We start from the raw sequence: 144179 nt of genomic DNA on the forward strand, positions 1-144179 counted from the left end.
AGAAGTTATGATGAAAGGAAGCCACATAGATTTATTGGTAAAAAATGTAATTAATATCCAGCTATGTTCGTTTCAATCTGATTTTAGATAAAAATCACTGTATTTTTTTTTCAAAACTTGAATCACGATGATTAAAAGATATTAAAAACAACAACAATAACCAAAAGTGAGCAATGCTCCTACTAACGAGGTTTCTTCTTCCGAAGAATTTAAAAAGTCCGAACTGACCACAATAGGTTACCAAGACTGGGTGTTATCCTAGCTGATTTCAAGATAAATTGGGTAAAAGTAAAGATTGAGAATTTCATATGTAATTTATTTATTGTACAGGTGAAATAAGCTTAATTACAACAACAAGAATAAGCTTTGCACCTATCTGTAAAGTGATAGAGTGCCCGCAAACTTATTTTTCGGGAGTGAGCAATTAGGAATCAGGAACCAGGACTTGCAAAATCCAATCACTAGTTATTGGTCATGAGGTCAACCTTTGATAAACATGAGATTTGGGAATTAAATATTCTTTAAATCAACGAAGTACTAGCAAATCAGCTCAAGTATACTAACAAACAAACACACAGATACAAACCAAACAAACGAAAAAAACAGAACCTACATACTTATCATTATCATTGTAGTAGTTGTTGAAAGGGATATTCTATCTCTTGGTTATATTTCTAAAAGTGACGACTGCACCAACAGACTTGTGTGAAATAAAGATCGTTCTGTAATAGTCCATTAATCATGTGATTCATCGATATTTATGTACACGTTACAAGTTTTTATCTTACTTTTGAGAAAATCATAGCAAATATTACAAGACATTTGACTGATAACGTTTCAAAATGCCCTGTATCACACTGTCATAACAGAAAATACAGTTGAATTTAAATTTTAATTCATGATAAGGGTAGCAAATTCTCAAGAAAAAAAAAAGTATTTAATTCTACCCTTATTTAAATAATGTTCCCATGAAACTTAAAAGAATCATACCAAGCCGTTCATAGTTCTAACATTTATTTTTTTTCTCCTTCCAAATAGCTGATCTCTGGCTTCGCATCATCACTTCTGATAGATCGCCTAGGAAGAGTAAAGAGCCTTATCATATCTTACTCAAGCATGTGCATCCCACTGATTGTCCTATCGGTTTACTCTGCATTTTCTGAAGCCGGGTGCCAAAACTTCGGCTGGATCCCGCTCGTGTGTCTCGTGATCTCGCAAGCCGCTGTAGTCCTTGGAGCCAACCCTATCACTTTCATTTTGAGCAACGAGTACTTCCCGACCACCATCAGATCACAGGTAAAACTTTTCTTGATGATCGCTGGGTTCTTTCCGCTCTCGTCCATGTTTTGAAGTATAATATCTTGTTTTGTACTCTCTATTAATGAATAGATTTTGGTTTAAGATTCTCAAAAGTTAGCAGAGAATATCAGACTAATGACTATCTTTACCAACAGGCCAGCACCATCTGCTATATGATTGGAACAGTGGCTGGTTTCGTATCCCTGCAACTCTATTCACCCATGACTAGAGAGATGACTCAGGCTGGTCTGTTTGCTTTCTACGCCTTTGTCTGTGCTACCGGCGCAGTGTTCTCCTACTTCTTCGTCAAGGAAACAAGTGGGAAAAAAGTGGGCTGAATCTCTGAACCTTAATCTTTCATCCAAATAAAGTTAAGATCGGAGTAAGTAGCACGTCAGGACCGACTTGATTCCTTCGTTCGTGCAAACCACCGATATAACTTTGAAAGTTTAAGATAAGACATCTTTACAACAGATTAGTTGATGCCTCTACATGCAGCTTGTGGCCATGTATTAAAATTTCTCACAGATTTAGTTACCCTACCTTATTGTACCTGACTTTATGTTTAGTAACGTAGCAGAGTAACTGAATCCTCACGGAGATTCTGGATATATCCAGGATGAACCATATTATTTATTACAGTCACTGTTTTAATGGCCATTTGAAAAAGAGGTTTTGTGAGACACTACTATGAAGCAAACAGGCATCCACACCCATTTTATTGCTATTTTTTGGGTAAACCAACAGCACAACGATGGAAATAGTATCAAGGCCAAGTAAATAGGAAATAAGGAGACGAGTAAGGGAACATACTGTATACAATAGTCTTTTAATATATATATATATATATATATATATATATATATATATATATATATATATATATATATATATATATATATATATATATATGTATATATATATATATATATATACATATATATATATATATATATATATATATATATATATATATATATATATATATATATATATATGTATGTATATATGTATATATATATATATATATATATATATATATATATATATATATATATATATATATGTATATATATATATAGATATATATATTTTTTTGCATATGTACGTTACTACAGTATGTTCAATATAAATGTATGTATGTATATATATATATATACTGTATATATATATATATATATATATATATATATATATATATATATATATATATATGTATGTATATATATATATATATATATAATATATATATATATATATATATATATATATATATTATATAAATATATACATGTATATATATATATATATATATATATATATATATATATATATATATATATATATGTATATATATATATATATATATATATATATATATATATATATATATATATATATATACATATATATATATATACACACACATATATATATACATATATATATATATATATATATATATATATATATATATATATATATATATATATATATATATATATATATAACCTGTAAATATGTATTTAAATTTAAATGTTTGTTGAGTGGCAACTTAAAATACCTTTTTTTTGTGTATATGAGTTACTACAGTATGTTTAATTATGGAATTTGTAAATAATAAACCATATATTGTAATAGTAGTTTAATTTAAGCATTTAGTTTTAAGATTATATGAATAATCTTAATCAGTCCACGAAAGTAAATACAAAATTTTCATCATCCACAGGAAGTATCCGTTCCCATCTTCCTCTGTAACTGGGTACTAACTCTGTCGAAGAATTTACTTCTCTCAAACAATAGTTTGAGAAAAGAAATTTGCTCTCCCTCTGTGTAATTAATTTTCAAAACTTTGATAACATTTGAGATGTTAAAACTTTAATAACAATCCAGATTTTTTTTCATAACATTTCAGATTTCATAACTAACATTCTGATGTCTAAGGATTAATAACTTTCTATATTTCATAACTAATAACATTCTAGACTTCAAAACTTTAGTAACAATCTAGATTTCAAAACTTTAGTAACGTTCTATTTCATAACTTAGATAACATCCTAGATTTCAAATCTTTCATGATATTCTAAGTTACAAAAATTTAATAACACACCAATAATGGTGAATTACACAGTATCAAGCCCAGTAGCCAAGAGACGTGGGTCTTTTAGCTCAAGATCGGAGGTCGACACGAAATACCGAGCTGGTAATTCGTTTGTTGCTAGATAGTAACATGAAACGAAATTAACTTGAAGCTTAAAAACTCGAGAGGCAGTCACTATGTTGATTCATAATTTGCAAAGGTTATGAATATAACTGAGAAATGTACATCTTGTTAATTACGTATGAGGTTGGTGTTTGAAATAGTAATTCTATTGCTTATTCAAATGAATTACCAAAGCGCTAGAGCTTTGTAATATAACATAAACATGGATACCTATGCTAGTTATGTTTATTAGGATATAAGTTAATCACCTCATTTTCCTTGTTCTGTGTACAATTGGTCTTCGTGAAGCACCATGATTTACAGACTTATAGATGAGCAACTATCGCATGCCTCCCCAGTACAGGCTTAATCTAACAACCAATCAAGAATCGTGAAGGAATATAGATCACGAATATTATTCCTCTTAACAAAAATATAAAAGAGAAAGTTTGGTTCAAGATGCTGAACAACTTTCTTAGGTGATTCGCTGCGTAAGTAGACATGATATAGCTATGGTCTATTCCTTTGATTTTCGTAATGGAATCGAAAGTGTCAGTGTGTCCAGTTGCACATTTACGATGGGCAGACCTTCACATTGCCTATTATTTTTCTGAGTTGTTTCATTCTATATTTATAACTCAGCCATTCATCTTTATATATAGAATAATAAAATATGAATTCTTGATTATATGGGAATGTTTTGAAGCAATTAACGTGTGAATAAAGCTAAGTTTATGATGATGAATTTCTAAAGGAACTTGGGTGACATCCAAATAAATGTTAATGGCAGTTTGGTCCCGATAACTAGAAGAGCTCGTGACCAGGTGGCTTTAACCAAGGTTTATAGAATAGGTCTATAGAATTCTATAGACCTTGGGTTTAACATAGGGCTAAGGGCTGATCTCTTGCATATATATAATTCTGCTCATTAATATTGTTTTTCTTTCCAATTATATATATATTTCTATATTTTTTTCGTAAATCAGTGGAGAGATAAAAATGAAGTGGTACCATAACTCACAAAGACAAGGCGTGGATATCGAAATCAACTCTACCGTAGTTTACCCACATATCTGTAGACAGAAAATGGAAAGGATGTTTCATGTGAGAAAACTAAAAAGGAGTAATTTCAGGGGGGACTATACTACATTGTATAAAAAGATAGACAAACAAAAAAAGAATGTGAAGATTTTTTTACAGGGCGTATGGGTGCAAATCTTAATGTATACACACACACACACACACACACACACACACACATATATATATATATATATATATATATATATATATATATATATATATATATATATATATATATATATATATATATATATATATATACACACACACACACACACACACATATATATATATATATATATATATATATATATATATATATATATATATATATATATATATGTATGTATGTGTGTGTGTGTGTGTTGTAGCCTAAATACTGTATAAGAAATTCCAGGATACACTGGGGAGTTCCCCCGTTGTTTACGTGACAGTTGTTAATATATAACTTTTACTTATCTATACTATATTCTTTCTAATGCTATTATCTTTTATATCTTCTGTCGTATTACTCCAAGATGATCTCATTTAAAAAAAAAATGTTTCCACTTTTAAAACTCCCTAATAACTACTGACCTCGGGGAAGTAAAAGCAAGACATTAAAAAAGATATGTTATGGAAATTTCATGAAACCAGTAACATGTTTGAAAGTTTGATCAAGAAATGCCATATGAAATTTTCTCTCAAAACTGTCATGGCGATATGAGGGAAAATAGATTTATATCACTCGCTCTATGTTGCATATGATATCTATTGATTGCAGGGAGTCTCAGAATCCATTCACCACAACATCAAAACAAACATGGGATCATTTGATTATTTTGATCGCTTGTGTAGGCTTTGTGGAGCAGAGAGCCAAGATCTCATAAATCTATTCGGAAATCAAACCGGTGAAAGAAATCTCGTGGCAATTATAAAGAAATACGCGAAAGTCATTGTGAGTACGAAGATTTTTTAATCACCCTGTATTTGTTTTGGTATGGTTCGAGTCTGGTTTGTTTTTGTTTATCCTGTCATAGTCTTAAGTGTTGAAAGCACTTGCAGACATCATGATGTAGTACTCTAATGTTTATATCCATTTATCCGGTAAACAGCTAGTTTGGTATGAATCTATGATATTAAATTTACCTAACCGCTCAAGTAAGACAAATATTACTTCTCATATATAGTTTATTTCTCTGCAGTATTATCTTTCCTCACGGTGCAATTTTGCCGTATTTGAGCCTTGGGAGTTTTGGCATCGTTTTACCAACTCGAGTTGTAGCTTAGCTACTAATAATGATATACCATAACATAGACCTGTACGTCTATGGTTCTTTCGTCTTAATTCTGTTAAGGTTAACTATTTTTTTTGGAGCCTTTGTATATCAGCGGCCAATTCCTCCCTCGTTGTTTAAAAATGGACATCAACTAACCTAACCTTTCAAGCCGTGTCCTTACCTACTTACCTAATGGCGGTCTAACGCCCCTCTGCGACCCCCTTACACTACCGTATTCTAAGTTAGGCATAATAATACATATAGGTGGCCGCTATCATACATACACCCCGATATACCGTAACATAGACCTCTATTTATATGGTTCTTTCGTCTTACTTCTGTTAAGATTAACTACTCTTTTTATCCTGGAAATATGTAATACTTGAATTTCTACCAAAATACATGAACCATATATTTTTCCTACATGATAACTTGTGTTATATCCATTTCTGACCATGATTATTTGGAGCAAACCATCTGTTCATGAGTTTTCCCACAATCCCCCTTCTAATTATAACTGGTATCCCAGTGAGAAACTTGGGTTTGGGGTGTATGTATGATAGCGGCCAACGGTGGGTGTATGTGTGATAGCGGCCACCTGTATGTATCATTATGCTTAACTTAGAATACGGCAGTGTAAGGGGGGTTGCAGGGGGACGTTAGCCCCCCTGTTAGGTAAGTAGGTTTGGACACGGCTTGTAGATTAGGTTAGGGGGGGAAAGTTTAAGTTAGTTGATGAACATTTTTAATGAACGCGTGACGAACTGGCCGCTGATATACAAAGGCTCCGCCAACTGCTAGGAGTGAAACGGGTTATGAATCAAGCACAGGGTAAGCTTAGAAAATGGAAGTTAGCCTCCTGTTAGGTATGTAGGTAAGGACATGGCTTTTAGGCTAAGTGGGGAATTTAGGAGATGGTGTTCTTGTATAGAGATTTTGCATAAAAATGGACACAATTCTTGTTTTACAGTGGCCATGTCTTCCGAGCTACTAGAAAATAGGAAGAAAATTCCTATTCCCTTTACACGCAGGAGGAACTACCCACTTGATATACTAAAGCTCCCAGGGTTTCGTGTGGGAAAACTCCAAAACCGATCTTTTTCTTTTAGCAATGGCGTAGTAATGGCCTGTAATTAGACAAGATTATATATGATCAAGGGAGGTAGTCCAGGAGGTGATAAATGAAACTTGCTTCTAGTAGTCCGTTAGTTTAACTTAGATATCACTGAGGGCAAGATACCACTGCCATATACTTAAAGCATGGTTATGTAAAGGTCATAGCCAGGTAGAAACTGGTGTTCTACATAAGCCGAAATGGTGAATGTGCGTGGTTTTTAATTAGCTTGTGAATAATTTTCTACAGACATATTGATAAAATTGCCTGAAAATTATTGTTAGAATCCAATTTGAATGCAATTCAGTGAGGTTTAACGGAGATAATGCTGAGTTGCTATCCAATCCTAAATGGTTGACTATTTTAGGAAACTAAACTTATTTTAGAGTTGTCACAGTTTCAAACTACATTGGGCATAACATTTTTAAGTTTTCATAATCTGGTAGTTTTGAAATTACCTTATATAACTTCTTGTATAAAAAATGCCCAATAAACAAGGAAAAATAGAACTTGAAAACAAATGTGTTGGATTTTTAGCATAAGCATATACTGTACTGTACTGCATAGCTATATAGTACATGGAATTAATTTTCAATATTTAACTTAGCCGGTGATTATAATAGCTACAACTCTGTTGCTCGACAGAAAACTCTAAGGAAAAATTCGCCAGCGATCGCTATACAGGTTGCGGGTGTGCCCAACAGCGCCATCTGTCGTCCAAGTACCCAGTACTCAATGTAAACAAAGAACTCAATTTTCTCTCTGTCGTGCTCCCGACAAGACGTGCTTATTCGCTGTTGCTAACTGGATTTGTTTTCACAACTAATTGGTGAAGTACACTATTCTAGTTTTGAGCTTTCGCTGTGCAGGCTTTTTCTTCACAATCCTTGAACTCTTTTTGATTACGGATTCTTTGTTGATGACTTTTTAATAGTTTTTGAATTCCCCTTTGACCAATTCAAAATGGCTGACCCTTCACAAGTCCCAAAATTTAGGAAGTGCAGTGCTAGGAACTGTTCAAGGCGTCTTCCGAAGGCCTCTATCGACCCTCACACTGTTTGTTCCAATTGTCGGGATAAAACCTGTCAATTGGAAGATCGATGTGAGGAGTGCGTTGGGCTTTCGGAATTCGATTTTATCGAATTCCAAAAATATACACGTAGGCTAGAGAGAGATAGAGTTAGGAGAAGTTCCTCTCGTTCTATTGACATTTCCTCTCCTCATGCCCCACAACCTATTCCTTCCCCTGTAGTGGTTGCTCCTAATCCCCCTTCTGGCACTCAGGAACCTTCGATGGCTGATATGATGTGTGCCATCCAAGCTCTGGGTGAGAGAGTTGAGTCACTGGCTAGTGACCGTAATCAGCTCATGGCGGATGTCAAGGAGCTGAAGTGTAAAAGTGCAGTGGGAAGTGATAAAGTGAGTGATAGTGTAGTGGATAGTGTTGCGCTTGAGGGTTCGTCTGTTCGTGCCTGTCGTCCTCCTAGTCCGGGACCTCTTGCAAGCTCCCAAGTCCAGGGGAGAAGCAATGTCGTACGACAAATGGGTTCGAGAGGCTTTAATCAGCGAACAGACGTTCCCTCCGTGGTTTCGGGCGTATCTACCCAAGATCGCCCCTACCAAACAAAGACGAGAGAGCCCATTTATACCTCGTCTGCGGAAGAGGTTTCTCGCAAGAAACCATGGACCAAGGTCTCACGACCGTTAAAGCGCAAGTCGGTCCCTTCCGCGCAATTCCAACGGCCCAGCTGTAGCCACTGGGTCAGTTCGGACTCGCTGCAGTCATCCGATGACTGCTCACCTCCTAAGAGAGGTAAAGCGGTACCGCTTCAGACAGTTACACCGTCTGTCGCCGCACCTGCTCCTGTAGACCCTAAGTGGTCTTTACTGCAAGACATGCAGTCGCAACTCACGTCGCTTATGCAGGACTTTCGTGCGGAGAAGGTTGCTGCCGCACCAGTAGCCAGTGCAGCTCCTTGCCTACAACCACCCACACGATAGGTTGTGCGTCCTGGGGACGCTGAGGTAACCTTCTCACGCACTCCAGTTGAGAGAGTTCCGCCACCCATGCGTTCCAGTGTGATCTGCCAGCCGCATGTTGACGTTCAGTGATGCACGGAGGTATCCGTTGACGTCCGTGAGGTTCAACAACCGTCAGAGTTGTTTTGTTTTGACGCGGTGCGTCAACCTCCGCAACCCAGTGTGGTTGCCACTGCGCACCCACATCAGTCTAGACAGTCTGGAGTAGACGCTGTGCGTCCCCGCGCTGCTATGGTTGTTGCCAGCTCACAGACTGGGCAACAGTTCCATGACGTTGCGTCCGGCTCAGTCACGCATTCACCCGTGCGGCCGGACTCAGCCAACCAGCCGTTACCCACTCTGTTGCCGTTCCCTCATCAGTTATCGGATGAGGGACTTTCTGATGATGATGGTGCTGCACATGAAGATGAACCACACTCAGAACTGGACAAGCCCAAGTCTACGCAACCCTCTTTGGACTTTAGGAAAGTTTTGGCCCTGTTCAAAGAGATGTTTCCGGACCAGTTTGTGTCTGTAGCTCCGCGTTCGCCTCCGTCAGAGTTTGTGTTAGGCATGCCGTCAACTGCTCCTGCCTTTACTAGACTCGTCGTCGCACGCTCGTCCAAGAGAGCTTTGCGAGTGATTGAAGAATGGCTGCAGTCCAAAAAGAGTTTAGGGAAGACAGCTTTTACGTTTCCCCCTGCTAGACTCTCTTCTAGATCGAGCGTCTAGTATGCCACGGGAGAAGTTCTCGGCTTGGGAGTTCCTGCCTCTGCCCAGGGCGACTTCTCAAGTCTTGTAGACTCTCCCCGCCGCCTAGCCATGAGACGCTCGAAGATATGTTGGTCATCTTCGGACCTGGACCACCTTTTGAAAGGGAAATTTAGAGCCTTCGAGGTATTCAACTTCTTAGACTGGTGTCTAGGAGCTCTAAGCAGAAAGATCTCTCCGACGGAGAAGGAGACTTCCTTGTTCATTATGTCCTGCATGGACAAGGCCATACGTGATGGGTCAAATGAGCTTGCTGCATCCTTTGTGTCCGGAGTCCTTAGGAAGCGTGAAAACCTGTGTTCATTCCTTTCAGCTGGGGTTACACCATGCCAGAGATCCGAACTTCTGTTTGCTCCTCTTTCTAAGTGCCTTTTTCCAGAGGACCTGATTAAGGAGATTGCTGCTTCTTTGATACAGAAGGATACTCATGATCTTGTTGCGTCCTCTGCTCGCAAAGCTACCCCTTTGCCTACCTTGTCAGCGAGACCAAGGATGGACACTCCAGCGTCACGTTTTATTCCTCCCTTTCGTGGCAGAGCCTCCAGCAGAGGAGGTGCTCGTGCCGAAGGGAGACGTGGAAAGAAGAAAGGAACCAAGTCCTTTAAGGGCAGAGTCTGACTGCCAACTTCTTCAGACAGCAGTGGGAGCCAGACTCAAGAACTTCTGGCAGACCTGGGAAAAGAGAGGCGCAGATGCACAATCTGTGAAGTTGCTCAGAGAAGGGTACAAGATCCCCTTTGTACGAAAACCCCCTCTAGCAACGTCCCCCATCGATCTCTCTCCCAGGTACAGAGAGGAAGACAAGAGACGGGCATTGAAACAGGAAGTGTCTCTCTTACTAGAGAAGGGAGCGGTAGTCAAAGTCCTGGACCATCAAACCCCAGGATTCTACAACCGTCTCTTCTTGGTGTCCAAGAAGACAGGAGGGTGGAGGCCGGTGCTAGACGTCAGTGCGCTGAACGTCTTTGTCACAAAGCAGACGTTCTCCATGGAGACCACAAAGTCGGTTCTAGCAGCGGTCAGAAGGGAAGACTGGATGGTCTCGTTAGACCTAAGGGACGCCTACTTCCACGTCCCCATCCACCCGGACTCCCAACCTTTTCTGAGATTCGTTTACGAAAAGGTTGTCTACCAGTTTCAAGCCCTGTGCTTTGGCCTAAGCACAGCTCCTCTTGTGTTTACGAGGCTGATGAGGAATGTAGCCAAATTCCTTCATTTAGCGGACATCCGAGCCTCCCTCTATTTGGACGACTGGCTTCTCAGAGCTTCTTCCAGTCGTCGCTGTCTGAAGGATCTAAAGTGGACTCTAGATCTGACCAAGGAATTGGGTCTCCTTGTCAATATGGAAAAGTCACAAGTGGTCCCATCCCAAACTATTGTGTATTTAGGGATGGAGATTCACAGTCTAGCTTTTCGGGCTTTTCCGTCGGCCCCCAGAACAAGCCAAGCCCAGTTATGCATCCAGAACATGCTGAAGAAGGAACGATGTTCAGTCAGGAAGTGGATGAGTCTGATATGGACGCTATCATCCCTGGAACAGTTCGTAGCATTAGGAAGACTACACCTCCGTCCTCTTCAATATCACCTAGCATTTCACTGGAAAAAGGACAAGACGCTAGAAGCGGTCTCGATCCCCATTTCCGAGAAGATGAAGTCTTGCCTGACATGGTGGAAGGACAGTATCAACCTCAGAGAGGGTCTGCCCCTGGCTGTTCAGACTCCCAACCACGTTCTCTTCTCGGACGCATCGGACGTAGGCTGGGGCGCGACATTAGACGGTTGGGAATGCTCGGGAATATGGAACTCGAGTCAAAGGACAATGCATATCAACTGCAAGGAGCTACTGGCAGTACATCTGGCCTTGAAAAGCTTCAGGTCTCTCCTTCAAGGCAAAGTGGTGGAGGTGAACTCGGACAACACCACGGCTTTGGCGTACATCTCCAAGCAAGGAGGGACCCACTCACTGACGCTGTACGAGATCGCAAGGGACCTCCTCACCTGGTCAAAAGGTCTAAACATATCGCTAGTTACGAGGTTCATCCAAGGCAACTTGAATGTCATGGCAGATTGTCTCAGTCGGAAGGGACAAATTCTTCCAACAGAATGGACCCTCCACAAGGATGTATGCAAGAGTCTTTGGGCCACCTGGGGCCAGCCGACCATAGATCTCTTCGCAACCTCGATGACCAAGAGGCTCCCAATTTATTGCTCACCAATCCCGGACCCAGCAGCAGTTCATATAGATGCCTTTCTCCTAGATTGGTCTCATCTAGATCTATATGCATTCCCTCCGTTCAAGATTGTCAACAAGGTACTGCAGAAGTTCGCCTCTCACGAAGGGACAAGGTTGACGCTAGTTGCTCCCCTCTGGCCCGCGAGAGAATGGTTCACCGAGGTACTTCGATGGCTAGTAGACGTTCCCAGAACACTTCCCCTAAGGGTGGACCTTCTACGTCAGCCACACGTAAAGAAGGTACACCAAGGCCTCCACGCTCTTCGTCTGACTGCCTTCAGACTATCGAAAGACTCTCGAGAGCTAGAGGCTTTTCGAAGGAGGCAGCCAGAGCGATTGCTAGAGCAAGGAGAACATCCACCCTTAGAGTCTACCAATCGAAGTGGGAAGTCTTCCGAAACTGGTGCAAGTCAGTATCAGTATCCTCGACCAGTACCTCTGTAACTCAAATAGCTGACTTCCTCTTATACCTGAGGAAAGAACGATCTCTTTCAGCTCCCACCATCAAGGGTTACAGAAGCATGTTGGCATCAGTCTTCCGTCACAGAGGCTTAGATCTTTCCAACAATAAAGATCTACAGGACCTCCTTAAGTCTTTTGAGACCACGAAGGAGCGTCGTTTGGTTACACCTGGTTGGAATTTAGACGTGGTACTAAGATTCCTCATGTCAGACAGGTTCGAGCCGCTACAATCAGCCTCCCTGAAAGATCTCACCTTAAAGACTCTTTTCCTGGTTTGCTTAGCCACAGCTAAAAGAGTCAGCGAGATTCATGCCTTCAGCAAGAACATCGGTTTCTCATCTGAAACGGCTACATGTTCTCTACAACTTGGTTTTCTAGCCAAAAACGAGCTGCCTTCTCGACCTTGGCCAAAATCGTTCGATATTCCAAGCTTATCGAATATGGTTGGAAATGAACTAGAAAGAGTCTTATGCCCTGTCAGAGCTCTTAAGTTCTATTTAAAACGAACTAAACCTTTAAGAGGCCCGTCTGAAGCTTTATGGTGTTCAGTTAAGAAACCATCTTTGCCTATGTCAAAGAATGCCTTATCCTATTTTATCAGACTGTTAATACGAGAAGCTCATTCCCATCTGAATGAGGAAGACCAAGCTTTGCTGAGGGTAAGGACACATGAAGTTAGAGCTGTCGCAACTTCCGTGGCCTTTAAACAAAATAGATCTCTGCGAAGTATAATGGACGCAACCTATTGGAGAAGCAAGTCAGTGTTCGCGTCTTTTTATCTTAAGGATGTCCAGTCTCTTTACGAGGACTGCTACACTCTGGGACCATTCGTAGAAGCGAGTGCAGTAGTGGGTGAGTGCTCAACCACTACAATTCCCTAATTCCATAACCTTTTTAATCTTTCTCTTGAAATATTTTTATTGTTGTTTTTTTGGGTTGTCCGGAAGGCTAAGAAGCCTTTCGCATCCTGGTTGATTTGGCGGGTGGTCAAAGTCATTTCTTGAGAAGCGCCTAGATTAGGGGTTTTGATGAGGTCCTGTTGTATGGGTTGCAACCCTTGATACTTCAGATCCTAGGGGTCGATCAGCTTCCTGAGAGGATCGCGAGGCTCCGTAAGGAAGACGTACTTAAAAAGGCAGAGTAATTGTTCAAGTCGACTTCCTTACCAGGTACCTATTTATTTTGTTTTTGTTATTTTGATAACTTCTAAAATGAAATAAAAATTCTTAGCTCATAATAATGTAAACATATAATGCTGGTCTCTACCCACCCCCTGGGTGTGAATCAGCTATTATAATCACCGGCTAAGTTAAATATTGAAAAATGTTATTTTTATAATAAAATAAATTTTTGAATATACTTACCCGGTGATTATAAATTAAAGGACCCTCCCTTCCTCCCCAATAGAGACGCAGTGGACCGAGGAGAAAATTGAGTTCTTTGTTTACATTGAGTACTGGGTACTTGGACGACAGATGGCGCTGTTGGGCACACCCGCAACCTGTATAGCGATCGCTGGCGAATTTTTCCTTAGAGTTTTCTGTCGAGCAACAGAGTTGCAGCTATTATAATCACCGGTAAGTATATTCAAAAATTTATTTTATTATAAAAATAACATTTTTCAGCCAGATTTTAATTTTTATATTTTTATTGTTTTAATATACCTGACTTTATACAGTACATTATTTCAGTATAAGTCATGCTGTGATGAAACTAACTATTACCTTTTTAAATCTACAGGTTAATATTCGTGATGCATTACCACATCAGATATGTGGTCCTTGCGTTGCAAAACTGGATGAAGTGGTTGACTTCGTGGACACTAGTCTCGCTACACAAGCAAAATTCAGAAAACTTCTTGAAGGTACGGGATTTGTTTCACTCTAACATTTTTATATTCTTTATCAGGTTTTACCAACACCATCATAGTTGGATGTGGTAAGGTTTTTACTAATGTATCTCTAAATTTATAGTGTATGGTATTTTGATAATAGATAAATTGTGTCTTAAGTTGATAATTTATTTTGATGACAAATGGATTAGGAAGAAACTATGTTTCATAGTTGTAGATTTCATAAGAAAACTTTATAAGAATAAGGATGATAAATACCATACAATCACTAGTTCTCAGAGCCTTTCAAAAATTCTGTACTTGTTTATTGCTTACTATCCCAAAATTTATAATAAGGTTTATTGTTATATTTTTTTCAGCTGCTAATGCATCGACTAACAAAGTTCAAGTGAGTGAAAATTGCTACTATGAATTTGTCAAAGATGTAAAGGTCGTAATTAAAGAAACTGAGGATGATGTTAATGATGAGGATCCAAGCAATGACGACTCCAGTAAGTAGTACATTTCAAGTACCAGTAATTACCTAAATTGCTGTACAGTACTGTAGTACTGGTGGCTGAATTTTGCTTTTTCAATATCAAACTTACCCGATGATCATATAGCTGCATCCCTGCTGCCCGACAGAAAAAACCTACGGGAGGAATACGCCAGCGATCGCTATACAGGTGGGGGTGTACATCAACAGCGCCATCTGTCAAGTAGGTACTCAAGTACTCGATGTCAACAACGAACCAATTTTCCCTCTGTCGTGCCACAGGCAAGACCTACTAAATACGCCGTCCCTAACTGGATTTGTTTTCACAACGATTTGGTGAAGTACACTATTCCAGTTTTGAGCTTTCGCTATGCAGGGGTTTTATCTTCATTTCAAAACTTGAACTCGTTTTGGATAGATTTAATTATGGTGACGAAGAGAGTATGAACTCTCTTTCACTTTTAAATGGCCGACCCTTCCCTTAGACGGAAGTGTTGGTGACGAAGAGAGTATGGACTCTCTTTCACTTTTAAATGGCCGACCCTTCCCTTAGACGGAAGTGTGTTTAGGTTTTTGGTAATTTTGCTTAACAAGCTATAGATCTTTTTATTTTATATCTCTCCGCCTTTATAGGCCTCTTCGATTAGCTTTCCATTTATTATAAACTTATAAAAAATTAATTTTTATGTTTGTTTATTTGCGACCTTTCCTAATAGTAGGCGGTCCTTACTTGGAACCGAAGTTAATTAACATTGAGCCCGTCATATCGTTTTTTCCTTTTAAGAATTTATACTTTTTAATGTTTTTGAAAGAATTTCTTTGATAGTCTCGTACTGTTTTCAAAGATGAACTAACGTTTAGTTTAGTCTCCGCAGTTGTTGACGTTCAGAACGTTCAACTTGCGCTCTATCGTTACGATAGAGAGAGAGTATTTCACGGTTTCACGTTGCAGTAAGAGTAAACCGATTCTAGCGTTTCGTTCATTCTTTCTTAGCTTAAATGGTTTTAATTCTAATAAAGGAACTTTTTCTTTGGGAAACCTTTCAGTTTTTTCCTTTAGCAAATAATATGTTTTAACGATATATAATTGGGCTCTTCTCTCAGGTTCTAAGTCAAGAGAGAAGAGAGAGAGAGATAGAGACGGAGGGAGAGAGAGGAGAATAAACGTTTTGTTCAAGCGGGTAACGTTGTTCTCGTTTTTTACTCTTCTCCCTAGTCGCTGTAGGGGAAGAAGGTAAAACGTTTCTAGAGTTTTATTCTTGTTCCCAGGCTTTATGCGGTTAGAGATTTTAAACGTAGTTCATTTGATCTAGTGTTTAGTCTCTTTTCCAGCCACTGAATTCTTTATCTTTCATTATGTTTTTCTGTTGCATTGTAAAACTGTTTTCGCAATCACTACCTTTTAATGAAGGATAGGATTGCGTGTTTCAGGTACAAATCACTTAAAGTTTCGATTTCAGTGAAATAAGTGCAAACAGAAAATCAAAAGTGATAAAGTGATATGCGCAAAGTGTTACAGTGTTGCGTTCGAGGGTTCGTCTGTTCGTGCCAGTTGTTCACCTAGTCCGATACCTCTTACAAGCTCCCAAGCCCAGGGGAGAAGTAATGTCGAAGGACTTATGGGTTCCACAGGCCTTGATCGACGAACAGACGTTTCCCTCGGTGGTTTCGGGTGTATCTACACACGTTGCCGACGTGATCGCCCCACCCACATAAAGACGAGAGAGCCCATTTATTCCTCGTCTGCGGAAGAGGTTTCTCGCAGAAACCATGGACCAATCTTGCAGCTTTAAGTGCAAGTCGGTCCCTTCCGCGCAAGTCCAACGGCCTAGGTGTAGCCACTGGGTCAGTTCGGACTCGCTGCAGTCATCCGACGACTGCACACCTCCCAAGAGAGGCAAGGTGGTACCGCAACAGGCAGTAACTCCGTCTGTTGCCGCACCAGCTGTTTTAGACCCTCAGTCACAACGGACAGTAGCTCCGTTTGTTGCCTTCTTTGGTAGACCCTAGTGGTCCATGCTGCAGACTATGCAGTCTCAGCTTGCTTCCTTCCTTCATGCAGGAGTATCGTGCTGAGAAGGTTGACACTGCACCTGTTAACCTACAACCTGCCACGGTTGTGCGCTCAGCAGATACTGCGGCTGCCAGCTCCCACACTCCACCTGTGAGAGCTCCACCACCGATGCGCAGTCGACCCTGCCAGACGCATGTTCATGCTGCACCCTCCGTTGACATGCGTGAGCTACCGCATCAGCAGTGGGAAGGTGCTGTCAAGCTGCCGTGTTTTGATGCAATGCGGCATGCTCCGCAACCCACGGCAGTCCCTCCCACGCACCAGCACTCCGCTTTTGTTGTTGCCAGCTCCCACACTCCAACTGCGGAGAAGGTTGACGATGCACCCGTTGGCCTACAGCCTACCACGGTTGTGCGCCCGGCATAGCTGCCTGCTCCCACACTCTTGTTGTGAGAGCTCCTCCACCCATGCGCAGTCGACCCTGCCAGACGTATGCTGACCCCCACAGACACACGGAGCACTCCGTTGCCGTGCGTGAGCTACCACAAGCTGCCGTGTTTTGACACGGTGTGTCAGCCTCCGCAACACACTGTGGTTACCGCCACTCGCCCGCAGCAAACTAGTCAGTCAGGAGTTGAGGCTTCCCCACACAGCTTTGGTTGTTGCCAACTCACAGACTGTCAAACAGTTACATGACGTTGCCTTCTGGTCTGCTACTATACACCAGTGCTGTATGTCCTCACGCACCTGTTGTGGTTGACAGTTCACTTTTTGACAGTTCACAGACTGTCAAGCAGTTTCATAACGTTGCCGTCTGGTCTGCTGCTTATGCACCAGTGAAACCCTCACTGAGATAACCTAGCTTTTCTCGGACATGGTTCCTGTAGATGAGAAAGTGCTGTTCTCCCTCCTTCTGATATTCCCTTGAGGACTCTGTCATTTGGAGAGGAGCCTTAAGCTGCTTAGCCTCCTATGGACTTTAATTAAAGCATAACATGCTTCCAGGGAGGGTAAATGGTTCCGCTTCAGTCGCTAACCCCGTCTGTTGCCACACCTGCTCCCATAGACCTTGGGCTTTGTTGCAAGACATGCAGTCCAAGCTTAGTCCTTGATAGAGAATTTTTTACGGAGAAGAACCTTCTTGCCAACAACCTTCCTACCGGTTGGTTGTACGCCCTGTTGACGCTGAGATATCCTACTCACGTCCGCCAGTTGAGATGGTTCCTCCTCCGGTGCGACCCAGTGTGGGTTGCCAGTCGCACGTTGACGTTAAGCGACTCTCGAAGGGGTTGTGGACGTTCAGTGTGTCACTAGGAAGACGTTCAACAACCAGCAGAGGTGACTTGTTGTGACGCAGTGCGGCAACCTCAGCAACCCGATAAGGGGTTGTCTGCACAACCCAGACAGTCTAGACAGTTTCGGGTTGTCGCTGTACTTCCTCGCTTCCCCATGGTTGACAGTTCACAGACTGTGCAGCAGTACCATGATCTTGTGTCCGGCTCCGTCACGCATCCACCAGTGCGACCGGATTCAGCGAGTCAGACGTTGCCCACTCCGTTGCCGTTTCCTCATCAGTTTCGGATGAGGAACCCTCTGATGAGGACATGGCTGAACAAGACGATCAACCCCCAGCCCTGCTATCCATCCAGAAGATGCTGAAGAAGGAACATGGCCCTGTCAGGCTGTGGATGAGTCTGGTTAAGACACTGTCATCCGTGGTTCAATTGGTGTCACTTGGAAGACTACACCTCCGTCCTCTTCGGTTTCATCTAGCTCTTCACTGGAAAAGGACAAGACGCTAGAAGCGGTCTCGATCCCGGTTTCCGGAAGATAAGTCTGGTCTGACTGGATGAAAGGACTTTATCAGCCTTTGATAGGGTCTTCCCCTGACTGTTCAGACTCCCAACCACGTTCTCTTCTCAGACGCATCGGACGTAGGCTGGGGTGCGACCTTAGGCGGTAGGGAATTCTCGGGATTATGGAACTCGAGTCAAAGGACAATGCATTTCAACTGCAAGAAGCTTCTGGCAGTACGTCTGACCTGGAAAAGCTTCAGGTCTCTCCTTCAAGGCAAAGTAGTGGAGGTGAACACGGTCAACTCCCTGCTTTGATGTACATCTCCTAGCAAGGAGGGATCTACTCTCTGACATGGTACGAGTTCGCAAGTGACCTCCTCTCCTGTTCAACAGGTCTAGACTTTTCACTAGTAACAAGTTTCTTCCAAGGCAACTTGAATGTCTTAGCAGATTGTCTCAGTAGGAAGGGACAATAATTCCAACATATTGGACCCTCCACAAGGATGTATGCAAGAGACTTTGGGTCACCTGGGGCCAGCCAACCATAGATCTCTTCGCAACCTCGATGTCCAAGAGGCTCTCAATACTTTGCTCACCTATCCCGACCCAGCAGTAGTTCTTTTAGATGCCTTTCTACTTGATTGGTCTCATCTAGATCTATATGCATTCCCTCCGTTCTAGATTGTCAACAAGGTACTGCAGAAGTTCGCCTCTCACGAAAGGACAAGTGGACGCTAATTGCTTCCCTCTGGCCCGCGAGAGAATAACTTACCGAGGTACTTCGATGGCTAGTAGACGTTCCCAGAACTCTTCCCCTAAGGGTGGACCTGCTACGTCTGCCACGCGTAAAGAAGGTACTCCAAGGCCTCCACGCTCTTCGTCTCACTGCCTTCAGAGTATCGAAAGACTCTCGAGAACTAGAGGTTTTTCGAAGGAGGCAACCAGAGCGATTGCTAGAGCAAGGAGAACATCCACCCTTAGAATCTACCAATCGAAGTGGGAAATCTTTCGAAACTGGTGCAAGTCAGTATCCGTTTCCTCGACCAGTACCTCTGTAACTCAAATAGCTGACTTCCTCTTATATCTGAGGAAAGAGCGATCTCTTTCAGCTCCCACTTTCAAGGGTTACAGAAGCATGTTGGCATCAGTCTTCCATCACAGAGGCTTAGATCTTCCAACAATAAAGATCTACAGGACCTCCTTAAGTCTTTTGAGACCACGAAGGAGCGTCGTTTGGTTACACCTGGTTGGAATTTAGACGTGGTTCTAAGATTCCTTATGTTAGACAGGTTCGAACCACTTCAATCAGCCTCCCTGAAAGATCTCACCTTTAAGACTCTTTTCCTGATATGCTTAACCACAGCTAAAAGAGTCAGTGAGATTCATGCCTTCAGCAAGAACATCGGATTCTCATCCGAAACGGCTACATGTTCTACATCTTGGTTTTCTAGCCGAACACGAGCTGCCTTCTCGGCCTTGACCAATATCGTTCGATATTCCAAACTTATCATATGGTTGGAAATGAACTAAAAAGAGTATTATGTCCTGTAAGAGCTCTTAAGTTCTATTTTAAAACCTTTATGAGGCCCGTCTGAAGCTTTATGGTGTTCAGTTAAGAATTCATCTTTGCCTATGTCAGAGAATTCTTTATCCTATTTTTATCAGACTGTTAATACGAGAGGCTCATTCCCTTCTGAATGAGGAAGACCAAGCTTTGCTGAAGGTAAGGACACACGAAGTTAGAGCTGTCACTACTTCCGTGGCCTTTAAACAAAATAGATCTCTGCAAAATATATTCGACGCAACCTATTGGAAAAGCAAATCAGTGTTCGCGTCTTTTATCTTAAGAATGTCCAGTCTCTTTACGAGAACTGCTACACTCTGGGACCATTCGTAGCAACGAGTGCAGTAGTGGTGGGGGCTCCACCACTACAATTCCCTAATTCCAGAACCTTTTTAATCTTTCTCTTGGAATATTTTTGGGTTGTCCGGAAGGCTAAGAAGCCTTTCGCATCCTACTTGATTTGGCGGGTGGTCAAAATCATTTCTTGAGAAGCGCCTAGATTAGAGGTTTTGATGAGGACCTTTAGTATGGGTTGCAACCCTTCATACTTCAGCTCCTAGGAGTCGCTCAGCATCCTATGAGGATCGCGAGGCTCAGTAAGGAAGACGTACTTAAAAAGGCAGAGTAATTGTTCAAGTCGTCTTCCTTACCAGGTACTTATTTATTTTATGCTTGTTATTTTGAATAACTGCTAAAATAAAATACGGAATACTTAGCTCATAATGTCAACTTGTTATGCTGGTCTCTACCCACCCCCCTGGGTGTGAATCAGCTATATGATCATCGGGTAAGTTTGATTTTGAAAAATGTTATTTTCCTTAGTAAAATAAATTTTTGAATATACTTACCCGATGATCATAAATTAAAGGACCCACCCTTCCTCCCCAATAGAGAACCAGTGGGACAGAGGAGAAAATTGGTTCGTTGTTGACATCGAGTACTTGAGTACCTACTTGACAGATGGCGCTGTTGATGTACACCCCCACCTGTATAGCGATCGCTGGCGTATTCCTCCCGTAGGTTTTTTCTGTCGGGCAGCAGGGATGCAGCTATATGATCATCGGGTAAGTATATTCAAAAATTTATTTTACTAAGGAAAATAACATTTTTCAATATTAATCTTACCCGATGATCATGTAGCTGCAACTCTGTTGCCCGACAGAAAAAACCTAAGGTCGGGATACGCCAGCGATCGCTATACAGGTGGGGGTGTACAACAACAGCGCCATCTGTCGAGTAGGTACTCAGGTACTTCTTGTCAACAAGAACCAATTTTTCCTCTGTCGTGCCACCGGCAAGACCTACTTGATACGCTGTTGTTTCTGGAGTTGATTTCACGCTTTTTGGTGATGTATTCTCTCTAGATATTAGCTTTCGCTGTACAGGAGTTATTATCATTAACTTATCAAGCTTTTTTGATTAGTTTTGGATTAATTGTTGACGACTTTGATAGATTTTGGATTCCCCCCTTGGCTAATTCAAGATGTCTGACCATTCTCAAGTCCCTAAGTACAGGCAGTGTAGCGCTAGGGACTGTTCTAGGCGTCTTCCGAAGGCCTCTATAGATCCTCACACCGTTTGTTCCAATTGTAGGGGTAAATCCTGTCAATTGGAAGATCGATGTGAGGAATGCGCTGGGCTTTCGGAATTCGATTTTAATGAATTCCTTAAGAATGCACGTAGGCTAGAGAAGGATAGGATCAGGAGGAGTTCGTCTCGCTCTTTTGATTTTTCCTCTCCCCATGCCCCTCAACCTATTCCTTCCCCTGTAGTGGTGACTCCCGACCCTTCTACTAGTGCTCAACCCTCGATGGCGGACATGATGCGTGCCATTCAGGCTCTTGGTGACAGAGTGGAGTCATTAGCTAATGACCGCAATCAACTCTTGGCCGATGTCAAAGAGTTGAAAGCGAAAAGTGCAGTGGGAAGTGTAGTGAGTGCAAGTGCGGTGAAAAGTGTCAGTGTCAGTGTTACGCATGAGGGTGCATCTGTTCGTGCCAGTCGTCCTCCCAGTCCGGGACCTCTTGCAAGCTCCCAAGCCCAGGGGAGAAGCAATGTCGAAGGACCAAAGGGTTCGACAGGCTTTGATCAGCGTACAGATGTACCCTCAGTGGTTGCGGACGTATCTTGCAGAGATCGTCCCATCCACAAACAGACGAGTGAGCCCATTCATTCCTCGTCTGTGGAAGAAGTTTCTAGGCAGAAACGTTGGACCAAGGTCTCACGACCTCTCAAGCGCAAGGTCCCTTCCGAGCGAGTCCAACGGCCCAGGTGTAGCCACTGGGTCAGTTCGGACTCGCCGCAGTCTTCCGAAGACTGCACACCTCCCAAGAGAGGTAGAGTGGTTCCGCAGCAGGCAATCACTCCGTCTGTTGCCGCACCAACCACGGTAGACCCTAAGTGGTCTATGCTGCAATCTATGCAGTCTCAGCTTGCTTCCTTCATGCAGGAGTATCGTGCTGAGAAGGTGGACACTGCACCTGTTAACCTACAACCTGCCACGGTTGTGCGCTCAGCAGATACTGCGGCTGCCTGCTCCCACACTCCGCCTGTGAGAGCTCCACCACCGATGCGCAGTCGACCCTGCCAGACGCATGTTGACGTTAGCCGACGTGCGGCACCCTCTGTTGACATGCGTGAGCTACCGCATCAGCAGTGGGAAGGTGCTGTCAAGCTGCCATGTTTTGACGCAATGCGGCAGTCTCCGCAACCCACGGCAGTCCCCACCACGCACCATCACTCCGCTTTTGTTGTTGCCAGCTCTCAGACTGACCAGCAGCGGCATGATGTTGGATCCAGTGCAGCTGCGCATGCACCCGTGCTGCCGGATTCAGCCGTTCAGCTTTCTTCTCCACCTTTGCCGCTTCCTCCTCAGCATTCGGATGAAGGAGTCTCTGATGACGACGAAGCTGCGCATTTGGACGATCCGCACTCCGACATAGAAGAACCCAAGACTACGCCTCCCTCCTTAGACTTTAGGAAAGTCCTTGCCCTGTTTAAGGAGTTGTATCCGGACCAGTTTGTGTCTGCAACCCCGCGCTCACCTCCCTCTGAGTTCGCTTTAGGCATGCAGTCAGCAGCTCCTGCCTTTACGAAACTCGTACTCGCGCGCTCATCCAAGAGAGCTTTGAGGGTACTGGGAGAGTGTTTGCAGTCCAAGAAGCAACTTGGGAAGACAGCCTTCATCTTTCCACCGACCAAGCTTGCTTCCAAATCTAGCGTCTGGTATGCCACGGGAGAAGATCCCGGCTTGGGAGTTCCTGCCTCTGCCCAGGGCGACTTCTCAAGTCTGGTTGACTCTCCCCGCAGGCTGGCTATGAGACGCTCCAAGATTTGCTGGACCTTTTCGGACATGGACCATCTGTTGAAGGGAGTTTTTCGTGCTTTTGAGATCTTCAACTTCCTGGACTGGTGTTTGGGAGCGTTAAGCAGAAAGACCTCCCCTTCGGATAAGGACTCTGCCATGCTCATCATGTCATGCATGGATAAAGCCATTCGGGATGGGTCTGGCGAGCTTGCGGCTTCGTACGTGTCTGGAGTTCTTAAGAAGCGAGATCACCTTTGCTCCTTCTTGTCTGCGGGGATCACTCCATGTCAGAAGTCGGAGTTGACGTTTGCTCCGCTTTCCAAGTGTCTCTTTCCGGAAGAGCTGATCAAGGGGATTGCCTCCTCGTTGATCCAGAAGGATACCCATGACATGGTGGCTTCATCCGCACGTAAAGTCACAGCTGTACCTTCCGTGCCTAGACCTAGGATGGACACACCAGCGTCTAGGTTCATTCCGCCCTTTCGTGGCAGAACCTCCAGCAGAGGAGGTACCCGTGCCGACAGTCAACGCGGCAAAAAGAAGAAGGGTTCCAAGTCCTCAAAAGGCAGAGTCTGACTGCCAACCTCTCCAGACAGCAGTGGGAGCCAGGCTCAAGAACTACTGGCAGGCCTGGGAGAACAGGGGTGCAGACGCACAGTCTGTGAAGTTGCTAAGAGAGGGGTACAGGATTCCATTCTTGCGCAAGCCCCCTCTAGCAACTACTCCCATCGACCTCTCTCCCAGGTACAAAGAGGAGGACAAGAGGCTAGCTTTACAGCAAGAGGTGTCTCTCTTGCTACAAAAGGGAGCGGTAGTCATAGTCTGGGACCATCAATCCCCGGGCTTCTACAACCGTCTCTTCTTAGTAGCGAAGAAGACAGGAGGGTGGAGACCGGTGCTGGACGTCAGTGCTCTCAATGCTTTTGTCACCAAGCAGACGTTCACCATGGAGACGACGAAGTCGGTGCTAGCATCGGTCAGGAAGGAAGACTGGATGGTCTCGTTGGACCTAAAGGACGCGTACTTTCACGTCCCCGTCCATCCAGACTCCCAACCTTTCCTAAGGTTCGTCTTTGGAAAGGTCGTTTACCAGTTCCAAGCCCTGTGCTTTGGCCTAAGCACGGCACCTCTAGTGTTTACCAAACTGATGAGGAATATTGCCAAATTCCTGCATTTGGCAGACATCAGAGCCTCCCTCTATTTGGACGACTGGCTTTTAAGAGCTCCGTCAAGTCGTCGCTGTCTGGAGAATCTCAAATGGACTATGGATCTGACCAAGGAATTGGGTCTCCTGGTCAATATAGAAAAGTCCCAACTCGTCCCATCCCAAACTATAGTCTATCTAGGTATGGAGATTCAGAGTCGAGCTTTTCGGGCTTTTCCGTCGGCCCCCAGAATCAGTCAGGCCCAAGAATGCATCCAGAACATGCTGAAAAGGAACCGATGTTCAGTCAGAAAGTGGATGAGTCTAACAGGGACGCTTTCATCCCTGGCCCAGTTCATCGCGTTGGGGAGACTCAACCTCCGACCCCTTCAGTTTCATTTAGCTACTCACTGGAGAAAGGACATGACGCTAGAAGCGGTCTCAGTTCCTATATCCGAAGAGATGAAGTCTGCACTGACTTGGTGGAAGAACAGCATTCTTCTCAAGGAAGGTCTACCACTGGCTGTTCAGACCCCCGACCACCTTCTCTTCTCGGACGCATCGGATACGGGCTGGGGTGCGACATTGGACGGACGGGAATGCTCGGGCACGTGGAATCCGGATCAAAGAGCACTTCACATCAATTGCAAGGAGCTACTGGCAGTTCATCTGGCCTTGAGAAGCTTCAAGTCCCTCCTTCTAGGCAAGGTGGTGGAGGTGAACTCCGACAACACTACAGCCTTGGCGTACATCTCCAAGCAAGGAGGGACCCATTCGAGGAAGTTGTTCGAGATCGCAAGGGACCTCCTCACCTGGTCAAGAGATCGAAAGATATCGCTTGTAACGAGGTTCATTCAAGGCGACATGAATGTCATGGCAGACCGCCTCAGCCGGAAGGGTCAGGTCATCCCCACAGAGTGGACCCTTCACAAGAATGTTTGCAGCAGGCTATGGGCCCTGTGGGGTCAGCCCACCATAGATCTGTTCGCTGCCTCGATGACCAAGAGGCTCCCAAATTATTGCTCACCGATTCCGGACCCAGCAGCAGTTCACGTAGATGCCTTTCTTCTGGATTGGTCCCATCTAGACCTGTATGCATTCCCCCCGTTCAAGATTGTCAACAAGGTACTGCAGAAGTTCACCTCTCACGAAGGGACACGGTTGACGTTGGTTGCTCCCCTCTAGCCCGCGAGAGAATGGTTCACCGAGGTACTGCAATGGCTAGTAGACGTTCCCAGGACTCTTCCTCTAAGAGTGGACCTTCTGCGTCAGCCGCACGTAAAGAAGGTACACCCAAGCCTCCACGCTCTTCGTCTGACTGCCTTCAGACTATCGAAAGACTCTCAAGAGCTAGAGGCTTTTTGAAGGCGGCAGCCAGAGCGATTGCCAGAGCAAGGAGGACATCCACTCTCAAGGTCTACCAGTCAAAATGGGAAGTCTTCCGAAGCTGGTGCAAGGCGAATTCAGTTTCCTCAACCAGTACCTCTGTAACGCAGATAGCTGACTTCCTTTTACATCTAAGGAATGTAAGATCCCTATCAGCTCCTACGATCAAAGGTTACAGAAGCATGTTGGCAGCAGTCTTCCGCCACAGAGGCTTAGATCTTTCCACCAACAAAGATCTACAGGACCTCCTTAAGTCTTTTGAGACCTCAAAGGAGCGTCGGTTAGCCACACCAGGTTGGAACTTAGACGTGGTTTTAAGGTTCCTGATGTCAGCAAGGTTCCAACCGCTTCAATCAGCCTCTTTTAAAGATCTCACTTTGAAGACTCTTTTCCTCGTTTGCTTAGCAACAGCTAAAAGTCAGTGAGATACACGCCTTCAGCAGGAACATAGGTTTTACATCTGAAACGGCTACATGTTCCTTACAGCTTGGTTTTTTAGCTAAAAACGAGCTCCCTTCTCGTCCTTGGCCCAAATCGTTCGAGATCCCAAGCCTGTCCAATTTGGTTGGAAACGAACAAGAGAGAGTACTATGCCCAGTAAGAGCTCTTAAGTACTATTTAAGACGTACAAAGCCATTACGAGGACAATCAGAAGCTTTATGGTGTTCTATTAAGAAACCTGCTTTGCCGATGTCGAAGAACGCAGTTTCTTATTACATCAGGCTTTTGATTAGAGAAGCCCATTCTCATCTGAATGAGGAAGACCATGCTTTGCTGAAGGTAAGGACACATGAAGTTAGAGCTGTCGCTACTTCAGTGGCCTTCAAACAGAACCGTTCTCTGCAGAGTGTAATGGATGCAACCTATTGGAGAAGCAAGTCAGTGTTCGCATCATTTTACCTTAAAGATGTCCAGTCTCTTTACGAGAACTGCTACACCCTGGGACCATTCGTAGAAGCGAGTGCAGTAGTAGGTGAGGGCTCAACCACTACATTCCCATAATCCCATAACCTTTTTTTAATCTTTCTCTTGAAATGCTTTTTATTGTTGTTTTTGGGTTGTACGGAAGGCTAAGAAGCATTTCGCATCCTGGTTGATTTGGCGGGTGGTGAAATTCTTTCTTGAGAAGCGCCTAGATTAGAGGTTGTGATGAGGTCCTTTAGTATGGGTTGCAGCCCTTCATACTTCAGCACCTAGGAGTCGCTCAGCATCCTAAGAGGATCGCTAGGCTCAGTAAGGAAGACGTACTTAAAAAGGCAGAGTAATGGTTCAAGTCGACTTCCTTACCAGGTACTTATTTATTTTATGTTTGTTATTTTGAATAACTGCTAAAATGAAATACGGGATACTTAGCTTCTAATGTTAACATGTATGCTGGTCTCCACCCACCCCCCTGGGTGTGAATCAGCTACATGATCATCGGGTAAGATTAATATTGAAAAATGTTATTTTCCTTAGTAAAATAAATTTTTGAATATACTTACCCGATGATCATGAATTTAAGGACCCTCCCTTCCTCCCCATAGAGACCCAGTGGACCGAGGAGAAAATTGGTTCTTGTTGACAAGAAGTACCTGAGTACCTACTCGACAGATGGCGCTGTTGTTGTACACCCCCACCTGTATAGCGATCGCTGGCGTATCCCGACCTTAGGTTTTTTCTGTCGGGCAACAGAGTTGCAGCTACATGATCATCGGGTAAGTATATTCAAAAATTTATTTTACTAAGGAAAATAACATATTTTTCATGGAAATAACTCTGTGAATGTAAGTGACTTTGGAATTTGTAAGATTTCTTATAGAGTAGTATAAGTTTGCTTTGATTTCTTGATAATCATGGGATACTTTCTTTCTAGCTCCGTATTTATACAAGAGACGGCCTGTAAAAACGCTTGTGATGAAAAGTGGGAAGAAAGCTGCAAAAGGTAATAAATTGTGAATATATTTTTCGTTGCAGTATGTTGGAATAGAATATGTATTTACTAGGGATATGCAACATAACCTACTCAATTGTATCACTTGATAACAAAAACTATTAAAACTTGACACTGTAGGTCATGCTCATATCAGACTACTATGATAAATCTTTTAGCCAGTTAGTTTCAGGAATGAAGCTGAAAACTACAGTATTTATCTTTAAAAGAAATTGATTTCCATGTTTCACCATAATTATATTTGTTCCAATGCGAAACAAACCATTCGCTCTTTGACATAGGTATTAATGTTAAATCAAACTTGCAAATGTCAATAAAACTTTTAACAAGATGTCAAAAACCATATCGGTTGTTATTTGTGGTAGCGGGGTGTACTCCCCCCCCCCCACCCCCCACCCCGTTCACTCATAGCTTTTCACTTTGATCTTAGCCGTGGTAGGAGAGAGATGTCTCCTTCCACTTCATTGGCTATGCCAAATGAATTTGTGTTCTCGTGAGTTGGGGACTTGATTAAACTGAAGACGCCATTAACTCTTTAGGTTGGTTGAAGGTGAGTAACTGTTGCTAGGGGCTTTCCTTTACCACCTTGGGGTTAGACTTTTCGGAAGTCTTAGGGTCCGATATCTTCTAGATAGGAAGTCTGTTTCGTGTGTGTTTACCAATCCGTCAGTGGATACACACTAGCAACTTTCATCCCAGGGCTTTGGAGGCCAACCTCATTTATTGGAAGCAGTTGCTTGCTGCGACCGATCACCTGACTTGGTCAACCATCAATCGGAATTTTGCTTTTTAAGCTACCTCTTGGGGCCGTCTGGTACTTAGCGAAAGTTATTCTTTTGCGTGAGAGATATGCTTTCCTTTTTTTTCCCTCTGAGCCCACCAACCCTTTGGGGTTTCCAGCAGACGCAGTTGTCCTAGCCTGGTAGCTTATCTCACCAGGTAGCTCAGATTCTGTCTCGCATGTCGATGTGAGAGCACTGTATCTCTTCGCAGATACTGAGAGAACCAGGCAGTTGTCTCAGTGGCCGAGGGTGTCAAAGATGAAAGCTAGCCTTTCACCTGAGAGTTTGCTTAATGTAAGCAATCTCTTACTTCCTCACAACGCGATTCAGGCTATGGTGACCCTGGATCATGGCGCCAAAGGTGAAAGCCTCTTTTCACCTGAGAGGTTTGCTTAAAACAAGCGATATCACAATTCCTCACGGCGCAATTTGCTCTCTAGTGATCCCAGATTGCTGCGCCAAAGGAGGAAGCTAGCCTTTCACCTGGAGGGTTGCTTTAAACAAGTAATCTCTCAACGCCTGCAATGCAGCCTAAGCTCGCATGAGATCCAAGCTCTCAGTGACCCTGGATTGCGGCGCTAAGGGTGAAAGCTGGCCTTTCACTTGGGAGTTGCTTTACACAAACGGTCTCTCAACATCTCGCGACCTGGGCTCACAGTGTGCCCAGATTGCAGTGCCAAAGGTGAAAAGTATGTTTGGCTTGTAACAAGCAATTTTTCCTAGTGTGTGATCCTGTCTCGTGACACAACTTAGAATCGCAGCTCGATCCAGGCTCACAGTGAACCTGGATCACACAGTTGCTCTTTGAGCCAGTCACTGACTAGACCCCTAATGTTCATGAAGCTGTTAGGAATCTAGAATTAGAGTTCAAGGTTGGTTTCTTACGAGAAACCTGCGTTCCTTGGTAGCTACAGTAAGTGTATGTTTACATACGCTATCCAGCGTCCACATTTTAAGAAAGTACTTATGGAAACAAATTCCTTTGAGAGCCTGAGTCTCCGCTGCAAGGCCTGAAATAAAGTTTCCGGATTATTTGACTTTCCCCTACTAATTTCTTTCTCTCGTAAAATTACGGTAGAAATCTTGGGTTAGCCAGTAAAGGTTCCAAAATTTTTCAGACGACTTGACTTGGTGATTCAGAATTCAGCTGTTTGAAGATGAAGGAAATACAAATTACTTTAGATTTGTAGCTTCTCCTTTCATGACTACAGGATTATGATCCCGCATTTGACTCTATCTTAGAAAAAGCGACAAGAATTCATATTTGCTTGTGTTTAGCCTTCCCAGAGTTTAGAAACCATAGAATGCACCAGTACAATAGTAACACATTCACATTACACATGGTTTGATGGGATTGTGTTCCTTTTTATCTGTTTCTTCACTCACATTTCATTTTCTTGAAAGCTTTATGCATGTTGATTTTGGACAAACTATTGTTCGCACATTAAAGTTATCTGCCTCAGGGAAGTATCTGTCAGCTGATGGCAATCAAACGAATGGAAACGGTTGCTCAGGCACGTAATCTTTAAAGACTGTTAGGTTGTAGGTTCAGTGAATACTTCTAAGAACAAAGAAATTTCAACGGTTGAGTTTTCTTCTTTAACAATCCTTGATTTCTATGTTTTTAGCTCTTGCCACTTTTGCTCTGGGCTAGCAATTGTTGTATCACAATCACCTGATAAGCAGCTCTGGATTGTATACACACAACAGATTTTACAAACATCTTTGGAACGTTTTCCATCTGTGCATGTTTTGCTAATCTATTTAGCAATATCTTGATATTTTATTTGAGCCTTCTTTTATTAACTTTCTTAGTAGAGCTACACTAGATGGACTGCTAGGGTTTGCACGTTTTTAAGAGAGTGGCACGACATATCAAACATTCTCAAGTCATGCTACCTCCCCTGCCTGCACAGAGGAGTGCCACATCTAACACCTGTAAGTAGGTTAGTTACTGGGTGAAAAGTAAACAAATCCTGAAAGATACAGACCTGAGCATCAGGTTAGCACTGCATTATTATAGGCAATATATTTACTTCCCAAGGGCTGTAACAGGCAGGGTGCTAATATAGAAGCGAAAGGAACCTTCTTACACCTTTGGCACCAGCAGATCCTCTTGTATTTGAGGATCTGTAAGATAGTGTTCATGAGAACGCTTCCCCAGCACGTCCTCCTCTCAGAATGAATGTGTTTGCTGAAATCGCTCAATGTGAGAATAGGCACCTTTATTCTCAACTCTCTTAGCTCTCTGATCCTTTGTGGATCCTTGGCAGACACTGGCTCACGCTCTCAGCACAGCTATCTGTGTCTATTTCACACTCTCTGTCTCATGAGTAGAGAGCGGGATACAAGTTAGTGCACCTGTGGCAAATCTCGTTCACGATCATACATCAGTGGCGAGTCACGATCACGAGCAAGCGCCATTGGTAATCTCGATCAGGGGCAAGTCACGTCCATGAGCGCGAGCCAGGGGCAAGTGTCGTTCACAGGCATTACGCAACAGGGGCCAGTCTTGTTTTACAGTGACGGGTGCATGCCAGTGCAGAATCTTGTCTTGCGAGTGTTTGCCAGGGGCGAGTCTCGTTTCATGAGTGCTCTCCATGGGAATCTTGTTTCACGTGTGCTCATTAGGGGCGAGTCTCATTTCATGAGCACTCACCAGGGTCGAGTCTCATTTCGTGTGGGCTTACCAGGGCCGAGTCTCATTTCGCGTGCGCTCACCAGAGGGAGAATCTCGTTTTCACAAGCAAATGCCGGGACATGAGTGTGTGTCGGTGCCGAGTCTCATTTCACTCGTGCATGCCAGAGGTGAGGCTTGATCAAGATTGCAAACCAGTGGCAAGTCACGTTCCTGATCTGTGTTCCAGTGTGACTTGTCACTAGAGAGAATTGGTTCTTTTGAACCAAACTTTCTGAAACTCAATTATTTACAGGAACTTCCGGCTACTCAATGCCTCGTCACAAGAGTCTTAAGAGACTCTGAGAGTCTCCAGGTAAGCTCGCTAGCCGTCTCCAAGGACATGGATGGTCCTGTTATAGCTACATGTAGAGCTTCCTTTTTCCCCACAACTTGCTAGACCAACCACATACTTAGATTTACAATCAAACAATGGGATACCTATGACATCTAGGCTGGAGAATACATTATCTAGCATCTTCTTACTAAGAGAGGGTTTTTGCAGCTAGTAGCAAAACAGATGTCTTGTTACCTTGGGAGGTCCCTGACCTCAGTCTACCAGACAAAGTAGGCAATCTTGTGTAGTCAGCATCGTGAAAAGGGGGTCTCTCTACTTGGAATCCCACTAACCTTATTGTGGAAATCTTACCTTTTTTCTCCGAGAAGAAAATCTCTGCACAGTCTTGTGGTGAAGCTATTCTTCAGCCTCAAGCCATGTCTTTAAACTGAATGGGGTTGCTATTTCCTCCTCGGTAGAGTGGGCCATGTTCCTGCAGAGTCTGAACAGGCTTGCCCTCAGTCGGAAATGAGACCACCTTCATGGAACATTGTCCGTTCCTGGAAAAGAACGCTTATGAGTCATTCTGGCTTCAAACCGTGATCTAATTCGGGAAATGGTTCTTCTCACTTTAACCTCCATTAAGAGGTTAGTGAGTCACATGTTCTCCCCTGCGGCATCGTCCATTTTCGGGTATGGGGCAAGTTTCGGTCAGCTTCATTCCTGAGTTCGTTGTTAGACTCAAATTCTGAGCTGACAATCCTGGTTGTCGGTTGTACTGCAAGAGTGCTGATGCACTACTTAATTGAGTTTGACTTCATACCTCTTATCTTTGCTCCTCATCAGCAGTCGAAATCAATGTTCTAATGCACCACTTCATGATAATACATTGAAGGGAGGATTCCTTTGTAGGCAGGCCAAGGCAAACATTAGTAATTCAGTTGCATCATGGGATTACATCACGTTTGGAGAATTAGAGGCAGGAGGGACAGATGGAAAAAGGAATCAGGTCGGTATTTCCTCAATGGCAATTGTACCCAGAGCTTAAGAAGTCAATATATGTAATATGCAATTTCTTTGCCTAGTTCAATCCTAAATTTTATGAACACATAAATATAAACCTGTAATTCACGGTACCTTTTCAGCCCTTTTCTCCTGCTTAGGAAGCTAAACTGTCACAATCTCGAGCACTCTTTCTGCCATCAGATCAAATAGGAAAGTTGTTTGTATGATTGTTAATACTAACACAAACCAAAAGGTATAAAAAGCTTATCAAATAAGTATGAATAATTACTGTAATGATTAGCCAAGTGGTAAGAGATTCTATGGTAGCCACCAGGGAGAAAGGAATAAAAAGGACTTGGGTTTGTATTATAGAACAATATTTTATAACAGTTTATGATTAACTTGGCAAGAATGATAATAACACAATATTGTACAGTATAGACAGAAGGCCAGTTTTGTGAGACCCAGATATAGCATAACCATCACCCTTCTCTATATTGTAGCCCCCGTCCCATACACATGCCTAAAGCATGTGAAAGGAAAGTAAATGGCAGAATTGATTGTATTAAACAGATACATTTTAGAATTAAAAAGAAAAAAATAGTGTCCAAATACTAAAAGCAGAATTACCTTTTCTCCTCTCTTAGTCATATGACCATAGTATTATTACTTGTATACTCTAAGTACAGGTACTGTACTGTACTATGCAGTTCAGTGTTTTTATTTTATTGACTACAGTGTTGTGACGTCTATGAACAAAAGAAAATTGAGGTAGATGTGTGAATGTCATAGTATATAATGTATAAAGTATTTTAAATCACTGCTTGATAATCACCTGCCATCCACTTACCTAACCCGTACATTAATTATACTGAGAATAAATTTTGTTCAATCCTAGGAGAAAGAGTTTATATATATCACTTGTACTAATGATTTCAAGGACATTTATTTTCTTATGCTGTAAATCTATATGTTTATTTCCATTTATTCAGGGTGCATCGGGAAACTAGTCCGACAGAAGACCAAAGACTTGAAAGGATCTAGTTTATGCAACAGTGAACTTGGGGATTTAAACTCTGAAGATGTAGATTCTTCAGACATCATTATCTTTCAAAAAGCAGTAAGTCTTCTTAAATACTTGATTGTCTTTAGTCAGATTGTTTTACACTATTTAACAAGTCTTTCAGATGTACACGTAATTCGGTGTTCATCACCAAGCCTATCATGCAGATGTTTTTAATGTTTGCAGTAGATTTGACTGATCATATTGTACAAGTGAATTGATATTTATTTTTCATCAGATATGATTGGTTTGATAAAGCTCATGCTCTTGTGTAAAGGCAATTTATAAAAATTGTTAGGCATGGTATGATGCAGTAAGCTGTCCTGTATTTGTATACTTTTTGAATTATTGTAAATATAAGAGGTATTCCATGTTTGGGATCATAATGTTTTTCATTTTACAAAGAGGTTAAGGGTTCTTGTTACTGAGGGTAATGGTTTTCCTAGACCTTTATTTATAAATAAGATTTTTTCTTGTTGATACAGTGACAGCATTGCTTTGTAACTCATATGACCTCACAATGGGAGATTGATGTTGTTCAGTTTACTGGTTCTGCATGCCTATTGAAACTTGAAATTGAATTTTTGTTTCTTTTAGTGTCTCCCTTATCTTGTGCCTTTGTTTTTAAAGTATGCTTTTGTATGGACTAACTTTATTACTTTTGTAAATTATTCTTACCTCCTGTGCTCTGTACAACTTAAGGCATTGCATTCACATCTCCAGGTGGAAGGCATGGGACAAGTTTCATGATCCCGTAGTTTAACTATTTTCATTATTAAGTTTTTCCCAGCATAGAATTTGTTGTGTTCAGTCAGCTGGTGGTCTCATGATGCTCGTCATCTGGTCATAATTTTTTTAGGAACCTTAAGAAAAACTTTTTCATAATGGTGACATTCAAAGCCTCTGCCAAAGTGTAGTGAAAAGCCATGTTACCTATTCCCTGTAAATGGCTTTACCCCTTCTATATACTAGTTTCAGGTTTTTTATCTGACTTTTTATTGTAGTTTGTTGGGCTACATTTATTCTTTTATTTATCTCCAGTCGGGTTTCTTATGGATATGGTTCCTCTTTTTTCCTTTTGATCAAACAGAGTTCTGCTTATACTGATAATATGCCTTTTGATCAAGGCACTTAGTAACATTACAAGAATGGCATCTGTGTTCTTAAACTACTGTTGTCACTTACCTCATGTAGGCTGTTACCTTACTGACCTCCACATCAGATGACAACCAGCTATGAGCAGTTAATTTTTTTCAATGATGTGAAGTATGATTTGAGAGCTGATCACATTCAAGAAAGCGATAATGTCCAGTGGCTGGAACTCATACATATCTTGAAGATTGAGATGTTTTGCACTTGTATTAACCCTTTTACCCCCAGGCTATTTGGAAATTTCCAACCCTTAACCCCCAGGGGGTTATTTTTTTCCCAGCACATTTTGCAGTATATATTTTTTAAATCGCTCTAATAGCCTTATTTTTTGTTATAGAGAGGTCAGGTTGGTCTCATTCTCTTGGAAAATGCCTGAAGTTTCTCAAAAAATTATCAAAAATATGAAAAAAAAAAATTTTTATAGCATTTTTTTGCAAGGACGTACCAGTACGTCCATGGGGGTAAAGGGATGGCTTTTGTGAAACGTACCAGCACAGTACGTCCTTTGGGGGTAAAAGGGTTAAGGAAGGAGGAACTGTTAGAAGAGTAGTAGATATGGAAATAGCAGGACGGCCACCTGTAGGAAAGCATAAGTAATCATGGAAAAAGTATAGAGGGAAATCTAAACTGTTTGTGGAATTAGGCGGAAATTGTATTGTACAAGACAGAAGAGAGTAGAGGTAACATACTGTATTTTTATACCCCTGAGAGGAAACAGTTCTTGTATAGACCTTGACAACAAGGATGGTAATGATCAGGATGCTATCATCTCCCCAATATAATGAAGAGCAAGTGTCTGGCTATATATACAAATCTATATATATATATATATATATATATATATATATATATATATATATATATATATATATATATATATATATACTGTATATATATTTTTTTGTTTTTTCCTCGGTTACGCTTAGCTCGCCCCGTCCCTCAAGAAAGGAAATAGTCATACCCTAGTGAGAAGTGGGGTGCGTGTGAATTTCTTATATAAATATTTAGGTATCATTTTTGACGGGTCGCATACAACAGTTATTATTATTATTACAAGTAAGCTACAACCCTAGTTAGAAAAGCAGGATGCTATAAGCCCAAGGGCTCCAAGAGGGAAAAAAACATTCGCTGCAAGTTTGAACTTTGGAAGTTCCACCAATTGAATTGCCTAATTAGGAAGATCATTCAACAATTTTGTCACAGCTGAAATAAAACTTTAAGAATACTGTGGAGAAGGCATGACTATTAGAATTATGAGCAGGTTGGTACTGTCTGGGAAGATCTGAATACAAAGAATGATCAGAGTTATGGAAAATCTTATGCACCATGCATAAAGGACTAATTGAAAGATGGTGCCAGAGATTAATATCTGGATCAGGAATAAGAAATTTAATAGACCGTAAGTTTCTGTCCAACCAATTAAGATGAGATTCAGCAACTTAAAACCAGACAGGAGAATAATACTTAAAACAAGGCAGAATGAAAGATTTAAAACACTTCTTCAGAATAGATTGATCACCAAAAATCCTGAAAGACTTTCTCAATAAGCCAATTTTTATGCAGTCACAGAAGAAACAGACCAAATATGTTTCTCAAAAGTAAATTTACTATCAACACCTAAAACTTTAAAAGAGTTTGAAAGAGTTGAAGAAACATGATCAATGCTGAGATCTGAATGTTGAACCACTGTCCTCAACCTGCAATACTTACAATCATACAGTATTTTGAGTTTTGTTAAGTTTCAACTTCATGCAGTTAAAGACAAAGCAATGCAACTTGTACCAAAAGAATGTCACAAGTAGATTGCATTGCTTCTGCAATGAGCATAGCAAGGCACGGCTTAGGTATTATTCCCACCGGGAATTTATACTGTAAATTAGTGTTCACTTTTTACATAAAACTATGAAGGGAAAGTAAAACTTCTATGTTTTGAATGATCCCAAGTTGTAATTTCTTATGTAACAATAAGAAAATGATTACTGATTGGTGGTAAAATCTAGTCATGTTTTGCTTTACTGTCAAAAGCTTTGTCATAATCACTGGTAGATCCCAACCTTTGGATTTACTTCACTGCTGCACAGTTATTCTATGTGGTCATATGAACATTGTCTCAAAGCCTGGTACCTACCTGGTCCTTGTCTTTTGCTGGCACTATTGCTGAAGATTAGTCCTGTTTGGTTCTAGGCTTATGTTCACTGTGAGCTTGGTTACACACGACATTGTTTACGAAGGTCTGCAAAAAACTTTGCTTTGTTTCGTGCTACTACCATGCACCTGGGTTATGGCAAGATGTTGGTATCGTCCCAACACACGATTGTTTAAATCCTTAAAACAACATCTCTCTCATCTCATGATCCAAGTTTAGTCTTCACCCTGCCATCTGCCTGAGCTATGACTGGACTCATGCTCACCATTTCTACTGTTGTGGGATTTCTCCTGCAAGGATGGAGATAGTGTATTAGCAGAACACTTTAATTGCTTCATCAGGAAACTTGAGCAATTGAGAGTGTACCAGTGCATTAGGCTCCTCATACTAGAGGAATCTATGTTTGCGTTGCCACCTCAATCTAAGAAACCTCTGAAGGGAAGTATTTACCTTTAAGCACCAGATATTGGAGGAGTAGTAGGGTTAAACGTCCTTGTCAATGAAGATTGAAGGGCTAAAGAGAAGGGATAGCCAACAAACGCTGAAAGGATTCCCTAATCTGTTTTACAAAAGGTCTACATAGATACTGCTTCAAGTGGTTGATACACTTTCCCCTTTTTGTAGTTAACATAGATTACAGAAGAAATTGTTGGACAGGGTGAACCGAAATATTTGTGAAAAACAAAAAGATTATAGGGGACTTGACTTGAGCTCAAGAAATTATCCAAAACATCTGCCAATGGCTGTGAGTCCTTAACTACCACCAGTGAGGGAGGTTATGCTGTTGGACATGAGGCAAAATCAGAATCAAGGAAAATGAGCATTTGTCATGGCACTAAAGCAACTTTCCTTTTGATTTTACTGTCAAAATACAAACTACACTGAGTAGACACTCAGTTTCTGCAAACTGAAAAAGTATACCTGGTCCATGCACATTATACAATTGTTTGGGATCCCTATTGATATCAGAAACAGTGCATCACAGCATGTTTTATTTGGTAAGCTATTATGCTTGCTCATGTGTTTCATAAATACCACGCGAATAGGCTAAGAAAATTACTTAGATGGGTTTGTGATGACTAACTTTAATTTTTAAATGTTTTCAGTTTGAAGGGTAATTTGTTTATGGGTTGTGCAATTACTTTTATTAATGTTACAGGATGAACTTGAGAAAGGAATTCAGGGTGAAGATAGTCCAACGGATGAGCGTCTGTCTGGTGCAAGGGAGGGCGAGTCCAGTAATGAGAGACTGGTAAGTAGGCTTTTTTTCTAATCTAAAGTACTTTTACGAAGAGCAATTATAGCCTTTAAATCTTTTGTCAAAATAACTTGTTCTTGCCATTTGTCTTTTATAAGTTGTTGTTCAACATGAATAATGAATGTTGGATTTTAAATATTTAACTTAGCCGGTGAATATATAATAGCTGCTCCAGCGGCTCGACAGAAAACACACACAAAAACTCGCGAGCGATCGCTATGAAGGTTGCGGGTGTGCCCACCAGCGCCAACTATCGGCCAGATACCGCATATACATGTAAACAGACCCAATTTTTTCTCTGTCGGCCTTAACGACAAGACGTATCAATACTCGCTGTATAACCTGGAGTTTTCTCAACATATTTGGTGAAGTACTTCCTTTTGGTTTGAGCTTTCGCAGTGCAGGTGTTTTATCTTCAACTTAAATCTTGAACACGTTTTTGGATAGATTTAATTTTTGATGACTTTGGATTGTTTTTTTTTTGGACTTTCTTTGACTTTTAAATGGCCGACCCTTCCCTTAGTACGGAAGTGTGTTTTAGGCTTTTAGCAATTATCTTATCACGTTATAAATTAATTATAGATTTTCCTCTATATATTTTATATCTCAACCGCCTTTATTAGGCCTCTTCGATTAGCTTTCCATTTATAATAAACATCAAGATAAATTTTAATGATTTGTTTATATGCGATCTGTCCTGAGAGTAGGCGGTCCTAACTTGGAAACCGAAGTTAAACAACATTGAGCCCTTTCAATCGTAAATAACTTTTACAGAGCAAATGATTTAAAACTTATTAAATGAATATTTTTTAGTAAATATTTTATGAAAGATTTTCTTTGAATAGTCTTCGTACTGTTTCAAAGATGAACTAACGTTTAGTTTATTTATGCTACGCAGTTTGCGCTCTATCGTTACGATAGAGAGAGAGAGTATCACGGTTTCACTTTGCAGAAAGAGTAAATCGATTCTGACGTTTTGTTCATTCTTCTTTCAAAGCTTAAATGTTTTAAATACTATTTTAAAGGAACTTTTTAATTGAAAAACCTTTCAGTTTTTTCCTTTGGTCAAATAACCTGTTTATTGACGAAAGGTAAGTGGGCTCTTCTCTTCGGTGCGAAATCAAGAGAGAGAGAGAGAGAGAGATAGAGACGGAGAGAGAACGTTCCGATCTTTATTCTCGTCCCAAGCGAGTAACGTTGTTCTCGAGTCAGCTTTTTACTCTCGTCCCTGGTCTCTGTACGGGGAGAAAGGATAAAACGTTTTTAGTTTTTATTCTCGTCCCAAGGCACTGTACGCTGAGAGATTGAAAACGTAGTTTTGAATGAACTAGTGTTTAGTCTCCTTCCCAGCCACTGATCTTTTTATCTTAAAATATGTTTACTGTTTTTTTGCTTGTATTAATGTGCTTACATTATACGACTGATTTCGCAATTATAACCTTTTGATGAGGGTAGAATTGCGTGCTTCAGGTAGAAATCAGTTTTATTCATACCTAATGTGAATTGTTAAAAAATTCGATTTCAGTGAAATAAGTGTAAAACAGAAAATCGTAGTGATAAAGTGATATTGCGCAAAGTGTTATCAGTGTTGCGACCGAGGGTTCGTCTGTTCGTGCCTGTCGTTCGCCTAGTCCGAGACCTCTTGCAAGCTCCCAAGCCCAGGGGAGAAGTAATGTCGTACGACTTATGAGTTCGAGAGGCCTTGATCAGCGAACAGACGTTCCCTCTATGGTATCAGGCGTATCTCACCAAGATCGCCCCTACCATAAGACGAGAGAGACGATTTTCTCCTCGTCATCCGAAGGCTTTTCGCATAAGAAACCGTGGAGCAAGGTTTCGAGGCCCTTTAAGCGAAAGTCAGTCCTTTCAGGACAGGTCCAGCGTCCTGGTTTCAACTATTAGGACAGCTCTGACCCTATGCAGTCATCGGAAGACTGCTCACCGCCTAAACAAAAGCGTAACACAGGCTCCGAGAGTCTTTTTGTAGGCAAGGTTTTGCAGTCACAGACGTTACCCTCGTCTCTTACCGCAACCATTCCCGTTGATCCTAAATGGGTTGTACGGCAAGACATGCAGAATAAGCTTGCCTCTCTTATGGAGGACTATTCTGCTGAGCAGGTTCACGATGATCCTCGCCGCTTAGCTGATCGAGATCCTGGCCGTCAGCCGCCCCAACGAACCTTTGCTCGTCCTGTTGACGTTGACGTTACAAAGTCACGTCAGTCACATTTTGTAGAACCTCACTCGATGCAGTCCAGTGTTGACTTTCAGCCGCTTGTGGACGTTCAGCCGCTGCCGCATGCTCTTGTTGACGTTCAGGACGTTCGCCAACCAGCGAAGTTGACTTGTTTTGACGTTGAGCGTCAAGCACCGCAGTCAAGAGTTATTTTGACTGCTCAGTCTAGGCAGTCAAGGCAGTCTCGAGTTGACGTCGAGCGTCCTCCCGCACCTGTTGGTTATTGCTGGTCAGTCCTTTAAGCAGTTACATGACATAGCGTCCTTGACTGCTACTGTTGCTCCTTTGCGTGTGGACTCTGCGTGTCAAGCATTGCCACCACGGCAGGTCTCTCCCTTGCTTGAGACTCAGCTATTGTCGGACAAGGTTCCTTCAGATGAGGAAGTTGCTGTTCCCCCTCCTACTGATATTCCCTTGAGGACTCTGTCAGACGGAGAGGAGCCTAAAGCTGCTCAGCCCTCTATGGACTTTAAATAAATCATGCTGATTTTTAAGGATCTTTGTCCGGATCTTTTTGTAACTGCTGCTCCTCGTTCGCCTAAACGTCAGAGTTTACACTAGGCCTAGCTACTTCGAAGCCGTTGTTTTATAAGCTAGTGCTCTCTCGCTCTTCTAAGAGAGCTTTACGTTTGCTAGGCGACTGGTTTATCACCAGGAGGAGTTTGGGGGAGACAGCCTTTGCTTTTCCTACTTTTAAGCTGGCTTATAGAGCGAGAGTCTGATATGACTCGGGAGAAGTTCTTGGCTTGGGAGTTCCTGCCTCTGCCCAGATAGACTTCTCAAACCTCATAGACTCTCCCTGGCACCTGGCCATGAGACGCTCCAAGATTTTATGGTCGACTTCAGAGCTAGACCATCTCCTGTTAGGAGTTTTTTTCGAGCGTTTGAAGTTTTGCTGTTCAATTATGTCATGCATAAACAAGGCTTTCAGGGATGGCTCCAATGATCTGACAGCCACGTTCTATGCAGGAACAAGTCCCTCAGGGATGGCTCCAATGATCTGGCAGCCACGTTCACTGCAGGAGTACGTAAGAGGCAAGTGCGCTCAATGTGTTCATTGTCAAGACAAACTTCACGATGAAGTCTACCAGGCTGTCTTGACAGCATTAATGGAAGGCGACTGGATGGTCTCTCTCGACCTTCAGGAGGCATACTTCCACATTCCTATACACCCGGATTCCCAACCGTTTCTGAGGTTTGTTTACAGGAATGTGTGGTACCAGTTTCGAGCCCTGTGCTTTGGCCTCAGTCCTGCTCCTCTCGTGTTTACGAGGCTCATGAGGAATGTGGCAAAATCCCTCCATCTATCGGGGATCCGAGCCTCCCTGTACTTGGACGACTGGCCTCTCAGAGCATCGTCCAGTCTTCGCTGTCTGCAGGATCTACATTGGACGTTGAGTCTGGCCAGGGAGTTGGGACTTTTGGTCAACCTAAAAGTCCCAACTGATCCCATCCCAGATTATTCTATATTTGGGGATGGAGATTCGCAGTCCAGTTTTTTCGGGCTTTTCCGTCTGCCACCGAATAGAACAAGCCCTGCTCGAAGTCCAACTAATGCTGAAAAGAAAACGTTTGCTCAGTCAGGAGTTGGAACAGTCTCGTAGGGACTCTCTCATCCCTGGAGCAGTTTGTCTCACTAGGGAGACTACACCTTCTGCCTCTCCGGTTCCATCTAGCCTCTCAATGGAACTAGGACAAGACGTTAGAGACGGTATCATTCCCAGTCTCTGAACCAGTAAAGGCATGCCTGAAATGGTGGGACAGCAATATCAGTCTGAGAGAGGGACTATCCCTAGCAGTCAAGAACCCAAACCACGTGTTGTTCTCAGACGCGTCGGATTTGGGTTGGGGTGCGACCCTGGACGGTCGGGAATGCTTGGGTCTGTGGACCTCAAGTCAGAAGAGCATGCACATCAACAGCAAGGAGCTATTAGCAGTCCACTTGGCCTTGATGATATTCGAAAGCTTTTTCGAAACTAAGTGGTAGAGGTCAACTCAGACAACACCACAGCTTTGGCGTACATCTCCAAGCAAGGAGGCACACACTCCTTCACGCTGCTCGAGATCGCAAGGGACCTTCTCTTATGGTCAAGAAATCGAGGCATCTCCCTGTTGACGAGATTCATCCAGGGGGACTTGAACGCCTTGGCAGACTATCTCAGTCGGAGGGGTCAGGTGATACCCACGGAATGGACCCTCCACAAGGACGTGGGCAAGAGTCTTTGGGCTACTTGGGGTCAACCCACCATAGACCTCTTTGCCTCCTCGTTGACCAAAAGGTTACCAATCTATTGCTCTCCAGTCCTAGATACAGAAGCAATCCACATAGATGCGTTTCTACTGGATTGGTCTCTTCTGGACTTATATGCATTCCCACCATTCAAGATAGTCAACAAGGTACTGCAGAAGTTCGCCTCTCACGAAGGGACAAGGTTGACGTTGGTTTCTACCCTCTGGCCCGCGAGAGAGTGGTTCACCGAGGTACTTCAATGGCTGGTAGACTTTCCAAGAAGTCTTCCTCTAAGGGTAGATCTGTTACGTCAGCCCCACGTAAAGAATGTCCATCAAAGCCTCCCCGCTCTTCGTCTGACTTCCTTCAGACTATCGAAAGACTCTCAAGAGCTCGAAGCTTTTCGAAGGAGGCAGCCAGTGCGATTGCAAGAGCTAGGAGAGCTTCTACCATTAGAGTATACCAGTTGAAGTGGGAAGTCTTTCGAGACTGGTGCAAGTCAGCATATGTGTCCTCGTCCACTACCTCTGTAGCCCAAATCGCAGATTTTCTTTTACATCTGAGAAAGGTTCGCTCCCTTTCAGCTCCCACGATTAAGGGCTACAGGAGCATGTTGGCTTCGGTCTTTCGACATAGAGGCTTAGATCTTTCCAACAATAAAGATCTGCAAAATCTCCTTAAGTCTTTCGAGACCTCTAAGGAACGTCGTTTGGCAACTCCTGGATGGAACTTAGACGTGGTCCTAAGGTTCCTCATGTCAGACAGGTTTGAGCCATTACATTCAGCCTCCCTGAAGGATCTCACCCTCAAGACACTTTTCCTAGTGTGCTTGGCTTCGGCTAAAAGGGTCAGTGAACTTCATGCCTTCAGTGAGAACATCGGCTTTTCTACAGAAAAAGCCACTTGTTCACTTCAACTTGGTTTCCTGGCCAAAAATGAACTGCCTTCTCGTCCTTGGCCTAAATCTTTTGATATTCCTTGCTTATCAGAGATCGTAGGCAACGAACTGGAAAGAGTATTATGTCTTGTTAGAGCTCTTAAGTTCTATTTAGCTCGTACTAAGTCATTACGATGTAAATCTGAGGCATTATGGTGCTCAGTTAAGAAACCATCATTGCCTATGTCAAAGAATGCTTTGTCATATTTTATCAGATTTTTAATACGAGAAGCTCATTCTCACTTGAATGAGAAAGACCAATGTTTGCTTAAGGTTAAGACGCACGAAGTTAGAGCTATAGCAACCTCCGTGGCCTTCAAGCAAAATAAATCTCTGCAAAGTATTATGGACGCGACTTTTTGGAGAAGCAAGTCAGTGTTCGCGTCACTTTACTTAAAAGATGTCCAGACTCTTTACGAGGACTGCTACACACTGGGTCCATTCGTTGCAGCGAGTGCAGTAGTGGGTGAGGGTTCTACCACTACATTACCCTAATTCCAATATCCTTTTTAATCTGTCTCTTGGAATGTTTTTAATATTGTTTTTTGGGTTGTATGGAAGGCTAAGAAGCCTTTCGCATCCTGGTTGATTTGGCGGGTGGTCAAAGTCATTTCTTGAGAGCGCCCAGATTAGGGGTTTGATGAGGTCCTGTTGTATGGGTTGCAGCCCTTAATACTTCAGCTCCTGGGAATCTTTCAGCATCCTAAGAGGATTGCTGGGCTTCGTGAGGAAGACAGACTAATAAGGCAGAGTAATCGTCTAAGTCAACTTCCTTACCAGGTACCTTTATATATTTGGGTTTTGTTATGATATAACTGTCAAAAACTCTAAGCATATACGCTGTAAACTTAATTAACTCTGGTCTCTACCCACCACCATGGGTGTGAATCAGCTATTATATATTCACCGGCTAAGTTAAATATTTAAAAATGATATTTTAATTATAAAATAAATTTTTGAATATACTTACCCAGTGAATATATAAATTAAAGGCCCCCCCTTCCTCCCCGATAGAGACCCAGCGGGATGAGAAAAAATTGGGTCTGTTTACATGTATATGCAGTATCTGGCCGATAGTTGGCGCTGGTGGGCACACCCGCAACCTTCATAGCGATCGCTCGCGAGTTTTTGTGTGTGTTTTCTGTCGAGCCGCTGGAGCAGCTATTATATATTCACCGGGTAAGTATATTCAAAAATTATATTTTATAATTAAAATATCATTTTAATCATAACTCCAATTTGATTAAAATTTTGTATTATTGTTAGAACAATTACTATAGTATATGTTATATGCCTTCTTTATGGGAATTAATACAGTCCTTAATTATACTTACACATGAAATAAACACATTGCAACTATTATGAGTATGAGATCTTTCCTAGTCAGTCTTTTCTTAATTTAGCTAATTTTTGAAGACATGCCTCTTTATTGTTAAAGCCTGCGATGTCATTTTGTTAAAGATCATCTGAATTGTATGTATCTTAGGAAGGAAAATCGAGGTGTCTAGTTAGATGCCATTTCTGTGAAGCTCCCTTTCATGGTCTGGAAGAATTGAAAACTCATGTCCTAGAAGTTCACAAGTCTTCAGAAATAAAATTTAGGTGTCCTCAATGTCCCGAGTCTTTTCTGAAGATCAGTTCAATGACCAGCCATCAGAAAAGGAAGCATCAGGATTTGTTACAAAGGTATTAATCTGTATGGAATTGAAATGTATTTTTGATTAAGGGAAAATGTCCCCCTATTCAAGTGTTTCTTGCATTATTTATTTGATAATTTATTTGGTGTAATAACAAAGACATCTTGTTTAGGGGGGAGTGAATTCTTTCCTTTTAAATTGTGAGCATTGTTTTATACATTATAGATTAAGGGCTGTACACCATCAAGCCTTCCATTTCATATGTTATTTTCTTTTGCAGTTGTCCCAAATGTAAGAAACTGTATCCTGCGCACTATTTATGGACTCGGCACATGCTTGTTCACACGAATACTCGACCTTTCACTTGTGATGAGTGCAGTAAAAAATTCAAAAGTAAAGCAGAGTTATACAATCACAAAAGAACACACAAACCAAGCGAAGAACGATATACGCATTGCTGTGAATTGTGTGGGAAGAGGTTAGTACTTTGAAATGATATTGCGACAAATTTTGATATTTTATATTGTATCCCATTTTAACATGACTTGGAAAGTAATTACCTAAGTATGCATTACATAGTAATATGAATTGTATTACCTTTGAAATATCCTAATTCTATATTCGGATTCTGACAAGTTTTTTGGTTGTTATTATTATTATTATTATTATTATTATTATTATTATTATTATTATTATTATTATTATTACTAGCTAAGCTACAACCCTAGTTGGAAAAGCTAGATGCTACAAGCCCAAGTGCTCCAACAGGGAAAAATAGTCCAGTGAGGAAAGGAAATAAGGAAATAAATAAATGGTATAAGACGTAATGAAAAGTTAAAATAAAATATTTTAAAAACATTAACGTTAAAACAGATATTTGATATATATACTATAAAAGGACTTATGTAAGCCTGTTCAACATAAAAAAATTCGCTGCGAGTTTGAACTTTTGAAGTTCTACTGACTCAACTACTCGATTAGAGAGATCATTCCACAACTTAGTCTCAGCTGGAAGAAAACTTCTAGAGTACATGTACTGTGTAGTATTGAGCCTCATGATGGAGAAGACCTGACTATTAAAATTAACTGCATACCTAGTATTGCAAACAGGATGGAACTATCCAGGAAGATCTGAATGTAAAGGATGGTCAGAATTATGAAAAATCTTATGCAATAGGTAAGACTGCAAAATGCTAAGAGTCAATGCTAATTGTGCTGGAAAGATTATATATGAGTGAAGAAATAGATGAAAGCTGTTTAGATGTTTTAGATGCTGGAAAATAAATTTCCCAAAGAAAAGGGTTGGGAGGGGGTTTTGGTATATAAAAAAGAAATATGACAGGGGCAGTTAATCTGGAAAATAGTAGATATGAAAGTTGCAAGAACAGGTTCCATATGAAAACCTAGAAAGTCGAGGAAATGGAATGAATGGATCTGGACCATGTAAAAATTTAGACAAAACGTGCTCAGTAGAGAAGAGAATGGAGGAAGCTCATTAACCATGTCTGATCTTTCAAAGGATAAATCTGGCTGGAGAAACATTCTTTTTGTTGTTGACATAATAATATTTTTTTCAATATTTAACTTAGCCGGTGATTATAATAGCTGCAACTCTGTTGCTCGACAGAAAACTCTAAGGTAAAACTCGCCAGCGATCGCTACACAGGTTGCGGGTGTGCCCAACAACGCCATCTGTCGTCCAGATACCCAGTACTCAATGTAAACAAAGACTCAATTTTCTCTCTGTCGAGCTATCGACAAGACGTACTTACTCGCTGTTGCTAAACTGGAGTTTTTTTCACAACTAATTGGTGAAGTACTTTATTCTAGTTTTGAGCTTTCGCTATGCAGGTGTTTTATCTTCATCTTAAATCTTGAACTCGTTTTGGATAGATTTAATTATGGTGACAAAGAGAGTATGGACTTTCTTTCACTTTTAAATGGCCGACCCTTCCCTTAGACGGAAGTGTGTTTAGGCTTTTAGTAATTATATCACGTTATAGATTTTCCTATATATATTTTATATCTCTCCGCCTTTTTTAGGCCTCTTCGATTAACTTTCCATTTATTATAAATAAAAATAATTTTAATGTTTTGTTTATATAGACCTTTCCTGAGAGTAGGCGGTCCTAACTTGGAAACCGAAGTTAATCAACGTTGAGCCCTTTATATCGTAATTAGCTTTTAAAGAGCTAAGGATTTAAAACTTTTTAAATGTAATATTTTATGAAAGAATTTCTTTGATAGTCTTCGTACTGTTTTCAAAGATGAACTAACGTTTAGTTTATTTATGCTACGCAGTTGTTGACGTTCAGGACGTTCAACATGCGCTCTATCGTTACGATAGAGAGAGAGTGTATCACGGTTTCACTTTGCAGTAAGAGTAAATCGATTCTGACGTTTTGTTCATTCTTTCTTAGCTTTAATGTTTTAAATTCTATTTTAAAGGAACTTTTTAATTGAAAAACCTTTCAGTTTTTTCCTTTAGTCAAATAACATGTTTTTTTGACGAAATATAATTGGGCTCTTCTCTTAGGTGCGAAATCAAGAGAGAAAGAGAGAGAGAGATAGAGACGGAGGGAGAGAGAGGAGAGAAAACGTTCCGTTCAAGCGGGTAACGTTGTTCTCGAGTTACTCTCGTCCCTAGTCGCTGTACGGGGAGGAAGGATAAAACGTTTTAGTTTTTTATTCTCGTCCCCAGGCTATGTGCGGTGAGAGATTGAAAACGTAGTTATATGAACTAGTGTTTAGTCTCTTTCCCAGCCACTGATTTTTTTATCTTAAAATATGTTTTCTGTTTTTTGCTGGTATTAATGAGCTTGCATTATACGACTGATTTCGCAATTACTGTACTACCTTTTAATGAAGGGTAGAATTGCGTGTTTCCGGTAGAAATCAGTAAAAGTTTCGATTTCAGTGAAATAAGTGCAAAACAGAAAATCAAAGTGATATGCGCAAAGTGTTACAGTGTTGCGTCCGAGGGTTCGTCTGTTCGTGCCTGTCGTTCACCTAGTCCGGGACCTCTTACATGCTCCCAAGCCCAGGGGAGAAGTAATGTCAAACGACTTATGGGTTCGAGAGGCCTTGACCTTCGAACAGACGTTTTCCCTCTATGGTATCGGGTGTATCTTACCAAGATCTCCCCTACCATAAGACGAGAGAGACGTTGTTTCTCCTCGTCATCCGAAGGCTTTTCGCATAAGAAACCTGTCACAAGGTTTCGAAGCCCTTAAGCGAAAGTCAGTCCTTTCAGGACAGGTCCAGCGTCCTGGTTACAACCATTAGGACAGCTCTGACCCTATGCAGTCATCGGATAACTGCTCGCCGCCTAACAAAAGCGTAACACAGACTCCGAGAGTCTTTTTTTGTAGGCAAAGTGTTGCGGTCACAGACGTTACCCTCGTCTCTTACCACAACCATTTCCGTTGATCCTTAATGGGTTGTATGGCAAGACATGCAGTATATGCTTGCCTCCCTTATGGAAGACTATTCTGCCGATTAGTCCGTTGAGTCTAGCCGTTTATCTCATCGATATCCTGGCTTTCAGCCAACCTAACGTTCCTTTGTGCTTACTGTTGACGTTGGCGTAGCTTAGTCACGTCAGTCAGGTTGTTTAGAACCACACTCGATGCGGTCTCGTGTGGTTTATCAGCCGCATTTGGACGTTAGGCCACTTGCTGATGCTCCTGTTGACGTTCAAGACGTTCACTAACAATCGGAGTTGACTTGTTTTGACGCTGTGCGTCAACCTCCGCATTCTAGAGTTGTTTTGACTGCTCAGTCTAGGCAGTCAAAGCAGTCTCGAGTGGACGCTGTGCGTCCTCACGCACCTGTTGTGGTTGACAGTTCAGTTGTTGACAGTTCACAGACTGTCAAGCAGTTACATGACGTTGCGTTCTGGTCCGCTACTAATGCACCAGTGAGTGTGGACTCTGCTTGTAAAGCATTGCCACCACGGTAGGTCTCTCCCTTGCTTGAGACTCAGCTTTTATCGGACAAGGTTCCTGTAGATGAGGAAGTTGCTGTTCTCCCTACTACTGATATTCCCTTGAGGACTCTGTCAGATGGAGTGGAGCCTAAAGCTGCTTACATGTAGCCTCCTATGGACTTTAATTAAATCATGAGGATTTTTTTAAGGATCTTTGTCCGGATCTTTTTGTAACTGCTGCTCCTCGTTCGCCTAAACGTCAGAGCTTACACTAGGCCTAGCTACTTCGAAGCCGTTGTTTTTAAGCTAGTGCTCTCTCGCTCTCCTAGAGAGCTTTACGTTGGCTAGGCGACTGGTTTTTCACCAGGAGGAGTTTGGGGGATACAGCCTTTGCTTTCCCTTCTTTTTAACTGGTTTATAGAGCGAGAGTCTGATATGACACGAGAGAAGTTCTCGGCTTGGGAGTTCATGCCTCTGCCCAGATAGACTTCTCAATTCTCGTAGACTCTCCCTGGCGCCTGGCCAGGAGACGCTCCAAGTTGTTTACAGGTCAACTTCACAGCTGTTTTCGAGCCTTTGAAGTTTTGCTGTACAATTATGTCACGCATAACAAGGCTTTCAGGGATGGTAAACGGTACCGCCTCAGTCGCTAACCCCGTCTGTTGCCACACCTGCTCCCGTAGACCCTAAATGGGCTTTGCGGCAAGACATGCAGTCCAAGCTTGCGTCCCTGATAGAGGACTTTAATGCGGAGAAGGTTGCTACCGAACCTTCTGGCCAACAACCTTCCAACCGGTCGGTTGTGCGCCCTGTTGACGCTGAGGTAACCTACTCGCGTCTGCCAGTTGAGGTGGTTCCTCCACCGATGCGACCCAGTGTGGGTTGCCAGCCGCACGTTGACGTTAAGCGACGCTCGGAGGTGGTTGTTGACATTCAGGACGTTCAACAACCAGCAGAGGTGACTTGTTTTGACGCAGTGCGTCAACCTCAGCAACCCGGTAGGGTGTTGACTGCACAACCCAGACGGTCTAGACAGTCTCGGGTTGACGCTGTGCTTCCTCGCGCACCCATGGTTGTTGACAGTTCACAGACTGTGCAGCAGTTCCATGATATTGCGTCCGGCTCCGTCACGCATCCACCAGTGCGACCGCACTCAGCGAGCCAGACGTTGCCCACTCCGTTGCCGTTTCCTCATCAGTTTTCGGATGAGGAACCCTCTGATGAGGACGTTGCTGAACAACAAGACGATCAGCCCCCAGAATAGATCAAGCCCTGCTATCCATCCAGAATATGCTGAAGAAGGAACGCTGCTCAGTCAGGCTGTGGATGAGTCTGGTAGGGACGCTGTCATCCGTGGAACAATTTGTGTCACTAGGAAGACTACACCTCCGTCCTCTTCAATACCATCTAGCTTTTCACTGGAAAAAGGACAAGACGCTAGAAGCGGTCTCGATCCCGGTTTCCGAAAAGATAAAGTCTTGTCTGACTTGGTGGAAGGACAATATCAACCTAAGAGAGGGTCTTCCCCTGGCTGTTCAGACTCCCAACCACGTTCTCTTCTCGGACGCATCGGACGTGAGCTGGGGAGCGACACTAGACGGTCGGGAATGCTCAGGACTGTGGAACTCGAGTCAGAGGAGCATGCATATCAACTGCAAGGAGCTGTTGGCAGTACATCTGGCCTTGAAAAGCTTCAAGTCTCTCCTTCGAGGCAAAGTGGTGGAAGTTAACTCGGACATCACCACGGCCTTGGCGTACATCTCCAAACAAGGAGGTACCCACTCACTGACGTTGTACGAGATCACAAGGGACCTGCTCATCTGGTCAAAGGTCAAGACATCTCCCTAGTAACGAGGTTCATCCAAGGCGACTTGAACGTCATAGCAGATTGTTTCAGTCGGAAAGGGCAAGTAATTCCAACCGAATGGACCCTTCACAAGGATGTGTGCAAGAGACTTTGGGCCACTTGGGGTAAAACCATCCATAGATCTCTTTGCAACCTCGCTGACCAAGAGGCTTCCAATCTATTGCTCTCCAGTCCCGGACCCAGCAGCAATACATATAGATGCTTTCCTCCTAGATTGGTCACATCTGGATCTCTACGCATTCCCACCGTTCAAGATTGTCAACAAGGTACTGCAGAAGTTCGCCTCTCACGAAGGGACAAGGTTGACGTTAGTTGCTTCCCTCTGGCCCGCGAGAGAATGGTTCACCGAGATACTTCGATGGTTAGTAGACGTTCCCAGTAGTCTTCCTCTAAGGGTAGACCTTCTACGTCAGCCACACGTAAAGAAGGTACTCCAAAGCCTCCACGCTCTTCGTCTGACTGCCTTCAGACTATCGAAAGACTCTCGAGAGCTAGAGGCTTTTCGAAGGAAGCAGCCAGTGCGATTGCTAGAGCAAGGAGAGCTTCTTCCATTAGAGTCTACCAATCGAAGTGGGAAGTCTTCCGAGACTGGTGCAAGTCAGTTTCTGTATCCTCGACCGGTACCTCTGTAGCTCAAATAGCTGTTTTTGTCTTATACCTGAGAAAAGGACGATCCCTTTCAGCTCCCACTATCAAGGGCTACAGAAGCATGTTGGCATCGGTCTTCCGGCATAGAGGCTTAGATCTTTCCAAACATAAAGATCTGCAAGACCTCCTTAAGTCTTTTGAGACCACCAAGGAGCGTCGTTTGGCTACCCCTGGATGGAATTTAGACGTGGTACTAAGATTCTTCATATCAGACAGGTTGGAGCCGTTACAATCAGCCTCCCTGAAAGATCTCACTCTTAAGACTCTTTTCCTGGTATGGTTAGCCTCGGCTAAAAGAGTCAGTGAGATTCATGCCTTCAGCAAGAACATAGGATTTTCGTCAGAAAAAGCCACTTGTTCGCCACAACTTGGTTTTCTAGCCAAAAATGAGCTGCCTTCTCGTCCTTGGCCTAAATCTTTCGATATCCCCAGCTTATAGGAGATCGCAGGCAATGAACTAGAAAGAGTCTTATGCCCTGTTAGAGCTCTTAAGTTCTATTTAAAGCGTACTAAACCTTTACAAGGCCAATCTGAAGCTTTATGATGTTCAGTTAAGAAACCATCCTTGCCTTTGTCAAAGAATGCTTGGTCAGACTTATCAGATTGTTAATACGAGAAGCTCATTCACATCTGAGTGAGGAAGACCAAACTTTGCTTAAGGTGAAGACGCACGAAGTTAGAGCTGTAACAACTTCCGTGGCCTTTAAGCAAAATATATCTCTGCAAAGTATAATGGACGCAACCTATTGGAGAAGCAAGTCAGTGTTCGCGTCATTTTACTTGAAAGATGTCCAGTCTCTTTACAAGAACTGCTACACACTGGGACCATTCGTAGCAGCGAGTGCAGTAGTGGGTGAGGGCTCAACCACTACAATTCCCTAATTCCATACCCTTTTAATCTTTTTCTTGAAATGTTTTTATTGTTGTTTTTTGGGTTGTCCGGAAGGCTAAGAAGCCTTTCGCATCCTGGTTGATTTGGCGGGTGGTCAAGTCATTTCTTGAGAGCGCCTAGATTAGGGGTTTTGATGAGGTCCTGTTGTATGGGTTGCAACCCTTGATACTTCAGATCCTAGGGGTCGTTCAGCATCCTAAGAGGATCGCGAGGCTCCGTAAGGAAGACGTACTTAAAAAGGCAGAGTAATTGTTCAAGTCGACTTCCTTACCAGGTACCTATTTATTTTGTTTTTGTTATTTTGATAACTTCTAAAATGAAATAAAACTCTTAGCTCATAATAATGTAAACATATATTGCTGGTCTCTACCCACCCCCCTGGGTGTGAATCAGCTTATATGATCACCGGCTAAGTTTAATATTGAAAAATGTTATTTTTATTAATAAAATAAATTTTTGAATATACTTACCCGGTGATTATAAATTAAAGGACCCTCCCTTCCTCCCCAATAGAGACGCAGTGGAACGAGGAGAAAATTGAGTCTTTGTTTACATTGAGTACTGGGTATCTGGATGACAGATGGCGCTGTTGGGCACACCCGCAACCTGTGTAGCGATCGCTGGCGAGTTTTACCTTAGAGTTTTCTGTCGAGCAACAGAGTTGCAGCTATTATAATCACCGGGTAAGTATATTCAAAAATTTATTTTATTATCAAAATAACATTTTTAACAATGGTTGATATATCTAACTGGGATTGATTGTACTGTGGCTACTATTGTAAAATTAGCTATTATTCTTATGAAACTCCACTGATATTTATAGTGCTTTGTCTTGCAGCTGGTTAGAGACATGTATCCTAAAATTAGAATGTTTCCAGTTTTTTCCATGTAAAGTTCCTACCCATTTAGTGAAGTACATACTGAGTTAATATGGTGGTTGACAGAAACTCTAGGCGTGGGTATCCCATAGTTCCTTTGTCTTTTCAGTTCACTCGTCACCTGACATACTCTAGTCTGTTGTTTTAACCATGATTCAGATTGTATGTGTTTTTAGGTCATTTGTTGCTTATTAATAGGAGATAACCTACTTTTGAAATTATTATGAATACCTGTCCGAGTTCTTCAAGCAACATATTGAAATGCATGGCTGGGCCAGGATTGTGACTTAATTACAGTATCGTAAGGAATGCAATTTGTTAACAGTTCCTCTTATTCAGTGATTTGTTCAGCTGGTAGCTAACCACTTGAAGATTTTCTAATGTATAAAGAAATTGGAGTTTTAGTACAAGGGAAAATCCAGAGAAGACTAGGCTAGTTAATTGCATGTGGTAGATTGCAATAATGCCATTCAAGCCTTTATTCAGCTTTCAGGGTTGTTGATAGTGAAAATCATTATTACTGTATGCCTTTTATAGCTTGAGTATCAATAGCTTTAACAGTGGTTTCACCATACATTTAATATTTTTATCGTTAATGTACACATTTTTATTTGCTTAAAAGAAGTGGGATCCACAGAACAGGTCATGCCACTTGCCTTTTCTCTGCTGCAGCATTTACTGTATACAGGAGGTCCTCGGTTGATTGAATTTGAGTTTTATGGCATCCTGACATCGAAGGCCATTGAAGCCAATATCGTTTGTTATAAATAAAGAATAAAAGAAAATCCAGTTTAAAACCATAAGTGCTAAAATGTCCTTATAAAAGTTAAATAAATTTCAGAAGATCTGCTTCTGAAATACATCTAAAAAATACCATTAGCACAGTACAACACATCTTACCCAAGAATCTTGGCAAGGATGAACCTGCCGTCCTCACCTCAAGCCTGAAAGAGGTATCTATTTCTTAAGGTGCTAAAAGTGGGGAATTCAGTCAACAAATGCCTCACTGTCAGGGGTACCAAACAGTCGTCGCAATATGGCTGGTGTTGGCCAGTCATGAGAAAGTCGCGTATGAATCGACTGTGACCAGTGCAAAAACAACAAAGAGTAATATCCCCCTTTCTGGGCATAATGTTATACTTTGAAGGAGATATAACATTTGATATTTCTCTAATCTTATTTCCATTTAAACTGTCCCAGTGCTCTTGCCAATTATTTTAAAACAAACTTAATTCTTGGCAAAAAATTATTACAAAGAATAGGATACCTTCTTGGTATCAACTTAGCTGCAGCATTCTTTGCCAGTAAATCTGTCTCCTCATTTCCAGACACACCTACATGTGTTGTAACGCGATTTGTTCTTACGATGCGTGATAAGTTTATTTTCCTAGTATGTCGGATTTTATATACGTAACTTAGTGTAGGTACATAATACTGCTTACGTATAATATACTTTAGAAAAGAGAAAACAATCCCTTTCTATTCAAAAATTAGTGTACTCTATACATACAAATACTTATACCCTATACAGTAGTGTACCTACACTAACAGTGTACAGTACTAGTAGACAATAATTAATACATATAACAATTCCTTACCTTTATTCCCCTTCTTTGTTTCTCTTCAGTATGTCCACCTTCAGTTCCATTGTAATGGGTTTCTTTTTCTTGGATGCACTGCTATCAGAAGAGTCTCCCTTATGCTTTCCAGAGATGATGCACAAAAAAAATAAAAGGCATAGAAATATCCAAGAAAGAGCACCACCAAAAGCTTGAATGTATATCGTAATGTTCATCCATTAGATTAAATGTGTTTGTTGTAGCTCTAGCTATGCTGATTACCCCCAATTTCCATAACTCCCATATATAACATTTTTTAACATTTCTTGGCAAAACATCTACAATATAGAGTATAGGTTTGTTGAAAGTAATCATCTGTTCCCTAGTTTGCAGTTTGGCTTTTGCAAATGCCTTGGAGCATGTGATGCCCTTCATACAATTTCCAATGCTGTATAGAAGTCCTTTGTTTGTGGTCAGGAAGTTTATTTGATTGGCTTTTAGTTCTGCCTTTGATTATGTTAACCTGAGGCCTTTATTTTCAAATTTAAACAGGTGGGAGTAGGGGGGACTCTTCTTAGCATCAGTATTGAATTTTTAAGTAATAGATTGCAGAGTAGTTGTTAATGGACACCATAGTTACTAAGAATGTTATATCTGGTGCTCCTCAGGATAGTGTTTGCGGCCCAGTACTTTTCATACTCTATACATGAGAGTGAGAACGGGTGTAAGAAATGAGTTAGCAGCTAGAGTGGATATGAATGTGTTGAGGTGGTTTGGCCATGTTGAGAGAATGGAAAATGGCTGTCTGCTAAAGAAGGTGATGAATGCAAGAGTTGATGGGAGAAGAACAAGAGGAAGGCCAAGGTTTGGGTGGATGGATGGAGTGAAGGAAGCTCTGGGTAATAGGAGGATAGATGTGAGAGGGGCAAGAGAGCGTGCTAGAAATAGGAATGAATGGCGAGCGATTGTGACGCAGTTCCGGTAGGTCCTGCTGCTTCCTCCGATGCCTTAGATGACCGCGGAGGTAGCAGCAGTAGGGGATTCAGCATTATGAAGCTTCATCTGTGGTGGATAATGTGGGAGGGTGGGCTGTGGCACCCTAGCAGTACCAGCTGAACTCGGTTGAGTCCCTTGATAGGCTGGAGGAACGTAGAGAGTAGAGGTCCCCTTTTTTGTTTTGTTTCATTTGTTGATGTCGGCTACCCCCCAAAATTGAGGGAAGTGCCTTAGTATATGTATGTATGTATACATGATATGTGGTTTGGCCTGGAAAACAAATTTGTTGCATAGGTATGCTGATTATTAATTCCATCTAATGAATGCATACTTATGGTTGCTGAATCCCTTAATGGATGTCTATCTAATATTAGTGCATGGTGCATATTATGGGGAAAGTTGACCCCTAACAAAACTGAGTAGGATTGTAGTGTAAGTTGGTGAAGAACAGTGTCTCCTCAACACCCAGACCTTTGCATTGACTGTCTGTTTAACTATAAACAAACTTCATTTAAAATTCTTGGTGGGATTCTTGATCACAAGTTTACTTTTGAGAACACGTTTGGTCAGTTTCTTCTTCAATTGCGCCAAAAAATTGCATATCAAGTCTTTTAAGATTTTTAGTGATAAATCTATCCTGACAAATGACAAATTCTTTCTTTCCACTTTTTTTCGAATATTGTTCTCCTGTCTTATCTTCAGCTGCTCACTCGTGATCTTAATTCGTTGGACAAAAATTTATGGTCAATTAAATTAGTTATCCTGATCTGGATATTATCTCTGGCACTGTCATTCAGCTAATTTTTGGGCATGTTGTATATGATTTTTCATAATTGAGATCTAAAACTGTACCATCCTGTATGCAGTACTATGTTTGCAGTTAATTCTCCAAGGTTCAGTACTTCACTGTACAGTATTTTAGAAGCTTTATTCTAGCTATGACCAGATTGTGGAATAATATTCCTAATGTTGCTGTTGAATATGTTGAACTTCATAAGTTCAAAGTTGTTGCATATACTGTTCTTTTGAACAGGTTGACATAAGCTTAGTTTCAAAGTTTATATAAGACTGATCTGTTTAATGTTGATTATTCAGTTGAGTCTTAGACAAAACAAGTTTTTAATTATGAACATTTATATCTCATAATTTTATTCGAGGCCTAATACTGGTACAGCTTCACTTCTAACTTCGTCTGAATTTAGATGGTACTGACACTTCACGAGCCACTTGGATTATCTTCACCTACTTTTGACTTTTAATTAAAGCCGTGTTTGCTATTATAATTGTGTTAGAGCGAGTGACCTCTCATTAACGGAGACTTCCTCCCTTCTAAGGAAGACTCCTATTTAAATGTCTCAGGAGTTTGTATCCGTGTAGGAATAAACTAAATAATTTAAAAATAATTTTTATTTTTCATAGATATACATACCTGAGTCATTTAAGCAAAGGTTCCTCCTCAACTTCCTCGCAAGTCTTGACCAGGATAGAATGGAGCTTGCATCACAGCAGCATATAATGCTGCCCGGCAGTGGAGTTGCCAAGTAACTTATAGTTAACCCTTTTACCCCCAAAGGACGTACTGGTACGTTTCACAAAAGCCATCCCTTTACCCCCATGGACGTACCGGTACGTCCTTGCAAAAAAATGCTATAAAATTTTTTTTTTTCATATTTTTGATAATTTTTTGAGAAAATTCAGGCATTTTCCAAGAGAATGAGACCAACCTGACCTCTCTATGACAAAAATTAAGGCTGTTAGAGCAATTTAAAAATGCAAAATGTGCTGGGAAAAAAATAACCCCCTGGGGATTAAGGGTTGGAAATTTCCAAATAGCCTGGGGGTAAAAGGGTTAAAATTTAACCACATTTTCTTTTTTGTTGTCTGGCGTTAAAAAATTGTCTTAGGAGTAACCCATTTAAATGACTCAGGTTTGTATATTTAGGAAAAATACAAATTATTTTTAAAATTTGTAGTAGTCATCATCATCATCATCTCCTACGCCTATTGACGCAAAGGGCCTCATTTAGATTTTGCCAGTCATCTCTTATCTTGAGCTTTTAAATCAATACATCTCAATTCGTCATTTCCTACTTCACGCTTCTTAGTCCTCAGCCATGTAGGTCTGGGTCTTCCAACTTTTCTAGTGCCTTGAGGAGCCCAGTTGAAAGTCTGGTGAACTAATCCCTCTAAGGGAGTGCGAAGACCATGCCCAAACCATCTCCATCTGCCGCTCACCATGATCTCATCCACATATGGCACTTGAGTTATCTCTTATAGTTGTAGTAGTAGTGGTGAAAAATTGTCAAAATAATCATGTGTAGTTCGGGTAAATGCATTTGATTTGATTTAGTTTTAGCGGAATCTATCTTGCAAATTTTTTTAATTCCTAAAATTTTGTAAATAAAAACAGCCTCAAGTCTTTGACTCTCAGTCTCCTATCAGTGACAAATGCCTTGTGGATGTAGGTAATTTATCCAGATATTAAAGCAAACCTTTTAGCTTGGCATATATTGCAATTTTTCTGTTCAATTATCACCTTTACATTGTCAAGTATAGTTTTTATTCAAGGAGACAATACAAAATATTTAAAATTATAAAAAATCATATACACAATTGATAAGGAGCTAATTAAACAACAGTGGCGTAGAATAATATCCAGATCAACAGAGATAAGGAATGTATTACTTTAATCCAAGAAATTTAGATGAGAGTCAGGTGCCAAAGAACACAGAGAAAAATAATATTCAGAATGTTGCAACAGAAGAAATTTTGAGAATTATCAGGATAGATAGGTCTCCAGAAATCTTGAAAGACGTTCTCAATATAATTTTTGGGCAATTGAAGAATACACAGACATTGTAAATTTGCAATAAAAAGATATAGTTTTATGTGAAGATATTTGTCGTGAGAATCCAATAGCCTTGTCCTATTGACAATCATTTTTGGATATGCAACTTTCTTATGATACTTTACCTAGAGAAGAAAAAAGTAGCACTATTGTCTTTTAGACATCTTCCTAATAATGTCAAGCCTCTAAATGGCCTGGCTGAACAAGGGAAGCTTGGAGGAAAATAAGATAAGATAAGAGGCCAGTTGTCCTCTGTGGTAATTCATTATTGGTATAAAAAAAATGTATTGTAGAAAATCATGCTGTAATCTTATTAGTTGGTGGTTAGCTAAATGATAGTACAGTATTACCTTAAGATTCCTCAAAGGTAGAAGGATATTATTCAAAATTTGTCGTAGTTTGAAACTGAAGTTTAATTTCTGAGAAATTTTTTGAGGAAAAGCATATATCACCCAAAAAACACATTTTCAATATTAAACTTACCCGATAATCATGTAGCTGTCAACTCCGTTGCCCGACAGAATTCTATGGAGGGATACGCCAGCTATCACAATACTAGAAGGGGGTGTACTTACCAGCGCCACCTGTGGCCAGGTACTATAGTACTTCTTGTTGACACCTCCTCAATTTTTCCTCTGTCGTGCTTCCGGCAAGACGTTCTGGGATACGCTTATGATCTTCGAGTATTTTCACGGCTAATTGGTGAAGTATTCTCTCAGATTTCGGCTGTCGCTTTACTGGAAACCTTCTTATATTAGCTAGATAGCTTTTATATAGTCCTGATTAACGGTTAACGATCTTTTGCTTGATTTTGGAACCCCCTTTGGCTAACTCTTTGGATTCAAGATGTCTGACATTTCGCAAGCCCCCTCCCATAGACGATGTAGGTCTTGCAATAGGCGTATTCCGAAGGCCTCGGTAGATCCTCACACCGCTTGTTCTGACTGTAGGGACAGGCCCTGTCAGTTAGAAAATCGATGTGAGGAATGCGCCGGACTTTCGGAACTTGAATTTGTCCGTCTTTTGAAATATTCAACTAAGTTAGAGAGAGGTAGAGTTAGGAGGAGTTCTTCTCACTCTTCACTTTTTTCCTCACCTCATGATCCCCTACCTTTTCCTACCCCTGTAGTGGCTACCCCCGAACCTACTATTTGCCCTCCGCCTGATATGTCTGTTGTTTTGCGTGCTATTCAGGCCTTAGGCGATAAAGTAGAGTCAGTGGTAAGTGATCATAAGTCTCTTATGGCCGAAGTCAAGGAGCTTAAGGTCAAGAGTGCAGTGGGTGGAATTAGTGCCAGTGCTGTGACGAGTGCTAGTGTCAGTGCAGTGCCAAGTGCTAGTGTCAGTGTCAGTGTGGTGCGTGAGGATACTTCTGTGCGAGCCAGTCGTCCTCCCAGTCCGGGACCTCTTGCAAGCTCCCAAGCCCAGGGGAGAAGCAATGTCGAAGGGCATAAGGGTTCGGCAGGCCTTGTTCGGCGCACAGAAGTATCCTCGGTGGTTGCGGGCGTGTCTTCCAAAGACCGTCACTCCCACCTGCAGACGATTGAGCCCGTCTTTTTCTCGTCCGCTGATCAACTGTCAGGGAAGAAACGTTGGACTCAGGTCTCGAGACCACTTAAACGCAGAGTCCAGTCCGCGAGTGCTCAGCCAGGTTGCAGTCATTGGCTCAGCTCTGACTCGCCGCAGTCATCAGTCGACTGCACTCCGCCCAAGAGGAGTAAGGTTCTGCCACAACAGAGCTCGACTGTTAAGGCTTTACCTCAGCCTACTGTAGTTTCTGCCGACCCCAAGTGGACTCTACTACAGTCCATGCAAGCACAGCTTTCGGACTTGATGCGTGAGTGTCGGGCTGAGAGTGTTCCGCCTCCGCCTACACTCCCTCCGCCTGCGCTCGCTCCGCCTGCGCTCGCTCCACCTGATCGCAGTACCACCTGCCAGGCGTACGATGTTGAGCCACGTTCTGAGCTTGCTGTTCCCAGTGGTGTTCAGCCTCCGCCTTCCTTAAGGCAACCTTTACAATGGGATCAGGAGGATTATACCTCTCTTCCTCCGCCTCCACTTGCTGCTCCACCAGTGATGCAACACTCGGTTGAGGTACAACAACCTCTCCCGTCCATGAGTCAGTCTCCTCAGCTCTCGCTGCAGCGAGCTCAACCCTCCACAAGGCAAGCACCACAACACCTTAGCCTTGCGCCTCAGGAGCCTCAGCTTGCGAGACATTTACCTTGTTCTGCGCAGCCTCTACCTCATCGCGCTCCGCTCACACTACAGGAACAGGAACTTGCTACTCCGCTTCCGCCAACCGCTCAGCAAGCGCAACCCTTGGGTTCAACCACTCATGCTAGGAGTCAGCCTCCTCCACCCATGCGCCTTCCTTCTGCTTCGTCTTTTATTCAGCCTTTGCAGTCTGAGCCTCAGGTTTTCCCTCAACAGTTACTTGAAGAGGAAACCACTAATATTGTTCCTACTCGTTCTGACTCTGCTGTTCAGCATTCTTGTCCGATCTCTTCGCTACACTCTGGTGATGAGGCTTCTGATGATGAGGCGGCACACCTGGATCCCTCGTCAGACGTGGATGAATCCAAGTCTTCTCCACAGTCTATTGACTTTCGTAAGGTCTTGGCTCTGCTTAGGGAGGTTTACCCAGACCACTTTGTCTCTGCTATTCCCCGCTCTCCGCCATCTGAGTTTTCGCTGGGCATACAGCAAGCTAAGTCCACCTATACTAAGCTAGTCCTAGCAAGGTCCTCTAAGAGAGCGTTAAGGATCTTAGGGGAGTGGCTGCAGACTAAGCAACACCTTGGCAAAACTTCTTTCATGTTCCCTCCGACTAAGCTCACTTCGAAAGCGAGCGTTTGGTATGCCACAGGAGAAGCACCAGGCTTGGGAGTACCTGCCTCTGCCCAGGCTGACTTCTCAAGTCTGGTAGACTCGCCTCGGAGAACTGCAATGAGGCGCTCTAAGGTTTGCTGGACCTTCTCAGACCTTGATCACTTACTGAAGGGAGTATTTAGAGCATTTGAGATGTTCAACTTTCTAGACTGGTGCCTGGGGGCCCTCAGCAAGAAGACCTCCCCTGCGGACAAGGATTCTGCCATGCTATTAATGTCCTGCATGGATAAGGCCATTAGGGATGGATCTGGTGAGCTTGCGTCGATGTTTGTATCAGGGGTTCTGAAGAAAAGGGAACAGCTGTGTACCTTCCTTTCCTCCAGCATTACACCTTGTCAAAGGTCACAACTCCTTTTTGCTCCGCTCTCGAAGTTCCTCTTCCCCGAAGAGCTGGTTAAGGACTTGTCTGCTGCCCTGATACAAAAGGACACACACGATCTTGTAGCCTCATCGGCTCGTAAGTCTAAGGTTGCTACCTCAGTCCCCAGGACTTATCGCTCCCCAGTGGCTGATACCCCTGCTACGAGGTTCATACCGCCCTTTCGTGGTAGAGCCCCCAGCCGAGGAAGCTCCCGTCCAGACTCTTCCAGGAGCAAGTCTAGGAAAGGCTCCAAGACATCTAAAGGAAAAAACTGACTCTCCGCATCTCCAGACAGCAGTAGGAGCCAGACTCAAGATCTTCTGGCAAGCCTGGGAGAAGAGAGGTGCAGACGCCCAGTCTGTCAGTTGGCTGAGGGACGGTTACAGGATTCCATTCTGCCTCAAACCACCTCTGACCACATCTCCCATCAACCTCTCTCCCAACTACAAAGAAGAGGACAAGAGGCTAGCATTGCACCAGGAGGTGTCGCTACTTGTGCAGAAGAAGGCAGTGGTTATAGTCCGGGACCATCAATCCCCGGGCTTCTACAACCGTCTCTTTCTTGTGGCCAAGAAGACAGGAGGTTGGAGACCGGTGCTGGACGTCAGCGCGCTCAACGCGTATGTCACCAAGCAGACGTTCACGATGGAGACGACGAAGTCGGTCCTAGCAGCGGTCAGGCAGGAGGACTGGATGGTCTCGTTGGACTTGAAAGATGCCTACTTTCACGTTCCTATTCATCCAGACTCCCAACCTTTCCTGAGATTCGTTTTTGGAAAGGTTGTCTACCAATTCCAAGCCCTGTGTTTTGGCCTAAGCACAGCTCCTATGGTGTTCACTCATCTGATGAGGAATATAGCAAAATTCCTACATTTATCGGACATCAGAGCCTCCCTCTGCTTAGACGACTGGCTGTTGAGAGCCTCCACGAGTCGTCGCTGTCTGGAGAATCTCAACTGGACTTTGGACTTAATCAGAGAACTGGGTCTGTTAGTCAACATAGAAAAGTCTCAGCTCATTCCCTCCCAATCCATTGTGTACCTGGGATTGGAGATTCGGAGTCAGGATTTTCGGGCTTTTCCATCGGCCCCCAGGATAAGCCAAGCCCTAGAGTGCATCATGAGCATGCTGAAGAGGAGCAGTTGCTCGGTGAGACAGTGGATGAGTCTCACAGGGACCCTTTCATCACTGGCCCTGTTCGTCGAGCTAGGGAGACTCCACCTCCGCCCTCTTCAATTCCATCTTGCAGCTCATTGGGACAAGGGTTCGACTCTCGAAGCAGTCTCTATCCCAATCACCCAAGAGATGAAGACCACTCTCCTGTGGTGGAAGAACAATCTCCTTCTCAGGGAGGGCCTATCGTTGGCTATTCAGACCCCCAATCTTCATCTCTTCTCAGATGCATCGGACTCGGGCTGGGGTGCGACCTTGAACGGACGGGAATGCTCGGGAACGTGGAACGAGGAACAGGGATTACTCCACATCAACTGCAAGGAGCTACTAGCAGTTCATTTAGCCCTGCTGAACTTCAAGTCCCTCCTGCTAGGCAAAGTGGTGGAGGTGAACTCAGACAACACCACAGCCTTGGCTTACATCTCCAAGCAAGGAGGGACCCATTCGAGGAGCCTATACGAGATCGCAAGGGACCTCCTCATTTGGTCAAGAGGTCTAAACCTCACTCTGGTCACGAGGTTCATTCAGGGCAATATGAACGTCTCAGCAGATCGCCTAAGCAGAAGGAATCAGGTCATTCCCACGGAATGGACCCTCCACAAGAGTGTGTGCAACAGACTTTGGACCTTGTGGGGTCAACCTACCATAGATCTGTTTGCCACCTCCATAACCAAGAGACTTCCGCTGTACTGTTCCCCTGTTCCAGACCCTGCAGCAGTTCATGTGGATGCTTTTCTACTGAACTGGTCCCATCTCGACCTTTACGCATTCCCACCGTTCAAGATAATAAACAAAGTTCTGCAGAAATTCATCTCGCACGAAGGGACACGGCTGACGCTGGTTGCTCCCCTTTGGCCTGCAAGAGAATGGTTCACAGAGGTACTTCAATGGCTAGTCGACATCCCCAGGACTCTACCTCTAAGAGTGGACCTTCTACGTCAACCTCACGTAGACAGGTTGCACCCAAACCTCCACGCTCTTCGGCTGACTGCCTTCAGACTGTCGAAAGATTCGCTAGAGCTAGAGGCTTTTCGAAGGAGGCAGCCAGTGCGATTGCCAGAGCAAGAAGGGTTTCCACTCGTAGAGTCTACCAATCTAAGTGGGAAGTCTTCCGGAGCTGGTGTAGAGCCAATTCAATATCCTCTACCAATACCTCTGTGACCCAAATAGCTGACTTCCTTCTTCATCTTAGGAATGAGAGATCCCTTTCAGCCCCTACGATTAAAGGGTATAGGAGTATGTTGGCTTCAGTTCTCCGCCACAGAGGTTTGGACCTTTCTTCCAACAAGGACCTTCAAGACATTCTTAAGTCTTTTGAGACGTCTAAAGAGCGTCGTCTATCCACTCCAGGCTGGAACCTAGACGTAGTCTTAAGGTTCCTTATGTCACCTAGGTTCGAACCTCTCCAGTCAGCTTCCTTCAAGGACCTTACCCTCAAGACTCTTTTTCTCGTCTGCCTTGCAACAGCTAAGAGAGTCAGTGAGGTTCATGCCTTCAGCAAGAACATTGGTTTCACGACCGAATCTGCAACATGTTCTTTTCAGCTCGGATTCCTAGCAAAGAACGAACTTCCTTCACGTCCTTGGCCTAGATCGTTTGAAATACCTAGCCTCTCCAACATGGTAGGTAACGAACTAGAGAGAGTTCTTTGCCCTGTCAGAGCTCTCAAGTATTATCTTAAGAGGTCTAAACCTATTCGAGGACAGTCAGAAGCCTTATGGTGTGCCATCAAGAAACCTTCGAGGCCCATGTCCAAGAACGGGGTTTCGTATTATATAAGGCTTCTGATTAGAGAAGCCCATTCTCACTTAAAGGAGGAAGACCTTGCATTGCTGAAGGTAAGGACCCACGAAGTAAGAGCCGTAGCTACTTCGATGGCCTTTAATAAAAACCGTTCTCTGCAGAGCATAATGGATGCAACCTATTGGAGGAGCAAGTCAGTGTTTGCATCATTTTATCTTAAAGATGTCCAGTCTCTTTACGAGAACTGCTACACCCTGGGACCATTCGTAGCAGCGAGTGCAGTAGTAGGTGAGGGCTCAGCCACTACATTCCCTTAATCCCATAACCTTTTTTTTAACCTTTCTCTTGAATGCTTTTATTGTTGTTTTTATGGTTGTTACGGTAGGCTAAGAAGCCTTCCGCATCCTTTTGATTTGGCGGGTGGTCTATTCATTCTTGAGAAGCGCCTGGGTTAGAGGTTTTGTAGAGGTCCTTTAGTAGGGGTTGCAACCCTATATACTTTAGCACCTTTGGGTTGATTCAGCCTCCAAGAGGAACGCTGCGCTCAGTAAGGAAGACGAACTTAAAAAAGAGGCAGAGTAACGGTTCAATTCGACTTCCTTACCAGGTACTTATTATTTCATTGTTATTTGAGATAACTGTTATATGAAATATGGGATACTTAGCTATCCTTTAATCTTGTACACTGGTTTTCACCCACCCCCCTGGGTGTGAATCAGCTACATGATTATCGGGTAAGTTTAATATTGAAAAATGTTATTTTTATTAGTAAAATAAATTTTTGAATATACTTACCCGATAATCATGATTTAATCGACCCTCCCTTCCTCCCCATAGAGAACCAGTGGACCGAGGAAAAATTGAGGAGGTGTCAACAAGAAGTACTATAGTACCTGGCCACAGGTGGCGCTGGTAAGTACACCCCCTTCTAGTATTGTGATAGCTGGCGTATCCCTCCATGGAATTCTGTCGGGCAACGGAGTTGACAGCTACATGATTATCGGGTAAGTATATTCAAAAATTTATTTTACTAATAAAAATAACATTTTTTGATACACAGTTCTGTGCTGTTTTTGCTTGGTAGGAAAGTATATTGTATTAAGTTTCTCCATCCTACTGTTTGCTTGCTTTATGATTGATGGTTGTAATTTTGTTTTGGCAGATTTACTCAAAAAGCAAACCTAGAGAGTCACTTGCGGCTACACACTGGCAGGCGTCCATTCTCTTGTGAATTCTGTAAAAAAAGCTTTTCTCAAAGAGGAAACATGGAAGAACATAGAAGAATCCATACAGGAGAGACGCCTTTTGTTTGTGATATATGTGGCATAAAGTAAGTAGATTCTAATAACAGGCTTTGTCATACTGCATACAGTATCATTCAGCTCATTATATTGTATTTTTATGTTCCTTAATTATGTATATTACCTCCCCTTATTTTCATATTGCTTCTCTCAAAGCTTGGCTCACATCAACATTTATCCCAAAACTAGAAAATTCCTGTTTTTTTTAAAAGGTTTAATGCTTGCCCATGAATAGCAGAGGCAAGGGACAGTAACATTGCCCTAGCTTGCAGGACAATGCCCAAGATACATGTGATCAGCGCCTAAACCCGCTCTCCATCAGCTAGGACCAGGAAGGGCCAGGCAATGGCTGTGGATGACTCAGGATGACAAGGTTGTAGGCACTAAAGAAACTATCGAGTTTTATCGGGACTCGAACCCCAGTCCAGCTAGTGCCTGGTAGAGATGCTTCCAATAGGCCACCACAACCCTTTCCTTTCAGTAGACAATAACCTTTGCTTGAATAAGCTCTACATGCTTTAGCTTTCAGTTCTCTCATTGACTTGTGCTTGATAAGTTAACACTTTGTTTACTTACTCCAGATTGGGAAAGATTAATTTTATTTAGGTTATTAGTGATTACAAGGGATGTTTGTTCCTACACGGATAAAAACATCTGAGTAATTTATTTGGGCTTACTCCTAAGTTGTTTTGCTATGACCAGAAAGGAAAAAGGTGTCTAGCTGGCAACCATATATGGTTACCAGTAATCTCTCCATGCTGTAGGAAACAGGATCTGATCTCTGCCGTGCTGTTCACTCTCCTTTGGTCGCCATCCTAGATGGTTCTCTCAGAGTACAATCCCAACTCCATGCTGAATTACTTTCTCTTGTCAGTGTTTTCACTCTTTCGGTGTACATTGTGAATATGAGTGGTGTTTCAAGTACAGTAGTATGCAGACTTATCGTGGCCTTGAAGATTGTAGGTTGGCCAGGGCACCAGCCACCTGTTGAGATACTACTGCTAGAGAGTTATGGGGTCTTTAGTCAGGCCAGACAGTACTACATTGGATCCCTCTCTCTGGTTAGGGTTCATTTTCCCTTTGCCGACACACACACACACACCAAATAGTCTGGCCTATTCCTTACATATTCTCCCCTGTCCTCATATAACTGACAACACTGAGATTACCAAATAATTCCTCTTCATTCAAGGGGTTACTGCACTAGTTGTTCAGTGACTACTCTCCTCTTGGTAAGGGTAGGAGAGACTCATTAGCTATGGTAATCAGCTCTTCTAAGAGAAGGACACTCCAAAATCAAACCTTTGTTCTCTAGTCTTGGGTAGTGCCATAGCCTCTGTACCGTGGTCTTCCACTGTCGTAGTTAGTAGACTATTCTATTTTATTTCTCTTCCTCTTGTTTTTTTTTTTAAGGTTTTATGGTTTGTATAGGAGATATTTATTTTAACGTTACTCTCCTAAAATATCGTATTTTTCCTTGTTTCCTTTCCTCACTGGGCTATTTTCCCTGTTGCAGCCCTTAGGCTTATAGCATCCTGCTTTTCTAACTAGGGTTGTAGCTTAGCAAGTAATAATAATAATAATAATAATAATGGGGAACCTCTATAAGCCGGGTCAAGGTAGACCCTCGCCCTTTTTGCCCGCATTGTGGTGGAAAATTGTGTTCTTTTTGATTCTCCATGTGATTTTTATAGGGAATGGCCACCCACTCAGTTGGAAAAGTATTGTATACACTACAAGAAGAAGGCTAAGAGGGATAGATCTCCTTCTGTTTCTTCCTCTGTCGAGGGCAGGAAACAAAAGCCTCTTCTTACAACTCACAATTTATCTCACTCTGATCCTTCTTTACTGGAGTTCCCAGTAACTCTGGGCCTGGTTCCCGATGCTTAATACCCCCATGGCAACTGTAAATAAAGCACACAAGGTTGCTCATATGTGTTTAATCCAGCAAATTGAGAAATGTTGAATCGGACATCCTAACCCAGTCTTCTATCTCGTAATCCAGGAGTCTACAGACATGGATTTCTGAAGGTGAGGGTTTTGCATTAGAAGGATCTGGATCAAGAAGAACTCTAGGTTTGCGTGGAAGCATTCTTCTCACTAATTCTATCAGAACTCTTATCGATGATGCGCTAAAACAGCTAGATGCAATAAAAGAAGTTAGCCCAAGGTTTTAGTTAGGTTAGGCTAGGTACAATTCCACTGCTTGAAAGATTATTAGTGTCCTCAGACTATAGGAGCTAATCTTTACCCTGAACACTACCTTCTACTGTTACCTAGCTTTTTTTGGCTGCTGAAAAATAGCCCTCATTCTTTTAACTACTTCAAGATTTATAGTGTTTAGACATTAGCTTCCTAAATCAAGTTAACTTTCATGAAACTTGAACCAATGTGACAGTAGTGACCTGTCATAACTTCTTACTATTGGTCATGTATGATTAAAGAATATACATTTATTCATATTGTAAATAATTTTACAGAATATTTCTTCCTGCTAAATTTTTGTTGTCTTGATTAAGAAAAGAATACGCATATTGCTACTGTACAATAGTGTTCAAAAATTATCCAACCTGATATTTCTATTGTGTTAAGATTACAATCTCACAAATAGTTAAAGTTAGTTTAGTGTAATTTATGGTGTGCTTAGCAGGTCCCACCTCACATGCAAGTTTTGGAGCTTTGTGGGGTCTTTGCATTTATACACTAGTAAGTATTGTAAATAATGTGCATTGTGTAACACTATTCATTTTAATTATCAAATGAATCCATCCATATACCAAGGCACTTCCCCAATTTTGGGGGGTAGCCGACATCAACAAATGAAACAAAACAAAAAGGGGACCTCTACTTTCTACGTTCCTCCCAGCCTGACAAGGGACTCAACCGAGTTCAGCTGGTACTGCTAGGGTGCCACAGCCCAACCTCCCCCGTTATCCACCACAGATGAAGCTTCATAATGCTGAATCCCCTACTGCTGCTACCTCCGCGGTCATCTAAGGCAACAGAGGAAGCAGCAGGGCCTACTGGAACTGCGTCATAATCGCTCTCCATTCATTCCTATTTCTAACACGCTCTCTTGCCTCTCTCACATCTATCCTCCTATCACCCAGAGCTTTCTTCACTCCATCCATCCACCCAAACCTTGGCCTTCCTCTTGTACTTCTCCCATCAACTCTTGCATTCATCACCTTCTTTAGCAGACAGCCATTTTCCATTCTCTCAACATAGCCAAACCACCTCAACACATTCATATCCACTCTAGCTGCTAACTCATTTCTTACACCCGTTCTCACCCTCACCACTTCGTTCCTAACCCTATCTACTCAAGATACACCAGCCATACTCCTTAGACACTTCATCTCAAACACATTCAATTTCTGTCTCTCCATCACTTTCATTCCCCACAATTCCGATCCATACATCACAGTTGGTACAATCACTTTCTCATATAGAACTCTCTTTACATTCATGCCCAACCCTCTATTTTTTTTACTACTCCCTTAACTGCCCCCAACACTTTGCAACCTTCATTCACTCTCTGACGTACATCTGCTTCCACTCCTCCATTTGCTGCAACAACAGACCCCAAGTACTTAAACTGATCCACCTCCTCAAGTAACTCTCCATTCAACATGACATTCAACCTTGCACCATCTTCCCTTCTCGTACATCTCATAACCTTACTCTTACCCACATTAACTCTCAACTTCCTTCTCTCACACACCCTTCCAAATTCTGTCACTAGTCGGTGAATAAAATGAATGAAAAAAGATAAATGTTGTTTCTGAGAAAACTTTAACATTTGTATCCATGATCTGGACCATTTTCCAGTTCTCTACTCGGTTTTGTAAGAATATAGTTGGTTGGGCAGGGCACCAGCTGCCCACTGGGGTACTACTACTAGATAGTTATTGGTTCCTTTGACTGGCCAGACAGTATTGAATTGGACCCCTCTCTCTGATTATGGCTCAATTTTCCTTTGCCTTCACATTCACCAAATACTCTGGCCTATTCTTTCCACATTCTCCTCCATCCTCATACACCTAACAACACTGAGGTTACCAAACCATTCTCTGCTCAAGGGGTTAACTGCTGCACTGCAATTGTTCAGTGGGTACTTTCCTCTTGGTAGGGGTAGAAATAAGCAGTTCTTCTAGAAGGACACTCCAAAATCAAACCATTGTTCTCTAGTCTTGGGTAATGCCATAGCTTCTTTACCATGGTCTTTCACTGTCTTGAGGCAGAGTTCTCTTGCTTCAGGTTACTCTCGGGCACACTGGTCTATCTTATTTTTTTCCTCTTGTTTTTAAGTTTTATAGTGTATATATGAAAGATATTTATTAATGTTGTTTATTTTGTTCATTGCTTCTCTTGTAGTTTATTTGTTTCCTCATTTCTTTTCCTCACTGGGCTATTTTTCCCTTTTGGACCCCTTGGGCTTATAGCATCCTGCTTTTCCAACTACAGTTGTAGCTTAGCTAGTAATAATAATAATATTAATGATAACATGTAAACATTTGCCTAAGAGGTAGTCGATCAAGTTCAGTATTAAACACGAGTCAGCTGTTTAAACCAAAACTATATCTCAACCACACCTGTGCACGTAGCCTCTAAAGAAGCACCCTCTGCTACACCATTAGCTAGGACCAATAACACTTAAGCATTTTATGAATATTTTTGCTGGGATAAATGTACTTTACGCAATGCTGGTAACAGAAAATGTGTGAAGGATATCCACCAATGGATACAATCCTGTATTGGTAATCATTTGCCAACATAATAGTGGGTGGAGCTATGTCGACTGGCAAAGAACGAAAATACTACCTAGTCTATCAAAACACTACATAAATTATGTTATCATCATTACAATCTAACTCTAAAGTTGCCCAACATTCCAAAAACAAATAAAACAAATTTATTAAACTATGAATAATTGAACATCACTATTCATCAAGAAAAAGTTGTTGAGCAACCAACCAGACTCCCTTATTATCTAAAGTTTTTGAATGTCTTCTGGCAAAACGTCTTAATAGGTTTGCTGAAGGTAATCATCTATTCCCTAGTTTGCAATTTGGTTTTTGTAAAGGCCTTGGAACATGTGATGCCCTTCTTACAATCTCCAATGCTGTACAGAAATCCCTTGATTGTGGTCAGGAAGTTCGTATAATTGGCCTTGATTTTAGTGCTGCCTTTGACCGTGTTAATCATGAGGCCCTTGTTTTCAAACTGAAACAGTTGGGAGTGGGTGGGTCGTTTCTTAGCATTATTATTGATTTTTAAGTAATAGATCTCAGAGTTGTTTACATTTGAAAAAGCACCCTGGACTTATTGAGAAGTTAGTAGCATTAGGAATCGGTTTACACTTTAGTTTTCTGAAACCTTACACAAATGTAAATTTATTAATACAAAAATATTTAACATGCAGTTGTACATATTGTAGGAGAGAATGGTATACAATATGCCACATAAAATCACTTCATATTTCTATGTTTCTCTTATAAAAAGATCATAAAATCTGTAACAAAATAGAAGAATGTCCCCATGAATCTCATCCAACCAGTAGGTTTATAACAAAAACCCTGCCTCAAATTAGGGGACTGTGTAAATCCATAACATCTAAAGGCCAAAGTACTTGAGCAGTTGTGACAGGCATACGGTGAAGCTTATCCCTCTTACCAAATGCCATGAACCATCTACCTTATTAACTATTCCACTGTCTTTCCAGTTAATTACAAATTCACTTGGCTCTATCACTAACATATAGTACCTAAACTTCTCCCCTATGTTTCTCAAAATACTTTTGCACGTTATACATAACCTTAAAACCAGATAAGAGATATATCTTTTAACTTCTTCCCTTTCTGCTATAAGATTTCATTACCAATTTCAGTCTTAAGATAAGTTGGAGCAGAAGAGGCCTGACCAAAGTGAGAATGAACCCGATAATATGAAGCTTTTGAGATGTAATTACCAGTTATTTGTTTGCCCTCTGGCTTCTCCTATCAGGTCTACTGGGTATCACAGAGGAGGAGATGAGAAAGAGAGGGGTAAAAATAGTTTTTGTTAACCCTTTTACCCCCAGGCTATTTGGAAATTTCCAACCCTTAACCCCCAGGGGTTATTTGTTCCAACACGAATACTTACCTCGAACTACTTTCTTCGGAGTTACCTGTAACCACCTCTCTACCGACCAGAGTTTTGTGTAGGGTACCCTCTACCCCGTTTTCTATGGAGGCCTACCCCCGGCATTAAAGAATGTGCCCCGAGGGTAGGCTTATCGTTAGGTCGATGTCCGCCCGGGTCAACAGCTCCAGTAAGTTCTCTGGTCGCGACGTGTCAACACGTCGCCCTCATTCTCTATCGATCCTTTGTGTGCGTTCTGAGTGTCCCACGTGTTCCCCGCGTGGTAACTTGTGTTTCCTGTGTACTGTTCCTGGGTGTTCCTGTGTGTTCACCTTCCACCCTTGTGCTTACCCAGTGTATATCTTGATTCCCTTCGTGCTTGTGTCTTGCGTGTGTGCATTATGGAGCAAATCCGCCGTTGTCCTGGGCCTAGAGCCGGTAAATCGTGTGGAGCGTTCCTCTCCAAGCCTGAAGTGGACCCTCACTCCCTTTGCTCCTCCTGTAGGGGAAGAGTTTGTTCGTTAGCAGATACGTGCCCCGAGTGTGTAGGTTGGAGTGATATCCAGTGGGTACGTTATGGTACTAAAAAGAGAAAATCGGCGAAACGTTCCCCCAGAAAAGCTAGCGTTACTTCGCCGCTACCATCACCCAGTGAGCGGTCCGACGGGGCCTCTGTTTCGCCGTCCCCTACACAGAGTAGAGGCCGAGGTAAGTTTGTCGTGGAGAAGGAACAAAGCGGTCTTCCCCAAGAGTCTAGTGAAAGTGCAGTGGCGGTTGCGGGTCCTTCTAGGGCTAGTGAAGAACCCAGTAGTGAGTCCGGAGAGTCGGCCCTTGTGCTCGGGGGGCACGTGTCCTCCGATGACCCCTTGTGGGGTAGTAACGCTGTGTCTGTGTCTTCGCCGCCCTCGTGGGCCTGTGCTTCAGGGTCTTCGGTAGGCGGCGACAACCAAAATAAGTTACGGTCTACGGGTAATGATGCCTTCGGTTGGAAGCTTCCGAAGACACCAGGTAGGTCCCCGTTACGAATGGAAGAGGGCCTGGACCCCTGGCTTCCTAGCATGGAGCGCCATGGATCGTTCCCGGCCCCTCTCACGGAAGTCCCCAAAGATTTCCTTCAACCGTCGACCTCGGGCACTCAACGGGTTAAGAAGTCCCCCGCAGTCCCCGCTACCGCCCGCCATACGATAAGTACAGTGTCGTCAGGTTCGTCAGAAGATTATTACTTGTCGGGGGAAGAAGCCAGGAGAAAACATCGTCGTCGGAGAGAGCGGTCCAGGAGCAGGCGTTCCCGTTCTAGGTCGCGCTCCAGTACAGTAGGAAGCGCTCCCGCTCCCCAGGGCGTAAGTACAGGAGGAGTAGGTCTCCTGAAGGCGATTGGGTCTTCGTACCCCGGGAGTCAAGAGTACTTTGTTCCCCGGACCGCCGGTCCAGAGAGTTCTCGCCAAGGATACCTTCCTCCAAACACGGTCTTGACCCTCGCAACCAAGCTCGCAGGAAGGACTCTACAGGTAGGCGTAAGTCCTCGAAGCCTCCGGTTCACCCCACCCAGCGGGGGGAAACGCGCTTCTTTTCGGGCAGCCTGGCCGAACCAGCCCAGCTGGTGCGACCTTCGGGTCAGAAGGAACGGTTCCCGCTGTCGGGTCAGCCCACGGGAACCGCGTCCTCGTCACCCAGAGCCCTTGAGCGGACGCGAGTCCCCGCTGAGTCGGCGATGCCTGCGTTAACCCAGGCCCCTGGTGCGGACGTCCCCGCCGATGAAGTCCAGTACCTCGGTAGAACGGCACCCCTGGCTCCAAGAACTAGACGTCCGGTCGGTGTGCCCGGCAACCCAGCTCCCCGGTCTCAAGCCGAGACCTCGGCTGACGGGAGGGAGGGTTCCCCAACGGAGGACTCGGCCTATAGGAGGGTGATTGGCCTTATCAGGAGGCACCATAAGATTGAGGAACCTGCAGCTACGGACGAAGACTACTGGAGGTCAAGCCTGTTACGGATAATGCAGACCCCTACCCAACCTAAGACGTCTCTAGCGCTTCCTCTAGCCCGAGATCTGGTCCTAGGGCAAGAGTATGTGGACAAAGTGGTGGCTAGTAATGCCAAGGCCCCCAAAACCCAGAGTTCCTCAAAATTGCTCCAGGGCCTCAAGACTCAGGGCAAAGTATATGTGCCAGAGGGGCGTCGCCCAGGCCCCTGTAAAGTGGAATCTTCCATTGACATCCTGGGTCAGGGCATCTCAAAGGATAGAGCCTCTTCGGCCCCAGTTTGTTTCTCTCCGTCGGAGGCCTCCATGATGGAAGAAATGTCAAGGGATCTGGTGAACGTCTCCTCTTGGCTGGACTGGTGGGCTTCCACCTTAGTAGGAGTACAAGCCTCGTTCGACCCCGCGGACCCTGACCAGCAGAGCCTCCTGAGGGAACTTATTACCTCCGGGGGTAAAACCTTGAAGTTTTTAACGTACCAGTCGCTCGCCTTGACAGCTAACTGGGTACTCCGCAAAAGAGACACCGTACTGGCTAAGGTGTCCCGGAAGGTTCCAGACAGGGAAGCGCGGGCCATGAGGAGCCTACCCTTGTGGAGGGAGTCCTTGTTTCCCCTGAAGGAACTAGAGACCATCATGGAGAAGGTCTCGAAGAGGAAAGATTCTAACACCCCCAGGCCTACGCCTTCTAGGAGACCGCCCTACAAGAGGTCCGTCTCAGATAGTGCCGCGACGGCCCAGGCCTCTCCCAGCACGACGAGGAGAGAGGCTCCCTCTTCCTCCTGGTCCTCAGCGCCTCAGCCCCCCCGTAAGGGAGCTCCAGCATCCTCAAGCTCCTTCAGAACAGGATACTCTGCCTCTAGGAGAGGCTGTTCAGGCCGCCCCTCCAGAAGATAGAGGGGGAGGCCCCCTATCCCCGCCCAATCCTCGGGTTGGGGGATGCCTCAGACTACATTGGCAAGCATGGAAGGCTCACGGAGCGGAGCCTTGGACAGTGTCCGTACTAAAGGAGGGCTATAGACTACCGTTCTTAGCAGAACCACCCCCTCTTATCCCGGCCAGCCGGGTGGAATGGCTGGCTCCCAAAGACCCGTTGAAGAAGACCGCCCTTCAAGAGGAGGTGTCCTCCATGTTAGAGAAGGGCGCCATGAAAGAAATTCTTCTCCCAGGCCCGGGTTTCTACAGTCGTCTGTTCCTAGTAGAAAAAGCGACGGGGGGGTGGAGACCGGTTATAGATCTGTCAGCTCTCAACAAGTTCATCAAGAAGACAGACTTCAAAATGGACACTCTGAAGTCAGTCCTGCTGTCCTTGAGGGAGAAAGATTACATGATGACCATAGACCTCAAGGACGCCTACTACCAAATTCCGGTCCACCCCTCGAGTCGAAAGTTTCTCCGGGTGAAATGGGGTTCCCAGATCCTGCAATTCAAGACCCTTTGCTTCGGATTGTCAACAGCGCCCCAGGTGTTCACGAGAGTCTTCACGACAGTCTCAGTGTGGGCTCACGAACGAGGCATTCGCCTCATCCGATACCTGGACGACTGGTTGCTTCTTTCCTCCTCGAAGGACCTCTTGGAGGAACAAGGGATGAAACTTCTCCAGTTTTGCAAGGATCTGGGCATCGTAATCAACCCGGAGAAATCAAACCTATCTCCATCCACCAGAATGACCTACTTGGGAATGACGTTAGATACCATTCTGGGAAAAGCCTTCCCTTCGAGAGACAGAATAAACAACCTCATGAAAATCATTCGGCCGTTCCTGTCGGGGCGTCCCAGGAGAGCGAAAGACTGGCAGAAACTGATAGGTCACCTGGTCTCATTGGAGAAACTAGTTCCCCAAGGGAGGGTAAGGCTCAGAGCCGTACAATGGAACCTGAAGAACCTCTGGTGCCAACTGGACTCACAACAAGTCCTAATCCCAGTTCTACCTAACACGAGACCCTCCCTGGAAAGGTGGCATTGCCGGTCAAACTCACTCAAGGGGATGCCCTTCGCGAGCGACCCCCCCGAGTTACTACTGTTCACAGACGCCTCCAACCAAGGGTGGGGAGCCCATCTCCTCGACGAAACAGCACGAGGGACCTGGTTGGACAGGGAAAAGGAACTCCACATCAATGTCCTGGAGTTGAAGGCAGTCCAGAAGGCTTGCCTACACTTCGCAGATCTTCTAAAGGGAAACACCTTGGCGTTGATGTGCGACAACACCACGGTAGTAGCATACATAAAGAAGCAAGGAGGCTTGAAGTCGAAGGAGTTGTGCGATCTCACCATAAAAATTCTAGATTGGGCAGAAGAGAACCAAGTGGTGTTGTTAGCGAGGTTCATTCCCGGGAAGAAAAACGTGCTGGCCGACGGTCTCAGCAGAGTGGGCCAGATAGTAGGGACAGAATGGTCCCTCCTTCCAGAAGTAGCCAAGCTCATCATCCAACGTTGGGGTTCCCCGGTGATGGACCTCTTTGCAACAAAACTCAACGCCCAACTCCCCGTATATTGTTCTCCTGTACCAGACCCGAAAGCAGCCTTAGAAGACGCCTTTCAGCACAAGTGGGACAATCTAGACGTGTACGCTTTTCCCCCTTTCACGTTGATAAGGCAGGTGCTCAACAGAGTAAGGACAACCCGAAACCTAAAGATGACTTTGGTAGCACCCTGCTGGCCGGAGAGAGAGTGGTTCGCGGACCTAAAAGACCTGGCGAGTCAACCACCGTGGCCTCTGCCCGACAGGTCAGACCTTCTGCATCAACCTCATTTTCTCAGGTTCCACGACAACCCACTCTCCCTACGTCTTCACGCCTGGAGACTATCGAGCGGCTCCTGAAGAAAGAAGGATATTCTTCATCCACTGCTAAGAGAATGTCGCTATACCTGCGAAAGTCTTCAGCCGCGGTCTACCAGGCTAAGTGGGTCTCCTTCACGAAGTGGTGCTCTGAGAGGCACATTAAGCCTCTTAAGGCCTCTGTCCCAGACATAGCAGATTTTCTGGTGTTTCTCAAAGACAAGATGGGAATGTCAATCCCAGCCATAAAAGGGGTTCGGGCCGCCTTAGGCCAAGTCTTCCTCCTGAAGGGCATCGACCTGGGGGCCTCTAGGCACATAGCGATGCTTGTCAAAAGTTTCGAGCAGTCCTGCCCCCCACAGGCGAGTAGGGTGCCCCAGTGGGACTTAGCCAAGGTCCTGAAGATGTTGTGTGGCCCCCCCCCTTTGAACCTTTGAAAGATATCGTGGACAGGGATCTCACTCTCAAGGCCGTCTTCTTGCTGGCCTTGGCGTCCGCTAAGAGAGTGGGTGAGATCCATGGGCTGTCATATGACGTTTCTCATTCGAAGGGGTGGAAAGAAGTATCCTTCAAGTTCGTCCCCTCTTTTGTGGCTAAGACCCAGAACCCAGCAGTCTGGGATCCGAGGTTCGAAGGTTTTTCAATACCTGCCATCCCTAGGACGGGTAATTCAGAGGATTTGAAATTATGCCCTGTACGGACCATTAGAAAATACCTTGAAAGAACGGCTCATCTCCGCCCAGGCATCAAGAGCCTCTTCGTATCCACGGGTATTACTAAGAAGCAAGTGTCCAAGAACACCATTTCCTTCTGGTTGAGACAAGTTATTGCCAGAGCCTACAAGGAGGAAGGCATGGCAGTGCCAGGCACCCCCAGACCTCATGACATCAGAGGCCTGAGCACGTCCTTAGCCTTTGAGAAAAACATGGCAGTAGGTCAGATCCTTCGATCAGGTACTTGGTCGAACCAGTCAACCTTTACTGCCCATTACCTCAAGGACTACTCGAGGAAGTCCTTAGACGGGTTCTCCATTGGAACAGTCATCTCCGCCCTCCAAGTGGTATACAGTGAACCCTCGTTTATCGCGGTAGATAGGTTCCAGACCCGGCCGCGATAGGTGAAAATCCGCGAAGTAGTGACATCATATTTACCTATTTATTTAACATGTATATTCAGACTTTTAAAACCTTCCCTTGTACGTAGTACTGTTAACAAACTACCCTTTAATGTACAGAACACTTAATGCATGTACCAACGTACCCTAAACTAAAACAGGCACAAATATTAAGGGCGACTTTATATCATGCGTTTCCTAAACACGCCAAAAAGCACGATAAAAAATGGCAACCAATGTTTTGTTTACGTTTATCTCTGATAATAATGAAGAAACAAACGCATTTACACATCTGTGTATAGGTTAGTTTCTGCATCGATTATATTGATTATTCAGTACAGTATGTTGATTTGGTTATTACTAATGTTTTACTTAATTTTTCTTAGGACTTCCAAATGAAATGTTTTTCTTTATGACACCGCCTGAAACGACGGCGTCATAAAGTACGCTCAGTAAACAAACTAAGGAATTTAACGGCATGATGAAAGTGATAAATAATGATATTACAGTAAAAGCTTTAATAAAATATGTTATTACAAATATTATTTACCGTATCTATATAAAATCATACATACGTAGCAAAGCAGGAAAACAATCTACGAGAGAGAGAGAGAGAGAGAGAGAGAGAGAGAGAGAGAGAGAGAGAGAGAGAGAGAGAGAGAGAGAGAGAGTTGTTTTACATACGTAAATGTAAATTTTAAACAAAAAAAAAATAGCCCCATTTCATATAAAATAGATTACAAATATTTTACTTTATCATATTACAGTAGTATGTATAATACTGTAAAGTTCAGTACAGTATGTTGTTGTTAAAGTCGTGGCGATGAAATTCTCACGAAACAAAAACACGCCATTTGAGTACAACAGCTGATTCTCTCTCTCTCTCTCTCTCTCTCTCTCTCTCTCTCTCTCTCTCTCTCTCTCTCTCTCTCTCTCTCTCTCTCTCTTCGTGTTATACAATACTGTACTTACATTTAGATGAAGAAACTAAAATTAGTTTTCTTAGTGTCAATTAAATACGAAACGAAATAATTAGGCCGAGTCTACATCCATTTCAATCATAGCTAAAAATACGGCATCCGATTTCATCAGCAAACCACTATTTTTTGGGAAATATCATTTTATTCTAGAAAATTGCTACTCTTTAAATAGTTAATTGCACATTAAGAAAGCGTGTACTTTTGTTTTTAAATTTCGGGTTTGTTTTAAAAATCGAGTATTGTTGACTTCTTTTTTTTTTTTACTTTTGGCTGTGATTAGATCAGCTGTCATCTAGCTGCCGCTCTTGAGTGTGTACGCATACACTAACAAAGTATCATTTATACCATTTCTTAACTTATTCAAACCGTCTACAGTATACAGTTGATATTACATAAGCACCAATGTGTTATAACCTATCAAATTTTTTTGTTTATTACATTTAAACCCCCCCTCTCTCTCTCTCTCTCTCTCTCTCTCTCTCTCTCTCTCTCTCTCTCTCTCTCTCTCTCTCTCTCTCTCTCTCTCTCTCTCTGTGGGCTACTTTTCACTACCTCCCATTCCTTACCTCTCTCTATCTCTAACAAATGATATCTTTGCTGCTCCTCAAAGTTTCATTTATATTGAAAATCAATCACGATTCAATTTTCCTTACTTTCTCCAATCTCGCACCATCGGTCACATCGCGGTATTTTCGATATTTCTGGAAAATCCGCGATATATGTATATACATGGGTTATGAAAAAAATCTGCGAAGTGGTGAATCCGCGATGGTCGAACCGCGAAGTAGCGAGGGTTCACTGTAACGGTAAAAGCCCCAGGCTCGATCACGGATAGCAACCGGGAGACACAGGTGCGGTTTCCTTCCATCCTACCCAGTTGCTTCCTAGCCTCATCGGGGAGTACCAACTTGTACCATTGGATAACACATTCTTCAAGACTACGCTACTGGATGCAACATCAGAAGAAGTTTTTCAAAGGGTGAGTACTTAGACACTAACGTGAGCTCTTTGTGTAGTTACCCTCTCATCCGTTTTCTAGTATTTACCGTTATTCCTGGGCCTCTTGGCCTCCGCTTACCGGGTCAGGGGGTCAGAATAGCACTCCCGCCTCCTAAAGTGTAAGTCTCCTAAGAAAGTAGTTCGAGGTAAGTATTCGTATTGGAACAAATCAAAAATTTTAAGTAATTTTTATTTTTCCTAACATACTTACCGAGAACTACTTTCGGGTAATGGCCCTCCCTTCCTTCCCCGAGTGCCTCTCTTCCCTTGCAAGCATTGTGCTACTTCAATAGAACTTACTGGAGCTGTTGACCCGGGCGGACATCGACCTAACGATAAGCCTACCCTCGGGGCACATTCTTTAATGCCAGGGGTAGGCCTCCATAGAAAACGGGGTAGAGGGTACCCTACACAAAACTCTGGTCGGTAGAGAGGAGGTTACAGGTAACTCCTAAGAAAGTAGTTCTCGGTAAGTATGTTAGGAAAAATAAAAATTACTTAAAATTTTTGATTTTTTTCAAGCACATTTTGCAGTATATATTTTTTTTAAATTACTCTAACAGCCTTAATTTTCGTCATAGAGAGGTCAGGTTGGTCTCATTCTCTTGGAAAATGCCTGAAGTTTCTCAAAAAATTGTCAAAAATATGCAAAAAAAATTTAAATAGCAGTTTTTTGCAAGGACGTACCGGTACGTCCATGGGGGTAAAGGGATGAGTTTTGTGAAACATACCAGCACGTCCTTTTGGGGGTAAAAGGGTTAAAGATCGAGAAACTAGTGGTTTTGATGGTTAAAGCATAATTATTACTCTACCTGTAAGTTTCATTTAAATTTATTATGAACTGAGCTCACATTTTTCTTAAGGCATTTGAATTTTGAAGTCATGTGTTATGAATCCAGCTTAGGTTTAAAGTAAGAGTATTTGATGATTATCAAAATCCTCTTCCTTTTTTTTTTTTAATGTTTACAATATTAGCTTTCTTGTACTGTCACTTTGTTCCTCTGTTTTTCCCTTGTACACAAGGTATAGACGACAAGGCCAGTTAGCTGTGCATCAGAAGCAGCATAAAGGTGAAAAACCTCATAAATGCAGATATTGTGATAAGCAGTTTTTACGCAAACAAGTTCTTCGGAAACATGAGCACGTACATACAGATACGAGACCTTACAAATGTTCCTTTTGTGAGAAATCTTTCAGGTGAGTAAAATAGCAACCTAATGGGGAGATTTTTATTACTAAGTGTTAAATCCTGTTAATTTTTCCACTGGATTTTAGAGGTCAGTTTTACTTTTATCAAAATTGATTAGGGTAAAGGTTTAGCAAGGATATTGTCCTTGTCTCAAGTCAAATTTTCTGAGATAAACAACGCTTTTTTTTTTTTTTTTTTTTTTTTAATTGGTTTTTATGTTGGAGTAAGAACATATTTTTAACAGCCCTTATAAAATTCATTACACATACAGTGCTATACAGCAACTCCTCATTACGATGATTTAGACTTCAAACGTTTTGTAGGCATATTGCCACCCTCTTAGAGGAGTTGCATTACAGTACTGTATATGTCTTGTTAAAGTTTCATTTTATAATATCTTTTTTATGTCTTCCATGTGTGTTTTTCAATGCTAGTTATATTTTCATGTTATAAAGTGTGTTTTAATGGTAACAGATCTGATTTGACCTGGAACAACTTTACTCGGCTTCGAGCTTTTGCTGAGAGAGTTTATGCCTCAACTGAAAAGGAGTACAATTTAACCATAAAAGAAACCCTTTCTGGTACAACTCAGGAACATAAATGGTGGTCTACCCTTAAATCTGCACTCTTTAGTGTAGATGCAACAGTTCATCCTTTACTTAAACCAGATGGCTCAGTCACTCACTGTTCAAAGGAAAAGGCACCCCTTTGGCTGATGATTTTGACAGTAAACAGAGTAAAGAAAAACTTGAACTTCCTCATTCCTGTTTTCATGAGGCTAAACTAACTAGTTTAGCTTTTCGATCTCGTGATATTAAAGCTATGTTGATGGACCTTGATGCTTATGGTGGTGTAGACCAAAATGGTATTTGTTCCGTAACCGAAATACAAACCACGCTATTTACAGAGGGTTTACCTTTTAGCGCAGCTGAAATGACGAGCCAATAGTTTTAACGAGGGTTAATTACCCACGCGCTAGTTAGTGGGGGGTGGGGAAGGGTAGCTTGCTACCCCTCCCCCCTCCACACACCGGTGACTTGCTTCACTTCACTTTTGGCTCGGCGGTGATCAGACGTGTCTGCTCATCGTCCTTGTGACAGCCTTTAATTTTCTGCTTTTTCTTTTCAGCGTGTGTGTTGGTTGGAAGTTGACCTTCAGTTATTTCTTTACAATGTGTACATGCCCTGGAGTTGCCGGTCGTCCTTGTGGGACTTTCATGTCGGACGTAAATACGGATCCGCACACCCTCTGCCCTCAATGTCACGGCCGACGGTGTGACCAGGAGAACATGTGCCATGAGTGCAGGGAGTGGTCTGCCTCCCAGTGGGAGAGGTTTGGCCGTCGGCGTAAGAAGAAGTCCAAGAGAGACCGTTCTCCTCCGGGGTTAGCCTTGAAGGAGGAAGGTTCTCGGGACTCTTCTTCCGCCGCCCAAACCTCCTCTGAAGCTCCCCCTCGTCCGCCTCCTGAGGAGAGTCGGCCAAGTGGGAGCGCAGGCCCTTGTTCTGTTTCCCGACCTTCGGTGGGGGGAGAGGGCGTCGCCTCCCATAGCGAGGCGGTTCCCCCTCCTCCTCCGGGGGAGGTTATTGATAATGCCTTATCCAGTGATGATCGTTTACAGATTTGGTCGTCCCTGGGGCTTAAGGGCTTGCCCTCCAGGGTCGCTCTTATAGACCTTGTCTCGTTGGGGGCCGCTGTTAAGCAGTCGCCGGCGGTAGCAGAGGTAGACCCTCTGTCTATTGTCGACGTCGTGGTGACAGAGGCCTCCGACGTGGCTGGGCCTTCCGCCGCAGGTGCTGTTGCGGGTGATGGCGCTAAAGGCTCTCCTCCTCCTTCCGTACATCCTTCGAATGGGGAAGTGAGTCCTTCGGTCTCGGCTGCTGCTCAGCTTCCTTCTGAGGGAAGTGCTTTAACGGAGACTCCCCTTCGGAGGACCGATGGTCCCGACGATCTTCCCCGAGGCCGCCTCCGCCGTAAGGCTCACCGTCCGCTACGCCACAAGGGCCTCCCTTCCCCTTACAGGGGGACTAAGAGGCGCCTTTTTGGGTCTTCATCCTCCGGGGGGGACTCTCCTCGTCAGCCTCAACCTACAGCTCCGCCCTCCTTGAACCTCTCTGCAGACCGCTCACCATCTCCTGCCAGATCTTCGCCTTCTGGAGAACTCGTCACCCGACGGGCAACGGTCCCTTCGGGGCTAAGGGATCCTTCCCTTACGCGAGCAGTGCTAGCGCACAAACGCTCTCCTGATCTTCAGCGCTCTCCTGCTCGTCGACGATCTCCTGCTCGCCAAGACTCTCCTGCTCGCCGACGCTCACCTGCTCGTCGGCTCTCTCCTGATGTTCGCTCCCCTCGCCAGCGCTCTCCTGCTCGTCAGCTCTCTTCCGAGCGTCAGCGCTCATTTGAGGACCATCGCCCTGCGGTCTCTGACCACCCTTTAGTTTCTGCTGAACTCCCTGCTCACCATCTGCCTGGTCCTGTGGCTACGCAACATCGTGCTGCGCGTGTGTCAAAAACACAAGTTCGCCAACGCGCCAGCGATCTCCCAGTTCCTGCTCGTGAACGCGCCGCGCCACCTGTCCTTTCACATGACACGCGTCGACCTTCTGCTCGCCAGCGATCACCTACGCGATAGCGATTACCTCCTCGCCAGCGTTCACCTGCTTGCCAGCGCGCACAGGCGATCTTAGTATCGCCTATTCAACAGCGACAGCTAGCGCGCCAACGTTCTCCAACGCTCCTGAAGGAACATGGTTCGCCAGCTTCTAGCTCGCCATCGCGCGATCGCCCGCCTGCGCATGCTGCTCCCCATCGCTCCCCATTGCACGATCGCCCTCCTGCGCATGCTGCTCCCCATCGCTCGCCCCTGCACGATCGCCCTCCTGCGCATGCTGATCACCATCGCACCCCATCACGCGATCGCCCACCTGCGCATGCTGCTCGCCTTCGCTCGCCATCACGTGATTGCCCTCCTGCGCATGCTGCTCGCCATCGCTCGCCCCTGCACGATCGCCCTCCTGCGCATGCTGATCACCATCGCACCCCATCACGCGATCATTCACCTGCGCATGCTGCTCGCCATCGCTTACCATTACGCGGTCATTCACCTGCGCATGCTGCTCACCATCGCACGCCAGTGCGTCGACATGCCACATTGCGCCATCGCCAACTTGAGCGACTGCACTCACCAGCTCGTCATCGATCGCCTGTGGATCTACATCGCCAGCGATCTTCCTCACCTACGCGGCAGCGCGTTCCCTCGCCGTCGCGCCAACTCTTGCGTTCGTCGCCTCGGACACGCGTTCATTTGCCTGCCCACTCGCCTGCTCGCCTGCGCGACCGCTCGCCTGCGCGCCCGCGCGACCACTCCCCTGCGCGCCCGCGCGACCGCTCGCCTGTGCGCAAGCGCGATCATCCACCTGCGCGCTCACCCACGCGACTATTCGCCTTCGCGCGACCATTCGCCCTCGCGCGACCATTCGCCCTCGCGCGACCATCGTTCGCGGCGAATTCCGCAGCCGGTGGTAACAGCAGGAACGCGTGCTTCTAGACGGCACTCGGGATCACCTCCATCCAAACACAGGTTGGTAGTGCAGGACGAGGAGAGGTTAGTACATCATTCTTCCCCACCTTCTTTTCAGGCAGGTACCGTCGTGTCCACTCCAAAGGATCGCCCGATCCCTTTCCCTTTAGCAAGGATTTCGAACTCTGTGTCCTTGGAGCAGCAGACTTGGTTTGGTCCTCTGGCACGGGCGTTAGTGAGGGTTATGAAACCAGCACTCGCCGGCCAGGGTAACAAACCAATGGCTGTCTCTCCTACGCTGAAGAGAAAGAGAGGAGTGGACTTCGTGGTGACTTCCCCCAGGGCGAAGTTGGTTCCCAAGAGGTCGGTCGCGAAGGTCCCTTCTGCACGTGTACTCTCTCCTCCCGTGGACGAGGCCTTTCCGTCCTCAGGTGAGTCCAGTGGGGCGGTAGTCTTCCCCTCGGCACCAGGGGGGGAGACTTCGCTTCAGGCAGGAGAATCGTCTCGTGAGGAAGGGGCCCCTCGAACCTCGTTATTGGGATCCTGTATCGGGAGGAATCCAAGGATTCCAAGACCGTCCCTAAATCCTCTGCAAGGATTCGTCAGGAACCCACGACTACCCAGGGGAATGTCCACGTATCACCCCGGGAAGAGATTCCTGGGGCAGGAGACTTAGCTGCCAGCCCCCAGGGAGGAGAACAGCAAGAATCCGAACATGCCTTCTGGCAGGTCCTAAGCCTGATAAGGCAACTTAACAGGCTTACGGATCCAGTCATCACCCCCCGTGAAGGCAAAGACACGATTCTGGATGAAGTGTTTGACGTTCGGAAGGCCCCTAAGACCAGTGCAGCTCTGCCCTGGTCTCGGGGGCTGAAGAGTGCCAGGGCTAGGGCCAACGCTCAGCTCGCACTTCTTGCCTCCTCCAGTCGTTCCACTGCCGGGAACAAGCTCATCCCTCCTCCTCGCCTCCAGCAGAGGAGGTATTTCGAGATCCTGGGTGAGCACAACCTTGCTCTTCCTCTCCATCACTCTGTGGAGGAGCTGGCGAAGGGAGTTCCCCTTGAGAAACTCTCTGCCCGGCAGGTGTCGTTCTCGGCGGCAGAGATCTTTAACCACGAGAAGGTCGCTAAGTGTGCCATGCAGGCCACTTCGTGGCTGGACTTCTGGCTAGGATCTCTGGGCATCCTATTGCGATCGGAGGACTTGTCCAAGGAGACCAATAGGAAGGCCCTAGAGACCTTCTTGCTCTCGGGCACCCGCTCCATCGAGTTTTTGGCGCACCAGGTTACCACCCTGTGGGCCAACTCGGTGTTGAAGCGTCGCGATGCTGTGTCCGAGAGATTCCATCCGATGGTTCTCGCCGTAGATGTGTGTAGGCTCCGACATGCTTCCCTTCTGGGGGAGAGCCTGTTTGAGCCTCAAGACATGGAGCGAACGGCTGAGAGGTGGAGGAAATCCAGCACGGACTCCCTCATCCACAGGGCCCTTACAACTCGGCCCTATAAGCCTCCAGCCCCGCCACAACAGCAGCAACAGCCTCGTAAGGCTCCCAAACAGGCACCGGCAGCTAAGAAAGTGGTGTCTAAGCCCCAGCCCTTTCCAGCCAAGGTCAAGAGGGGCGGTAAGTCCTCCAGGGGAGGCAAGACTCCTAGGGGTGGCGGCCGCGGCCGCAAGGCCTAGGGGTGGCGGCCGCGGCCGCAAGGCCTAGGGGTGGCGGCCGCGGCCGCAAGGCCTAGGGGTGGCAGTCCCCCTGGATGTCCACCTGTGGGGGGATGCCTTCAGCGTTGCGTCCGCAGGTGGCAGCAACACGGGGCCGATGCTTGGACGGTCTCTGTGATCGGCCAAGGTTATCGCGTCCCATTCACAACATCTCAACCTCCCCTGACAGCGAATCCAGTGTCGTTGAGCTCCTATGCCACGGGATCGGCAAAGGGGCTGGCCCTTCAGGCCGAAGTCGAGACCATGCTCGAGAAGGGTGCTCTCCAGGAGGTCGTGGACGGCTCCCCAGGCTTCTTCAGTCGACTCTTTCTTGTAGAGAAGGCTACTGGCGGCTGGAGACCCGTCATCGATCTCTCAGCTCTGTACAGGTTTGTCAAACAAACCCGGTTCAGCATGGAGACAGCAGACACGGTCAGACTTGCGGTGAGACCACAAGACTTCATGTGTACACTGGATCTAAAGGACGCGTACTTCCAGATCCCAATCCATCCGTCTTCCAGGAAGTACCTGAGATTCTGCCTAGACAACAAGATCTACCAGTTCAAGGTGCTGTGTTTCGGTCTCTCCACAGCTCCTCAGGTGTTCACCAGAGTGTTCACCCTGATTTCATCTTGGGCGCACAGGAACGGCATTCGTCTCCTTCGTTACCTGGACGATTGGCTGATCCTAGCAGACTCGGAGTCGACCCTTCTTCGGCACCGAGACAGGCTTCTGGATCTTTGCCAGGATCTGGGGATCGTGGTAAACCTCGAGAAGTCCTCTCTGCAGCCGTCCCAACGACTGGTTTATCTAGGCATGCTAATAGACACCAATCTCCACAAAGCCTTTCCATCAGACGACCGGATAGCAAGGCTGAGGAGGGTGGCGGAACCCTTCCTCAGGCGAAAAGAACTCCCCACCCAATCGTGGTTGCGTCTCTTAGGCCACCTATCCTCCCTGGCCCGTCTGGTTCCAAACAGCCGCCTCAGGATGAGATCCCTTCAATGGCTGCTCAAGTCCCGGTGGAATCAAGGATCCGATTCCCCGGACATTCGGATCCCAATGGGGTCTCTGGGACAGACGGACTTGCGGTGGTGGCTGGCCGACGAGAACCTGCGGAAGGGAGTGAGTCTTCTCGTCCTCCCCCCGGAATTGACTCTGTTTTCGGACGCGTCAAAAGAAGGGTGGGGGGCGCACGTTCTGAACCAGAGGGCCTCAGGCCTTTGGTCAGAATCAGAAAAGTGCCTACACATCAACCAGCTAGAATTGAAGGCCGTCTTTCTGGCTCTTCAGCAGTTCCAACGGTCCCTGGCGGGTCACTCCCTGGTGGTGATGAGCGACAACACCGCGGTAGTGGCTTATATCAAAAAGCAGGGAGGCACTTTTTCGCAACAGCTATCCCATCTTGCAGTAGAGACTCTGAGGTGGACCGAAACCCACTCGATAACACTATCAGCTCGCTTCATTCCTGGCAAGAGGAATGTGCTCGCCGACAGTCTGAGCAGGGCTTCGCAGATAGTGAGTACCGAGTGGTCTTTGGATCCTCAGATAGCCAACAAAGTCTTGACTTTGTGGGGTTCCCCGACTGTGGACTTGTTCGCGACAGCCTTGTACTTCAAGCTGCCCCTGTACTGCTCACCAGTCCCGGACCCCAAGGCACCCTGGCAAGATGCTTTCCAGCAACGGTGGGACAACATCGATGTGTACGCCTTCCCACCGTTCTGTCTGATGAGAAGGGTGCTCAACAGGACCAGACTATCGGTCAACTGTTCGATGACTCTGGTAGCTCCGCTATGGCATCATGCGGAATGGTTTCCGGACCTTCTGCAACTCCTGACGGAACTCCCAAGGGAGCTTCCTCCACGACACGAGCTTCTCAGACAACCCCACTCCGGCGTCCCTCACAGGGCCGTAGCCTCGCTTCGGCTTCACGCCTGGAGACTATCCAGCGTCTCCTCGCGGAGAGAGGCTTTTGGCAACAGGTTGCGGAGAGAATGTCTCGGCACCTGCGAAGGTCCTCTGAGGGAGTCTACCAAGCAAAGTGGAGAGTCTTTTGTGGTTGGTGTCGTGGAAGGGGTATCTCTCCACTCAATACCACTATTCCAGCAATAGCGGACTTCCTCGTGTATCTGCGAGAAGAAATGCGCCTTTCTGTCTCGGCAGTGAAAGGCTATTGCTCAGCCTTAAGCTTGGCCTTCAGATTGAAGGGCGTGGATATTTCTTCATCGCTAGAACTCTCTTTACTCATACGTAGCTATGAGCTTACCTGCCCCCAGTCGGAAGTGAGACCCCCTCCTTGGAACGTGGTTCGAGTCCTCAGGTCTCTTAAGAGACCTCCCATCGAGCCATTACGCCAGGCCTCCGATCGCCACCTGTCTTGGAAGACGGCTTTCCTACTCGCCTTGGCTTCGGCCAAGCGAGTTAGTGAACTTCATGGTCTCTCGTACGATATCGCCCATTCAAGGGGATGGGGGGAGGTAACGTTCAGGTTCGTCCCTGAGTTTGTGGCCAAGACTCAGAATCCTGGAGTGCTGGATCCTCGGTTCGACTCTTTCAGGATCGCGAGTCTCCGTTCTGTAACAAACGACCCAGACCAGCTGCTACTATGTCCAGTGAGGTGTCTGAGGCACTACTTGAAGAGAACGGCTGCAGTCCGTCCTCATGTGCGAGCTTTGTTTGTGAGCACAGGCAGGACAAAGAGGAGGGTCACCAGGAACACCATCTCAGCTTGGATTCGAAGGGTTATCCACCATGCCCTGAATCCTGACCCTCCTCCGTCACGTCGCCCTCGGGCCCACGATGTCAGGGGTTTTGCTACATCCCTGGCCTTCAAGAGAAACTTCTCTGTGACGCAGGTACTTCAAGCTGGGGTCTGGAAGCGTCAAACGACCTTCACAGCCCACTACCTGCAAGACGTGACCCACAGGAGCCTCGATACGTTTTCTATCGGCCCTGTGGTGTCTGTACAACAGCTGGTCTAACCTCAGGCTCCTTTTTGGACAAGTAGCAGTAGGTTGAGGGCGTTGTTACCCGGTCTTAGTCTGTGTGAATGAAAGAGTATGTCTGACCCTTACTTCTTTCTTCATTCTCCCCTCTCTTGGGGAAGCAGCATCCTGGTCCTCGCATAGCTGACCTCGACCTGTGCAGGTAACCCATGCTTCTTTGTGCTCCTAGTATTAAGCTTAATACTGTCGCGTCTCCCATACCCTGATGAGGTGGTATGGGGAACCTCCTATCCTAGAATTCCTATCTGAAGGTCTCAAGGTCAACTTCATAGGACGAGTCACACTCTCCTCCTCACACTGCTTATGTAGGCCACTCGTTCCTAGCGATGCTAGGAACTTGTGAGGTACAGGGGCTCCCTCTCTCTAGTGCTGCTCACTGAGGGATCGAGCCCCCGGGCAAGCCGAAGTCAGTAAGGCTGGGGACTTTCCACCCTTCCTAAGGGGTAAGTCACCCTCTGTAAATAGCGTGGTTTGTATTTCGGTTACGGAACAAATGACAAATTCGAAGATAATTTGTATTTTTCCTAACCATACAAACCTTAGCTATTGACACATATGTGCCCGCCATCCCTGACCCCCAAGTCAAGTCCTAACTCTAAGTGAAGTGAAGCAAATCACCGGTGTGTGGAGGGGGGAGGGGTAGCAAGCTACCCTTCCCCACCCCCCGCTAACTAGCGCGGGGGTAATTAACCCTCGTTAAAACTATTGGCTCGTCATTTCAGCTGCGCTAAAAGGTAAACCCTCTGTAAATAGCTAAGGTTTGTATGGTTAGGAAAAATACAAATTATCTTTGAATTTGTCATTTTTCCTTTGTTTGTTATTAAGACAGCAGATTTCTTAGCTCCAAAGTTATCTGTTATTTTGCGCAAGTTAGCAAGAAGAGGAGCTTTTAGCACTTGTTGGAGAATTGGTAATGTTACACCTCTATGTAAATGTGTTTGTGGTAGCTCAAGTCCCACTGATTACCGCCCAATTTCCATAACTCCCATATTATCTAAAGTTTTTGAACGTCTTCTGGCAAAACGTCTTAATAGGTTTGCTGAAGGTAATCATCTATTCCCTAGTTTGCAATTTGGTTTTCGTAAAGACCTTGGAGCATGTGATGCCCTTCTTACAATTTCCAATGCTGCACAGAAATCCCTTGATTGTGGTCAGGAAGTTCGTATGATTGGCCTTGATTTTAGTGCTGCCTCTGACCGTGTTAATCATGAGGCCCTTGTTTTCAAACTCAAACAGTTGGGAGTGGGTGGGTCGTTTCTTAGCATTATTGTTGATTTTTTAAGTAATAGATCTCAAAGAGTTGTTGTTGATGGGCACCATAGTGAGTACAGTATAAGAATGTGATATCCGGTGTTCCACAGGGTAGTGTTCTTGGCTCATTACTTTTCATACTACAGTATATACACATGACATGTGGTTTGGCCTAGAAAACAAGCTTGTTGCTTATGCAGATGATGCTACTCTCTTTGCATCAATTCCATTCCCTGAATGTAGACCTTGGGTTGGTGAATTCCTTAATAGAGATTTAGCTAAAATTAGTGCATGGTGCAAATTATTGGGTATGAAGTTGAATCCTAACAAAACTCAAAGTATGATTGTAAGTAGGTCAAGGACAGTGGCTCCTTAACATCTGGATCTCAGTATTGATAATGTTTCTTTAAATTTGTATGACTCTTTTAAAATTGTAGGTGTGATTCTCGACAGCAAATTTACTTTTGAGATACACATTAGGTCTGTGTCTTCTTCAATTGCACAAAAAATTGGCTTATTGAGAAAGTCTTACAAGATTTTCGGTGATCAATCTATTCTGAAGAAGTGTTTTAATTCTTTCATTCTACTGTACCTTGTTTTGAGTATTGTTCTCCTGTTTTGTGTTCAGCTGCTGATTCTCATCTTAATTTGTTGGATAGAAACTTACGGTCTATTAAATTTCTTATTCCTGATCTACAGTAGATATTAATCTTTGGCACCGTCGTTCAATTAGTTCATTATGCATGTTGCATAAGATTTTTCATAACTCTGACCATCCTTTACATTCGAATCTCCCTTGGTAATTCTATCCTGTTTGTAATACTAGGCAGGCTGTTAATTCTAATAGCCAGGCCTTATCCATCATGAGGCTCAATACTACACAGTATTCTAGAAGTTTTATTCCAGCTGTTACCAAGTTGTGGAATGATCTTCCTAATCGGGTAGTTGAATCGGAAGAACTTCAAAAGTTCAAAGTTGGAGTAAATGTTTTTATGTTGACCAGGCTGACATGAGTCTTTTTATAGTTTATATATGACATATCTGTTTTTGCCGTTGTTAATAGTTTATATAGGGCATATATGTTTTGACGTTGTTACCGTTTTTAGAATTATTTAATTTTAATTTGTTCTCATCATTTGTTTATTTCCTTATTTCCTTTCCTCACTGGGCTATTTTTCCCTATTAGAGCCCTTGGCCTTATAGCATCTTGCTTTTCCAACTAGGGTTGTAGCTTGGCTATTAATAATAATAATAATAATAGATTATTATTTTACTATTACATGATGATACAGCACTGTATTTATGTGTGTTCCGACTTGATCAAACCTTGAGTTACAATACATCATAGGACTGGGTCTTTGTTGTAATTCAAGCACATACTGTATTAAGTAAGGGAGCATCTGACGATTTTGGGGATTAAAATATACAAAAATAGAGGAAAGAATAAACTTTTTATTATAAAACGGGCAATATTTTTAGTTGTACAATAATAAGTAAATCAGACCACTGAAGTTAGATAAAACTCAAAGTTGACCCAAAATGATTTTTGATTGAGGGAGTGATGAATATTACAGCAAGGTTAAGTTGAATCTTACAGCTAATGACAGCTGTGTAGAGAAACACTGATAGGATACAAGAATAATGGCTAGAGAGCAGAGAGTAGTCCATTGGATTTAGCATTACTAGAAGTCTACTTGAAATAGATTTAAGGTATAAAAATTCTCTGAAAAGATATCACAGATAGTTCAGGGAAAGTAAAGGTTAATCCCCTTCTGATGAGAGCCTGTGAAAAGTTCATAAATTTGTGGATTTTATTTGCCTAAACAGTCAAAGAATTTATATTAAAGCAAAAACATTAATTTATACTATATTTTTTGGAGTAAAAAGTGCAATTATTAATACAGTGTGGTGTGTAATTGATCTAGTTTTCATAATGCAGTTCCTAGCTGCTGGGGTATACAATACAGTACTTTTAACTAAGTGCATAGTACCGCAAGTGCGCTTTGCAAGGCACACCTCAGAAGGTATAAGGTGTTTTCACACTTCATTCAGCCACAAGTTTTGTTGGTTACAGTCAACAATCTTTTAATCCTTTACTTTCCATTTCTTTTTATTTATCCAACTGCCCGCCCTCAAGTGTTGGACTGTCAAGGATAATGTTTTATCCCAAGATATATTTGTAAAATCCATTACTACTTTGGAAAAGTTCAAGGAATCATGATGTGAAGATAGTTGGTCTTAACATTTTGTTTTACTGGATTCTTTAACTACTTTGTAGTACTATAGTATTTCAATAAGTGCATTACAGGAGTTTTGATGGGTATTGATTTATGGTCATGAAAAATAAAATTATCCTTTCGTAGTTTAGTGTAAGTTTTATAATATTGTAAGCATAGTTTTTTTTTTAAATTTATCACATGTTTATGAATGAACTTACTTCTTACCATAAAGATCTTATCACAATCATATGTTAATGTTGATATTTTTCAGAGATCAGGGAAAAAGAAAGGTCCATGAACGTCTTCACACAGGTGAGAGACCTTATATCTGTCAGCATTGCAACAGAGGGTTTTGTGAATCTGGAAATCTCAAGAAACATCTCAGAGTACATACGAATTATAATATGAAGTATTCAAATTCAGAATCTGGTGCTGTTCAGGGAGAACCTGAGCCCCAGGAAACTGTTGCGGACGCAACCAGTACTGTTGCGTGTAATTCTTCCAACCACGGTATAAATGCAGGACACTTTACAAATGATTGTGTTACACCCTCGCAGATTCTTATAGTGCCTGAGTCCTTAATATTTACTGCTGAGGGGACTCACTTGTCTTCTGATACGATAGAAACGACAGATTCTTCAGTACCTCTTCAAATAGCTGAACCTGTTGCTGGAAACACCTTGATTGCTCATCGTGCAATTGATGAACAGAATCGTGGAAGGGGAGATAGAGAAGAGGAATATAGAGTTACTTCCGCAGTACCATTACAGTCTGTTACTTGGGCTTTGTATCAAACCTGAAGGAAAGGTATTTTGTTTTCTTGGCGCTTTTGGACAAGTGTGAGTGCAAAAACATTCAAATTATTATGTTGGTTTGTAATGCAGTGTGATGAAATACTGTATTGTGTGTACATATTGTTGTTATTAATGCAAGCCAAGTTGGGTGGATAAGCAAATTGCTTTTCGCGCTTGTTCAGATGATTTAATGTTTTGTGCAATGAGATTTTAATATTGTGTGAAATAAATTCTTTTATTAAAGCTATTAACTATATTTTTTACTTTTATTTACAATGTGAAATCTGTATATTGCAATGATTATTTCTGGGCTTGAACCTGTGCCGGCCAGTGAATAAGCTCCTATTAGCACTTATTCTTAGGTAATTTACTGCTAAATATACCAGAGAAAAAATGTAAAGGAGTGCTAGGTTAACTAGCTCGCTCACCTATTGGTGTCGGTATAAAATTGGGCGTATAATCCAGAGGTCCCGCACTATTTAGATTCATCCACGACAAAGACCCCAATAGAGGAGAGCCGTTCAACCTCACTCGGCACCAGCAACTCTGCATCCGCTCAGAACCCAACTCCTTTTTAGCACGCCTGTATGGTAACCCGCTTTTTTGTGCTCTCGTGTTTTGCCTTATTTTTCTTGGATTATGGCTTCTTCATCGGTTTCCCAGGAGACACCGTCTAAGTTGAGTACCAAGCTATGTTTTGCTGTGTTTTGAGCAATCTAGATCGTTTAATATTTAAATTATAGGAGTTTATTCTCTTCGATCATATCGATCTTGCTTGATTCTGCTTACGGTTGGTACTCCTCTTTTGAGAGCTGTTAGTTTCACTCGCGGTGTTACTAAGTGTATTATTTTTATTATTAATTAAATTTTTATATGTTTTATTGTGGATATTCATTATTTAGCGTTTTGAACCCTTGTGGTTCATATTTAGTGCCGATATCAGTTACGTATCGTAGATGGCTTGCCGACCTTCGTTACTGGGCGGCAATTTTTATTATTTAAGCCATCAGGTTGCTGTCCTTTGGGATTTATTTATTATGTTGCATGCCTTGCCGTAAATTTTTATGTGTATATTCATATATTTTTCAACGCTATTACTTTATAATGAATATTTGTGCTTATTACTCCGTATGATCTGTTTTGGTAGTGTTTGGGGATCATCAGTTGGTAGCCCTGCTGCTCCGTATCACGTGATCCTCCCCCAAGCTCCCCCTCTCGCTAGGTTGGTGGCTAGGCTTCTCTCCCCCCTCTCCTAGGGGACCTTTGCCTTCCCTCCTTTTAGAGGGGGTAGTTCAGTGTTTATGGACTTTGTCCTCCGGGTGTCCCGGCGGTTTCGTCTCTATCTAGACGGGTTGGCCACCTTTCAACAGAGTAGGATCCCGGTGCACCCTATTTTATATTCACCTATCACAATTTTATTATGTTATACGAAACCCTCCGGGTTCTGTTGGCGGTTCTTATCTACAGTTCCGCCCCCCTCTTTATTTATAACAGTTTCTATGATTATATATGATTATATATGACAGATCACTATCCCGGAGTTCCTATATATATTGGTTTATGGATGTACTTTTATTTCCCGGCCCGGGGCTTAACCTCGCTCCAGGAAATCAGACACCATGTGTCTTAATTCTTTGTTGCATCCTTCTTTATGATCCCGGCTCGACCGGAATGGATAGTTATACTCTAGTCTTAAGTTAGACTTATGTTTAGGCCTGGGTCCTCCGGACCCACCCCTACTTAAGAGTATCACAGTTAAGCTAGACTTATGTTTAGGCCCGCGTCCTCCGGACCCGCCCCTACTTAAGAGTATTACAGTTAAGCTCTAGTCTTAAGTTAGACTTATGTTTAGTCCCGGGTCCTCCGGACCCGCCCCTACTTAAGAGAATTACAGTTTCTCATATACTATTCTCTTTATAGATGGTGCATTGTCAGACGACGGCCTGTGCGGCTGTCCTTCACCAGCCTTGTGGCCATACTGTTTGTAGGTCTCACGCCCTCTGCGGAGTTCAGCTGGAAGACATCTTGGTCTGGCACCCTGATAATTGTATGGTCTGTTTTGACCTCATCACCACCCTCGGATCTGATTCGGTGAGTCCCGTTGGCTATGTTATCTTTCTAATTATTTTACCTCTTTTTGGTATACATACACTATTTAGTAAGATCTCTATGGTCTTGAAGGACCTCCTGGAATCTTCCTTTCGGTAATTCCCACTATTATTTCAGGCATCCCCGGAGCAGAAGACTGCGGCTCGGGCCACACTGAAAGTGTGGGTTAGGGGATTTGCCCGGAATGTGAAATCCAAACAGCCTTACGTCCTGTCTGAAGACTACTGTGCAATGATCTACCCTAATGCCAAGTCTTCAGCCGCTGTGGCTAGGCATGTTGCGGCACCCATCATTGCCCACATTGATGCCACTATTGCGGGATTCATAGACCAGGAACAAGATCCGTTGGATGCCCCCGGAGATCTGGAAGACAATGTTGCCTCCATGAACTTGGACGTCGAACCTATGTTGTTGGATGATCCGGATGCAGGTAGGGTGGTAAGTGAGGCAGGTGTTACCGGCGCTGAGATTCCTATCTTCAGCCCCGCTCTTTCTTCTTCATCTGATCTCTCTTCTTTCCATGGTCTTTCTGGGGACCGTGATTCGTCTCACCGATCACACCCGGTTGCCCCCAAAGATAAGTCTATATCTAGGACTTTGCCAAAAGCTCGTAAGCCCCACAAGGCTTCCCATAGTTCCAAGTCTAATACGAACCCGTCATCTAAGGCTTCCGGCTCCTCCTCTAAGTCTCACGACCCGGGAGTACAATCCGCCACTTCTGCTCCTAATTCGGGCCTTTCCGAATCAGCTATGCTTCGCATTGTGTCGGAGATGCAAGCTAAGTTGGTGTCGGAAATGCAGGCCAAGATGGACACGATGTTCTCTAACATTGGTCAGAGACTTGGGGCATTAGAGCAGGGTGCTCCGGAGCGAGTTCAAAGCTCTCTCATCCCGGATGCCTCTAAGCTTCCGCCGTTTACCAAGAATAACCCTTGGCGCATGGCTCTTCATTCCCCATTTTCAGACGGGATGTTAACATTGGAAGGTCTTGGCACTCGTCCCCTAGAGGACTTTGAATTCTTTCCTCCTGGTCTCGCATTTCCATTTCATGGTTATGCCAGGCTTACCGAGGAAGCTCTGGTTCGGCTGGATAAGGTCCCCAAAGAGACTGTCATTTTCCCAAAGGAACAAGCCCAATCTGTTTGGGCTAGGTTTTTGAATGATATTGGTTGCACCAATACCATGTTGACGCCTCATAAAAGTTCGTTCACAATGTTCTTAATGGACAAGAATACCGTGACTCCATGCGTCAATAAGGTTGCAGAACTGGCTTTTCAATATGCTCTGGAGGAGAAGCCCTTGCCTCCCATCCGAGAGGTAGACCCGATCTCCCTCCTTCTTCCTTCAGGTAATGAGTGTTGGGACAATGTCCATACCACCTTTACTTCTGGCAAGCTAACAGCTGACTGTGCGTCGGTAATGTTTAGCGAACGGCTTCCCCGTCTCCCGGAATCCCTTATTAAACAGGAGTATGATTCCCGCCTACGTGTTGGTCGAACTTTGAACTTGGCCACGTCTACGGAGTCGATAGCCTTAACTTATGATACTGAGAGTATCTTTAAGTCTCTCAATAAGGCTACTTTGCAGTCGTTATATTTCGATCTATATGACTTTGCTATTGCCAAACGTAGGTGCCGCAAACACGTCCTGGCTGAGGCGACTATTAGGCACGAGTCTAATAAACTTATCCGGTCCTCTTGTTGGGGTTCAAATCTTTTCCCTGAAGATCTTGTGGAGGAAGTCTTGGCAGAGGCTACTAGGGTTAATCAGAGCCTTAAAACCTGTTGGGGTTTGACTCCTAAGCGGAAATATGATCCCGCAAATTACCAAGCCCGGGGTAGGAAGAAGCTCCGCCCGTATACCTCCACCCAGTTCCGGCAACAGCAGAGTAGTTCGTCTGTTTTCCGTCAGCCTCTTCCTCCATCTCCTGCTGCTCCTGCACAGCCTTCCACCTCTCGGGCTCCTTCATCGGACGACTATGTCACCGTTCTGCTCCCTAAGAGCCAGCTTCCCGGTGCCTCCACCACCTCTCCAGCCTTTAACCAGTCTTATGAGGCTCAAGGCTCTTCCCAGAGTTATAACAGAGGTAGAGGCTACCATCGTGGTTCAAACCAGAACAGAGGTAGAGGTAGATTCTTTCGCAAGGGAAAGAACTTCCGAGGCGGACGTGGAAGCAACTCCTCAAACCAATACTGAGGTGTAGCGGGTAGGGGGGAGGCTTTATGCCTTCCGCAACAAATGGAGGTTCAGTCCCTGGGCTTTCAGTATCATCTCCAAGGGACTGGGGTGGAGTTGGATTCAAGGACCTCCACCTCCGAACAGATTTTATCAACATTCCACTCCGGACCTAGTCGAATTTGTCCAGGACCTGTTACAAAAGAACGCCATACAAGAAACGAAACACCTGAAGTTTCAGGGTCGGCTGTTCAGTGTCCCGAAGAAGGATTCGGACAAGAGAAGAGTGATTCTAGACCTATCCCTTCTCAACTTGTCCATTCAATGCGACAAGTTTCGAATGTTTACCGTCTCGCAGGTGCGGACCTTACTTCCCCGTGGGGCCGTCACCACCTCTATCGATCTTACAGACGCCTATTATCACGTCCCGATAGCGAGACACTTCCGTCCGTATCTAGGCTTCCGCCTAGGGGACAAAAATTACTCCTTCAAGGTGATGCCCTTTGGGCTCAACATCGCCCCAAGGATCTTCACAAAGTTAGCAGAAGTTGCTGTTCAGGAACTCAGAAATCAAGGGATTCAAGTAGTAGCCTATCTGGACGACTGGCTCATTTGGTCAGACACCTCCCAAAATTGCCTAAAAGCCACTCACAGAGTCATCCAATACCTTCAATCTCTAGGCTTCCAGATCAACTTCAAGAAGTCCCGTCTTCTTCCGAAATCAAAGTTCCAATGGCTCGGCCTGCAATGGGATCTTATATCTCATACTCTGTGTCTTCCCAAACCCAAGAGGTTAGAGATTGCAATGAACACCAAACGCTTTCTCAAAGACAAAGTAAGTTCCAGACGACTCCAAGAGAGGATCCTAGGGTCCCTTCAATTTGCTTCAGTGACGGATATACTTCTGAAGGCAAAATTGAAAGATATCAATCGTGTCTGGCGTTCGAGGGCGAACCGGAAGCTCCAGGACAGGAAAGTCCGCCTTCCTCCCATTCTCCGGGAAAGACTTCTACCTTGGACAAGGGCCAACAATCTGTCAAAGTCAGTTCCCCTTCGATTTCCGCCTCCGAAGTTAATCATTCACACGGACGCATCCCTATCAGGTTGGGGAGGCTATTCTCAGCTCAGGAAAGTTCAAGGTCTTTGGTCTCCCTTATTCCGCCAATTTCACATCAATGTGCTGGAGGCCATGGCAGTTCTTCTAACCCTAAAACATCTCGCTCCACCCAAGAGACAACACCTTCGTCTGGTTCTCGACAGCGAAGTGGTGGTCCGCTGCCTCAACAGAGGCGGATCAAAATCAGGGCCTCTGAACCATGTTCTAGTAGCCATATTCTCCCTAGCAGCCTCGAACCGTTGGCATCTTTCAGCTGTCCACCTGGCGGGAGTCCGGAACGTAGTGGCAGACGCCTTGTCCCGGACCTCCCCTCTAGAATCGGAATGGTCACTCGATCTAAAGTCATTCCGGTGGATTCTCTCTCGGGTTCCGGGTCTCCAAGTGGACCTCTTCACCACGGAGTCCAACCACAAGTTGAGAGTATATGTGGCTCCCAATCTAGACCCTCAGGCCTACGCTACAGACGCTATGTCACAGAATTGGGACATCTGGGAAAGGATTTATCTCTTTCCCCCGGTGAATCTTTTACTGAAAGTCCTAGACAAGCTGAGATCCTTCAAGGGACGAGTAGCCTTGGTCGCACCCAACTGGCCCAAGAGCAATTGGTATCCTCTCCTGCGAGAGTTGAGACTACATCCTCACCCGATACCCAATCCGGTTCTGTCTCAGATAGTACAAACACGCGTTGTGTACGCTTTCTCAAACATTCAGAGCGCCCTAACTTTATGGACTTCATGAAGTTTGCGGCCATGCATGGTGCCAATATCGATCCTCAAAACACCCTGTTCCTAGAATCAGATAAACGGGATTCCACCATCCGCCAATATGATTCTGCGGTTAAAAAGTTGGCAAAATTTTTGATAGACTCAGACGTACACTGTATGAACTTGAACCTTACAGTCACTTTCTTTAGAACTTTATTAGAATCAGGTCTGGCAGCCAATACTATCACTACTATTAAATCTGCCTTGAAAAAGATATTCCTAGTGGGTTTTAACATAGACTTAACCGACTCTTTGTTAGCTTCAATTCCGAAAGCCTGTGCCAGACTGAAACCGGTTACTCGTCCTACCCCGGTTACCTGGTTCCTTAATGATGTACTGTACTCAAATTGGCTTCTGATACCATTAACAGTTCTTGTGATTACATTCCCCTTCTCAGGAAAACACTTTTCCTGGTGAGTTTGGCTTCCGGGGCAAGAATTTCTGAACTGGCAGCTTTGTCAAGAGACCCGGGTCATATTGAGTTCCTTCCTTCGGGAGAGGTCCTTCTTTCACCTAACAAATTCTTTTTAGCTAAGAACGAAGACCCTCAGAACAGATGGTCCTCCTGGAAAATTGTTCCCCTCACGCAAGATCCGTCTCTGTGCCCTGTTACTACTCTTAGGTCTTATTTATCCCGGACCTCCTCTAACTCCTCGGGGCCTCTATTCGTTAGAGAACAAGGCGGTACCATTACCATTAAAGGGATCAGGCAACAAATTTTGTATTTTATTAAACAAGCTAGCCCTGACTCTTTTCCTCTTGCACATGATATCAGAGCGGTTGCTACTTCGGTGAACTTTTTTCACCACATGAATTTTACGGATCTTTCCAGGTATACAGGGTGGAAGTCACCCTCAGTGTTCAAGAAACACTACCTTAAACATTTGGAAACCCTTAAATTTCCTACAGTAGCTGCAGGGAGCGTAGTTACCCCCAGGTAACTCATATGTTAATTCCTTGTTATTTTATCTCTCCCCCTTACCTGCCTCATTTATACCCTATTTGTATTCGTTGGTTTCGCACCTGATTACTATTATTATATTTGTAAATTTTTGACTCCTGAGTATCTGTATATATCATCACTCCCGGCATTATTATACCTTACCTTTTTTGGTCAATTGTTCTACCAAGTGGATTTATGTTCTTTTTAAGATACCCTTATAGCTGTTTTTGGCACTCATCTCTGATTGAAGCAACTTGTATTTCCCTTATGTTTATGTTTTTCCTTTATTTTGCAAGTTTGGTGACATTTCTCTTGTATATATTCACTGGCCGGCACAGGTTCAAGCCCAGAAAAGGGATTTTGACGTAGGAAAAATCTATTTCTGGGCGAGGGACCTGTGCCGCCCAGTGAACCCTCCCAGCTCCTCTCCCTTGGAGTCCCCAAACTTTGGGTGCTAAGGAGTTGGGTTCTGAGTGGACGCAGAGTTGCTGGTGCTGAGTGAGGTTGAACGGCTCTCCTCTATTGGGGTCTTTGTCGTGGATGAATCTAAATAGTGCGGGACCTCTGGATTATACGCCCAATTTTATACCGACACCAATAGGTGAGCGAGCTAGTTAACCTAGCACTCCTTTACATTTTTTCTCTGGTATATTTAGCAGTAAATTACCTAAGAATAAGTGCTAAATGGAGCTTATTCACTGGGCGGCACAGGTCCCTCGCCCAGAAATAGATTTTTCCTACGTCAAAATCCCTTTATTAGTCTTCTTAAAAAAGCCTAAGATTTGTGAACCGTAAATCATTTGAAAAACGTATGCTAGTTCTGATGAGTATCATGAAACATAACAGATTCATCAGTACTGTTAATGAAAAAAGAAAAATAATGAAGGTATTGTAAAACCATATTCTGTGGTAGGTATGTTACCATAGATTTAGGGCTTTCTTATTTAGTTAAAAATTGTTGATTTATGTTCTGATACAAAAATAAACCCTTGTTCTTTTAAAAAGGAGTAAACTCCAGCTCCGCTGACCCAGCTAGGAGAAAAATAACGCCTCCATGTGGGAGAGTTGCGGGCGTGTGAAGGAAAAAGGGGAATTAGGCTGTTCTACATGACCCAAAATGTGAGTCATGTCCCAGCCATGGCCTCTACTGGTCTAGCCACTTCCTACAACCTGAGGTGACCTTTGTGTTTTTTTATTCTATGCTTTCTCTGTGAATGATTGCATTTGTACAGTTCTTTCCTTAAATTTTCGACTTGGAATAGTTTACCGAGATGCAGAAGTGCCATGGCTGTAACGACCAACTTTGTGGCACTTTTATGAGTTGTCGTAAGGTTGAACCCCACTCGACTTATGCTCCCTGCAGAGGTCAGCAATGTTCCTTCTCTCCCACTTGTATGGAATGAAGGCTGGTCCGGAGGCCCATTGAATGCAGTATAGCATGAGAAAGAAGTTGAAGAGAGATCGCTTGCCTTTCAAGACGGCAGTGGAGGTCGCTGACCCTCTTTGCTAGGCTCAGGATCCATATTTGCTTCTCCTCAACCAGCTCAGGGGAAGAGTGCAGGTTTGGCTGCAAGTCCCCCACGCACCGATGCGTGGAGTTCAAGATAAGGTAACCCAAGGCTTCCCGTTAGTGGCGGGACCCATCTTTTCTTCTTAGGTATGCCCTTCAGTGCGAGAGAAGGCCCTCATTCTGGTCTGATCGTCCTTCTGTCTTGAAGGCTCCCCAATTTCAGAGAATTTCCCGAACCTTATCGGAGCTACCAGGCAAAGAGCCCACTTCCAGGAGAGTGGATATTAGGACTAGGATTCCTAAGAAGTCAGAAAGGATGAGAGGGTTTCTCCTGGGAAGAAAGGGATTTCCAAATACATCCGTAGATCTAGAGTGTTTGCCTCTGCCAAGCGAGAATAATGACTACGGCTTCAGCTTCTCAGGCAATGCTGATTGGCACCAGGTTCTGTGTTTTTCCAAGGACATGGCGACCAGAAGAAGAAATCCAGGATCTCCCCTTTGCCAAAGCCTGGATCACCACATGGTTGGATGCTTCCCTTCCCCCACTTACTTCAGAAAACAGAGTAGATTGCCATCCTAAGCATCCCCTGCACTCACCTAGGAAGAAGGCCGACCGGAATACCAGGAGAACAGAGAAGACATATCACTATAAGATGCGCATACTTGCAGATTTCTCCTCTCCAGAAGAGACACAGATGCTCCCTTCACTCTCCTCCCTCTCCCAGTATGATTGAACATTTGCTAGACATTTTAGTCAATATGAGAAGGATGAAAGAGACCTATATCCAGCATGAGACACGATTTGAGGCGCCTCACACGAGGAACGTTGGAAAAAGTAAGACCCCAGTTCATCATCCAAGCACTGTACTGAGCGCGATCATCGCCCAGGTGCAAGGAGACGTGCACTACATGCCAAGGAGGGCTCCTACCAACAAAAATAAAAGTTTTTCCCTCACCCATCAGTCATGTTGTTGGAGGTCGGCTTCATCTTCATGGATGACTTAAGGAGAATCAGGCATCTCAGAGGAGTCAGGAAGGAGAGACTCCCATAAACATGACATGTCCATGTCCTTGAAGTGGAAAAGCACCGTGAAGCAGAAAGGCCTCTCCTAGCGGAAAGTAGATCACCTCTACCTAACAGGATCCTACCCATCGTGGACAAAACATTTGCGTTCTCCTGCCCGTGTTTGAGAGGAGAGACTGGAGGAGCAGGTTCAACTAGTCTTCTTTCTCCGGGATCACCTCCGAAGAAGGGGTATCTCCTGATCTAGAACCCTCGAAATTGGGTCCATGTTCTACGGAGCTGGAAGGAATGTAAGCAGAGTTAGTATCCCACAAAAGAGACGGTACGAACACAATAGTCTGCACGCGTTCAAGAGCCAGCAAAGATATGATTACCTCCCACATGCACAAGAGCCAACACAAACCAAATGGTCTAAGCAAATGATCGTCTACATAAATGATCATGGCATGCATGGTTTCCAAGCATTAAGTTAAGGAGCCACGTGCTATGTCCAGTTTGCCAGCGGTTCTAAATGATCCATCACAGATGGGATTTGGCCTTCATATCTTGCCTGACGAGTGATGAAGATACCGCTGACTGATCCCTCCCCGCTTATGCTAGGGAGTGACGGTATGTACCTTGAACTTTTTTTCCTCCATAGGACAACTGTAGTAGATACTCACCTGATACACAAGACAATAGGAAATGCATTGGCAGCATTCCCTTCCCTGAGAATACAGTTCAGTACAGTATGTAGTTTATGTGTTCTTCAAGGAATGTTGGTTTTTTTTTCATCGGAAACTACCTTCAAGGTCTGTGAGATGTTTCTTTTATGACTGTCGAGCTTCCATCTTGCCTTTACAGTCACGTTTTGTCTTCACAAGAACATTCCAAGGGTGTCCTTTCCCATATCTCTTTACAGTTATTCTGCATGATCTTTGCTTCCTGTGAGATTGTCTGTGTGCTGCGGAAACCAGTGATCAGGAAGAATGAGATCGCCAGCCGGGATTAGGAAGCATGCGATCGAAGGCGACAATCTGGAATCAAGCAATTGTCAACTGTAATGGGTAGCCACATGCAGAAATTGTGCAAGCAGGAACTTACACTCTCTCCTCAAGTGATAGTTACCTTCAAGTCACCAAGTAACTAGCTCACCTATTCATGTTACCTGTGCCTTTCCAACATTTTTCTCCCTGAAGAGGAAGAACATGATGTCACCCAAACACAGAATGACTGATCTGGTGGTCTCTTGCAAGACTTCACTCAATTCCTTAGCATGGTTTCTTGGGAGGAGCAGTCCTCCACTGAAGCCAACCCCAGGGGATGTGGATATTAGTTCAAGATAAAGGAATTTACGCTCCTACTCAGGTGATCAGATCTAGTCCAGATTGAATACGAGCACTGATGTTCTAAACGAGAGCATCTAGCCTCGTCACTTCCTGCTTCGGCACATTTCAAAGATTACTTTGATTAGAATCTCCTAGATGGCTGATACTGCTCCCAACCTCAGAGGCCAATCCCAACTGAGTTTTCCCTGAAATGCCATTTAGGTTGCGCTTTAGGTATTGGAACAAGTGACTTCTCGATCTATTCCTAACAAGGGGTTGTGGTGGCCTATTTGAAACGTTTCTGCTGGTATTCTGCTGGACGAGAGATTGAGTCCCGCCCAAACTTGGAAGTTTCTTGTAGTGTCTGCAACCTTACCATCCTTAAAAGCTAGGGATGTAGGTTTTGGGGAGCCTATAAGTCTACCTGCTGAATCATCAGCAGCCATAGCTTGGCACTTCCTGTTCCTAGCTTGGGTGGAGAGGGGTGTTGGATGCTGATCATATGGATATATGGTCAGTCTTTAGAGCATTATCACTGTCCCTTACCTCTGCCATTCATGAACGGCCTTTAAACCATATAAGCACTGAGATCCCACATTGTGCTTGCACAGTTGTTAATAAGGATCCCACTCAACATAGGATAGGCATTCAATCGCCCTGCTCTGGTCAGTGGGAGAAACATTGCGTTACTAGACCCCTACCCTCAGGGAAGGATGGTCCAATAGTATGACCCCACCTCATTCGCAAAGTGATGGGATATGTAACAGGAACAAATTCTCCACTATTAGACCAATCAACGCTCAGGAAAGGGGCTTGTGAACCTGCTATTGTGCTCCTAGTATTCGATTTTTGATTGTCATGAAAACAAGCACGCACACACTAGCTCTCGGTTCTAAGTTCCCTTGAGAGTGAACACACACTAACTTCTAGTGCTCAGTTCTCATGGGAATAAGAACACGTACTGCCTTCTGGTGCTTAATTCTCACAAGAATGAGCATTTACCAACACACTACCCATGTTTGGCTCTTATGAGAATGACCATAGGCACTACCAGTGGTAATAAAAGTCAGAGGTGCTCCTGTTATGGTAACCCCCAATGAGGAGGAGACGCAGTCATCTCTGGACCAACATCGGGCATGGGGTATGGTCACCCGAGGAGCGAAAGCTGGACATCAGCAAGTTAGGAGTGATGGCGACTCTTCGACTCCTAAAGGTCTCTGCCACGCTTCTTCTAGGTCACTTGGTTATCATACCGAGCGAAAACACCATTCGTGGATGTCAGCAAACATTGTGCAATAGACATGGGGTAGGGCTGACATAAGGTTTATTTCAGAGAAATGGAATGTCATAACAAACAAACTGAACGGAAGAGGCCAAATAGTTGTGTTAGCATGGTCCCTTCTTCCTCAATTGGAAAAGACACTAGTGACTTTGTGTGATTCTCTGACCACAGTCCTGTTCACAACTAGACTAAACCACTAACTCCCAGTTTGTCGCTCACCAGTGCCGGACCCTGCAATGTTTGTCTAAGATGCATTTCAGCACCACTGGGACTGGATGCACTTGTGCGACTCCGTTTTTTTCTTAATCAGAAGAGTCCTCAACAGGGGGTCCAACCTGCAGTGAACATCTGGCTAACCATAGTGGTACTAAAGTAGCTTGAGAACTAGCACTGAGGCCAGGTCTTCTGTGCCAGCCCCACCTGTGAATATATCACTACGCATTGTCGTCCCTGTTTGTTTCTCGGGTGAGGCTACCCAGTTCCTTCTCATAAAGAACTATGAAAGAGATACTGAGATTCCCCAGAGAATCCTCCTCAGCAGTCTACCAGAAAAATGGCAGTCTTCTGTGCTTGATAGTAGGGGAAGGACATTGATCCAATTCCAGTCTGTGTGTGTGAGATAGGAAAACTTCCCTGTCTTTTTCCAAATAAACCAATAGTGGTAACTGCCTTGGTTAAGGGCGGCCTGGCAGTGTTAAGGTCAAGTTATCTGACTCAAAGTGACCTTAAGGCAAATCTCCATGCTCATGAGGAGTTTCGGGTTGTCATGCTCACCCATACAGGTACGTCTACCAAAATATGATGTCAGGAAGATCCTGGAATTCATCAAATGACCTCGTCCAACCCCTTCTGTTAAACTTTGGACAGGAACCTAACTCTCAAGATGGTTTTATCTGGAGTAAGCGATGGTCAAGGAGTCAGTGAGATCCTTGGTACCTCATACCAGCTCTCCAACTCAGAGGGTTGGAGAGAGCTGACATTTAAGTTGGAGCTGGATTTTGTGGCAAAGACTCAGAACCAGGTAGTTCGTGATAAATGGTTCGAGTCTTTCTCCAGCTCCTTCCTGCGGACAATTTCTGACGAGCCAGAAGAGCTTTATACAGAATGAATAAATTTTTAGATGTACTTGCCTACAGCGGCAGGAAGGATTCGTAAATATGGGATTTCAGTATTACCAAAATAAGAAAAATATACTTGGTACAGCTTACAGTCCTTCCTGCTGCCATAGTTATGATTGGCAAATTGTTGACTCCTCCTTTTTTTTTTGTTTACGAGGAAACTTCGAGACCGGGGAATGGGTGAGAAGTCAGTACTAGCAGTCCAAGCAGTCTCGGCAGTCGAGGCAGTTCTGCCAGTCCGGTCAGTCCTGGCGGTCCTTGGTAGGACCCACCACATACCCGTATGCCATTGAGCCCGTCTCCCATCGTCTATGTGAGCCTGTCCTCCTGGAGGATGTCTTGGACGAGGTTCTGATAATCTTATTAAGAATCAAGGGTCCCTCAAGAGGCATTTGTAAATTATTCCCTTGGTTCCATAATTTGGACGGCGTAATTGGTGGCCACCTGGATGTACTCTGCTTCCTACGACTGATTTGTTCATCATCGTCTCGACTTTGACTCGCCTTAGTGGAGGATTTGTGGAGAAAAGTCACGTTCTCCTAAGCATTGACTTCAATCCCTTCTTGCTCGGATGGACTACGGTGAGTACCAAGTATTTTTGGGGCAAATACTGAATGGTAATCGTAGCAATCTTTTGAGCCTTTGTTGCTGCCTATTAAAGTCCTTCCTACCTGCCATCGGTAGAGTACGGATATTCACGAATGTTTAATAGTTATAGAGGATTTATCTTGTCCTTACAGTGGTTTCGCAACTCTACTGAAGGTTGTTCGTGGGTTTATTGTACATAGTGGTAAGCTACTATTTGTTATTTTCTGGATAAATCAACATAAAATTGTGAGTCTCCTTTAATGCAAACTTTCACGGATATTATATTATTTCAGGATAGGATTATCCAGCCTTGATATGGTTGTCATACTTGGTTTTTCTTGTCTTGACCTACTTACAGTAAGGTAACGGTTTGCATATTCCTATGTATAAGTGCTTCTTGCCATATTATTCTTACGCATATAATTTAAGTTAATTCTTAGGCTTTACTGTAAGGACACCGATCCCTTCGTCGTCCAGAAAATCGACAAACTACTTATTTATTTAAATTCTCTCTTCGCCACACTGTGGTGTCCTATGTATATATATTCCGCTCTACCAGAGCTACATTTTGATATATGTATCGTTTCATGACATGTTTTTGTTAACCCATAATTCATATATTTGTAAGTGTAAGAAAACACATATATTTTGGCGGGCACTTCAATCTGACTTGGCGCCAATGTAATCCTACGTTTCCGTCCGCACCTTGTTATGTATTTCCGTGCGCATTCAAATAAAGTATCAGTTGATCTTGGTGACGCTTGTCTCACTGTCCTTACAACTGGTGACCCCGGAGTTGAAAGTAGCATCAGCGGTTTTGGCTTTGCCATTAACGGACTTATTACGGCCGTGCTACCTTCTACATACTCCGTTACCTTAGGCAAGAACCTGCCTTTGGTTCTCCCACACTTCGGTGAACGTAAGGCAGTAGGATGAGCTTAACCGACATATCAACCTCTCACCTCTTCGCCGACTCGTCGTCTGGCCACGATGTAGGAAGCAACACGCCCATCGCACCCAACGGCCTCGCCTCCACGCCCAAAGTCAAACTGCCGCCCTTTTCTCAACACAACACCGCTTCCTGGTTCCTGAGAGCGGACGTACTCTTCCGCATCGCTAGACTCAGCGACTCCTGCGCCAAGGCTGACATCGTTCTCACCTCCATACCTGAAGAAGTATTCGACAAGATTTCCCCATGGCTCGACGCCCAGGCCGGCCAAGTTTCATACGACGACCTGAGAACGAAACTCATCGGTATCTACTCCCTCTCCGTCTCAGCAAGGGCACAGAAAGTACTGGACCTTGCCGGCAAGCCCATGGGTGACACCTCTCCTGTCGAGACGTGGGACGAGCTAACCGGCCTGCTCATGCTCCCCGAAACAGACAGCAACGGCTGACGACGTGAGATTAGCTTAACTCGCGAGATCTTTCTTCGACGCCTACCACAGGACGTACGGGCCCAATTGACAGACGCCGACACGCTCCCGATGAACGAACTCCTGTCGAAGGCTCAGAAGCTCCACGAGGCCTCCAAAGCATCTCGCCTCGGAGCATCATCGTCAACACCGCCTCCGTTCTCCTCCTTCAGCAGCTGCTCTTCCATAGACTCCTCGGCAATGGCCCTCGAGGACGACGAGATCAACATTCTATCAAGAAAGAAACCACCGCAACCGACGCGACCAAACCCTAGGCCTAACCCAGCATGGTGCTTCTACCACCAACAGTTCGGCAGTGACGCCAAGAAATGTAGAGCACCATGCAGTTTCCCTAGAAGATGACGCCAGAAGCATCCGCCTGCCACCATCGCGGCCGCAGTTAACCATAACAAGATTGGTTTCTGTATCCTCGATACCATTTCCAACCGTAGACTCATGGTGGACACAGGCGCAATGCAGTCAACGTTCCCTCCTTCGAAGTCCGACCTAGACCGTGGTCCCGACAAAAACGCTCCCTCACTCATCGCCGCCAACGGATCTCCCATACGGTGCTATGGAATCAAGACCCTCAAGATATCTATCATGGGCCGTTCGTATTCTTGGCCCTTCGCTATCGCCGACGTCAATCGCCCCCTCCTCGGTGCGGATTTCCTCGCCCACCATGGACTCCTCGTCGATGTCGCTAACAGACGTCTCATCGACACGGGGACCTGCCAGTCTCGCGCCCTAGAACATGGCCCTGCAACAATGTCCGTATCCGCCGTAACAACGCACCCCTACGCCGACCTCCTACGAGAGTTTCCCGAGGTTTTCAAGCCCGAGCTCCGACACTCGCCAGGTTCCCCGTCCAAGCATGGCATCTACCACCACATCACAACGACAGGACCTCCCACTCACGCCAAATTCCGCCGCCTCCCACCTCAGAAACTGAAGGATGCCAAACGCGCTTTCGAGGACATGGAACGCATGGGTATCTGTAAGAAAGCATCGAGCCCCTGGGCATCACCCCTGCACATGGTTAAAAAGCCGGACGGGTCCTGGAGACCTTGCGGCGACTACAGGCGCCTCAACCTCATCACAACGCCCGATCACTACCCACTGCCCAACATGCAGGACCTAACGAACGCGTTGCACGGCGCAAGGTTTTTTACCAAGATGGACCTTCTCAAGTCTTACTTCCAGGTCCCCGTATTCCCGGAAGATATCCCGAAAACTGCCATTGTAACGCCGTTCGGATCCTACACCTTCGCATACTCAACCTTCGGTCTACGCAACGCCGGGGCAACCTTCCAACGACTAATGGATAGCATTCTGGGTGACCTACCTTTCTGCGTCTGCTACGTCGACGACATCCTGATATTCTCAAAAACCAAGGAGGAACACCGGGGACACGTCCGCACCGTCCTAAAGCGCCTACAGGAGAACGGCCTAGTCGTACGCTTCGACAAATGTACGTTCGGTGTGGAGGGAGTGGATTTCCTTGGTCACCGTGTATCCTCGCGCGGGGTAAAACCCATGACAACCAAAGTCGACGCCATCAGGAAGTTCCCAATACCTACGACCATTCGCCAACTTCAGGAGTTCTTGGGAATGGTCAATTACTACAGGCGCTTCATCCCCAACATCGCACAAACCCTGTCACCCCTCGACGACGTCCTGAAAGGAAAAGCAAAAAAACTCGAGTGGGGCTTGCCCCAGCAACAGGCATTCGCTCGGACGAAGGAAGCCCTTGCGAATGCCACCACCCTGGCTCATTTCGACGACAACGCGCCCCTGCGACTAACGACCGACGCCAGCAACGTCGCCTGCGGGGCTGTGCTTGAGCAACTCGTCGATGGTTCTCCTCGACCGCTGGCATTCTTCAGCAAGAAATTGAAACCCGCCGAAACAAGATACAGCACCTTCGATAGGGAACTCCTCGCCGTCTACCTCGCCGTCCGCCACTTCAGGCACATCTTGGAGGGTACCCCCTTCACGATTGCAACGGATCATCAACCCCTCGTCCACGCCTTCACGAAATCAACGGACGCATGGTCATCCCGACAACAACGTCATCTCGCATCAATCGCCGAATTCGGGTGCACCATACGTTACGTCCCAGGAAAGAAAAACCCAGTCGCGGACGCCCTTTCAAGGATTGAAATTGACGCGATCCACCTGGGAATCGACTACGCCAATCTCGCAACCGAACAACGCACCGACCGAGAAGCACAGGTTCACCTGACGGAGCCATCCACGCTCAAGATAAGTGCGGTTCCCCTCGGACCAGCAGGAGTAACTATTCTTTGCGACACCAGCACGGGCCGCCCTCGTCCCTGGGTACCAGCCTCCTGCAGAAGGAAAATATTCGATATCATCCATGGACTTTCGCACCCCTCAGGACGCACCACCGCTCGCCTTCTGTCTGAAAAGTTTGTCTGGCCAGGAATAAAAAAGAACGCCCGGGAATGGGCGAGGTCATGCATCAACTGTCAGTCAAGCAAGGTCAGCCGTCACACCGAATCGGGGGTGGGCGATTTTCCCCAGCCAAAAAGAAGTTTCGGACATATACACATCGACGTCGTGGGACCATTGCCCCCTTCTGGATCCGCTCGCTACCTACTTACGATCATCGATCGCTCCACGAGGTGGTTGGAGGCATCGCCGATGACCGAAGCTACGACTCAAGCATGTGCCGAAGCCCTCCTGTCAAGCTGGGTGAGCAGGTTTGGCGTTCCTGACGACATCACGACTGACAGAGGCCCCGCTTTCCTCTCAGAAATATGGCTGGCTTTGGCGAACCTGATGGGGACGACGCTCCACAGCACCACGGCATACAACCCCGCGGCAAACGGCATGGTCGAACGAACGCACCGCGCCCTCAAGGCGTCCCTGATGGCGAGCTGCACCGACGGGGACTGGAAATCACTACTTCCTTGGGTACTCCTCGGCCTTCGCACCGCCCCTCGCGCAGACGGCGAACCTTCACCCTCCGAAAAAGTTTACGGGGAAGCGCTCGCAGTTCCTGGCGAATTCTTTCCCTCATCAACCGACGACACGCAGCTGGATCACCTAAGGGATATCGCCAGGAAGTTCAGGCCGTGTCTTAAAACTTACCAGGACAGAACCAAGCACTTCAAGCCAAAAAGCCTGGATGACTGCAAGTACGTTTTCGTCCGTGTCGACGCTCATCGACAACCACTGACTAGACCTTATCGAGGTCCCTACCGGGTTATTAAAAAGACAACGAAAGCCTTCCTTCTCGACGTCCATGGCCAAGAGGACTGGGTCTCTATAGACCGCGTGAAACCAGCGTTTCTCGAAGGAAGTGACACCGCCTCCGCTGGACCTGGCAGACCCAGAGTTCCGCCACAAAACAAGCCGCCCAACGAAGGAAAAATCATCAAATGACGTCAAGAGGAAGAGATCCTTATACCGACCGCCAGCGCGCCCCTCCGTTCAAAAACAAGAGGAACCCTCCGACGCCCGGAGAGATACGAAGATTGATCATCAGCCCTCTACGCCGCCCGATGTCTTGGGGGGGGGAGTACTTGTAAGGACACCGATCCCTTCGTCGTCCAGAAAATCGACAAACTACTTATTTATTTAAATTCTCTCTTCGCCACACTGTGGTGTCCTATGTATATATATTCCGCTCTACCAGAGCTACATTTTGATATATGTATCGTTTCATGACATGTTTTTGTTAACCCATAATTCATATATTTGTAAGTGTAAGAAAACACATATATTTTGGCGGGCACTTCAATCTGACTTGGCGCCAATGTAATCCTACGTTTCCGTCCGCACCTTGTTATGTACTTCCGTGCGCATTCAAATAAAGTATCAGTTGATCTTGGTGACGCTTGTCTCACTGTCCTTACATTACCACTAACATGCAATTTCTGTATTTCCCATCCAGGTATGGAGGAGAAGCTGATTATTGAAGAGGAAGAGCCCTGTGTCATGCACTTGACACATTTGCAATAAATAATAAATTTAAATATTTCAAAAGTGTATGAATAGACTTCCCTTCCGTATTTTAAGTACCTTATAAGGTGATTTCACAGTTTTTTCAGCTTAAGCTTCTTTTCTACCCCACTAGTACCTACAGGAACTACCTGAAACAGATGGCAAACTGCAAACCGATCATTCAGAACCTGTTTGTGGACACAAGTAAGGTAAAGAAGTTTCTGTTGGAACATCATCTCATTTTGGACTACGAAAAACGATTAGAAGGGTGTACGAGAGTAGGGACAACGTGGCCAATACCGATAATAGGCTCACGAAATGCAAGGAGGAACCACTTGGCCTTCATGAAGAACTTCTCGGCAGGACAGGTGCTGAAAGCTGGAGCATAGAAAAGACAATCAACCTTCTCAACCACCACGTCTATTGCTATTATTACTTCTGCTATTACAATAGCTTAGTATGAATACATAAGGGTTTCACCCTTACAAAAGTACTTATCAGGTGGGGTTTGCCTGCTTGCTTACTTCCAGTGTTGGTTCCTATGACCATACATAGTTATTTTTTTTTTTTGCTTTAAATATTTCTGGAATCATTCCAGCTAAAAATTTTATTACACTAACATCATTATATATGCCAGAGAGTATATTAAACCAAACATTCTAAGGCAGAAACAAGAAAATAAAAAATGAATCTGATTTTAATGATCCAAGCATTAAACTAATAATTTTTTCTGTCTGCAAGAGGTTGCCACATTTTGTGATAAAATAGGTTTGCTGCCATCTTCAGGATGCCAAAGGTGAGTCTCATTCAAACCAGGCAGCTAAGCCAAGCATCACTTAAGACCAGCAGTTAAGCCAGGCACTTGACCCAGGTAGCATTTAAGTCAAACAGTTAAGCCAGGCAGTTGACCCAGGTAGCATTTAAGTCAAACAGTTAAGCCAATGAGCATATAAGCATGGCAGTTAAGCCAAGCAGCCTTTAAGTCGGACAGTTAAGACAAGGAGCATTTAATCCTATCAGTAAAGCCAAGCAGAATTTAAGCCCAAAAGTTAAGCCAAGCAGAATTTAAGGCTAAAAGTTAAGCCAGGGAGCATTTAAGCCCAACAGTTAAGCCAAGGAGCATTTAAGCCAAGCAGCCTTTTACCAGACAGTTAAGCCAAGGAACATTTATGCCCATCAGTAAAGCCAAGCCAAAATTAAGGCCAAAAGTAAAGCCAAGCAGAATTTATACCCAATAGTTAAGCCAAGCAGCATTTAAGCCCAACAGTTAAGCCATGCAGCCTTTAAGCCGGACAGTCAAGCCAAGGAGCATTTAAGCCCATTAGTAAAACCGAGCAGAATTTAAACCCAGCAGTTAAGCCCAACAGGTAACCCAAGCAGAATTTAAGCCCAGCAGTTAAGCCAAGTGGCCTTTAAGCTGGACAGTTAAGCCAAGTGGCCTTGAAGCCGAACAGTTAAGCCAAGCAGTATTTAAGCACAAAAGTTAAACCAAGCAGCATTTAAGCACAAAATTTAAGCCAAGCGTTCAAGCTCGGCAGTTAAGCTAAGTGACCTATAAGCTGGACAGTTAAGCCAAGCAGCATTTAAGTCCAACAGGAAAACCAATCAGCATTTAAGTCCAACAGGAAAACCAATCAGCATTTAAGCCCAACAGGAAAACCAATCAGCATTTAAGCCCAACAGGTAAGCCAAGCAGCAGTTGAGTCAAGTAGCCTTTAAGCTGAACAGTTAAGCTAATCAGCATTTAAGCCCAACAGGTAAGCCAAGCAGCCTCAGGCCAGGCAGTTAATAAAGCCAAGCATCCTCTAACAATTCACTTAAACCCATCATTATTTTAGCCAGGTAGTTAGCCAAGCATTCTCAGACCATGTAATTAGGCCATGCAGTTAGATGATGCAGGATGGGTTATTTATGTTGATGATAGAGGGTCGCTGAAGGTCTAGTTATGGCTTTGGTTATTGTTAATGGTTTATAAAAGAAGGCATATGTTGTTTATCATCAAGAGGTCCACACCAGACTTCACATACCCCTTCATATCTTATAACACTTATAGGTCATAGATAGGCTTTATAATCTAACAAAACTCACTCTCTCTCTCTCTCTCTCTCTCTCTCTCTCTCTCTCTCTCTCTCTCTCTCTCTCTCTCTCTCTCTCTCTCTCTGGAACTAGAATAGCAGTATAGTAGAATAAATTATTATTAAAATTATATATATAGGCCTATATATATATATATATATATATATATATATATATATATATATATATATATATATATATATATATATATATATATATATATATATAATGTAATAAAAATAAAATGATTTTAATAACATCACTTGATACTGACTTTGTTAACATTTTCACTACTAATATATATTTAATCTCATATATATTTAGACTTGATAGTTGATATGAAATATTGCTCTCGTTACTCTTTATCTATTATATCACAAGAATCTGTCTCTGCCTCTCATTTCGAAGTCTTTCTATATATCCATCAATAACAATAACAATTCTACTATTATCAGTCTCATTACTTCTAATTAAAGTTTCAGTTTATATCAGAAATTCAGTGCATATTTTAATGAAATAGAATGGTGAAGATTATTTCAATTAAGGAAAAAATAAGAGGAAAGGCCTTAAATAATTAAATTTGTCTGAAGATTGTTGGAACATTTTTAAGGGTGTTACAACTCACAATATCAAAGTCTAAATTAAATAGTGAATGGATGAATTTCACTGTGAAAGTTAGTTTGTTTCATATTGCTATGAAGGTAATGCATAATAATTTAATTGATAATCAAATCATTTTACAGTTAAATTATTGTTCTTTCTTGGTGTGAATCTATTCTGAGAGAAGTATGTTTCAGGCTATTTCTATTTATTTTTTAAATCTAGCAATTTCATGTCAAGTTATGCCTTGATTTTGAGTAGGCTTAACATTACAGATAATTGTAAAAAGTATCTTGGAATTTTTAATAATAGGATTAAAAAAAGCAATAAAACAGACACTCAAACCTAATAAGGAAAGCAAAGTTTTTCAAAATAAACTCCTTGTAAGGAGTTTATTTTACCCACCCAATCTTATTCGGTGTTATTATAGTTACGGACGGAGTAAACTTTAATACTACAAAACATGTTATGGTTTTACTGTATTACAGGTCAATGTAACCTAGGAAAAACACTACAGTAAAACTTTACCGCCTTAAGTTACCAACAATCACCTTACCTACTGATACCTTACCCATACTTTACCTGCCCTCACTGTACCTGACCTTACCTCACCAGATTCTTATTTGTTCCGTAACTGAAATATAAACCATCGGTCTTTCTGTTGGCATATAACCGTTGACTCGGTCGCCGCAGGGGAATCGTCATCGTCTGGACCCTACCATGGATTACTGAGCGAGGGGAGTGTGGCCTCTGAAAGATTTACTATGGTCTTTTTCTTCTCAAGGTCGTTTACCTTTCAACAACAGTGTACTAACGGGGGGAGCACCTTTCCCGTTTGCCGGTTAGGTTGCGCTTCTAATTGTTTTTCTTAGTTATTTTAGTGAAATTATAATTCTTTGTAATTTTAACTTTTCAGCTTCTCCGTGGAGAACACTTCCCTTTGGAGGATCAGTGGTTCTCACTATTAGTGAATATTCTTAGCTGGTTTAAATAATTGTAATTTTTAAATATAAAACTTACCCGCTAGTTATATAATGGCTAAAGTCCCTGGACGCTCTCGGCAGGAAATTCAAAATCTCTTGCGCAGCTAGCGCAGATATGCCAGGTGTACCCCAGCGCCCTCGCGGTACCACAGGTAGAACTATACCCAACCAATTCAGATTTTCCCTGCCGGCATAGCCGTCGGTTCTTTTGGAAATTCTTTCTCGCTGTTTACTCTGTTTGGACGTTATTTGTGTGATGTATTAACGTTTTTTGAGCTTAGGCTTTCGCCTTTTCTTTTATTTGAAATGTGATCATGTATTTTTAGATCAAAAGGTTTATCGACCTATTTTAAACCTCACGAAAGCATAAGACGAAAGGTAAACTTCTCGTCCATTGATGACGTCACAGCCTTATGTCGTAGGCTATAAGTTCGACTTGCTTTTACAAAGAATTATAAGTGAATACTTTCGTTTGAAATATTAAGTTATAAAATTAATTAAAGGATTATTAATCTAAGAATATTTTATCCTTTTAATAGTTTTCTTGAGGTAATCTTCAATCTGTTTGCTAAGATTAACTAGCGTTCAGTTGTTACGCAGTTATCAGTATTGTTACAATATTACGATATTTCATAGAGGTTTTTATGAATAGTACATTCTTACTTCTCAAGTTTTTTAGTTGTACTATATAAAAGGAAATTTTTCAATATTAATCTTACCCGATGATCATGTAGCTGTCAACTCTGTTGCCCGACAGAAATCTACGGTCGGGATACGCCAGCGATCGCTATACAGGTGGGGGTGTACACAACAGCGCCATCTGTGAGCAGGTACTCAAGTACTTCTTGTCAACAAGAACTCAATTTTTCCTCTGTCGTGCCTCCGGCTAGACCTACTTGGATACGCTGTTGATTCTGGAGTTATTGTTCACGATTTGGTGATGTATTTGCTCTAGAGTTTAGCCTTCGCTATTCAGGAAGCTTTATCTTTAGCTTAGCAAGCTTTTGGAATTAATTTGAATTAATTATGGTGACGAAGAGAGTATGGACTCTCTTTCACTTTTAAATGGCCGACCCTTCCCTTAGACGGAAGTGTTGGTGTCGAAGAGAGTATAGACTCTCTTTCACTTTTTATTTTATATCTCTCCGCCATTTATAGGCCTCTTCGATTAACTTTCCTTTTATTATAAAAAAAAAAAAAAAAAAAAAAAAAAAAAAAAAAAAAAAAAAAAAAAATATTTTTTCTTTTTATGTTTGTTTATATGCGACCTTTCCTAATAGTAGGCGGTCCTTACTTGGAACCGAAGTTAATTAACATTGAGCTCGTCATATCGTTTTTCCTGTTAAGAATTTATGCTATTTTAATTTTAATGTTTTTGAAAGAATTTCTTTGATAAGTCTCGTACTGTTTTCAAAGTTGAACTAACGTTTTGTTTAGTCTCCGCAGTTGTTGACGTTCAGAACGTTCAACTTGCGCTCTATCGTTACGATAGAGAGAGAGTATTCACGGTTTCACGTTGCAGTAAGAGTAAACCGATTCTAGCGTTTCGTTCATTCTTTCTTAGCTTAAATGGTTTTAATTCTAATAGAGGAACTTTTTATTTGGGAAACCTTTCAGTTTTTTTTTTCCTTTAACAAATAATATGTTTTAACGATATTTATAATTGGGCTCATCTCTCAGGTTCTAAGTCAAGAGAGAGAGAGAGAGAGATAGAGACGGAGGGAGAGAGAGGAGGATAAACGTTTCGTTCAAGCGGGTAACGTTGTTCTCGTTTTTTTTTTTTTTTGCTCTTCTCCCTAGTCGATAGAGGGGAAGAAGGTAAAACGTTTCTAGAGTTTTATTCTTGTTCCCAGGCTTTATGCGGTGAGAGATTTTAAACGTAGTTTATTTGATCTAGTGTTTAGTCTCTTTTCCAGCCACTGAATTCTTTATCTTTCATTATGTTTTTCTGTTACATTGTAATACTGTTTTCGCAATTACTACCTTTTAATGAAGGATAGGATTGCGTGTTTCAGGTACAAACCACTTAAAGTTTCGAGTTCAGTGAAATAAGTGCAAACAGAAAATCAAAAGTGATAAAGTGATATGCGCAAAGTGTTACAGTGTTGCGTTCGAGGGTTCGTCTGTTCGTGCCAGTTGTTCACCTAGTCCGATACCTCTTACAAGCTCCCAAGCCCAGGGGAGAAGTAATGTCGAAGGACTTATGGGTTCCTCAGGCCTTGATCGACGAACAGACGTTTCCCTCTGTGGTTTCGGGTGTATCTACACACGTTGCCGACGTGATCACCCCACCCACACAAAGACGAGAGAGCCCATTTATTCCTCGTCTGCGGAAGAGGTTTCTCGCAGAAACCATGGACCAAATCTTGCAGCTTTTAAGTGCAAGTCGGTCCCTTCCGCGCAAGTCCAACGGCCTAGGTGTAGCCACTGGGTCAGTTCGGACTCGCTGCAGTACGACAACTGCACACCTCCTAAGAGAGGCTAGGTGGTACCGCAACAGGCAGTAACTCCGTCTGTTGCCGCACCAGCTGTTTTAGACCCTCAGTCACAACGGACAGTAGCTCCGTTTGTTGTTGTCTTTCATAGACCCTAGTGGTCCATGCTGCAGACTATACAGTCTCAGCTTGCTCCTTCATGCAGGAGTATCATGCTGGAAGGTTGACAATGCAGCCTGTTTACCTACAACCCGCCGAGGTTGTGCGCTCAGCAGATACTGCGGCTGCCTGCTCCCACCCTCCACCTGTGAGAGCTCCACCACCGATGCGCAGTCCACCCTGCCAGACGCATGTTCTTGCTGCACCATCTGCTAACATGCGTGAGCTACCGCATCAGCAGTGGGAAGGTTCTGTAGAGCTGCCGGGTTCCAGCACTATGCGGCTTTCTCCGCAGCCCATGCAGCATGCTCTGCATACCTTACAGCATGCTCTGCATACCTTACAGCATGCTCTGCATACCTTACAGCATGCTCTGCATACCTTACAGCATGCTCTGCATACCTTACAGCATGCTCTGCATTCCTTACAGCATGCTCTGCATACCTTACAGCATGCTCTGCATACCTTACAGCATGCTCTGCATACCATACCGCATGTTCCTCAACCCACCGCAGCCCCTCCCACGCACCAGCACTCTGCTTTTGTTGTTGCCAGCTCCCACACTCCGACTGCGGAGAAGGTTGACGATGCACCCGTGGGCCTACACCTCCCACGGTTGTGCGCCCGGCATGGCTTCCTGCTCTCACACTCTTGTTGTGAGAGCTCCTCCACCCATGCACAGTCAACCCTGCCAGATGTATGATGACTCCCACACACAGAGCACTCCGTTGCCGTGCGGGAGCTACCACAAGCTGCCGTGTTTTGACACGGTGTGTCAGCCTCCGCAACACACTGTGGTTACCGCCACTCGCCAGCAGCAAACTAGTCAGGCAGGAGTTGAGGCTTCCCCACACATCTTTGGTTGTTGCCAACTCACAAACTGTCATGCAATTACATGACGTTGCCTTCTGGTCTGCTACTTATACACCAGTGCTGTATGTCCACACGCTCCTGTTGTGGTTGACAGTTCAGTTTTTGACAGTTCACAGACTGTCAAGCAGTTTCATAACGTTGCCTTCTGGTCTGGTCTGCTGCTTTTGCACCAGTGAAACCCTCACTGAGAGAACTTAGCTTTTCTCGGATATGGTTCCTGTAGATGAGAAAGTGCTGTTCTCCCTCCTCCTGATATTCCCTTGAGGACTCTGTCATTTGGAGAGGAGCCTTAAGCTGCTTAGCCTCCTATGGACTTTTATTTAAGCATAACATGCTTCCAGGGAGGGTAAATGGTTCCGCTTCAGTCGCTAACCCCGTCTGTTGCCACACCTGCTCCCATAGACCTTGAGCTTTGTTGCAAGACATGCAGTCCAAGCTTAGTCCTTGATAGAGGTTTTTTTTTTTTTACGGAGTCAGTGTGTCACTTGGAAGACGTTCAACAACCAGCAGAGGTGACTTGTTGTGACGCAGTGCGGCAACCTCAGCAACCCGATAAGGAGTTGTCTGTACTACCCAGACAGTCTAGACAGTTTCGGGTTGTCGCTGTACTTCCTCGCTTCCCCATGGTTGACAGTTCACAGACTGTGCAGCAGTACCATGATCTTGTGTCCGGCTCCGTCAGACGACTGGCTTTTAAGAGCTCCCACAAGTCGTCGCTGTCTGGAGAATCTCAGATGGACTATGGATCTGACCAAGGAACTGGGCCTCCTGGTCAATTTAGAGAAGTCCCAGCTCGTCCCATCCCAGACCATTGTCTACCTGGGTATGGAGATTCAGAGTCGAGCTTTTCGGGCTTTTCCGTCGGCCCCAAGGATCAACCAAGCCCTAGAATGCATCCAGAGCATGCTGAGAAGGAACCGATGCTCAGTCAGGCAGTGGATGAGTCTAACAGGGACACTTTCATCGCTGGCCCTGTTCATCGAGTTAGGGAGACTCCACCTCCGCCCCCTTCAGTATCATCTAGCTGCTCACTGGATTAAGGACATGACGCTAGAGACGGTCTCAGTTCCTGTTTCCGAAGAGATGAGGTCTACTCTAACGTGGTGGAAGAACAGCTTTCTTCTCAAGGAAGGTCTACCTTTGGCTGTTCAGAACCCCGACCGCCGTCTCTTCTCGGACGCATCAGACACGGGCTGGGGTGCGACATTGGACGGACAGGAATGCTCGGGAACATGGAATCAGGAGCAAAGGACACTTCACATCAATTGCAAGGAGTTGTTGGCGGTTCATCTGGCCTTGATAAACTTCAAGTCCCTCCAGCTAAACAAGGTGGTGGAGGTGGACTCCGACAACACCACAGCCTTGGCTTACATCTCCAAGCAGGGAGGGACTCATTCGAGGAAGTTGTTCTAGATCGCAAGGGACCTCCTCATCTGGTCAAAAGATCGAAAGCTCACGCTGGTAACGAGGTTCATTCAGGGCGATATGAATGTCATGGCAGATCGCCTCAGCCGGAAGGGTCAGGTCATCCCCACAGAGTGGACCCTTCACAAGAATGTTTGCAGCAGACTTTGGGCCCTGTGGGGTCAGCCAACCATAGATCTGTTCGCTACCTCGATGACCTAGAGGCTCCCGTTGTATTGTTCTCCGATTCCAGACCCAGCAGCAGTTCACGTGGATGCTTTTCTGCTGGATTGGTCCCATCTCGACCTGTATGCATTCCCGCCGTTCAAGATTGTCAACAGGGTACTTCAGAAGTTCGCCTCTCACAAAGGGACACGGCTGACTTTGGTTGCTCCCCTCTGGCCCGCGAGAGAATGGTTCACAGAGGTACTGCAATGGCTGGTCGACATTCCCAGGACTCTTCCTCTAAGGGTGGACCTTCTACGTCAACCTCACGTAAAGAAGGTACACCCAAACCTCCACGCTCTTCGTCTGACTGCCTTCAGACTATCGAAAGACTCTCAAGAGCTAGAGGCTTTTCGAAGGAGGCAGCCAGAGCGATTGCCAGAGCAAGGAGGACATCCACTCTCAGAGTCTATCAGTCTAAATGGGAAGTCTTCCGAAGCTGGTGCAAGGCCAATGCAGTTTCCTCAACCAGTACCACTGTAACCCAGATTGCTGACTTCCTGTTACATCTAAGGAACGTAAGATCCCTTTCAGCTCCTACGATCAAGGGTTACAGAAGTATGTTGGCAGCGGTTTTCCGCCACAGAGGCTTGGATCTTTCCACCAACAAAGATCTACAGGACCTCCTTAGGTCTTTTGAGACCTCAAAGGAACGTCGGTTGTCCACTCCAGGCTGGAATCTAGACGTGGTCCTAAGGTTCCTTATGTCATCAAGATTTGAACCTCTCCAATCAGCCTCTTTTAAGGACCTCACATTAAAAACTCTTTTCCTCGTGTGCTTGGCAACAGCTAAAAGAGTAAGTGAGATCCACGCCTTCAGCAGGAACATAGTTTTCACATCTGAAACGGCTACATGTTCCTTGCAGCTCGGTTTTTTGCTAAAAACGAGCTTCCTTCACGTTCTTGGCCTAAGTCGTTCGAGATCCCAAGCCTGTCCAACTTGGTGGGGAACGAACTGGAGAGAGTACTTTGCCCAGTTAGAGCTCTTAGGTACTATCTAAAAAGGTCAAAACCTTTACGAGGACAATCAGAAGCCTTATGGTGTGCTATCAAGAAGCCTTCTCTTCCAATGTCTAAGAACTCAGTTTCTTACTACATCAGGCTTCTGATTAGGGAAGCACATTCTCATCTGAAGGAAGAAGACCTTGCTTTGCTGAAGGTAAGGACACATGAAGTGAGAGCTGTGGCTACTTCAGTGGCCTTCAAACAGAACCGTTCTCTGTAGAGTGTTATGGATGTAACCTATTGGAGAAGCAAGTCAGTGTTCGCATCATTCTATCTCAAAGATGTCCAGTCTCTTTACGAGAACTGCTACACCCTGGGACCATTCGTAGCAGGGAGTGCAGTAGTAGGTGAGGGCTCAGCCACTACATTCCCATAATCCCATAACCTTTTTAACCTTTCTCTTGAATACTTTTTATGGGTTGTACGGTCGGCTAAGAAGCCTTCCGCATCCTTGTTGATTTGGCGGGTGGTCAATTCTTTCTTGAGAAGCGCCGAGGTTAGAGGTTGTGATGAGGTCCTTTAGTATGGGTTGCAGCCCTTTATACTTCAGCACCTAAGAGTCGTTCAGCATCTTAAGAGGACCGCTACGCTCAGTAAGGAAGACGTACTTAATAAAGGCAGAGTAATGGTTCAAGTCGTCTTCCTTACCAGGTACTTATTTATTTTATGTTATTTTTGAATAACTAATAAAATGAAATACGGGATACTTAGCTTCTTTGTTAACATGTATGCTGGTCTCCACCCACCACCCTGGGTGTGAATCAGCTACATGATCATCGGGTAAGATTAATATTGAAAAATGTTATTTTCATTAGTAAAATAAATTTTTGAATATACTTACCCGATGATCATGAATTTAAGGACCCGCCCTTCCTCCCCATAGAGAACCAGTGGACCGAGGAGAAAATTGAGTTCTTGTTGACAAGAAGTACTTGAGTACCTGCTCACAGATGGCGCTGTTGTGTACACCCCCACCTGTATAGCGATCGCTGGCGTATCCCGACTGTAGATTTCTGTCGGGCAACAGAGTTGACAGCTACATGATCATCGGGTAAGTATATTCAAAAATTTATTTTACTAATGAAAATAACATTTTTAATTGTTCCTGTCAGTTTTTTTCCTTGGTCAGAAATTAAAGGAAGTTAAATTTCACTTAATGTTTATACGAATCGATGTAGTGCCCGATTCTATGTATCGTTGTTTCAGTAGTGGAATACTAAGATCGTTTTTATATTAAGTGTAAATGTTCCAAATAATACGAGTGATGATTCATCTCTTATTGGAATTCCTTAATTTAAGGGTTTATTTTATTTTATAAATATTATACCTACTAAGGTAATATTTAATATTTGATATTTAATATTTTGTTACATTTATATGGGATTCGGTACTTTCGTATTCCCATTCAAATAATTGTCCAGTGACAGAATTATTAGTCTCTCCCTACGGAGTTCATTTCCTTTGAGAGAGTGTATTCTTTGGTTTTCAGGTAATTATGAAACTATCTTTGTGCCAAAGAGTAAAGTGCAAATTTTTTAGTGATAAATTGTGCAGTGAATTTTATTTAGTGGAGAGTGCTTCTTTTCGGACCTGTCGTTATCCTAGCCTTAGACCTCTGTCAAGCTTCCGGACCCAGGGGAGAAGTTAAGTCAAACGGTGAAAGGAATCGAGAGGGTAACCAGGCGTTACAGTCTTTTAAGACCCGAACTGAAGTCCTCTCGATCGTTTTCTGTCGATCACCAGAACGCTCACCCTCGCTATAGATAAAGCGAGGTATTAGCGTTTTCAAAGGCGCTAAGCTGAAAACAAAATTAGATTCGTTCTGCGTGTGTTACGTTTCATGCGGCGCAGACGCAGTGCTGCCACTGCCACCTGATGGGTGTCGTCTCTCGACAGTGGCAAGCACTATGGTTCGACGCAGTTAATGCTGAATACGTTTCGCCTAAGGTTGATCCTTGATCTTTGTAGTTAGGCATGAAACAGCATCTATCTTCGTTAATGCAATCTTTTCAGCCTGCCGTTAACAGTGCGGTTGGATGTCTCGATTCCGGTCTATGACACGGTCGCACAGACGTCGTGTCTTTAACGGTGAGGACTTGTTGTCGCACAGGCGTCCTACCAACCGCAATGTTCAATGGTGGGGGAAAGTGGATGCTTTACTTCGATTTCCTGCTCAACGCAAACCTACTGCTCATAGCACCTAGTATCAGTCTATTCAGACGTGCCGACGTTCGGCAGGCAGCAGAGCCGGCGTAGCGTCATCGGAACGGTGCGGCAACGGAAACGGAACGTCGACGGAATCGAGCGAAGCGAGCGTCAGTGTGGACGCTTTCAGTGTCAGTATGGACACTTCAGCGTCAGTGTGGACGCTTCAGCGCCAGTGTGGACGCTTCAGCGCTAGTGTGGGCGCTTCAGCATCTGTGTTGACACTTCAGCGTCGGGGTGAACGCTTCGCTACCTATGACAATAGACTTTGATGTCTACCTGACCTTGAACGTCTAGTGTTAAGTTATTGTTGCTCCAGGCGCTATATTAAGAAATAAATCTTAACTAGAAAGATATTATATTCTTGGACCAAGGCCGGCTCTAACTCTTGGTTGTGAGAACTAGAATAAAAACCTCTAAGTATTGAGGTCTGAATTCAGAATCATAAGGAGTGGATTCCTAAGAATCAAGACTTCTCTTCTTAGGATAGAAATTGTAAAAGGAAGGGAATAACTTTCAGAAACTCATGAGAATTTTTCTAGAGAGTTTCCCTCATATTTTTTTTTTTACCTGCTGCTCCTCATTCCGACTTCAGAGGTTTCGCTAGTTGAGTTGATGGTGTCTCTAGTTATTTTATTGTATTATTATTACAAGCCAGCTACAACCCTAGTTGGGAAAGCAAGATGCTTTAACCCAAAGGGCTCCTTTAGGGAACGTCAGCCTAGTATATTAATAAATAAATAAATTAATAAATTAACATTAAATCATTCTCAGGAAAATAACGAACCTTACTATAGAGATTGATACAGCGCTTGCAGCTGCAACAACCGAAAGGGCATTAAGGCCTTTTATGAGAATAGAACGTAAAAGTATATCTCCCACCACGGGCAGATCTTTTATGATTTAAGGTATTATGCTTTTAAACCGCTCTTGTTAGTGACTCGTAAACATAGCGCAGTGCTCTGGAGGAGGTGTTTGTTCGTGTTCACCTTGCCCCTAGTCCTATATCTCTTCCTTTCGTTCCAACCCTTGGGAGAAGGAAGGTCGGTAGGCTGAGGTTCTTCGCGTACCTTGTGCATTAAACGTCTGTTCCGCCGAGCGATATTGTTGATGCAGTCCAAGACGTTCTTTCTCCACTTTGGAATGACGAAGTTGGAATGTCTTGAAGCGATCAGCTCGTCATCGCTATGGTATCATGGATCTTGTAACTGTTTTCTGCATATTAGAATGCAGTTCCCTGACGAGAATGACTGTCTACGTTTTCCCTGTCTTCCAGACTAGGAAGTTACTCGTCATGTATGCACGCGAACAGAATTTTCCTTCGCAGCAAACGTGTTTTGATGCTTAAACAATCGAGTGTGTTTTTCTTCCGCGATAGAAGCGTAAGTCAAACAAGTCACATACAATCCTAGCTCTTCCTCTGGATTCTGACTCACTTTCTGGGAGGAAAGGCTTTGCCCTCTTCGAAGGTCGCAAAGCCTAGACTTGGTAGTCACCAATCAATTTGTCCTAGACTTTCAGGAGTCGTATGTTTTCTTATCCTGCAGTATCTAACGTTCGCCGGAAGTTTTTTCTTTTTGGAAGAAGGCGACGTGTCGGCACCAGAATCGTGTAAGATACATACAGTAGTTCTTCGGGGGAAAAGGTGCTCAGTCTGCTTCTGTTCACACTTCTTTCCCTCCCCCAGTTTGGGGAAAGCTCTATTACTTTCTTTTGAGGTCTAGAGACTACTGTTGACTATCTCACAGCATTGGATACATTCAGTTCGCGCACAAGGCGCGCTTGAAATGTCATAGGGACTCTCCCAGGTCGCTCTCAGGACTGCGGTTGATGTTCTTTCCCGGCCTTCGCCCATGCTTGGGTTGGCGCACTCGCTACCCCGCGAGTGTAGATTTGGTCTGAGCTAAAAGAGGTCTATTTCATCTGTGTTTAGCGTTTACGATTCTCGGGGGGAGAAAATTTTTCTCCCAAAGAGTCTAAGGACTACCAGAGATCAAAGATATGGTTTTCCGACCAGTGTCAGAAGGCATAGTTCTATGCTTAGTAACGCTTCCTCGCAGAGATATGCTCGTGTTACGAGAAGCGTTAGAGCGGTTGCTTGTAGAAGTCTGGTCTCTCTCTTACGGCAGACGTCACGCAGACACAGACGCAAGTTCTGGTCTCTCCCTCACGCAGACACAGACGCAAGTTCTGGTCTCTCCCTCACGCAGTCACAGACGCAGATGCCTGTCTGGTCGTATGTTGGACACTGACAGTCAAAGTTGATCCTTTCAACGAGTTGTCCCATTTTCGCGGTCTGCGGGACGCGTGACTCTCACTCATGTGGACGCATCCTACACGGGACAACTCTCGGCATTCAGTTCCGTCTTTCCGTTAATGACCGGTCGAGATGCTGTCGCCTCCACGCAGCACGCTGTAGATTTACAGCAAGCGGGGCTCACACACAGCTCTGTTTCCACACGACAAGGTGAACGCATACAGCACGCTGACACCTTACGGCACTGCAAGCACATGCGACATTATGGTCGCATGCTAGACGCATACAGTCAAGTCTTTTTTCTCACAGCAGTATAAACAGTCTATTGTCTCTCCTTCGCGTCTCTCTGGCTTCGCAGCTAACGTTCCCTCGTGTCAAGCTTTGGCTTTAAGTTTGTTGAACACTCGCTGATTACACACGATCAGGTCTTAACCTCACAGCATGAGGTTCACGTTGTTGATGCTTCTTTTCAACAAGCCTAGCTTTAATATCGGTTTGTTCCGTAACCGAAATACAAACCACGCTATTTACATTGGGTTTACCTTTTAGCGTAGCTGAAATGACGAGCCAATAGTTTTTAACGAGGGTTAATTACCCCCGCGCTAGTTAGGGGGGGTAGGGGAAGGGATAGCTTGCTACCCCTCCCCCCCACACACCGGTGATTTGCTTCACTTCACTTTTGGCTCCGGCGATGAACAGACGTGTCTGTCCATCGTCCTCGTTGACAGCCTTTAATCTTTTTTCTGCCTTTTCTTTCAGTTGTGTGTGTGTGTGTGTTAGAAGTTGACCACCTTTATTATTACTATGCGTACGTTCCCTGGAATTGCCGGCCGCCCTTGTGGTACCTTTATGTCGGCCACAGACACGGATCCTCACACCCTTTGCCCTCAGTGTCGAGGCCGACGGTGTGATCAGGAAAATATGTGTAGTGAGTGCAGGGAGTGGTCTGCCTCCCAGTGGGAGAGGTTTGGCCGCCGGCGTAAGAAGAAGTCCAAGAGAGACCGTTCTCCTTCCGGGGTTGCCTTGAAGGAGGAAGGTTCTCGGGACTCTTCTTTCGCCGCCCAAACCTCCTCCGAAGCTCCCCCTCGTTCGGCTCCTAAGGAGAGTCGGGCGAGTGGGAGCGCAGGCCCTAGTTCTGTCTCCTGACCTTGAGGGGGGGGAGAGGGCGTCGCCTCCCATAGCGGGGCGGTTCCTCCTCCTCCTCCGGGGGAGGTTATTGATGAATCTCTGTCTAATGATGATCTTTCACAGATTTGGGCTTCCCTGGGGCTTAAGGGCTTGCCCTCCAGGGTTGCCCTGATTGACCTTGTCCAGTTGAGGGCCGCCGTTAAGCAGTCGCCGGTGATAGCAGAGGTAGATCCTCTGTCTATCGTCGACGTCGTGGTGGCAGAGGCCTCTGACGGGGCGGGGCAATCCTCTGCAGGTGCAGTTGGGGATGTTGATGCTGACGGCTCTCCTCTCCCTTCCGTACATCCTTCGAAGGGGGAAGGGAGTCCTACGGGCTCTTCTGCTGTCCAGCTTCCCTCTAAGGGGAGTGCCTTGACTGAGACTCCCCTTCGGAGGACTGATGGTCCTGACGATCTTCCTCGTGGCCGCCTTCACCGTAAGGCTCACCGTCCGCTGCGTCGCAAGGGCCTCCCGTCTTCTTATAAGGGTGTTAAGAGGCGCCTTTTTGGATCTTCTTCCTCCGAAGGGGACTCTCCTCGCCGTAAACAGCCTGCAGCTCCAGCTTCTTTAGACCTCTCTGGGGATCGGTCTCCTACGCCTGCTAGACCTTCACCTTCTGGGGCAGATGTTCAGCAACCTGATCTCGTCACCCGACGGGCAACGGTCCCTTCGGGGCAAAGGGATTCTTCCCTTACACGTGCAGTGTTAGCGCACAGGCGCTCTCCTGCTCGTCAGCGCTCACCTGTTCGTCAGCGATCTCCTGTTCGCCGGCGCTCTCCTGATGTTCGCCCTTCTTCTCGCCAGCACTCTCCTGAAGACATCCTTCTACCTGTTGTTCCTGAAGAGCGCCCAGCGCGCCAGCGTTCCCCTGCTCGCCCTTCTGCAGTGTTAGCGCTCAGGCGCTATCCTGCTCGTCAGCGCTCTTCTGATCATCAGCGCTCTCCTGTTCGTCAGCGCTCTTCTGAGGATCATCGCCCTTCGACTCGCCAGCGCTCTTCTGAGGATCATCGCCCTTCGACTCGCCAGCGCTCTTCTGAGGATCATCGCCCTTCGACTCGCCAGCGCTCTTCTGAGGATCATCGCCCTTCGACTCGCCAGCGCTCTTCTGAGGATCATCGCCCTTCGACTCGCCAGCGCTCTTCTGAGGATCATCGCCCTTCGACTCGCCAGCGCTCTTCTGAGGATCATCGCCCTTCGACTCGCCAGCGCTCCCCTGTGGTCTCCGAATATCCTGCAGTTCCTGTTGTGCGCCCTGCGCGCCATCAGTCTCCTGAGCGCTCTCGCGATCCTCAGCTTGTTCCTGCACAACATCGCCCGCGTTCTCCAGCGCGTGTTTCTAAAGCACATGTTCGCTCACGCGCTTACGCGCTTCCTGTTCCTGTTCGTGAACGCGCCGCGCCGACTGTTCCTTCACAGGATTCCACGCGTCGCCCTCTTGCTCGCCAGCGATCACAGACGATTCAACAATCGCCTGCTCGTCAGCGTTCTCCTACGCGTCAGCGATCACCTGAATATCGGCGATCTCCGGATCGCCCGCGTGACCTATCGCCTGCGCGCATGCGTTCTCCAACGCGCTGTCGCCCAGAGGTTCTGGAAGGACATGGTTCGCCCTCTGCTAGCTCGCCCTCTGTTAGCTCGCCCTTGCGCGATCGTTCGCCTGCGCGACCTATGCGCTATCGCTCGCCAACGCGTCCCCATGCGCCAATGCGCCATCGCTCGCCTGCGCACCACCGATCGCCTGCTTGCAATCGCTCTCCCTCGCGCTACAGGTCTCCTGACCAACGTCGCCAGCGATCTTCAGATCGTTCTCACTCGCCCACGCGGCAACGCGTTCCCTCGCCATCGTGCCAACGCATTCGTTCACTGGCTCTCCCACGCGCTCGTTCGCCTGTACGCCCTCGTGCCCACTCGCCTGCGCGCCCGCGCGACCATTCGCCTGCGCGCCCACACGACCGCGCGACCGTTGGCGCCGAATTTCACAGCCAGTGACAGCAGCAGGAACGCGTGTTCCCAGACCGCGCTCTGGATCGCCTCCATCAAAACGTAGGACTGTTGTGCAGGACAGGGAAGACACTTCAGAGAGGTCGGTGCATCTTTCTTTCCCCTTTCCTTTTCAGGCAGGTCCAGTGGTGTCCACTCCGAAGGATCGCCCGATCCCTTTCCCTCCAGCGAGGATTTCGGACTCTGTGTCCGTGGAACACCAGACTTGGTTTGGTCCTCTGATGCGGGCGTTAGTGAGGGTAATGAAGCCAGCACTCGCCGATCAGGGCAACAAACCAATGGCTGCCTCACCTACGCTGAAGAGAAAGAGAGGAGTGGACTTTGTGGTGACTTCCCCCAGGGAGAAGTTGGTTCCTAGGAGGTCTGTCGGGAAGGCCCCTTCCCCTGCGCAAGCGTTTTCTCCTTCTCCCGTGGACGAGGCTTTTCCGTCCTCGGGTGAGTCCAGTGAAGCAATAGTCTTCCCCCCAGCACCAAGGGGGGAGCCTTCTCTTCATGGAGGAGAATCGTCTCGTGTGGAAGGGGCTCTTCGAACCTCTTTGTTGGGATCCTGTATCCCTCCCAGGAGGGAACCCAAGGACTCCAAGACCATCCCGAAATCGTCTTCAAGGATTCGCCTGGAACCCGCGGCTCCCCGGGGGAACGTCCACGCTTCGCCCCAGGAAGAGATTCCGGATACAGGAGACTTAGCTGCCAGCCCGCAAGGAGGAGATCAGCAGGAATCTGAACATGCCTTCTGGCAGGTCCTGAGCCTGATAAGGCAACTCAACGGGTTCATGGACCCCGTGATCGCCCCCCGAGAAGGCAAGGACACAGTCTTGGACGAAGTGTTCGACGTTCAGAAAGCCCGTAAGTCCAGTGCGGCTCTGCCCTGGTTTCGGGGACTGAAGAGTGCCAGAGCCAGGGCCAACGCCCAGCTCGCGATTCTTGCCTCCTCCAGTAGTTCCTCTGCCGGGAACAAACTCATCCCTCCTCCTCATCTCCAGCAGAGGAGGTATTTTGAGATCTTGGGTGAGTCCAGTCTCGCTCTTCCTCTCCATCTCTCCGTGGAGGAGCTGGCTAAGGGAGTTCCCCTCGAGAAGCTCTCTGCCCGGCAGGTGTCGTTCTCGGCATCGAAGATCCTGAGCCATGAGAAGGTCGCGAAGTGCGCCATGCAGGCCACTTCATCGTTGGATTTATGGCTAGGAACTCTGGGCATCCTATTGCGCTCCGAGGACTTGTTTAAGGAGACCAATAGGAAGGCCCTGGAGACCTTCTTACTCTCGGGCACCCGCTCCATCGAGTTCCTGGCTCACCAGGTCACCACCCTGTGGGCCAACTCTGTGTTGAAGCGGCGCGATGCAGTGACCGAGAGATTCCACCCGAAGGTCCCCGCCGTGGATGTCTGTAGGCTCAGACATGCTTCCCTTCTTGGGGAGAATCTGTTCGAGCCACAGGATATGGAGCGAACGGCTGAGAGGTGGAGGAAATCTAGCACGGACTCCCTCCTCCATAGGGCCCTTACAGCTCGGCCCTATAAGCCTGCAGCTCCGCCGCAACAACAGCAGCAGCCTCGTAAGGCTCCGAAGCCGGCACCGGCAGTTGAGAAAGCAGTGTCTAAGCCGCAGCCCTTTCCAGCCAAGGTCAAGAGGGGCGGCAAGTCCTCCAGGGGAGGCAAGACTCCTAGGGGGGGGGGCGGCCGCGGCCGCAAACCCTAGGGGTGGCAGTCCCCCTGCGTGTCCACTTGTGGGGGGATGCCTTCAACGTTGCGTCCGCAGGTGGCAGCAACACGGGGCCGATGCTTGGACGGTTTCAGTGATCGGCCAAGGCTATCGCGTCCCGTTCACAACATCTCAACCTCCCCTGACAGCGAATCCAGTGTCGTTGAGCTCCTATGCCACGGGATCGGCAAAGGGGCTGGCCCTTCGGGCCGAAGTCGAGACCATGCTCAAGAAGGGTGCTCTCCAGGAGGTCGTGGACGGCTCCCCAGGCTTCTTCAGTCGACTCTTTCTTGTAAAGAAGGCGTCTGGAGGCTGGAGACCTGTCATCGACCTCTCAGCTCTGAACGGGTTTGTCAAGCAAACCCGGTTCAGCATGGAGACAACGGACACGGTCAGACTTGCGGTGAGACCACAAGACTTCATGTGCACACTGGATCTAAAGGACGCGTACTTCCAGATCCCAATCCATCCGTTTTCCAGGAAGTACTTGAGATTCTGCCTAGACGACAAGATCTACCAGTTCAAGGTGCTGTGTTTCGGTCTCTCCACAGCTCCTCAGGTGTTCACCAGAGTGTTCACCCTGATTTCATCTTGGGCGCTCAGGAACGGCATTCGTCTCCTTCGCTATCTGGACGACTGGCTGATCCTAGCAGCCTCGGAGTCGACCCTTCTTCGGCACCGAGACAGGCTTCTAGGTCTTTGCCAGGATCTGGGGATCGTGGTAAACCTCGAGAAGTCCTCTCTGCAGCCGTCCCAACGACTGGTTTATCTAGGCATGCTGATAGACACCAATCTCCACAAAGCCTTTCCTTCAGACGACAGGATAGGAAGGCTGAGGAGGGTGGCGGAACCCTTCCTCAGGCGAGAAGAGCTCCCCGCCTAGTCGTGGTTGCGTCTCTTAGGTCACCTGTCCTCCCTGGCTCGTCTGGTTCCAAACAGCCGCCTCAGGATGAGATCCCTGCAGTGGCAGCTCAAGTCCCGGTGGAATCAAGGATCCGATTCCCCGGACATTCTGATCCCGATAGGATCTTTGGAAAGGACGGACTTGCGGTGGTGGCTGGTCGACGAGAACCTGCGGAAGGGAGTGAGTCTTCTCGTCCTCCCCCCGGAATTGACACTGTTTTCGGACACGTCAAAAGAAGGGTGGGGGGCGCACGTTCTGAATCAGAGGACCTCAGGCCTTTGGTCAGAATCAGAAAAGTGCCTGCACATCAACCTGCTAGAGTTGAAGGCCGTCTTTCTGGCTCTTCAACAGTTCCAACGGACCCTGGCGGGTCACTCCGTGGTGGTGATGAGCGACAACACCACGGTAGTGGCTTATATCAACAAGCAGGGAGGCACTTTTTCGCAGCAGCTATCCCATCTTGCAGTAGAAATTCTGTGGTGGACCGAAGTCCACTCGATAACACTATCAGCTCGCTTCATTCCTGGCAAGAGGAATGTGCTCGCCGACAGTCTGAGCAGGGCCTCGCAGATAGTGAGTACCGAGTGGTCTTTGGATCCTCAGATAGCCAACAAAGTCTTGACTTTGTGGGGTTCCCCGACCGTGGACCTGTTCGCGACAGCGTTGAATTTCAAGCTGCCTCTGTACTGCTCCCCAGTCCCGGACCTCAAGGCACTCTGGCAAGATGCTTTCCAGCAACGGTGGAACAACATCGACGTGTACGCCTTCCCACCGTTCTGTCTGTTGAGAAGGGTGCTCAACAGGACCAGACTATCGGTCAACTGTTCAATGACTCTAGTAGCTCCGCTATGGCATCACGTGGAATGGTTCCCGGATCTTCTGCAGCTTCCGAGGGAGCTTCCTCCACGACACGAGCTTCTCAGACAACCCCACTCCAACGTCCCTCACAAGGCCGTGGCCTCGCTTCGGCTTCACGCCTGGAGACTATCCAGCGTCTCCTCATGGAGAGAGGCTTTTCGCAACAGGTTGCGGAAAGAATGTCTCGGCACCTGCGAAAGTCCTCTGAGGGAGACTACCAGGCGAAGTGGGGAGTCTTTTGTGGTTGGTGTCGTGGGAGGGGTATCTCTCCACTCGATGCCACTATACCAGCAATAGCGGACTTTCTCGTATATCTGCGGGAGGAAATGCGCCTTTCTGTCTCGGCAGTGAAAGGCTATCGCTCAGCCTTAAGCTTGGCCTTTAAGCTGAAGGGCGTGGACATTTCTTCCTCGCTGGAACTCTCTCTACTTATACGTAGCTATGAGCTTACCTGCCCCCAGTCGGAAGTGAGACCTCCTCCTTGTAACATGGTTCGGGTCCTCAGGGCTCTTAAGAGACCTCCCTTCGAACCATTACGCCAGGCCTCCGATCGCCACCTGTCTTGGAAGACGGCTTTCCTGCTCGCTTTGGCTTCGGCCAAGCGGGTTAGTGAACTTCATGGTCTCTCGTTTGACATCGCCCATTCAAGGGGATGGGGGGAGGTAACGTTCAGGTTCGTCCCTGAGTTTGTGGCCAAGACTCAGAATCCTGGAGTGCCGGATCCTCGGTTCGACTCTTTCAGGATCGCGAGTCTCCGCTCTGTAACAAGTGACCCAGACCAGCTGCTACTATGTTCAGTGAGGTGTCTGAGGTACTACTTGAAGAGAACAGCTGCAGTTCGTCCTCAAGTGCGAGCATTGTTTGTGAGCACAGGCAGGACGAAGAGGAGGGTCACCAGGAACACCATCTCAGCTTGGATTCGAAGGGTTATCCACCATGCCTTGAATCCAGACCCTCCTCCATCACGTCGCCCTAGGGCACACGATGTCAGGGGTGTTACTACGCCCCTGGCCTTCAAGAGAAACTTCTCTGTGACGCAGGTGCTTCAAGCTGGGGTCTGGAAGCGTCAGACGACCTTCACAGCCTACTACCTGCAGGACGTGACCCACAGGAGCCTCGATACGTTTTCTATCGGCCCTGTGGTGGCTGCACAACAGCTGGTCTAACCTCAGGCTCCTTTATGGACAAGTAGCAGTAGGTTGAGGGCGTTGTTACCCGGTTTTAGTCTGTGTGAATGAAAGAGTATGTCTGACCCTTACTTCTTTCTTCATTCTCCCCTCTCTTGGGGGAAGCAGCATCCTGGTCCTCGCATAGCTTACCTCGACCTCTGCAGGTAACCCATGCTTCCTTGTGCTCCTAGTATTAAGCTTAATACTGTTGCGTCCCCCATACCCTGACGAGGTGGTATTGGGAACGTCCTATCCTAGATTCCTATCTAAAGGTCTCAAGGTCAACTTCATAGGACGAGTCACACCTTCCTCCACACACAACTTATGTAGGCCACTCGTTCCTGGCGATGCAAGGAACTTGTGAGGTGCAGGGGCTCCTTCTCTCAAGTGCTACTCACTGAAGGATGGAGTCCCCGGGCAAAGCCGAAGTCAGTAAGGCTGCGGACTTTGCACCCTTCCTAAGGGGTAAGTCACCCAATGTAAATAGCGTGGTTTGTATTTCGGTTATGGAACAAATGACAAATTCGGAGATAATTTGTATTTTTCCTAACCATACAAACCTTAGCTATTTACACATATTTTCCCGCCAACCCTGGCCCCCAAGTCAAGTCCTACCTCTAAGTGAAGTGAAGCAAATCACCGATGTGTGGGGGGGAGGGGTAGCAAGCTATCCCTTCCCTTACCCCCGCTAACTAGCGCGGGGGTAATTAACCCTCGTTAAAAACTATTGGCTCGTCATTTCAGCTACGCTAAAAGATAAACCCAATGTAAATAGCTAAGGTTTGTATGGTTAGGAAAAATACAAATTATCTCCGAATTTGTCATTTCTTGCGACTGATATAGACGAGTTTTGGGAGGCGGTTCTATATCCCTCTCCTCTCTCACGACATGTTGGGTGTAGGCAGCATGCTGGAACCATATTTGACTCATGCTGGGACCATGCTGTGTGCATGCTGGAAGCATGTCTTTAGTCCTTTTCCCCGTGTCAGGATCACGAACGTTTTATGTTAAACCTTCAAGCTTTAGGCCAGGCTGCCTCGAGTATTTCGGAAAACCCCTAAGATCTAGAGGGTTGTTTGAAGGAGACAGCTGAGGCTTTCGCTTGTACAAAGGACATTTGCCTCAAGGTTTTCCAACCCAATTAGAGTGTTTTATGGAGTGGTGTAGAGCTAGAGCCGGCTCTTCATTAGGTAACTCTAACGCAAGTGGTATATTTTTTCTTAGACCTTAGAAGAAAACACATTTTCTTTCCTCCTCGGCCATCAAAGGGTACAGGAGTATGCGGGCATCTGTCCTCAGACGCAGAAGATTGGATCTATCAAATAGAGACCTTATAGGTCTTCTCAGATCATTTGAGAGGACTTGGAGGCATCAGCAAGATGCGCCAGCCTGAAATTTAGGGTTCGTTTCTGGAGTTTTGCGGTAGTGACAGATCCGACCCTTTACCTTTGTTTTCTTTTTAAGGCCTAACTTTGGAGACTTTCTGAGTAAGTCTACCATAGTTGAGAGTCAGTGAAGTTCACTCTTTTAGCAAGAACACGGACTTCACATTGGTTAAGCCATAGGTACCTTGCAACCTGGATTCTTGGTCATTAACAAACATCTTTCTCATCCATAGCCTAAATCTTTCGGGATCTCTATTTTCTCGAATTTGGTTTGGGATGGGCTGAGAAGAGTTTTTTTTGCCCTATTAGAACAATGAAGTTTTATTGGGACAAGAACAAAGAGGTTAAGAGTCTATTCATAACTCTTGGGTGCACGGTCAGAAGCCTGCGCTCTCCATGTCTTAAACATTCTATCATCTCGTACAGACTTTGGTTACAAAGGTTTTTCCACACTGTTGGGTGACAGATCATAAGATGTTGAAAGAGTAAAGACTCACGAAGTTAGAGCTGTAGAAGCTTCGGTAACTTTTAAACTAAACTGTTCTCTGCAGAGCATTGCATATACAGCCTTGTGAAGGGGTAATCCAGTATTCGCCTTGCATTAGTTTTACCGTGTCCAGCCTCTTTAAGAAGACGTCTACGTTCTGGGATCACTTGCAACAACGAGTGTAGTAGTAGGTGAAACATTCTCCACTACATTTCCCTAAATTCCTAGTACCCCTGTGATTCTCTTGGAACTGTTATATATATTTTTATGATTGTACGTGAAGATTGTTCGGCAATCTTCTGCAATCTTTGACCTAGTCAGGTGGTCATTTTGTTCCTAGAAAGCGCCCGGAACAAGGGTATTAGTTGAGGTCCTGTCATGTTATAGGTGGTTGTACTGTTGGACAGCTCCTAGAGATCATCAGCCCCGAGTGGATCACAGGATCTCCTAAGGATAACAGACAAAATGAGGCAGAGCATTGCTGTCAGTTTCCTTATCAGGTTAGAACCGCCTAAGTTGTTTATGTAACTCTTAAGTGAATTTCCAATTATGCAGCTGTCTCTGACCCGCCACCAATGGGTGTCAATCAGCCATTATATAACCAGCGGGTAAGTTTTATATTTGAAAATGATACTTAAACGCTGGTTATATAAGTTTTAGACCCACCCTCCTCCCCTCTAGAGACCATGGGACATGGAAAATCTGAATTGGTTGGGTATAGTTCTACCTGTGGTACCGCGAGGGCGCTGGGGTACACCTGGCATATCTGCGCTAGCTGCGCAAGAGATTTTGAATTTCCTGCCGAGGGCGTCCAGGGACTTTAGCCATTATATAACCAGCGGGTAAGTATATTCAAAAATTTATTTTATTATGAAAATATAATTTTTGTTTTTATTACAGTTACTCCACTCCCCCTTCTCCCACGGATGTCGACTGGGGAAGGGAGGACGCAATACTCATTTTATGTTGTTCCCTCGGTGGTCCTCTTCGGAGTTACTCCCTAGGGAATTTTCTGTTACATAATTTATTTTATTTTCCCTCAGCTATGCAGTTTTCTTCGTTCGACTAAGTGACGACAAAGCAGAGCTGTTCTGTTCATGTCTGGGAAATATGCTGTCACTGCCGTCCCTCAGAGGTTGTCATCATGGGCGTCATCCCTTCTCTTAGAAGTACACCCGTGACAACATGATCAGCACTTCAGATCATCTTTGAACGCTACCAGGAGGTTAGCCTCCAGGGGTTGGACAACTTTCCCTTTCGAGGGAAAGTTTCTTCCCCAGGTGTGAGGTTGTTTCTCCCTTCCGAGGGAGAACTTCCCACATCTTAATCACTTCATCGACTCCGACTGCTGTTGCTGCCTTCGCCTAGACTACTCTCCCCCCCTTGCTGAGTCTCTCTTCCTTCAGGGACGGAGCATAGTCTTAGGCAAGTCCCTCCTGCGAAGTGATCACCTCTCTCGTTCGCGAGAGAGGCCACTCATAGAGACTCCTCCTCGGAGCTACTGCTGAAGGTTAGCTTGCTGATCCACCGGCCCTCATGGGCGTCATCCCTTCTCTCAGAAGTACGCCCATGGCAACACCTGATCAGCACTTCATCTTCGAGGAAAGGTTGTTTCCCCCTTCTGAGGGAGAACTGCCTGCATCTTAATCACTTGACAGATTCAGACTGCTGTTGCGGTCTTCTGAGGGAAAGTTTCCTCCCCAGGTCTGAGGTTGTTTCTCCCTTCTGAGGGAGAACTTCCCACATCTTAATCACTTCATCGACTCCGACTGCTGTTGCTGCCTTCGCCTAGACAACACTCCCCCCTTGCTGAGTCTCTCTTCCTTTGGGGGCGGAGCATAGTCTTAGGCAAGTCTCTCCTGCGAAGTGATCACCTCTCTCATGAGAGGGACCACTCATAGAGACTCCTCTTCCGAGGATCGCTACTTCTGAAGGTCAGCTTGCTGGTCCACCAGCCCATGGGCGTCATCAGTTCCTGATCGTCCTACCAGCTGACCTGCCAGCGCAACCTTGCGGTGCAGCTTAGTCCTGGACTTCGGTCCTGGACTCTTCTATGGACCTTTCACGGTCTCCATCGGTGGATGTTTGCCCTTCCAAAGGGCATATCCCAGTTCCTGATCGTCCTGCCAGCTGACCTGCCGACCTACCAGCTCAACCTTGCGCTGTAGTTAGTACTTGAACTTCAGTCCCGGACTTTTTTGTGGATTGTTCTTGCTCGCCAACGATCTCCTGCACCTGCGCGCCAGCGCTCTCCTGCACCTGCGCGCCAGCGCTCTCCTGCACCTGCGCGCCAGTGCTTTCCTACGCGCCCGCGCTCTCATGCGTGCCAGCATTCTCATGGGCGCCATTGCTTCCGCGCGCGCCAGCACCAACAGTCTTCCGCGCGTGCAACAGCAGTCGTCCCCACGCGCATGCCAGCAATCTTCTCCCGTGCCAGCAGTCTTCCCCGCGCGCACGCCAGCAGTCTTCCCCGCACACACGGCAGCAGTCTTCCCCACGCGCACGCCAGCAGTCTTCCCCGCGCGCACGCCAGCAATCTTCCCCGCGTGCACGCCAGCAGTCTTCCGCGCGCGTGCGCCAGCAGTCTTCTGCGCGCGTGCGCCAGCAGTCTTCTGCGCGCGTGCACCAGCAGTCTTCCGCGCGCGGACGCAGTCCTATGCGTGCTCGCGCCAGCCATTTTTTGCTCGCGAGCGTCAGCAGTCTTCCGCCTGCCCTCTTACACGTGTGCGCCAGCCCTCTTTCGCACAATCACGTGCCCATGCACCCGCCCTTGCGCAACCAGTCACACTCTTCTGCGCATTCTAGGGAGAGTACACAAAATCCGACTTAGTGCCTTACTGCGCGCCAGCGCTCACCTGCGCTCTCAGAACCAGCGCTCGCCTATGCGCCAACTCTTCACAAAGAGCCAGCGCTTGCCTGTTCGCCAGCGGTCTTCTGTGCTCTCAGACCAGCGCTCTTCTGCGCTCTCCTGCGCAGTTGCGGTCTCTGATCCAATGCGCCAGCTCTTGCCAAAGAGCCAGTGCTCGCAGATCTAATGCTCGCTAATGCGCCAGCTCTTGCCAAAGAGCCAGCGCTCACCTGCGCAACAGCGCTTGCATGCTCTCCAGTGCTCTTCCGCTCATTCACCGAAAATTGCGCTTCAGCAGAAACTGAGCACCAGCATCATCCTGTGTGCCATCGCTCCAGTACTCTCATGCACACTTGCACAATAGGCAAAAAGAATAAAACATTTTTGACAGGTCACCCTTGTCCCATTCCTCTCCCCGCAAACGCATAACATGGCTACCAGGAAAAGAGGAAAGGGGCTTCACAGAAGGATTCAAGATCCCGAAGATTCCATCTTACAAGGGGAATCAAAACAGGGAATCCATGGTCCCTGTCTCTTCTGAATTTTTTTCTGGACAGTACCTCCGTCAGCAAACAAGAAAGCATCAACAGACTGATCGCTAGATCACTGTTTGCTGATGGCTAGTTCACTGTTTGCTGATCGCTAGCTCGCCATCACCAGATCGCCAATTGCTAGCTCAGCTTTGATCATTGACCTCTAGTCCCTCCAATGACTAACAATCTCCGATTGCTAGCGTGCCGATCACCGATTGCTAGTCAATAACCAGTTGTCAACTTGCTGATCACTAGATCACCGATGGGCAGCTCATCTTTCTTCGATCATCGAACTCAGCTCGCTGATCTCTGACCATCCCATCGTCAGCTTGCTGATCTCTTACCAACCAGGAGGGACCATAGTCAGCTTGCTGATCTCTGACCAACCAGGAGGGACCATAGTTAGCTTGCTGATCTCTAGCTCACCGATCACCGGTCCGCGATCGATCGCTGATCATCTCTGGTTTACCATCACCAACTGATCGCTGATCATCACTGGTTTACCATCACCAACTGACTATCATTAAACCATTCTACTGTTTCTCAGGGCTCTCAAAGCAGATTACCAACTCATTTATCGCCAACCTACCTTGGCTGACTGACCAGACAGCCTTCATCTGCCTGTCAGTTACCATCTTAGGCTCACAGACCGCCGATTCACCGATCATCGACAATTCGCCAGCAGTTCGGGACTCGGACTTACTAGTCAACCTCTGCCTGTAGTTCCCTAGATCAGAAGGTATACAACACACTTCTCGTTACTGGCTGTTCGCCATCACACCAATCCACTAAAGTGATCGGCAAATGATCGACAACCCTCATCAGCGGCTTGTCGACAGGGGACTACTTGCGAGTACTCTCCAACTGCACAGTAACCACGATACCCAACCGTTAACCATTGATTATCATTCGCCAGACTGATTCTACTCTAAGGAATAGCATCAATTCCATCAGGGCGCATGGGTTAAGTGTTGCCTTCCTCCTATCAGTTAAAGGAATTCTCTCTCAGGGAAGAATCCTTACACAGGGTATCACTTCCAATCCTTTACGCCACGAGTCAAGACCCCAGCGTCAACAATCTCCCATGTGAAAAGATCCGCAAGGAGCTGTCCCTTTGGGTCGATGTCCACACCATGTTGGAGTTCGAACAAGGGCTAAAACCTCAGGTCTTCATTTGCACACTGGACCTAAAGGACACATACTTCCAGGCCCAAACCATCCATCTAGGAAGGTTGGAAGATTCAGTCTAGACAAACAAGAAACACCAGTTCAGGGCACTGTGCTTCGGTCTTTCCACTACACCCATCCTGGTCTCACAGGATCGGCTTCTGTCTCCTCCGTCTTGGGACGACTGACTGACCTTAGCAGACTTAGTGGCAACCTTGCATTAGCACTGGAACTTCTGAAGTCTTTTGACCAAGATCAAGTGATCAAGGTAAACCTGCAGAAATCTTCCCTACTTCCCTCCCATAAGACTGGTGTATCTGGGAATGATTCTAGACACAAACCTCCACAAAACTTTCTCAAAATGAGAAGAACTCCCATCCGAGAGGGACTTGAGTCCGATTGGAATCAGGCCCTTGATCCCCCAGACATTCTGACCCCCATGGGACCAGAAGTTTGGACGAACCTTCAGGGATGGGTGTCAGTCGAGAATCTTCTGAGTGGTATAACCTCATCCTTCCCCACCCCTTGGACTTGATGCTGTGCTTAGAACACATCAAAAGAAGAGAGGAGGGACCATAATGCTGCACCACACAACCTCAGTCCTCTGGACACAGTCTGAAAGTACCTTCACTTAAATCTCTTAAGAGATGAAGGTCAACTTTCCTGTCCTTCAGCAGCCTCATCGGTTCCTAACATACCACTCAGTGATGTGATGGGCGACAATACCACACACCACATAGAGGCTCACATCGACAAGCAAGGAAGACTTGCTTTTAGCCTCTTCCCATCTAACAGTATAAACACTAAAGATGGGCCAAAGTCCGTTCTGTGCCACTATCAGTTCGCTTCATTCCAGACTAGAGGAATGTTCTCGCCGACAATCTGTGCACAGCATCTCAGATAAGGTATACAGAATGGTCTTTGGATCACCTTGTAGCCGACAAAGTCCCAACTTTAAGGGGGTCCTCCAACCAGGGATCTGTTCGCAACGCCCCTGAACCTCAGGCTGCCGTTGCTCCGCAGCCCTAGACCCCAAGGCTCTCTGGAAAAAAAACAGGCCAACAATGGTGGGTACAACAATGACGTTTACATCTCATCCCTGTTTTGTCTGGAGAAGGGCATTCAAGAAGGGTAGAACATCGGCCAGCCTCTCAAGGACTCTCATAGCTCCGCTATGGCATTACGCAGAACGGTTTCCAAACCTTCTGCAGCTCCTGATAGAGTCTCCAAGAGAACCCTCCACATCACAGACAACCCACTTTGACACCTACCACAAGCTAAGGCTTTGCTATGATTGTACGCCTGGAGACTACCAGTACATCCTCTCTCACAGGCTTTTTGCAATAAGTTGCAAAAAGGTTGTCTAGATATCTGAGGAATTCCTCAGCATCAGTCTACCAGGCAGTATAACGTCTTGTGTGGTTGGTGTCATGGAAAAGTGTCTCTGCACTTGATGCCTCTATTCCAGCAATAGCGGAATCCTCGAGCATATGCAAGATGAAAGACCCCCTTTGCAGTTTCAACAGGAAAAAGACGATCACTCAACCTTGAGCCTTCACCTTCAAACTGAAAGGAAGGGACATCCTCTCATCACTAGACCTTTCCTAACTCATACGGACTTACAACTTGCCTTTCTCCAGTCGGAATTGAGACCTTCCTCTTGGAACATAGTTCAAATTCTCCGGTCTCTAAAGAGACCTCCTTATGTTCCACTTCACCAGGCAACAAATTTTCACCTGGTTTAAGAAGACAATATTCCTACACACCCTGACAGCAGCCATACGAGTCGAGGAACTTGATGGTCTCTCTTTCGACATCGCCCATTAATGAGAAGGGTGAAAGGCAATGTTCAGTTTCGTCCCCGAGTATGTCGCCAGACAGTGTCTCCAGAGGTGACGGATCCTACACAAGTCTCCACTCTGTAACGGACGATCCAGATCATCTGTTACTGTATCAAGGGTAAGGTATGAGACTCTACCTTAAGAGAATGGTAACAGCCCACCCGGCTCCCTTCTCTTGTTATCAGCACTGGGAGAGACTAAAGGAGGATTATCAAAACATCATCTCAACATGACGACTCATGATGTCAGGGGCATAGCTATGTCCCTGGCCCTTCTAAGCAGATTACTCTGTGACGCAGGTTTTACAAGAAAGGATGTGAATGCTCCAGGTGACTTTCACAACCTTTCTCCTGCAAGACGTGACCCACAGGAACTCGATACGATCTCTGTCGGTCCGGTGGTGGCTGCACAACAGCTGGTTGTATACCTCAAGCTCCTTATTGGACAAGTAGCAGAAGGTTGAGTGCACTGTTACCCGGTTTTAGTCTGCGTGAATGAAAAGATTTGACTGGCTCTTATTCTTTTCTTCATCC

At 45.2% G+C, this 144179-nt stretch overlaps 1 protein-coding gene across 2 annotated transcripts; it reads left to right on the top strand.

The window, feature by feature from the left end:
- The first annotated feature begins 5342 nt into the window (after window positions 1–5342).
- On the top strand, window positions 5343–94299 carry LOC137654732 (zinc finger protein 271-like). 2 transcript variants are annotated; one of them, XM_068388641.1, is made up of 11 exons: window positions 5343–5522; window positions 14184–14307; window positions 14655–14786; window positions 27837–27905; window positions 33648–33775; window positions 38176–38268; window positions 45164–45363; window positions 45595–45792; window positions 66262–66429; window positions 81394–81567; window positions 93521–94299. In XM_068388641.1, the coding sequence occupies exons 1-11, from the start codon at window positions 5388–5390 to the stop codon at window positions 94047–94049; spliced, it is 1950 nt and encodes a 649-aa protein (XP_068244742.1). In that variant the 5' UTR covers window positions 5343–5387; the 3' UTR covers window positions 94050–94299. The 2 variants fall into 2 exon arrangements, with proteins under 2 accessions (XP_068244742.1, XP_068244744.1); XM_068388643.1 differs by lacking the exon at window positions 5343–5522 and adding an exon at window positions 5583–5671.
- The last annotated feature ends 49880 nt before the right edge of the window (window positions 94300–144179 follow it).

The sequence above is a fragment of the Palaemon carinicauda genome, chromosome 15 (genome assembly GCF_036898095.1).
Source record: "Palaemon carinicauda isolate YSFRI2023 chromosome 15, ASM3689809v2, whole genome shotgun sequence".
Taxonomy (NCBI): Eukaryota; Metazoa; Arthropoda; class Malacostraca; order Decapoda; family Palaemonidae; genus Palaemon; species Palaemon carinicauda.

Excerpts from the sequence above, each read along its gene's own strand:
- LOC137654732 (XM_068388641.1), top strand. The coding sequence starts at position 5,388 with ATGGGATCATTTGATTATTTTGATCGCTTGTGTAGGCTTTGTGGAGCA. Across the intron at positions 14,308-14,654 it reads ATTCAGAAAACTTCTTGAAG|CTGCTAATGCATCGACTAAC; the intron begins GTACGGGATTTG and ends TATTTTTTTCAG. Across the intron at positions 66,430-81,393 it reads TGTGATATATGTGGCATAAA|GTATAGACGACAAGGCCAGT; the intron begins GTAAGTAGATTC and ends CTTGTACACAAG.